This window comes from Salvelinus alpinus, chromosome 1 (assembly GCF_045679555.1).
Source record: "Salvelinus alpinus chromosome 1, SLU_Salpinus.1, whole genome shotgun sequence".
NCBI classification, from domain to species: domain Eukaryota; kingdom Metazoa; phylum Chordata; class Actinopteri; order Salmoniformes; family Salmonidae; genus Salvelinus; species Salvelinus alpinus.
The window spans coordinates 32,527,429-32,671,607 of NC_092086.1; the positions used below are offsets into that span (position 1 = coordinate 32,527,429).

The following is a 144,179-nucleotide window of genomic DNA, read 5'->3' on the forward strand; positions in this document are numbered from 1 at the left end:
AGCACCCCCACACCATCACACCTCCTCCTCCAAGCTTCACGGTGGGAACCACACATGCAAAGATCATCCGTTCACCTACTCTGCGTCTCACAAAGACACAGCGGTTGGAACCAGAAATCTCAAATTTGGACTCATCAGACCAAAGACCAAAGTCTAATGTCCATTGCTCATGTTTCTTGGCCCAAGCAAGTCTCTTCTTCTTATTGATGTCCTTTAGTAGTGGTATCTTTGCAGCAAATCGACCATGAAGACCTGATTCACGCAGTCTCCTCTGAACAGTTGATGTTGAGATGTGTCTGTTACTTGAACTCTGTGAAGCATTTATTTGGGCTGCAATTTCTGAGGCTGGTAACTCTAATGAACTTATCCTCTGCAGCAGAGGTAGCTCTGGGTCTTTCCTGTGGCGGTCCTCATGAGAGCCAGTTTCATCATAGCCCTTGATGGTTTTTGCGACTACAGTTGAAGAAACTTTCTTGACATTTTATGGATTGACAACTTCATGTCTTAAAGTAATGATGGACTGTCGTTTCTCTTTTCCTATTTGAGCTGTTCTTGCCATGATATGGACTTAGTCTTTTACCAAATAGGGCTATCTTCTGCATACCACCCTTACCTTGTCACAACACAACTGATCACATTAAGAAGGAAAGAAATTCCACAAATGAACTATTAACAAGGCACTCCTGTTAATTGAAATGCATTCCATGTGACTACTTCATAAAGCTGTTTGAGAGAATGCCAAAAGTATGCAAAGCTGTCATTAAGGCAAAGGGTGTCTACTTTGAAGAATCTTAAGTATAAAATACATTTTGATTTGTTGAACACTTTTTTGGTTACTACATGATTCCATATGTGTTATTTCATAGTTTTGATGTCTTCACTATTATTCTACAATGTAGAAAATAGTCAAAATTAAGAAAAACCCTGGAATAAGTAGGTGTGTCCAAACTTTTGACTGGTGCTGTATATTCAATGTGTTTGTGTGCGTGTGTTAGGCCATTGAGCTTTCTCTCTCCTCTATCCCCCTCTCCCTATCTCTTTCCACTATATCTGCTCAATCCCCCTCTCCCTATCTCTTTCCACTATATCTGCTCAATCCCCCTCTCCCTATCTCTTTTACACTATATCTCCCCAATCCCCATCTCCCTATCTCTTTTACACTATATCTCCCAATCTCCCTCTCCCTATCTCTTTCCACTATATCTCCTCTATCCCCCTCTCCCTATCTCTTTTACACTATATCTCCTCAATCCCCCTCTCCCTATCTCTTTACACTATATCTCCCCAATCCCCCTCTCCCCATCTCTTTTACACTATATCTCCCCAATGCCCCTCTCCCTATCTCTTTTACACTATATCTCCTCAATCCCCCTCTCCCCATCTCTTTTACACTATATCTCCTCAATCCCCCTCTCCCTATCTCTTTTACACTATATCTCCTCAATCCCCCTCTCCCTATCTCTTTACACTATATCTCCCCAATCCCCCTCTCCCTACCTCTTTACACTATATCTCCCCAATCCCCCTCTCCCTATCTCTTTACACTCTCCATCCCCTCAATCACCCTCTCCCTATCTCTTTTAAACCCTCTCTATCCCCTCAATCACCCCTATGTCTTTTAAACTCTCTCTATCCCCTCAATCACCCTCTCCCTATGTCTTTTAAACCCTCTCTATCCCCTCAATCCCCCTATCTCTTTAAACTCTCGATCCCCTCAATCACCCTCTCCCTATGTCTTTTAAACTCTCTCTATCTCCTCTCTCTCTTTCCGCTTCGACCATCTCTTTCACTCACTTTGATATTAATAATAGGAAAGCCTTTTCTTGACATGACAAGAGACTGAGAAGCAGCCTGTGTAACACTGCCAGTGTTAGTCCCACTAAAACACTGGATAAATAACAAACACTAATGTTTCTCACTCTGTTTGCCATCTCACTCTCTATTTCTCCTCACCATGTTGTGTCTTCCTCTATTTTCTTCCTCCCTTCCATGACCCTCCTCTCCCCCCATCCCTTGGTATTTTCCTCTTATTTCTATCTACAGTGTATTCCCAGGCAGGGAACAGCAGACAGGGAGTGGGTGGAGGCAATATATGAAAAAATTTGAGACGACAACAATAGTTATCTTGCTCTGTATCTCTTTCCCTCTCTCTCTCTCCCCCTCTCTCTCTCCCCCTCTCTTTCTCTCACTCACACACACACACACACACACACACACACACACACACACACACACACACACACACACACACACACACACACACACACACACACACACACACACACACACACACACACACACACACACAATCTCACTACCAACACAATCATAGACTCTTTAATTCTACTTTTATCTCTCTATCTATCATCACAGTCGGTCTCACCCCTTCCTCTTCCTCCCCGCTTCCCACTTTCTTTGAACGGCTAAACTTCCTGAAAAAAACTGCAGAGTAAAATGCAACAGGAGCTTTGATCTCCCAAAGGTCATCTGGAGGCCAGAAACCCTGAACCACCTCTCCTTTAATCAGGGGAAATATCGGGGACCCTAACCCTGACCCCTAATGTTTGACCTCACACATGTTTGACCTTAACCCCACACTACAACATAACCTCTCTCTTTCATCTTCTGTCTGGGGCACCTGCAAAATATGGCGCTGTGTCTGTTTGGTTGATACTCGAAAATAAGTAACTACATAAACATCCTAAACGCAACTCAATTTCTGAAATTGGATGATATTTCCTTAAATAATGGTTACTGTAGATGGACTATGAGTTTTGATGTGTTTTTGTTGGTCAAAGTCTCATCTCCTACCCTGTAACGTACAATGACAACAACATACATGTGGTAGGATATATACAGGATAACAAGACGATTCCCCTGTTAATCCATCTAAAACATAGTCCTTGAAGCCTAGTTCCTAATAGAGCTGTTATCATTGAATCATCCTATTGTCTCCAGCTGCAGTGCTGTGGCCGCTCTCTCTCTCTCTAGTCAGTACAGTATTCAGTGGAGCGTGTCTCTGTCTCTCCCCACCCACTCACAGGCCCAGCCAGTAGCCACGGGGTTAACAGAGCCCATCAAACAGCCATTTAAACCCCATCTCCATTCAACAGGCATGCCAGAGAGGCACATATAGAGGCAGAGGCAGGATCTGACACACACATTGAAATCAGAGGGGGATTGAATAAGCCGCTACACCTTTGAATGACACATAATGACAATAGGTGTTCCTGCCACACATGCACCTGCTGGAACAAAGTGAGCAATTGTGCTCGTTTTTTTCCTCTCTTCCAATCTTTCGCTCTGTCTATCAGGATGGATGAGTTGTTAGGGTAAGGTGTGACTGGAGAGAGATGGAGAGAGTATGGGTGAGGGTAGAGGGGTAGAGCAGTCTGGGTAGAGAGAATATGCTTGATAGACATTGCATTGTAATTCTATGAGGTTAGAATTAGACAGAGAATCAGATAGATAGACAGAACGTTCTGGAATACAGAACACACCAGTTAGTGTGCAGCCAGACAGAACATTCTGGAATACACAGGCACATAACCAGAACCATATAGGGAGTGTGTGCGTGTGTTTACATTTGCGTGCACTCGCATGCACGCGTGTGTGTTGCATGTATATGTGTGTGGATTCATCCGTGCAGGAGAGGAAGAGGAGGAAGAGAGACAGTACCAATGTAAACACCACATTCCATCATCACCACATGAGAGCCGATCCGTGCACTGATTGGCTACGTGTGCCTGCTGCCATCCAATGATTGGCTGTGTGGTACCTGGTGTTGAATCAGAAGTGGTACCCTGGTCTCTGTGGAGTCTCTTAAACCCCTCTACAGCCCTGTCACACAGAGAGAGCGAGACCAGGCGCTAATGGAGTTTATCCTGGATGTGACAGAGCGGTGTGAAAAGAGGTACAGAGAGAGAGAATAAGTAATAGGGAAAAGGGAGATGATGTTGAAGAGGGAGAGAGGGAGAGAGGGAGAGAGGGAGAGAGAGAAACATTGTTTCCAATAATTACGTTAACTAGAGAGTTTCTCCTGAGTGGCTGACAAGGAATAGACAGCGTGAGGAGAGGAGAGGGGAAGGAGGAGAAAAGAGAAGGAAGTGATGAAGTAATAGACAGAGGAGAGGTTGGAGGAAGAGGAGAAAAGGGGGAGCCAAGGGAGATAAGGTGGAGAGAGAACCGATAAGAGTAGGTAGTGAAAGATGGATGGGTGAGAGGACGGAAGGAGGCAGAAGGGAGGAGAGAGAGAGAGAAAGAGAGACTCAGGTGGTAGTCCTACAAGGAGACAGTTAGTGATGACTATCTGAGGTGTGTGGATATCCGTCTCCATCGTGGTAACAAGCTGTCAGATACAGAGAAGATCATGGGCCGCAGAGGCCGGTCACTCCTCTAGAACCCCGTGAGCCAATCAAGCTCCGGGGAGAGAGAGTGAGGAAGATGGATGGATTGATAGACAGATGGATAGACAGATGTATAAAGAGGAAAGATATGAGGGAGATAGGAGAGACAAAGAGGTAGAGGAGAGACAGTAGAGTGAGGGAGAGGGTGAAATAGGATATACGAATCACAGCAGCTTCCCATCACACTCACAGGCTCACAGCTAGCATGAAGCCATGAGTTATGTTACCTATTGGTGGCAGGGAATCAAATGTACAAATTGCTCAAAAGAGTTAACTTCTTTGGGGTAGGGGGCAGTATTTTCACGTCTGGATGAAAAGCATGCCCAGAGTAAACGGCCTGCTACAAAGCCATAAAAGCTAGAATATGCCAATTATTAGTAGATTTGGATAAAAAACAATCTGAAGTTTCTAAAACTGTTTGAATGATGTCTGTGAGTATAACATCAGGCAGGCAAAAACCTGAGAAAAAATCCAACCAGGAAGTGGGGAATCTGAGGTTGGTCGATTTTCAACTCAGCTCCTATTGAAGATACAGTAGGATATTGGTAATGTTGCACTTCCTAAGGCTTCCACTAGATGTCAACAGTCGTTAGAACCTTGTCTGATGCCTCTACTGTTTAGTGGGGCCGAAGGAGAGAGGAATGAGTCAGGTCTGCCATGAGGTGACCATGCTCTGACCATGCGCGTTCACGTGAGAGCGAGCTCTGTTCCATCGCAATTCTGAAGACACAGGAATACTCCGGTTGGAAAATTATTGAAGAATTATGTTAAAAACCTCTTGAAGCTAGGGGGCAGAATTTTTATATTTGGAAAAAAAACGTTCCCAAGATAAACTGACTATTTCTCAGGCTCAGATATTAGAATATGCATATCATTGACAGATTAGGATAGAAAACACTCTAAAGTTTCCAAAACTGTCAAAATATTGTCTGTGAGTATAACAGAACTGATTTTGCAGGCGATAACCTGAGGAACTCCAACCCGGAAGTGCTTTAAAAAAATATATATCCTTGTTCCATTGCTTGCCCCTCCTCCATTTAAAGGCGTATCAACCAGATTTCTTTTCCAATGGCTTCCCCAGGCTGTGACCAGGCTTTAGACATAGTTTCAGGCTTTTATTTTGAAAAATTAGCGAGATTTATCAAAACGCGTCAGTGGATGACCAGGTGTCCTTTGATTGGTTCCTGCGCAGGAGAGATTTGGCTCGACATTTTCTATCTCTGTAGAATTGAACAGTTTACCGTCTGGTTGAAATATGATCGATTATGTATGTTAAAAACAACCTGAGGATTGATTATAAAAAACCTTTGACATGTTTCTACGAACATTACGGATACTTTTTGGAATTTTCGTCTCCCCTTCAGTACCAGAACGAGCTTGTGGTTTTCTGAACATAACGCACAAACCAAATGGCGATTTTTGGTTATAAAACTAATCTTTATCGAACAAAAATAAAATGTATTGTGTAACTGGGAGTCTCGTGAGTACAAACATCCGAAGATTATCAACGGTAAGCGATTCATTTTATTGCTTTTCTGACTTTCGTGACCAAGCTAATTTAAGGCTAGCTTTTCTAGCAGTGATTGATACACTCACAAACGCTTGGATTGCTTTCGCTGTAAAGCATATTTTCGAAATCTGACACGATAGGTGGATTAACAACAAGCTAAGCTGTGTTTTGGTATATTTCACTTGTGATTCCATGATTATAAATATTTTTTGTATTATTTTTGAGTTTGGCGCGCTGCCAATTCAGCGGTTGTTTACGAAAATGATCCCGTAAAAGGGATCCGTGCGGCAAGAAGTTAAAAACATCCTAAAGATTGATTCAATACTTTGTTTGTCATGTTTTTACGGACTGTAATATAACTTTTTTAACTTTTCGTCCGTACTTTCCGCTGGACCTGCCCGCCCGTCGTGAGTTTGGAAAGTGTACTGAACGCTAGAACAACAAGGAGGAATTTGGACATAAATGATGGACATTATCGAACTAAACAAACATTTATTGTGGAACTGGGATTCCTGGGATTGCATTCTGATGAAGATCATCAAAGGTAAGTGAATGTTTATAATGTTACTTCTGACTTCTGTTGACTGCATAATATGGTGGCTATATTTGTGTCTTGATTGGGCTCTGAGCACCGACTCAGATTATTGCATGGTTTGCTTTTTTCGTAAAGCTTTTTTGAAATCTGACACAGCGGTTGCATTAAGGAGAAGTGCATCTAAAATTCCATGCATAACAGTTGTATTCCTGTAAATTGATGTGGCTCTCTGCAAAATCAAAGGATGTTTTGTGACTTCTGAACGTAAGGCGCCAATGTAAACTCAGATTTTGGGATATAAATATGAACTTTACCGAACAAAATATACATGTATTGTGTAACATGAAGTCCTATGAGTGTCATCTGATGAAGATCATCAAAGGTTAGTGATTAATTTTATCTATATTTCTGCTTTTTGTGAATCCTCTTTTTGGCTGTAAAAATGGCGTAAAGCCTTTTTGAAATCGGACACTGTGGCTGGATTTAGCTCTTTCCTCTTGTTTAACCTACATTCACTTGTTGTGTTAACTAAAACGACCACGTTTAGCCTGATGGCTTTACGTTCTTGGGAGGATATCAGCACGAAGTCTAACACCGCTCCCACATGGTCCCCTTTGGCTAGCACTGTGCTAGCGACAGCATACCTTAGCCACGCTAGATAGCTGCTAGTTAGCTATCGCCTTACAAGCCTGGCTATAGCGTTACGCCGTGCTGTCTCTAGCTAGCTAATAGCCGCAAGACCCATTCTAACCCTCCGGGCTAACACGTAATTTTCTACAACAGGCGCTACTACACTACAGTGTTTTATTACAATGGCCACTGCTGCCCCATCCCAGGGAGAACCAGGCCAAGCACTCAAACCCCCACGTTCTTGCGCTTTCGGCTCCATGATTGCGAGGAAAGGCTCTCACCTTCTCTGCATCAACTGCTTGGGTGAGAAACATGCTCAGGCAGCTCTCGACAACCCCGTGTCCTGCACGCATTGTAAAAAAAGGACTAGGGCGGGTTTGAGGAGGAAACAAGTAGTTGAAAAAGCACTGCAATCACTTGCAAATAGGTATTAACTCTGCTCCTTGTAATTTTGAATATCTATGCTTTGGGTAAGTGGTGGGGTATGGTAGACAGGTCCCCATCTCCCCAGAGTGTCTGAATCTGGGGGTTTAGGACTGGATTATATTATTTCTCTTTTTAGTCCATTAAGCTGATGAGCCTGCTCATATCTCAGCCTGACTGACTCATAGCCTGACGTATGTGGGGCATGATGATGAGCATATTGAAGGTGAGTAAGTGCTAGGCCAGACATATCTAATGTCCAATCAGTTACACAGCCAGCAGAAATCTCTGTCCTATCTCTGTGCCAATACAAAAAGAGACAAGACACAGGTCTCTTTGTCTGAGATAATATCTTAGGATAATAAACCAGAGAGGAGAGGAAAGTAGAGGAGAGGAGAGTGGACAGGAGTGGAGTAGACGGGAGGAGAGGGGAGGGGATGAGAAGGGAGGAGAGGAGAGGTGTGGAGTAGATGGGAGGAGAGTGGAGGGGAGGAGAGTAGAGGTGGAGAGTGGGGATGAGAGTGGAGGAGAGTAGAGCGGAGGGGAGGAGAGTAGAGGGGAGGAGAGGTGGAGAGGGGGGTGTGGCTTCGCGGTAAGCAGGCAGGCATATAACATGGCAACGTACGCAAGCATACACGCCTTTCCGTACTCACACACACACAAGCATGCAATGAATGAGAAGAGAAAGTCATGGAGAGAATGGAGAGAGAGATGAAAAGAGAGAGGGGAGAGATGGGCAGAGGGAGTGAGAGAGATGAAAAGAGAGAGGGGAGAGATGGGCAGAGGGAGTGAGCGACATGAAAAGAGAGAGGGGAGAGATGGGCAGAGGGAGTAAGGGAGAGAGAGAGACAAAAAGAGAGAGGGGAGAGATGGGCAGAGGGAGTAATGGAGAAAGGGGAAAAGAGAGAGGGGTGAGATGGGCAGAGGGAGTAAGAGAGAGATGAAAAGAGAGATGGGAGAGATGGGCAGAGGGAGTGAAAGAGAGATGAAAGGGAGATGGGAGAGATGGGCAGAGGGAGTGAAAGAGAGATGAAAATAGAGAGGGGAGAGATGGGCAGAGTGAGTGAGAGAGATGAAAAGAGAGAGGGGAGAGATGGGCAGAGGGAGTGAAAGAGAGATGAAAAGAGAGAGGGGAGAGATGGGCAGAGGGAGTGAGAGAGAGAGATGAAAAGAGAGAGGGGAGAGATGGGCAGAGGGAGTGAGAGAGAGAGATGAAAAAAGGAGGGGAGAGATGGGCAGAGGGAGTGAGAGAGAGAGATGAAAAGAGAGATGGGAGAGATGGGCAGAGGGAGTGAAAGAGAGATGAAAGGGAGATGGGAGAGATGGGCCGAGGGAGTGAAAGAGAGATGAAAAGAGAGAGGGGAGAGATGGGCAGAGTGAGTGAGAGAGATGAAAAGAGAGAGGGGAGAGATGGGCAGAGGGAGTGAAAGAGAGATGAAAGGGAGATGGGAGAGATGGGCAGAGGGAGTGAAAGAGAGATGAAAAGAGAGAGGGGAGAGATGGGCAGAGTGAGTGAGAGAGATGAAAAGAGAGAGGGGAGAGATGGGCAGAGGGAGTGAAAGAGAGATGAAAAGAGAGAGGGGAGAGATGGGCAGAGGGAGTAATGGAGAAAGGGGAAAAGAGAGGGGAGAGATGGGCAGAGAGGGTGAGAGAGAGAGATGAAAAGAGAGAGGGGAGAGATGGGCAGAGGGAGTGGGAGAGAGAGATGAATAGAGAGAGGGGAGAGATGGGCAGAGGGAGTAAGAGAGAGAAATGAAAAGAGAGAGGGGAGAGATGGGCAGAGGGAGTAAGAGAGAGAGATGAAAAGAGAGAGGGGAGAGATGGGCAGAGGGAGTAAGAGAGAGAATGAGAGACATGCAGAGAGTGGAACAGTGGGAGGGTTTTTTCTCTGTTGTAAGCAGGCCTGCCTGGCTGGGAGGGAATCATTGGCTTTTTATCGTGTGTGTGTGTGTGTGTGTGTGTGTGTGTGTGTGTGTGTGTGTGTGTGTGTGTGTGTGTGTGTGTGTGTGTGTGTGTGTGTGTGTGTGTGTGTGTGTGTGTGTGTGCATATTGGTCCAACAGAACCCTGACTTCATCCAACGACAAACACCCGAGACCCAGAAATTCTCAAGCCCTGTCTCTCCATGTATTACAAAATTATGATCTGTGTGTGTGCATTTGTGTGTGTAACACGCTTATGCTCTGAGTCATCACCATGGGCCGGCATTGGCCAATCAAAGGCGTCCGTGTTTGGGGCGATGTGAAATAAGATTTGGAAACTTCCTGGCTAGAGGCCGATCACACACACACCCATCTTACACACTAGAAAGCCAAGCAAATCCCTCAAAACCCAGACAGGACATCAAAGACTGAACAGCCTCAATGGAGAGAGAGACTTCCTCTGCATTCACTGCAGATTATCATCTGGGTCAGCCACGGGAAAGAGTGTTTGTGCCTACACACTCCTAGACGGAAACACACAGACACACACATGAACACACACACACACACATTAACACACACACACACACACAAACACACACCTACTGAAACAAACTTATATCCAGTCGCAGTCTGTCAGAACAGAGCAAAAAAGTTGTCATTGACAGGTTGGTCAACTTTCTCCATCATTCAGCATTACTGAGTGGATCAACACCAGGGTTGAATATAGAGACAGTAAAGTGGACTTACTCAGATCAGGAGATACTGAGCTTTCAGACAGACTGGGATCAGGCCAGAGGGAGGAGAGGGGAGAGGGAAAGGAGAGGAGGGGAATAGGAAAAGGTAAGAGATGGTGGGGGACAGATAGGATGACGAGGAAAGAGGGAAGGGTTGAGAAGAGGGCTATAAGAGCCATGACGAGGCAATGAGAGATGGAGGGAGACTGAGGTTGAGAGAGGTGAAGGGTGAAGAGGGGAGAGCTGAGTAGGTTAGATTAGTTCAGTGGAAGAATATTAGAGGTGAGAGGTCAGGAGATAGGGTTCAGGGTAAGAGTCTGGGATATGGACATAATGACATAAAGAATATGTTATGAGGATATATATATATATTTACCTTTATTTAACTAGGCAAGTCAGTTAAGAACATATTATTATTTACCATAATGGCCTACCAGAAGGCAAAAGGCCTCCTGCGGGGATGGTGGCTGGGATTAAAAATGTAAAATAAAATAAAAGGACCAAACACACATCATGACAAGAGAGACAGCACAACACTACATAAAGAGACCTAAGAAATCAACACAGCATGGCAGCAACACATGAAAACACAGCATGGCAGCAACACAACATGACCACAACATGGTAGCAACACAACATGACAACAACATGGTAGCAACACAACATGGTAGCAGCACAAAACATGGTACAAACATTATTGGGCACAGACAACAGCACAAAGGGCAAGAAGGTAGAGATAACAATACATCACGGGAAGCAGCCACAACTATATAGGATGAAGACCATTTAAGTGTGAGAGGTGATGGATGAAGTTTTGGGGTTTAGGGGTTAGGGGTCAGGGGTCAGAGGCCAGGTGTCAGAGGTTAGGGGTCGGAGGTAATCTCAGCAGTAGTAAAGGATATGGGCTGGACACCATGTGTATGCACCAGCTGCGGGGACAGGTGGTCTGCTTGAGACAGAAGAACACCACGGGTGCAAGCTCAGGGAACGGCACCACCAGCGTGCTGAGGTCACTGCCGATGCTGACGTCATCGCCCGCCCCTCCCGCCTCCTCGATGATGTCATCAGCCTGCACCGGGCCGTAGTCCTCGCAGAGCCCCGCCCCCACTGGGGACACGCCCCCTAGCGGAACGGGACACTCCTCACTCGTCATGACAACTTAGCAGAGGTCTGGAGGGAGAGAGGGATGGAGAGAGAGACGGGTAAGAGAAGAACACACACACACACACTAGATCGATGTCAACAATCATTGCACTTTCATTGACAATTCACTTACAGCTCTTTATCAGCATAAAACCTCTCTATTTCCTTACCTATCCTCTGAATGGATTTACTCTAATGTAAACAGTCATCTCTAGTACACTCCATCTCTTCGGTTTTGTGCATGAGTACTAGAAAAACAACAGATATCCTCTCCTGTTGATTAGTGATTGAGCCGGCCGTAGGGAGATAAAGAGATGGAGAGATAAATAGATTGAGATAAAGAGATGGAGAGATAAAGAGATGGAGAGATAAAGAGATTGAGAGATAAAGAGATAAAGAGATGGAGAGATAAAGAGATGGAGAGATAAAGAGATGGAGAGATAAAGAGATGGAGAGATAAAGAGATGGAGAGATAAAGAGATTGAGAGATAAAGAGATGGAGAGAAAGAGATTGAGAGATAAAGAGATGGAGAGATAAAGAGATGGAGAGATAAAGAGATTGAGAGATAAAGAGATTGAGAGAAAGACATGGAGCGATAAAGAGATGGAGAGATAAAGAGATGGAGAGAAAGAGATGGAGAGATAAAGAGATGGATAAAAAAAAGAGATGGATAAAAAAAGAGATGGAGAGAAAGAGATGGAGAGATAAAGAGATTGAGAGATAAAGAGATTGAGAGAAAGACATGGAGAGATAAAGAGATGGAGAGATTGAGAGATAAAGAGATGGAGAGATAAAGAGATTGAGAGAAAGACATGGAGAGATAAAGAGATTGAGAGATAGAGAGAGATGAATGCAGACTGTAGAAGAAGGCTGTAGCAGCAGCCTACCAGGGCCACAGTGACTGTGTAATAATGACAGCACAATGTGCCTCAGCAGTCTGCTCTGCTTTACCTGTCAGCAGTGAGAGCAGGAACAGAGCCGGGCACAGGAACAAGTCAGGAGATAAACAACAGCAACAAGAAACAAGGACGCAAAGGACAGCCAGTGGCTTTTTTTACACTGACGGAGAAATTGTGTGTGTGAGGGGGCGGGTGTGCATGCGTCCATTTGTGTGTGTGTGTGTAGGCTTAGGAGGGTTTGTGTACAGAATCCAAATGTCAGGTTTGATGAATTGATTTTGGAGGGGAGGAGGGTATGTTAGTCACACAATGGCACTTTATCCAGACAGATTAACTCAGCTACCGCTCTGTTCAGAGACAGCCATGTACGTATTAATCATTCATATTTTATACTAATCATACAATCAAATGTACTTTGTTTTTATCAATCTAACTACATAACAAAATAATGGTTATCTTTTATTTGAATAGTAAATCTCTATTGATAAACCAAGATGTGACCTAGGCCTATTCACAATACAGGTGACTGCATTTGTGTGCATGCATTGTGTTATTGAGCTAGTTTTGGCTGATTTCATGGGGCTACATGACAAACCAGTGCTTTCCTCCCATTTGGGACTTATTATATTGATCAACAACATTTGCATTGATGTAGCTTGTTTTATAAAAGTGTGCACTATCGCTTTAAATCGTAATGACATTATTCACAAGGCAAGAAGGGTTCATGCCTTGTTGCATTATTCAAGTGTGTTAACTTCTGTGCAGCATGAGTGTGGAGCTAACATGATGCAGCCCAGACTCCCAGTGCAGGCTAGCAGTGAGTAAGTGGAGCAGGAACGGTGCGCGACTCGCGCTATAAGGGGGACTGATAGACTGAATTGATCTGCAGAAAAAAGGCAGTTTTATAGAAACTGTATTTATTTTATTATTGATAGACTGAGTTGATCCGTGAAACACATTTGACAAAAGAACCGAAAGTAACAAAAAATATAATACCGAACAATTTTTCATATTCTAGTATCGAAAAAGTACAGAAGTTTCGGTATACCATGCAACACTACCATAAAATTAGAAAGGACAGCGTCTGACATTTTCTCACAGCTAAAGGTTTCAAAATACTTCATCACAATATAAAAACCAGCCATCATCTAAAAACAGTATGGTCTGGGTCCAGAAAAAAAGACTACAACTACCACATCACATACTAGACTGCAGCACTGTGGACTGTGGAAGTCTGAGTTATTGGAGTAAAGACTTTTCTCGTTATAAGCATACTACATACTCAATTTACGTCACAAAAAGTACAGTTATAGTACATTTAGTGTGGTTAGTATGAGTATTCAAAAACAGCTGAAGTGTAATTCTGGGGTGTTATTTGTGACTGTGCCACTGCCACGGGACAAGGCCCTTCTCTGAACCAGTCCTTTCCCCCTGCTCCATTTTGACAGTAAACAGGTTTAACCACAGGGAGGAGAGAGGACAGATTCAGTCAGGCCCTCTAACATAAAGGAACAAAGGGGGAAACGAGAGAAAGAAAGATTTTGTAAATATTTGTTTTTGTATCAATCCCTGTCTGTTCATTGCTCACACCTTCTCTCTAACATTTTTCTCCCAGCATCTCTCTCTCTCTCTCTCTGCATGTGTGCTGGTGGGGTCATGATGACTGTGCGTCTGTGCATTAGCACTTGCACTCACACACACCGTGACGCACACACCGTGACGCACACACCACGACGCACACACCACGACGCTCACACATGATCATCATAAATTGGAGTAACGGATTTACAGCCACCCATTTAGTTGTGCTAAGTGCTGAATGCTGTGGGGACCTTGGGGAAATGCACGTGTTATCCCTCTTGCCTCCAACTCCACTCAACACTGACACACACACACACACACACACACACACACACACACACACACACACACACACACACACACACACACACACACACACACACACACACACACACACACACACACACACACACACACACACACACACACACACACACACACACACACAGACACACACACACACACAGACACACACACACGTGTGGCTGATTTCACAGTAATTATAATAATGGATTATATTTATAGCATGATTCCAAGAGCTACAATTACTTTGGAAAATATTTGCTGACCATGACTATGACTAGGCCCAACAGATTTCCCTGGTCAGGTCACACTTTCAGGGGCCTTATAGACTACAGACTAGAGAGATGGGACCAGAGAAGAGACTAGGGTTACCTAAATAATCTTACGGAGAGGACCTGTGCCCCATCAACAACAGCACTGAGGGGACCTGTGCCCCATCAACAACAGCACTGAGGGGACCTGTGCCCCATCAACAACAGCACTGAGGGGACCTGTGCCCCATCAACAAAAGCACTGAGAGGACCTGTGCCCCATCAACAACAGCACTGAGAGGACCTGTGCCCCATCAACAACAGCACCGAGAGGACCTGTGCCCCATCAACAACAGCACCGAGAGGACCTGTGCCCCATCAACAACAGCACTGAGGGGACCTGTGCCCCATCAACAACAGCACTGAGAGGACCTGTGCCCCATCAACAACAGCACTGAGAGTACCTGTGCCCCATCAACAACAGAGGACCTGTGCCCCATCAACAACAGAGGACCTGTGCCCCATCAACAACAGCACTGAGAGGACCTGTGCCCCATCAACAACAGCACTGAGAGAACCTGTGGCCCATCAACAACAGCACCGAGAGGACCTGTGCCCCATCAACAACAGCACCGAGAGAACCTGTGGCCCATCAACAACAGCACTGAGAGGAACTGTGCCCCATCAGCAACAGCACCGAGAGAACCTGTGGCCCATCAACAACAGAGAACCTGTGGCCCATCAACAACAGAGAACCTGTGGCCCATCAACAACAGAGAACCTGTGGCCCATGAACAACAGAGAACCTGTGGCCCATCAACAACAGAGAACCTGTGGCCCATGAACAACAGAGAACCTGTGGCCCATCAACAACAGAGAACCTGTGGCCCATCAACAACAGAGAACCTGTGGCCCATCAACAACAGAGAACCTGTGGCCCATCAACAACAGAGAACCTGTGGCCCATCAACAACAGCACTGGGAGGACCTGTGGCCCATCAACAACAGCACTGAGAGGAACTGTGGCCCATCAACAACAGCACTGAGGGGAACTGTGGCCCATCAACAACAGCACTGAGCGGACCTGTGGCCCATCAACAACAGAGAACCTGTGGCCCATCAACAACAGCACTGAGGGGAACTGTGGCCCATCAACAACAGAGAACCTGTGGCCCATCAACAACAGCACTGAGCGGACCTGTGGCCCATCAACAACAGAGAACCTGTGGCCCATCAACAACAGCACTGAGGGGAACTGTGGCCCATCAACAACAGAGAACCTGTGGCCCATCAACAACAGCACTGAGGGGAACTGTGGCCCATCAACAACAGAGAACCTGTGGCCCATCAACAACAGGACTGAGGGGAACTGTGGCCCATCAACAACAGCACTGAGGGGAACTGTGGCCCATCAACAACAGCACTGAGAGGAACTGTGGCCCATCAACAACAGCACTGAGGGGACCTGTGGCCCATCAACAACAGCACTGGGAGGACCTGTGGCCCATCAACAACAGCACTGAGAGGAACTGTGGCCCATCAACAACAGCACTGGGAGGACCTGTGGCCCATCAACAACAGCACTGAGAGGAACTGTGGCCCATCAACAACAGCACTGGGAGGACCTGTGCCCCATCAACAACAGCACTGATACAGTGGAGCTGAATCATAGTAAAGATAAGTGTGCAGCTGAAAGTGTAATTGTGTGAGAGGACTTTTTTTCTGCGGAGCCCCAGTGTTAAAACTGTATGTGCCAGGTAGTGCTGAGAGATTAACCGAAATGTTGGTTATTCTTTATATATTTTTTATAACTAATTGACCAACGTTGGTTCAATTATTTGAATTCCTTTTTGTTCAAATTTCTGTGAGCTCAATACGCAGTTTCTTTAGAGATAAATCAGAACAAGCCCGAATGGTGCGATGTAGTCAGGAGTGGTAGTTTCCAACAAGCCAATATTCTACACAGTTTAGAGCAGACAATGTGGTAATTAACTACAGTGACCATACAATTCCTTCAGAAAGTATTCACACCTGTTGATTTTTCCACATTTTGTTGTGTTACAAAGTGGGATTACAATTGATTTAATTGTCATTTTTTGTCAACGATCTAAACAAAATACTCTGTATTGTCAAAGTGGAAGAAAAATTCTAACATTTGTATTTGGCAGCAATTACAGCTGTGAGTCTTTCTGGGAAAGTCTCTAAGAGCTTCCCACACCTGGATTGTGCAATATATGTCCATTATTCTTTTCAAAATTCTTCAAGCTCTGTCAAATCGGATGTTCATCATTGCTAGACAACCATTTTCAGGTCTTGCCAAACTGTATATCCTGAAGACATATAGAAACACAACATGCAACAATTTAAACTATTTTACTGAACTATTTTACTGAGTCACAGTTCATATGAAGAAATCAGTCAATTTAAACTATTTTACTGAGTCACAGTTCATATGAAGAAATCAGTCAATTTAAATCAATTCATTAGATGTCCGGGTGGCTGGTCTCAGACGATCCCGCGGGTGAAGAAGCCAGATGTGGAGGTCCTTGGTTGGCATGGTTACACGCCGTGTGCGGTTGTGAGGCCGGTTGAACGTACTGCCAAATTCTCTAAAACAACGTTGGTAGAGAAATGAACATTAAATTATCTGGCAACAGCTCTGGTGGACATTCCAGCAGTCAGCATGCCAATTGCATGCTCCCTCAAAATGTCAGATATCTGTGGCATTGGGTTGAATGACAAAACTGCACATTTTAGAGTGGCCTTTTATTGTCCCCAGCACAAGGTATACCTGTGTAGTGATCAAACTGTTTAATCAGCTTCTTGATATGCCACACCTGTCAGGTGAATGGATTATCTTGGCAAAGGAGAAATGCTGATTAACAGGGATGTAAAGACATTGTGCACACAATTTGAAAGAAATACATTTTTTGTGAGTATGGAACATTTCTGGGATCTTTTATTTCAGCTCATGAAATATGGGACCAACACATTACATGTTGCGTTTATATTTGTGTTCAGTATATTTTCAAGCAGATTTAATTCAAAACTGTAGCTCAGCCACTCAAGAACGTTCACGGTCTTCTTGGTAAGCAACTCCAGTGTATAATTTCCGTTGTGTTTTAGGTTATTGTTCTGCTAAAAGGTGAATTCATCTCCCAGTGTCTGGTGGAAAGCAGACTGATCCAGGTTTTCCTCTAGGATTTTGCCTGTGCTTAGCTCCATTCTGTTTCTATTTTATCCTGAAAAATTCCCCAGTCCTTAACGATTACAAGCATTATCATAACATGATGCAGCTACCACTATGCTTGAAAATATGGAGAGTAGTACTCAGTAATGTGTTATATTGGATTTGCCACAAACATAACATTTTTTATTCAGGACAAAAAGGGAATTGCTTTCCCACATGTTTTTCAGTATTACTTTAGTGCCTTGCTGCAAACAGGATGCATGTTTTGGAATATTTTTATTCTGTACAGGCTTCCTTCTGTCACTCTGTCAATTAGGTTAGTATTGTGGAGTAACTACAATGTTGTTGATCCATCCTCACTTTTATCTTATCACAGCCATTAAACTCTGTTTTAAAAGTCACCATTGGCCTCATGGTGAAATCCCTGAGCAGTTTCCTTCCGCAACTGAGTTAAAAAGGACGCCTGTATCTATGTGGTGACTGGGTGTATTTTCCCCCATCCAAAGTGTAATTAAGAACTTCACCATCTCCAAACGGATATTGCATCTTTTTTTCTATCTACCAATAGGTGCCCTTCTTAGCGAGGCACTGGAAAACCTCACTGGTCTTTGTGCTTGAAATTCACTGCTTGACTGAGGGACCTTACAGATAACTGTATGTGTTGGGTACAGAGGTGAGGTAAAGTCCACGCAATTCATTATGTGACTTGTTAAGCACATTTTTACTCCTGAACTTATTTAGGCTTGCCATAACAAAGGAGTTGAATACTTTTTGACTCAAGACATTTCAGCTTTTAATTTGTAATTCATTTGTAAAACAAAGTTGAAAAACATAATTCCACTTTAACATTATGGGGTATTGTGTGTAGGCCAATGTCACAACAATCTCAATGTAGTACATGTTGAATTCAGGCTGTAACACAACAACATGTGGACAAAGGGGTGTGAATACTTTCTGAAGGCACTGTAATCCATTGCGAGCCTACTTGTCCGGTCTACAGCACGGACCGTCTGTGTGGGCCAGACACCGAGACAGAGAGAAGAGACAGAAGAATGCATGATTGAGAGAGATAGAGAGCAGTTGCTTCACGAGGTATCTCTACCTGAAAATACATCTAAGTGATTGATAGTTGGTATTCAGCAGTCATAAAAGTATGCCTTAATTACTCTGAAGAACTCCTAAATAGTGATTTTGTCAGACAGCGTAGGCAGCAGCTCCATAGAGATGAGATGATGACTTGGAATGAAATAATGAAGTAATTAAATAAAACAAACGTAATATACACAACAACTGAAATACTTTATTAAAGTTGAACAAATGATGGTTAATAATTGATAAGCAGTAATAGCCAGTCATTACCATCATGGGACTTTTATTTATTGTTTTATTCTGTGTTGTTACAGCATTCAACCCACATAATGCACAATGCATTTAATGTTGAAAATAATAATCGAAACCAAAATCGAAAACCATGTGGTTTTTTTAAGCGAACCGAAACCGAACCAACCTCAAAAAGTACTAATCTCTCAGCACTAGAGTCAGGTGATTGGAGACTATGCTGAGTACAGCACTTCGACACAGGCAGCCAGGGTTCTGACTGGCACAGCGATTTAACACTGCTTTAGAATACCACAGGCTTAGTGTGTGTACGTGTATAGTTGGTTGGTTGCTAACACACACACACACACACACACACACACACACACACACACACACACACACACACACACACACACACACACACACACACACACACACACACACACACACACACACACACACACACACACACACACACACACACAGTCCCAAGCCCCCAGCATGCAGGACAGATTGCATCAAACTCTCCAAAGACACAGAGGGAGGGAGCTGTCTGAGCGAAGAAGAAGGCAGACAGGAGGAGAGGAGGTGGAGGGGAGGTGGAGGGGAGAGGAGATGAGACGGAGGGGGGAGGAGAGGAGATGGAGCGGGGAGGGACGGAGGAGAAGAGATTTGGAGGAAGAAGGAGAGGATGGAGGAAGAAGGAGAGGAGATGGAGGGGGGAGATGGAGGGGGAGAGGAGATGGAAGGTAGAGGAGAGGAGATGAAGGAAGAAGGAGAGGAATGGAGGGGGGAGGAGAGAAGATGGAGGAAGAAGGAGAGAAGATGGAGGGGGAAGGAGATGGAGGGGAGAGGAGATGAAGGAAGAAGGAGAGGAGATGGAGGAAGAAGGAGAGGAGATGGAGGGTTGAGTTGATGGAGGAAGAAGGAGAGGAATGGAGGGTAGAGGAGATGGAGAGAGGAGGAGAGGAATGGAGGGTAGAGGAGATGGAGAGAGGAGGAGAGGAATGGAGGGTAGAGGAGATGGAGAGAGGAGGAAAGGAATGGAGGGTAGAGGAGATGGAGGAAGAAGGAGAGGAATGGAGGGTAGAGGAGAGGAGATGGAGGAAGAAGGAGAGGAGATGGAGGGGGTAGGAGAGGAGATGGAGGGGAAGGAGAGGAGGGAGGTGAAGGAGAGGAGATGGAGGGGAAGGAGAGGAGATGGAGGGGAGGGGAAGGAGAGGAGATGGAGGGGAAGGAGAGGAGATGGAGGGGAAGGAGAGGAGATGGAGGTGAAGGAGGGGAGATGGAGAGGAGATGGAGGGTTGAGGAGATGGAGGAAGAAGGAGAGGAATGGAGGGTAGAGGAGATGGAGGAAGAAGGAGAGGAATGGAGGGTAGAGGAGATGGAGGAAGAAGGAGAGGAATGGAGGGTAGAGGAGAGGAGATGGAGAGGAGATGGAGGTGAAGGAGAGGAAATGAACCTCTATGATCATTGTCATGCCAACCTGATCTGGTACCAGGCTATAGTGATCTGTTTAAAAAACACCCCAACTTCCTCCCTATTCTACATTACAGGACTTTGAGACAAACAACTAGTCTGTGAAGAACTCTGTACAAACATTCCTATCAAATGTGTCTGCCTAAAGCTGTTCAGCACTCCAGACAGAATTAACATACATACCAATACATAAAAAATGTATTTAACTTGTCCCTGATTTCTCTAACTTGATGCACCATTCAAATCTTCCTGGCTGTATGGTAGCATACTTTAGAGTCTATTTCCAGGCTGATTGAGCCTCTATACTACCGCTAACTCCCATTAGCTGCATTTCCTATGAAACTCCAAACAACTTTGCTGCTGCTTTTTCAAATGTAATGACCCGTGTGCTCCACTTACGTCTGGCGAGGGATTCAGAGAAGGAGAGGGAGGAGAATAAAAACACAAAAACAAAAACAAATCAATTTAATGACTAGCGCTGCAAATGTTACGCCTCTAGAAAACTCCGCCTCGGGAAGAAAATAAGAAGAAAATATGATTTTAGAACCAGCGCTGCTGTGTCAGCATTATTACATGACTGGCTGTCACGGGCGCCATGAGAAGGCGGCGGTAATTTGGGTGCTTCAAGTGTTGCTAGCTGCCTCGTCGTTAAAACAGCCCTGTACAGGGTCGGTGGCGCTCCACAGGGCTAACGAGCATCGGGCAACTCATGTAACTCAATGGTGAACGGGGTGCCGCATGGTTTATTAATGCATGGATTGGACGATGCTGAGCTGGGAGACTTGTCTAGATAGCATTCTGGAGGACTAAATACTGGAGGACTAAATACTGTAGGTCTAAATACTGTAGGCCTAAATACTGTAGGTCTAAATACTATAGGTCTAAATTCTATAGGTCTAAATACTATAGGTCTAAATACTATAGGTCTAAATACTGTAGGTCTGAATACCGTAGGTCTAAATACTGTAGGACTAAATACTGTAGGCCTAAATACTGTAGGTCTAAATACTGTAGGCCTAAATACTGTAGGTCTAAATACTATAGGTCTAAATACTATAGGCCTAAATACTATAGGTCTAAATTCTATAGGTCTAAATACTATAGGTCTAAATACTGTAGGTCTGAATACCGTAGGTCTAAATACTGTAGGACTAAATACTGTAGGCCTAAATACTGTAGGTCTAAATACTGTAGGCCTAAATACTGTAGGTCTAAATACTATAGGTCTAAATACTGTAGGCCTAAATACTGTAGGCCTAAATACTGTAGGTCTAAATACTGTAGGCCTAAATACTGTAGGTCTAAATACTGTAGGCCTAAATACTGTAGGTCTTTGATTCTGGTCTCATTTCTACACTCTACTGTGACTCCATTTGTGCATAGGTTTCCAAACCAATCAGCTACAGTACACTCTTAGAAGGTTCCAAAAGGGTTCTTCAGTTGTCCCCATGAAGAATCCTTTTCGGTTCCAGGTCCAACCCTTTTTGGTTATAGGTAGAACTCTCTGTGGAAAGTTTTACATGGAACACAAAACAGTTCCCCCTGGAACCAAAAAGGGTTCTTCAAAGGGTTCTCCTATGGGGACAGCCGAAGAACCCTTTAACATTTTAGATAGCACCTTTTCTGCAGGCTACACAGTTGGAAAGATAATGTAGACCTCTTGTGGAAAGATCATGTAGAACTCCTGTGGAAAGATCATGTAGAACTCCTGTGGAAAGATCATGTAGAACTCCTGTGGACAGATCATGTAGAACTCCTGTGGAAAGATCATGTAGAACCCCTGTGGAAAGATCATGTAGAACTGTGGAAAGATCATGTAGAACTGTGGAAAGATCATGTAGAACTCCTGTGGAAAGATCATGTAGAACTCCTGTGGACAGATCATGTAGAACTCCTGTGGAAAGATCATGTAGAACCCCTGTGGAAAGATCATGTAGAACTGTGGAAAGATCATGTAGAACTGTGGAAAGATCATGTAGAACCCCCGTGCAAATATCATGTAGAACTCCTGTAAAAAGATAATGTAGAACTCCTGTGGAAAGATCATGTAGAACTCCTGTTGAAAGATCATGTAGAACCCCTGTGGACAGATCATGTAGAACTCCTGTGGAAAGATCATGTAGAACTCCTGTGGAAAGATCATGTAGAACCCCTGTGGAAAGATCATGTAGAACTGTGGAAAGATCATGTAGAACTCCTGTGGAAAGATCATGTAGAACTCCTGTGGAAAGATCATGTAGAACTCCTGTGGAAAGATCATGTAGATCTCCTGTGGAAAGATCATGTAGAATCCCTGTGGAAAGATCATGTAGAACTCCTGTAAAAAGATCATGTAGAACTCCTGTGGAAAGATCATGTAGAACTCCTGTGGAAAGATCATGTAGAACTCCTGTAAAATGATCAACCAAGAAAGATAACTGAACACAACATTAAACAGCGATTCAGTTTAGCACTTAGATCAAAACACAAACAGTCTGGTCATTCCTGCACCAAACATGACGCATCACTTTGAAATGGTTCCAGTTGGTATAGCGACATATGGCTGACTAGCACATCTTGTTGTTGTGATTATCATTATACTGATTCTGCAGATTCTGTGAGACAAATACATGTATCATATAGTTGGGTAACTAACTGTCCATATGCTGCCAGACAGGCACATTTCATTAGGACTCTGTGATTCACTTTGGTCTCAGTTTATCGACTGCAACCACCAAGGAGTTGTTGTTTATCTCGCCCTCCTCTCCTTCACCCTCTCGGTGCAGTCACCAGGCTCCAACAGAGTGTTAGACTAAACACAGTATTTTCACCCTCCTCTCCTTCACCCTCTCGGTGCAGTCACCAGGCTCCAACGGAGTGTTAGACTAAACACAGTATTTTCACCCTCCTCTCCTTCACCCTCTCGGTGCAGTCACCAGGCTCCAACAGAGCGTTACACTAAACACAGTATTTTCACCTTCCTCTCCTTCACCCTCTCGGTGCAGTCACCAGGCTCCAACAGAGCGTTACACTAAACACAGTATTTTCACCCTCCTCTCCTTCACCCTCTCGGTGCAGTCACCAGGCTCCAACAGAGCGTTAGACTAAACACAGTATTTTCACCCTCCTCTCCTTCACCCTCTTGGTGCAGTCACCAGGCTCCAACAGAGTGTTAGACTAAACACAGTATTTTCACCCTTCTCTCCTTCACCCTCTCGGTGCAGTCACCAGGCTCCAACAGAGTGTTAGACTAAACACAGTATTTTCACCCTTCTCTCCTTCACCCTCTCGGTGCAGTCACCAGGCTCCAACAGAGCGTTACACTAAACACAGTATTTTCACCCTCCTCTCCTTCACCCTCTTGGTGCAGTCACCAGGCTCCAACAGAGTGTTAGACTAAACACAGTATTTTCACCCTTCTCTCCTTCACCCTCTTGGTGCAGTCACCAGGCTCCAACAGAGTGTTAGACTAAACACAGTATTTTCACCCTTCTCTCCTTCACCCTCTCGGTGCAGTCACCAGGCTCCAACAGAGCGTTACACTAAACACAGTATTTTCACCCTCCTCTCCTTCACCCTCTCGGTGCAGTCACCAGGCTCCAACAGAGCGTTACACTAAACACAGTATTTTCACCCTCCTCTCCTTCACCCTCTCGGTGCAGTCACCAGGCTCCAACAGAGCGTTACACTAAACACAGTATTTTCACCCTCCTCTCCTTCACCCTCTCGGTGCAGTCACCAGGCTCCAACAGAGTGTTAGACTAAACACAGTATTTTCACCCTCCTCTCCTTCACCCTCTCGGTGCAGTCACCAGGCTCCAACAGAGCGTTACACTAAACACAGTATTTTCACCCTCCTCTCCTTCACCCTCTCGGTGCAGTCACCAGGCTCCAACAGGGCGTTACACTAAACACAGTATTTTCACCCTCCTCTCCTTCACCCTCTCGGTGCAGTCACCAGGCTCCAACAGAGCGTTACACTAAACACAGTATTTTCACCCTCCTCTCCTTCACCCTCTCGGTGCAGTCACCAGGCTCCAACAGAGCGTTACACTAAACACAGTATTTTCACCCTCCTCTCCTTCACCCTCTCGGTGCAGTCACCAGGCTCCAACAGAGCGTTACACTAAACACAGTATTTTCACCCTCCTCTCCTTCACCCTCTCGGTGCAGTCACCAGGCTCCAACAGAGCGTTACACTAAACACAGTATTTTCACCCTCCTCTCCTTCACCCTCTCGGTGCAGTCACCAGGCTCCAACAGAGCGTTACACTAAACACAGTATTTTCACCCTCCTCTCCTTCACCCTCTCGGTGCAGTCACCAGGCTCCAACAGAGCGTTACACTAAACACAGTATTTTCACCCTCCTCTCCTTCACCCTCTCGGTGCAGTCACCAGGCTCCAACAGAGCGTTACACTAAACACAGTATTTTCACCCTCCTCTCCTTCACCCTCTCGGTGCAGTCACCAGGCTCCAACAGAGCGTTACACTAAACACAGTATTTTCACCCTCCTCTCCTTCACCCTCTCGGTGCAGTCACCAGGCTCCAACAGAGCGTTACACTAAACACAGTATTTTCACCCTCCTCTCCTTCACCCTCTCGGTGCAGTCACCAGGCTCCAACATCAGAGCTTTAGACTAAACACAGTATTTTTGTCTCTCTCTTCCTCTTTCGTTGTCCAACTTTGTCTGACCCTCTGCCCTTCAGGTCCTCCTTCCATCTGGCTCTTTAGCAATCCTTCCCCTCCCTCTCTGCATCATTTCCTATCTCTCTTCTTCTAACTCTCCCCTTCTTGTCATCTATCCTTCCCTCTAGATATTTACATTTCATTATCTGTATTCCCTTTCCCCCTCCATCTATCGCTCCTGCTCTCCATCTTCTTCAGACTTCATCGTTCCCCTCCCTCCCTCCTCCATATCCTCAGACTGGTGTCTGTAAAGAGCAGTGTGTCAGAGGCCAGATCCTCCTCCATATCCTCAGACTGGTGTCTGTAAAGAGCAGTGTGTCAGAGGCCAGATCCTCCTCCATATCCTCAGACTGGTGTCTGTAAAGAGCAGTGTGTCAGAGGCCAGATCCTCCTCCATATCCTCAGACTGGTGTCTGTAAAGAGCAGTGTGTCAGAGGCCAGATCCTCCTCCATATCCTCAGACTGGTGTCTGTAAAGAGCAGTGTGTCAGAGGCCAGATCTATGGAGTGGCTCCAGTGGATTACCATGATTTGTTAGCCACATCACCCTAATCTGCTGCAACAGCATTAGCCGCCACTATATAGCCTCATGTGTGTATGAGCGTATGAGTGAGTGTGCGCACGTGTGTGTGTGTGTGCTTGTGTTTGTGCTTGTGCATGTGTGTAACAGCCATGCTGTCTATAAGGCACCGCTATACACTAACTTATCTCTGCTACTACGTTAGCGCTCTGAAGGGATAGGACCATTAGCATTAGCGTCAGCCCGCTAACAGAATTAGGGTCAGAGGCCCGTCCAACAGGGTTAATGAGAGCTCACTGGGTGACATGCGGAACAGACAGAATAAGGAATGACATGGAGACAGCCGAAGCTTAGATTCTCAGCAAGGACACACACATTAGAGCAAAGCTGAGAGTATAGGAACGAGGGAAGAACAAGGTAAGACTAGTGAAAGAGGGAGACACGAATGGAACTCTTGTGCTGGACTTAACTAGGCAAAAAGAAAGCTAGACGCAGAGCAGGGGTGTTACATTCTGACCCTACGAGGTCCAAGCCTGCTGGTTTTCTGTTCTAACTGATATTTAATTGCACCCACCTGGTGTCCCAGGTCTAAATCAGTCCCTGATTGGAGGGGAACAATGGGGGAGAAAAGCAGTGAAAGTGTCTTCGAGGTCCAGAGTTGAATGTGAGTGGCACAGAGAGATAACGTAACAATGTCTATTATGGCTGGGCATGGTGAAATACATTGGGTTAACATCACTTATCAGGCTTAACAACTTATTCAAACAATACTCAGACAGCAATATGGACAGGTTCAGAAATTATTTATCATTCCTTGACCCCGAAACAGTGCCATATAGTTTCTGAATTCAATTCAATTATATGCATTTCAAATCTCTAAGTAGAGCCTTTTGGCCCCAATGATAACAATACATTGATTCCAGTGTATGGTCAGTTAAACACCATTCACTCAGTAGCAGGGCTATAGCACAGGGCACCAGACTGCAGGTAGGTACTAATGACTCTGTTGAACACTTACATGACCCACTAGAGATGGTTATTAACTAGTTATTACATACGTTTGTGTGTGTGTGTGTGTGTGTGTGTGTGTGTGTGTGTGTGTGTGTGTGTGTGTGTGTGTGTGTGTGTGTGTGTGTGTGTGTGTGTGTGTGTGTGTGTGTGTGTGTGTGTGTGTGTGTGTGTTATTGACTGATTTATTAAACAGTTCTCTGGCATCCCAGCACATATCTACAAGAGGCAGAGGGAATGTCTGATAATGCCCCCAATGATGTACTATTAGAGCTCAGCCAGCCATCCATCTCCTACAATGATGTACTATTAGAGCTCAGCCAGCAATCCATCTCCTACAATGAATGACATCCGTTTGTCTGCGACACATCCACCCACTGTGTGTTTCCTCCTACCTTAATGGAGTGATTTGATTGGTCTGTTTTAACACACACAGCGACAGCAGCTGTTGTCTGTTGGTTGACTGCTCTGATGGTGTGAGTGCCACAGTGAGGGCCATCCATCTACATTACAGACAGGCGGGGGTCCTCCCCGTCCCACTGGCTAGCGCTGCTGCTGCTGCTGCACTGTGTGTCTGTGTGTCAGGGCATGACATTAACTTCACTGATTTTTTACTCTTCTGAAAGCTCAAGTCACTTGTCCCCCCCCCCCAAAAAAGGTATGTAAGACAATGGGCCAAAACGGTGAGGGGAAATTGTGTTGTACGATGCAAGGAACCACTTCACAAAATAACATTCCTTATTATCACTGGTATTGACAATGGAAGGCTGCTGCTCTCTGATCCCATGCATTATACACTATCTCTTGCCTTGAGCAAGACACTTAACCCCCCACAAAGTAAAATACTGCACTGGTAGGCTACTGTATTAAACACATGTGATCCGTCAAGCCTCCATCTAGAGAGCTACTGGGTCTGCAGGATTTTGATCCAACCCTGCTCAAACGCACCAGAGTCAGCTTATCAATGTCCTGTTGAGCAGCTGCATTTTTACAATGTGGTGTGTTTGAGCAGGGCTGGAGCAAACGTAGTACGCAGCATTGGTTTCATCAACTGTGCAAATGTCGAGCCCTGGTGTGTCTGTGTGTGTTTATTCCTAATAAACAATGAAATCTTATTCTCTCTCGCAATTTGCATATACTCCAGAATGTTATGAAGAGTGATCAGAACCTCTTTGCCATGCAAATGAACTAAATCCCCCAAAAACATTTCCACTGCATTTCAGCCCTGCCACAAAAGGACCAGCTGACATGTCAGTGATTCTCTCGTTAACACAGGTGTGAGTGTTGACGAGGACAAGGCTGGAGATCACTCTGTCATGCTGATTGAGTTTGAATAACAGACTGGAAGCTTCAAAAGGAGGGTGTTGCTTGGAATCATTGTTCTTCCTCTGTCAACCATGGTTACCTGCAAGAAAACACATGACATCATCATTGCTTTGCACAAAAAGAGCTTCACAGGCAAGGATATTGCTGCCAGTAGGATTGCACCTATATCAACCATTTATCGGATCATCAAGAACTTCAAGGAGAGCGGTTCAATTGTTGTGAAGAAGGCTTCAGGGCGCCCAAGAAAGTCCAGCAAGCACCAGGACCGTCTCCTAAAGTTGATTCAGCTGCGGGATCGGGGCACCACCAGTACAGAGCTTGCTCAGGAATGGCAGCAGGCAGGTGTGAGTGCATCTGCACGCACAGTGAGGCGAAGACTTTTGGAGGATGGCCTTGTGTCAAGAAGGGCAGCAAAGAAGCCACTTATCTCCAGGATAAACATCAGGGACAGACTGATATTCTGCAAAAGGTACAGGGATGGAACTGCTGAGGACTGGGGTAAAGTCATTTTCTCTGATGAATCCCCTTTCCGATTGTTTGGGGCATCCGGGAAAAAGCTTGTTCGGAGAAGACAAGGTAAGCGCTACCATCAATCCTGTGTCATGCCAACAGTAAAGCATCATGAGACCATTCATGTGTGGGGTTTCTTCTCAGCCAAGGGAGTGGGCTCACTCACAATTTTGTCTAAGAACACAGCCATGAATAAAGAATGGTACCAACACATCCTCCGAGAGCAACTTCTCCCAACCATCCAGGAACAGTTTGGTGACAAACAATGCCTTTTCCAGCATGATGGAACACCTTGCCATAAGGCAAAAGTGATAACTAAGTTGCTCGGGGAACAAAACATCTGGAAACTCTCCAGACCTTAATCTTGTGGTTCTCAATGGGCGGGTGGACAAACAAAAACACACAAATTCTGACAAACTCCAAGCATTGATTATGCAAGAATGGGCTGCCATCAGTCAGGATGTGGCCCAGAAGTTAATTGACAACATGCCAGGGCAGATTGCAGAGGTCTTGAAAAAGAAGGGTCAACACTGCAAATATTGACTCTTTGCATCAACTTCATGTAATTGTCAATAAAAGCCTTTGACACTTATGAAATGCTTGTAATTATACTTCAGTATTCCATAACAACATCTGACAAAAATATCTAAAGACACTGAAGCAGCAAACTTTGTGGAAATTAATATTTGTGTCATTCTCAAAACTTTTGGCCACGACTGTACAGCGGGCCAGCTGCAGACTGCAGACTCCAGTAGCTGCAGACTGCAGACTCCAGTAGCTGCAGGTTAAATCAACATGTTGCCAGGTGTGCCACCGTCAAACAAGCCTAATTAAATTAGCATAAACTCATCAGCATAAAAGAGAAGGGATGGAGGGAAGGAGGGTTGACGAGAAGAGAGGGCTGACTAATAAGGAGGAGAGAGAGTGAGGGAGAGAGCGAGGGAGGGATGACAAGGGAGGACTGATTAGAAGGGAGGGAAAGAGAAAGGGAAGACTGACGAGGAGAGAGTAGACATGAGAAAGAGGGGGCAGACTATAGAGAGATGAGAGGGAGATGATGGGGAAGAGGAGGAGAGGATGAACATGAGGTAATAAAGAGAGAGAAGAGGAGGAAGAGGAAGAGGAGGACAGGAGGACAGGACATGATGAAAAGGGGGAGATCCATCCCTCTAATTCCCTTCCTGAGGCAGGGATCAGTTTGTCAAACATCTGTCTGTGTTCTGTACCTCTCCTTCTCTCATCTATCTCTCTCTCCCTGTATCTATCTTTCTCAAATGTCCCCTCCCTCCCTCTTTCTTTCCTTCCTTCCTTCCTTCCTTCCGTCCTTCTTTCCTTCCCCCCCTCACACTGTTTCGGTGCCAATACTAACCACCTGCCGAGAGACAAAAAGAACATATCCTCTGGGAAGGGGGAGGAAGGAAGAGAGGGGAGGAATGAAGGGATGAAGGGACAGGAGAGAGAGAGTAGAGAAATAGGTGCTGTTAATGGAGAGACAGAGATGGGATATGACATTAAAAAAACAGTGGATATGAGATCAAATGAAGACTGTCTTGGCAGGAGAGAGAGAGAAAGAGCAAGAGAGAGAGAGAGAGAACACGTGTGTGTGTGCGTGTGTGTGTCTGTGTGTGCGTGTGCGTGTGTGTGTTTCTGTCTGCTTGTAAGGGCCATGTGTCTTTCCACCTGTGTGTGTAAGCATGCATATATGTGCCTTTAATATTGTTGAGTGCTGGCGTGCACGTGCAGCACATCTGAGCAGCAGGAGTAATTACAGCAGGGTCTGAAGTGAGTGAACAGAGAGAATGGGTGAGAGGATAAAGGAGGGTTAAGAGGAGAGAGGGAGCACTGTCTGTGCCAGGAAGAGGAGAGGAGGGAGCCGCGGCTAACTTTTCATGACTGGAGATCTGAATAGCTGTCATTTCAGCAGACAGAACAGGGTACAGAGGGTACACGAGGGAGGGAGGGAGGGAGGGAGGGAGGGAGGGAGGGAGGGAGGGAGGGAGGGAGGGAGGGAGGGAGGGAGGGGGGAAGGGCGAGCGGGATACGAGCTGTGCTGTGCTGTATGTCTCAGCTCTGTCTCCATGCCAATTAGAGCAGTACCACATCACAAACAGGGCTTGTACTGGGAGTGAACAAAAGCAGGTGCAATGAATATACTCAAATGGATACCATGTAGACTACAACACACACACACACACACACACACACACACACACACACACACACACACACACACACACACACACACACACACACACACACACACACACACACACACACACAGAGAGAGAGACCAGAAAATATTAAAAACCCTGACACATAAGTTGACCACAGTGACAGAGGGACATTACTTTGTATCAACCCCTTCTCTTTCTCTCTCTCCTCCTCTCCTTCTCTTATTATTATGGTAAGGTCTCTCCTCGTCTCCTTCTCTTATTATTATGGTAAGGTCTCTCATTCCCTCCTTCTCTTATTATTATGGTAAGGTCTCTCCTTCTCTCCTTCTCTTATTAGTATGGTAAGGTCTCTCCTTCTCTTATTATTATGTTAAGGTCTCTCCTCTCCTTCTCTTATTATTATGGTAAGGTCTCTCCTTTTCTCCTTCTATTATTATTATGGTAAGGTCTCTCCTTCTCTCCTTCTCTTATTATTATGGTAAGGTCTCTCCTCGTCTCCTTCTCTTATTAGTATGGTAAGGTCTCTCCTCTCCTCGTATTAGTATGGTAAGGTCTCTCCTTCTCTCCTTCTCTTATTATTATGGTAAGGTCTCTCCTCATCTCCTTCTCTTATTATTATGGTAAGGTCTCTCCTCCTCTCCTCTTATTATTATGGTAAGGTCTCTCCTTCTCTCCTTCTCTTATTATTATGGTAAGGTCTCTCCTTCTCTCCTTCTCTTATTATTATGGTAAGGTCTCTCCTTCTCTTCTTCTCTTAATATTATGGTAAGGTCTCTCCTTCTCTCCTTCTCTTATTATTATGGTAAGCTCTCTCCTTCTCTCCTTCTCTTATTATTATGGTAAGGTCTCTCCTTCTCTCCTTCTCTTATTATTATGGTAAGGTCTCTCCTCCTCTCCTTCTCCTATTATTATGGTAAGGTCTCTCCTTCTCTCCTTCTCTTATTATTATGGTAAGGTCTCTCCTTCTCTTATTATTATGGTAAGGTCTCTCCTCCTCTCCTTCTCTTATTATTATGGTAAGGTCTCTCCTCCTCTCCTTATTATGGTAAGGTCTCTCCTCTCCTTCTCTTATTATTATGGTAAGGTCTCTTATTCTCTCCTTCTCTTATTATTATGGTAAGGTCTCTCCTCCTCTCCTTCTCTTATTATTATGGTAAGGTCTCTCCTTCTCTCCTTCTCTTAATATTATGGTAAGGTCTCTCCTCCTCTCCTTCTCTCCTTCTCTTATTATTATGGTAAGGTCTCTCCTCCTCTCCTTCTCTTATTATTATGGTAAGGTCTCCCCTTCTCTCCTTCTCTTAATATTATGGTAAGGTCTCTCCTACTCTCCTTCTCTTAATATTATGGTAAGGTCTCTCCTACTCTCCTTCTCTTATTATTATGGTAAGGTCTCTCCTCCTCTCCTTCTCTTATTATTATGGTAATGTCTCTCCTTCTCTTATTATTATGGTAAGGTCTCTCCTTCTCTTCTTCTCTTATTATTATGGTAAGGTCTCTCCTCGTCTCCTTCTCTTAATATTATGGTAAGGTCTCTCCTTCTCTCATTCTCTTAATATTATGGTAAGGTCTCTCCTCCTCTCCTTCTCTTATTATTATGGAAAGGTCTCTCCTCGTCTCCTTCTCTTATTATTATGGTCAGGTCTCTCCTTGTCTCCTTCTCTTATTATTATGGGAAGGTCTCTCCTACTCTCCTTCTCTTAATATTATGGTAAGGTCTCTCCTCCTCTCCTTCTCTTATTATTATGGTAAGGTCCCCCCTCCTCTCCTTCTCCTATTATTATGGTAAGGTCTCTCCTTCTCTCCTTCTCTTATTATTATGGTACGGTCTCTCCTCCTCTCCTTCTCTCCTTCTCTTAATATTATGGTAAGGTCTCTCCTACTCTCTTTCTCTTATTATTATGGTAAGGTCTCTCCTTCTCTCCTTCTCTTATTATTATGGTAAGGTCTCTCCTCGTCTCCTTCTCGTACTGGTATGATAAGGTCTCTCCTTCTCTTATTATTGTGGTAAGGTCTCTCCTCCTCTCCTTCTCTTATTATTATGGTAAGGTCTCTCCTCCTCTCCTTCTCTCCTTCTCTTTTTAGTATGGTAAGGTCTCTCATTCTCTCCGTCTCTCCTTCTCTTATTATTATGGTAAGGTCTCTCCTCGTCTCCTTCTCTTAATATTATGGTAAGGTCTCTCCTACTCTCCTTCTCTTATTATTATGGTAAGGTCTCTCCTCCTCTCCTTCTCTTATTATTATGGTAATGTCTCTCCTTCTCTTATTATTATGGTAAGGTCTCTCCTTCTCTTCTTCTCTTATTATTATGGTAAGGTCTCTCCTCGTCTCCTTCTCTTAATATTATGGTAAGGTCTCTCCTTCTCTCCTTCTCTTATTAGTATGGTAAGGTCTCTCCTTCTCTTATTATTATGTTAAGGTCTCTCATCCTCTCCTTCTCTTATTATTATGGGAAGGTCTCTCCTCTCCTTCTCTTATTATTATGGTAAAGTCTCTCCTTCTCTCCTTCTCTTATTATTATGGTAATGTCTCTCCTCCTCTCCTTCTCTTATTATTATGGTAATGTCTCTCCTTCTCTCCTTCTCTTATTATTATGGAAAGGTCCCTCCTTCTCTCCTTCTCTTAATATTATGGTAAGGTCTCTCCTTCTCTCCTTCTCTTATTATTATGGTAAGCTCTCTCCTTCTCTTATTATTATGGTAAGGTCTCTCCTCCTCTCCTTCTCTTATTATTATGGTAAGGTCTCTCCTCCTCTCCTTATTATGGTAAGGTCTCTCCTCTCCTTCTCTTATTATTATGGTAAGGTCTCTTATTCTCTCCTTCTCTTATTATTATGGTAAGGTCTCTCCTCCTCTCCTTCTCTTATTATTATGGTAAGGTCTCTCCTTCTCTCCTTCTCTTAATATTATGGTAAGGTCTCTCCTCCTCTCCTTCTCTCCTTCTCTTATTATTATGGTAAGGTCTCTCCTCCTCTCCTTCTCTTAATATGATGGTAAGGTCTCTCCTCCTCTCCTTCTCTCCTTCTCTTATTATTATGGTAAGGTCTCTCCTCCTCTCCTTCTCTTATTATTATGGTAAGGTCTCTCCTCGTCTCCTTCTCGTATTAGTATGATAAGGTCTCTCCTTCTCTTATTATTGTGGTAAGGTCTCTCCTCCTCTCCTTCTCTTATTATTATGGTAAGGTCTCTCCTCCTCTCCTTCTCTCCTTCTCTTTTTAGTATGGTAAGGTCTCTCCTTCTCTCCTTCTCTCCTTCTCTTATTATTATGGTAAGGTCTCTCCTCGTCTCCTTCTCTTAATATTATGGTAAGGTCTCTCCTACTCTCCTTCTCTTATTATTATGGTAAGGTCTCTCCTCCTCTCCTTCTCTTATTATTATGGTAATGTCTCTCCTTCTCTTATTATTATGGTAAGGTCTCTCCTTCTCTTCTTCTCTTATTATTATGTTAAGGTCTCTCCTCGTCTCCTTCTCTTAATATTATGGTAAGGTCTCTCCTTCTCTCCTTCTCTTAATATTATGGTAAGGTCTCTCCTCCTCTCCTTCTCTTATTATTATGGAAAGGTCTCTCCTCGTCTCCTTCTCTTATTATTATGGTCAGGTCTCTCCTTGTCTCCTTCTCTTATTATTATGGGAAGGTCTCTCCTACTCTCCTTCTCTTAATATTATGGTAAGGTGTCTCCTCGTCTCCTTCTCTTATTATTATGGGAAGGTCTCTCCTTCTCTCCTTCTCTTATTATTATGGTAAGGTCTCTCCTCGTCTCCTTCTCTTATTATTATGGTAAGGTCTCTTCTCCTCTCCTCCTCTCCGTCTCTCTCCATGAGACTTCGATGCAAGGGAATGAGCTACATCTCCCTAATCACCTCATTTGCATAACCATGCATATTATGGGTGAGGAAGGTGGTAAGGTAGGGAGGAAGCGAGGGGGGGAGGGAGGAAACGAGGGAGGGAGGTCAAAGGATGGCTAAGGGAGAGTTCTACACAGACAGATTAACAGAGGGAAATATGGGAGGAGATGTGGAATGGCGAGGAGAGGGACTGCGGCAACAACAGCAGCCCTCGAAAAACACATGACGCTCTTTCCCTTTACAACCAGTGTGTGTGTGTGTGGTATGGCCACATGCAGTCCCTCTTCTTTCTTTTCTGCTGCTTCTCTTCCTCTCACTCTCTCTTTCTTCCATTCTCTCTCTTTAGCATCATTTTCATAATCCGTGTTGCATTGCACATGCAGTCCCTTTTATCCCTTCACCAATATCATATTCTCTCGTTCCCCTCTCTCTCTCGTTCAGAGCTTTAGTGTCATCCTGTCCCCCTCCTCTGCTTTCCTCCTCTCTTTCCCACTCTTCTTCTCTCTTCTCATTGGTGCATATCCAGTTCATCCTCTCTCCCTGATCTTCTCTTCTCCCTCCCTCCCTCCCTCCCTCCCTCCCTCCCTCCCTCCCTCCCTCCCTCCCTCCCTCCCTCCCTCCCTCCCTCCCTCTCTCCACTGACAGTGTTGATTCTATGCCACCCATCTTGCCTCTCTCTTTATTTTGTTCTCTCTCTCCCTTTCTTCCTCTCTCCCACTTTCCCTCTTTCTCTCCCCATCATAGTGCTGTGTCAGGCCTTTTCTCCCTCAGCGGTGTGAAATTGGATTAGAATATGGATTTGGAACACGCTGCTCCTCCATGAGAAGGACAGTCATAAAGAAGGACAGTCATAAAGAAGGACAGTCATAAAGAAGGACAGTCATAAAGAAGGACAGTCATAAAGAAGGACAGTCATAAAGAAGGACAGTCATAAAGAAGGACAGTCATAAAGAAGGACAGTCATAAAGAAGGACAGTCATAAAGAAGGACAGTCATAAAGAAGGACAGTCATAAAGAAGGACAGTCATAAAGAAGGACAGTCATAAAGAAGGACAGTCATAAAGAAGGACAGTCATAAAGATAAAGCATTGTGATGTCTCGGGGTAAGTGCATGCTCACACACAAGAGGAGAGGAGAGGAGAGGAGAGGAGAGGAGAGGAGAGGAGAGGAGAGGAGAGGAGAGGAGAGGAGAGGAGAGGAGAGGAGAGGAGAGGAGAGGAGAGGAGAGGAGAGGAGAGGAGAGGAGAGGAGAGGAGAGGCAGTCTTGAGGAAGAGTAGGGGGACAGAGAGGAGGGAAAAGGGAAAAGTGAAGAGATACATACAGAGAGAGTGGAAAAGAGAGTTCCATTCAAATGAGCTAACCTCCATGTCCTCCTCTTTCTTAACATTTAGAGTGAAAAATCCCAACAGTGAGCGAGCAGAGAATAAACGTGATTGTCTCAAAGACCATGAAATGGGCGTGAAGTGTCAAGTACTAGCCATGTCTGCTGAGAGGGAGGGATTAAAGTGTGTCTCGTAGGGTGTGTGTGTGTGTCTCTTGTATCGCTGAGGATTCCGTGTGTGTGTTCTTTCCCTGGTGGAGTGGGAGGGAACACTGCCCGACACACACATTCCATCACATAAAGGGAGAGTAACACACGCCCGTGGAGCTGGGGCTCTGTCCCCTCAATGAGGATGTAGTTGACTCAGGTGAGGGCTGAAATCATGTTGGGTAAAAGGAACAGGAGTAAGGATTCTGACTTCAGACATCAATGCTCTGAGGGAGAAAGGGAGAGGTAGAGGAGAGGGGGCAGAGAGAGAGGGACAATACCAATGGCTTCAGTAACTGCTGCGTGGGGAGAAGGGACCAGGCTTTTTGTTCTGAGCCCATGCTCTCTTTCACTCCCCTCCCTCTTTCACTCCCCTCCCTCTTTCACTCTCCCTCCCTCGTTCACTCTACCTTGCTTTTGTTGGCCTGAAGAATGGCTAGAGTCCTTTGGGTGCTGTCAGCCATCTGGCGGAGAGACAGAATGGAGAGAGGGAGAGGGACCCACACACAGACACACATATTTATACTATATATAGTCGACCACACACACACACACACACACACACACACACACACACACACACACACACACACACACACACACACACACACACACACACACACACACACACACACACACACACACACACACACACACACTAGGCCTATGCACACACACACACACACACACACACATACCAACATCTCAAAACACAGGTCTTTGAATCCACCAAGAGAGACCAGAGAGACTCACAGCAGAACATAGAGGCAATGGGCCTGGTCCATAACTCACTATTTCCATCATCATAGATCAAGTTCAAAGTCTCTTTATTTGCCTTTTACTACAAGGACTGTCACTGCATTTCTTCAGGCCCCTAAATCACCATCAAGTACCATTGAAACAATGGCAAATCTAGACACAAAGGACCACTGACAGACAGATAGATGGCAGACATTGTAAATCTGTGAAAAAGTATGTTCATATACAGTGAATACAGAAGCCAGCCAGGCCAGGCAGAGATAGGATGGCATGCGGTGCTGGGCTGGGATGATACCAGTTGTAATGCCAACGCTATACAGCTACCTGGAAATGGTTTCATCTGAACTCACAGAGGGGCTGAGAAAGGGGCAGTTCCACCTGAGTGTGTGTGTGTGTGTGTGTGTGTGTGTGTGTGTGTGTGTGTGTGTGTGTGTGTGTGTGTGTGTGTGTGTGTGTGTGTGTGTGTGTGTGTGTGTGTGTGTGTGTGTGTGTGTGTGTGTGCTCCGAGGGGGAGGGGTGTTGGGGGGGTGTTAGATGACTAAGTGATAAACTGAGCCTGGGGGACTACAGTGTACTGTAGGAAAGTCAACCTTTTCATGTTACCATGAAACATTCTATCACCTGACAACAGCTGGTCTTCCGTCTTCCCTCTCTCCCTCCCCCCTCGCTCTCTCCTTCCCTCTCTCCCTCCCCCCTCACTCTCTCCTTCCCTCTCTCCCTCCCCCCTCGCTCACTCCTTCCCTCTCTCCCTCCCCCCTCGCTCACTCCTTCCCTCTCTCCCTCCCCCTCGCTCTTTCCTTCTCTCTCTCCCTCCCTCCCTCCCTCCCTCCCTCCCTCCCCCTCCCTCCCTCCCTCCCTCTCTCCCTTCCTCTCTCCCTCACCCCTCGCTCTCTCCCCCCTCTCTCCCTCCCCCCTCGCTCTCTCCTTCCCTCTCTCCCTCCCCCCTCACTCTCTCCCTCCCTCTGTCGCTCTCTCCTTCCCTCTCTCCCTCCCCCCTCACTCTCTCCTTCCCTTTCTCCCTCCCCCCTTGCTCTCTCCTTCTCTCTCTCCATCCCTCTCTCTGTCCCTCCATATTTTGTTCTCTCCATCTCTTTTTCTCTCTCCATCGCTCCATCAAGGTTATCACCAAGAACTCTAAGGTCCAGCTGTGTTCACAGTGTCTCTACAGTAGTATCCCTGTAGTAATATTATACTATAGTAAAAGCTCATTTATTCCACTCTTTACTATTGTTAAGAAGACAATGGAGTCTTTAATATGGTAATTATATCAAATAATACACAGAATTCACATACTTTCTCATATGAATAAAATAATCTACCAAGGATATTCTTCCACTAAAATGGGAGTTGAATAAAAGGTGTTTCTATTTTTCTATGCTATGTACATTTTCTCCAGGCTCATGAGAAAAGGTACAAAGTTCCAATGCAGTAGACTACATAACCGTTTCATCCTATAAGGCAACATGGAACCATGTTATTATTCAATAGGGCACTAACTAGGGAATAGGGGTCCATTTGGGATGCAGAAAGTGTGTAATGGTAGCGGTGTGTGTAATGTGGGATGACACCGTCGTCAGGGACCAGGGGCTTTAGGCTCATCAGCTACAAATTGACTCTAATGCTTCCACCGTCCCTCTTTAACCCTACTTATGCACATTCACTCAATTATTCACATCTCTCCCCCTTTCCCTCTCTCATTCGTTCTCTCCACTGGGGCCATTCAGCAGCAACCCAGTCTGCCAGCCTCCCTGCCTCTCTCTTTCTCTCTCCTTCATCTCCCTCTCCTTTCCTCTTTTTTCTCTGGTCATCACTGGTTAGTCACCAGCTGCTAAATGCTACTTTTCAATTACAATCTTGTCTGAAAATGATGATGTCCATATCAACCAGTTAAACCAGTCCTAGATTACTGTTATCCAGGTTGTATGGGACTGGGGAGGCAATCCTTCCCATCCCATCCATTCACCATCCCCATCTCCCCATGAAGACCTAGCCATTATCCACAATACCTCTCCAATTCCACCTTCCCACATAGACGTACATTAAATAGATTATATCTAATTCTATGCATTCCCAGCATCCTGAAACATGATCTACAGCCCTTTCTACATACTGTACTAATCCTGCTATTAGAATCCCTGGTGTTCTCAAACGGTCTGTTCTCAAATCTGCTATTAGAATCCCTGGTGTTCTCAAACGGTCTGTTCTCAAATCTGCTATTAGAATCCCTGGTGTTCTCAAACGATCTGTTCTCAAATCTGCTATTAGAATCCCTGGTGTTCTCAAACGATCTGTTCTCAAATCTGCTATTAGAATCCCTGGTGTTCTCAAACGATCTGTTCTCAAATCTGCTATTAGAATCCCTGGTGTTCTCAAACGATCTGTTCTCAAATCTGCTATTAGAATCCCTGGTGTTCTCAAACGGTCTGTTCTCAAATCTGCTATTAGAATCCCTGGTGTTCTCAAACGGTCTGTTGTCAAATCTGCTATTAGAATCCCTGGTGTTCTCAAACGGTCTGTTCTCAAATCTGCTATTCCAAAGATAATCAGCTAAATGAGCTGATCTAATTGAATCCATGCCTGGGTGGGATTTTCCTTTTGTCCTCTCTGAGGGAGCTTAACGCTACACCTCCATCCTCCATCCTCCATCCATCCATTCAGAGGGATGAAGGAATAAACATATGGGGGGGATGTGAAGGTCACACCGAGGTGAAAGGAAATCGAGAGAAGAGACTTAAAGAGAGTGTGTGGGGGGGGGGGGGGGGAGGTCTCTAGGGCTCTAGGGGGAACAGGTTATCAAAAACCCCCAGTCTCTGATGCACCGCTACATCACAGAGCTGAAGCATGTTCTGGATGTGAAGAGAGGAAAGAGACACTAGCCAAGTACACACACACACACACACACACACACACACACACACACACACACACACACACACACACACACACACACACACACACACACACACACACACACACACACACACACACACACACACACACACACACACACACACACACACCAAAGAGTGTCAATGTCACATCTAAATGGACATGCTGTGCCTGGTGAATCCTAATGACTGAACACACTGAATCATACATATTTAACAAGCAAATGGAAGTCGATGAGTCCTATGCTGACATGACTTACATGTTCTTGTCTGGTATATAAAAAGGTAAGATATAAGCAAATGAAGTGAACTGTTAACTGTCACAAAACAATAACTATTCAGACGTTAGGTTGAGAAGCACAGCAGCTCTGACTCTGACTACAAAGGGAAGACAAATCTTCTTATCTTTCCTCTTTAACTCCTCTGAGCCAGGCAAGAGGAAAAACAGTACCATGATGATGATTCATGGGAAGTGTAGTTTAGACAGTGATCTTGGCTGTGTCATCTTTTATGGATTGGCTTATATTAGGCATTATGAAGCTCTATAGATGAGAGACAGACTCCAACTCCAAAAGGAGAGGGAGGAAGAGAGAGAGATAGAGAGAGAGAAAGAGGGGGAGAATGTTAAAGACAGAGAGAGAGAGAGAGAGAGAGAGAGAGAGAGAGAGAGAGAGAGAGAGAGAGAGAGAGAGAGAGAGAGAGAGAGAGAGAGAGAGAGAGAGAGAGAGAGAGAGAGAGAGAGAGAGAGAGAGAGAGATCTAAGATGATGTGACAGGTTATGTTAGTATGCATTGGCTGGTTTAAAGCATGCGTGTTCTGTGCTGGGAGCTAATAAAGTGTTTAGAAGTACTGCAGTACCAGTACAGAGACCAGTCATCAGCTGGAACAATGCTTCAACCCTGACACACACACACACACACACACACATGCATGGAGATGCACACACATCAAGTGACACACAGTCGGAAACACACACCATAGACACACAAACACATGAATGCAGAGACAAAAGCACACACAAAAATACATATATATAAACACACACACACAGAGAGAGAAACAGAGAGAGAAGAACAGAGAGAGAGAAAACGGACAACATGTCTATGTTCATCAACATCTCAATGAGAACCAGTAGAGGGTAGCAGGCTATTTAAACCCATGTTCCTCCTGTCAAATTCAGACATAGACACTCTGAGCTGTGAACCAAACAACCTCTAAACTGATTCACTATGGGGTATACACTAAGCTGTGAACCAAACAACTTCTAAACTGATTCACTATGGGATAGACACTAAGCTGTGAACCAAACAACCTCTAAACTGATTCACTATGGGATATACACTAAGCTGTGAACCAAACAACCTCTAAACTGATTCACTATGGGATATACACTAAGCTGTGAACCAAACAACCTCTAAACTGATTCACTATGGGATATACACTAACCTGTGAACCAAACAACCTCTAAACTGATTCACTATGGGATAGACACTAAGCTGTGAACCAAACAACTTCTAAACTGATTCACTAGGGGATATACACTAAGCTGTGAACCAAATAACTTCTAAACTGATTCACTAGGGGATATACACTAAGCTGTGAACCAAACAACTTCTAAACTGATTCACTATGGGATATACACTAAGCTGTGAACCAAATAACTTCTAAACTGATTCACTATGGGATAGACACTCTGAGCTGTGAACCAAACAACCTCTAAACTGATTCACTATGGGGTATACACTAAGCTGTGAACCAAACAACTTCTAAACTGATTCACTATGGGATAGACACTAAGCTGTGAACCAAACAACCTCTAAACTGATTCACTATGGGATATACACTAAGCTGTGAACCAAACAACCTCTAAACTGATTCACTATGGGATATACACTAAGCTGTGAACCAAACAACCTCTAAACTGATTCACTATGGGATATACACTAACCTGTGAACCAAACAACCTCTAAACTGATTCACTATGGGATAGACACTAAGCTGTGAACCAAACAACTTCTAAACTGATTCACTAGGGGATATACACTAAGCTGTGAACCAAATAACTTCTAAACTGATTCACTAGGGGATATACACTAAGCTGTGAACCAAACAACTTCTAAACTGATTCACTATGGGATATACACTAAGCTGTGAACCAAATAACTTCTAAACTGATTCACTATGGGATAGACACTCTGAGCTGTGAACCAAACAACTTCTAAACTGATTCACTATGGGATATACACTAAGCTGTGAACCAAACAACTTCTAAACTGATTCACTATGGGATATACACTACTCTGTGAACCAAACAACCTCTAAACTGATTCACTATGGGATATACACTAAGCTGTGAACCAAACAACCTCTAAACTGATTCACTATGGGATATACACTAAGCTGTGAACCAAACAACTTCTAAACTGATTCACTATGGGATATACACTAAGCTGTGAACCAAACAACTTCTAAACTGATTCACTAGGGGGTATACACTAAGCTGTGAACCAAATAACTTCTAAACTGATTCACTATGGGATAGACACTCTGAGCTGTGAACCAAACAACTTCTAAACTGATTCACTATGGGATATACACTAAGCTGTGAACCAAACAACTTCTAAACTGATTCACTATGGGATAGACACTCTGAGCTGTGAACCAAACAACTTCTAAACTGATTCACTATGGGATATACACTAAGCTGTGAACCAAACAACTTCTAAACTGATTCACTATGGGATATACACTAAGCTGTGAACCAAACAACTTCTAAACTGATTCACTATGGGATATACACTAACCTGTGAATCAAACAACTTCTAAACTGATTCAATATGGGATATACACTAAGCTGTGAACCAAACAACTTCTAAACTGATTCACTATGGGATAGACACTAGCTGTGAACCAAGCAACTTCTAAACTGATTCACTGTGGGATAGACACTAAGCTGTGAATCAAACAACCTCTAAACTGATTCACTATGGGATATACACTCTGAGCTGTGAACCAAACAACTTCTAAACTGATTCACTATGGGATATACACTAAGCTGTAAACCAAACAACTTCTAAACTGATTCACTATGGGATATACACTAAGCTGTGAACCAAACAACCTCTAAACGGATTCACTAGGGGATATACACTAAGCTGTGAACCAAACAACCTCTAAACTGATTCACTATGGGATAGACACTAAGCTGTGAACCAAACAACTTCTAAACTGATTCACTATGGGATATACACTAAGCTGTGAACCAAACAACTTCTAAACTGATTCACTATGGGATAAACACTAACCTGTGAATCAAACAACTTCTAAACTGATTCAATATGGGATATACACTAAGCTGTGAACCAAACAACTTCTAAACTGATTCACTATGGGATAGACACTCTGAGCTGTGAACCAAACAACTTCTAAACTGATTCACTATGGGATATACACTAAGCTGTGAATCAAACAACCTCTAAACTGATTCACTATGGGATATACACTAAGCTGTGAACCAAACAACCTCTAAACTGATTCACTATGGGATATACACTAAGCTGTGAACCAAACAACCTCTAAACTGATTCACTATGGGATAGACACTAGCTGTGAACCAAGCAACTTCTAAACTGATTCACTGTGGGATAGACACTAAGCTGTGAATCAAACAACCTCTAAACTGATTCACTATGGGATATACACTCTGAGCTGTGAACCAAACAACTTCTAAACTGATTAACTATGGGATATACACTAAGCTGTGAATCAAACAACTTCTAAACTGATTCACTAGGGGATATACACTAAGCTGTGAACCAAATAACTTCTAAACTGATTCACTAGGGGATATACACTAAGCTGTGAATCAAACAACTTCTAAACTGATTCACTATGGGATAGACACTCTGAGCTGTGAACCAAACAACCTCTAAACTGATTCACTATGGGATAGACACTCTGAGCTGTGAACCAAACAACCTCTAAACTGATTCACTATGGGATAGACACTCTGAGCTGTGAACCAAACAACCTCTAAACTGATTCACTAGGGGATATACACTAAGCTGTGAACCAAACAACTTCTAAACTGATTCACTAGGGGATATACACTAAGCTGTTAACCAAACAACTTCTAAACTGATTCACTAGGGGATATACACTAAGCTGTGAATCAAACAACCTCTAAACTGATTCACTAGGGGATATACACTTAGCTGTGAACCAAATAACTTCTAAACTGATTCACTAGGGGATATACACTAAGCTGTGAACCAAACAACTTCTAAACTGATTCACTATGGGATATACACTAAGCTGTGAACCAAATAACTTCTAAACTGATTCACTATGGGATAGACACTCTGAGCTGTGAACCAAACAACTTCTAAACTGATTCACTATGGGATATACACTAAGCTGTGAATCAAACAACTTCTAAACTGATTCAATATGGGATAGACACTCTGAGCTGTGAACCAAACAACTTCTAAACTGATTCACTAAGGGATATACACTAAGCTGTGAACCAAACAACTTCTAAACTGATTCACTATGGGATATACACTAATCTGTGAATCAAACAACTTCTAAACTGATTCACTATGGGATATACACTAAGCACATATCTGCACATATGTGACGTAGAACGCAATTTTCAGAACTACTGGCTAAAAATAATAAAAGGTGCCAGAGAATGTCTTTAAGGGTAAAGGTTGGGGATAGGGTTGTCAAGCACTGGGACTGAACAGGCTACCCTCGGTGGTTTACGCCCATTCGCCATCCCAGTCCACAACACCCCAGCAAAACCCAAGCCTCCTAGATAGTAATAGCGCCCACCTTCCTTCTGCTAAGAATCAAACACTCTTACAAAAACAGCATGTTTCTGAAATAAGCTTTCTGTAATCTGTGTGTGTGTGTGTGCGTGTGTGTGTGTACATGTGTTTGTGTGTGTGTGTGTGTGTGTGTGTGTGTGTGTGTGTGTGTGTGTGTGTGTGTGTGTGTGTGTGTGTGTGTGTGTGTGTGTGTGTGTGTGTGTGTGTGTGTGTGTGTGTGTGTGTGTGTGTACATGTGTTTGCCTGTATGCTGAATCTTTTGTCTGTCTGCGTTTGGTTACTGTTTACATTGGCCTACAGCCTAGAACTCAAATCCCTGTTATTGATTCATGTCAACCCAAATTACTAACTATCAAAATAAAGAGTCACACACTCCATCTATAAACTATCAAAATAAAGAGTCGCACACTCCATCTATAAACTATCAAAATAAAGAAAGTCACACACTCCATCTATAAACTATCAAAATAAAGAAAGTCACACACTGTCTATAAACTATCAAAATAAAGAAAGTCACACACTCCATCTATAAACTATCAAAATAAAGAGTCACACACTCCGTCTATCAAATATCAAAATAAAGAAAGTCACACACTCCATCTATAAACTATCAAAATAAAGAAAGTCACACACTGTCTATAAACTATCAAAATAAAGAGTCACACACTCCGTCTATCAACTATCAAAATAAAGAGTCACACACTCCATCTATAAACTATCAAAATAAAGAAAGTCACACACTCTGTCTATAAACTATCAAAATAAAGAAAGTCACACACTCCATCTATAAACTATCAAAATAAAGAAAGTCACACACTCCATCTACAAACTATCAAAATAAAGAAAGTCACACACTCCATCTATAAACTATCAAAATAAAGAGTCACACACTCCGTCTATCAACTATCAAAATAAAGAGTCACACACTCCATCTATAAACTATCAAAATAAAGAAAGTCACACACTCTGTCTATAAACTATCAAAATAAAGAAAGTCACACACTCCATCTATAAACTATCAAAATAAAGAAAGTCACACACTCCATCTATAAACTATCAAAATAAAGAGTCACACACTCCGTCTATCAACTATCAAAATAAAGAGTCACACACTCCATCTATAAACTATCAAAATAAAGAAAGTCACACACTCTGTCTATAAACTATCAAAATAAAGAAAGTCACACACTCCATCTATAAACTATCAAAATAAAGAAAGTCACACACTCCATCTATAAACTATCAAAATAAAGAAAGTCACACACTCCATCTATAAACTATCAAAATAAAGAGTCACACACTCCATCTATAAACTATCAAAATATAGAAAGTCACACACTCCATCTATAAACTATCAAAATAAAGAAAGTCATACACTCCATCTATAAACTATCAAAAGAAAGAAAGTCACACACACACACTCCATCTATAAACTATCAAAATAAAGAGCCACACACTCCATCTATAAACTATAAAAATAAAGAAAGTCACACACTCCATCTATAAACTATCAAAATAAAGAGTCATACACTCCATCTATAAACTATCAAAATAAAGAGTCGCACACTCCATCTATAAACTATCAAAATAAAGAGTCACACACTCCGTCTATCAACTATCAAAATAAAGAGTCACACACTCCATCTATAAACTATCAAAATAAAGAAAGTCACACACTCTGTCTATAAACTATCAAAATAAAGAAAGTCACACACTCCATCTACAAACTATCAAAATAAAGAGTCACACACTCCGTCTATCAAATATCAAAATAAAGAAAGTCACACACTCCATCTATAAACTATCAAAATAAAGAAAGTCACACACTCCATCTACAAACTATCAAAATAAAGAAAGTCACACACTCCATCTATTAACTATCAAAATAAAGAGTCACACACTCCGTCTATCAACTATCAAAATAAAGAGTCACACACTCCATCTATAAACTATCAAAATAAAGAAAGTCACACACTCTGTCTATAAACTATCAAAATAAAGAAAGTCACACACTCCATCTATAAACTATCAAAATAAAGAAAGTCACACACTCCATCTATAAACTATCAAAATAAAGAGTCACACACTCCGTCTATCAACTATCAAAATAAAGAGTCACACACTCCATCTATAAACTATCAAAATGAAGAAAGTCACACACTCTGTCTATAAACTATCAAAATAAAGAAAGTCACACACTCCATCTATAAACTATCAAAATAAAGAAAGTCACACACTCCATCTATAAACTATCAAAATAAAGAAAGTCACACACTCCATCTATAAACTATCAAAATAAAGAGTCACACACTCCATCTATAAACTATCAAAATAAAGAAAGTCACACACTCCATCTATAAACTATCAAAATAAAGAAAGTCATACACTCCATCTATAAACTATCAAAAGAAAGAAAGTCACACACACACATTCCATCTATAAACTATCAAAATAAAGAGTCACACACTCCATCTATAAACTATAAAAATAAAGAAAGTCACACACTCCATCTATAAACTATCAAAATAAAGAGTCATACACTCCATCTATAAACTATGAAAATAAAGAAAGTCACACACTCTGTCTATAAACTATCAAAATAAAGAAAGTCACACACTCCGTCTATCAACTATCAAAATATAGAAAGTCACACACTCCATCTATAAACTATCAAAATAAAGAAAGTCACACACTCTGTCTATAAACTATCAAAATAAAGAAAGTCACACACTCCATCTATAAACTATCAAAATAAAGAGTCGCACACTCCATCTATAAACTATCAAAAGAAAGAAAGTCACACACTCTGTCTATAAACTATCAAAATAAAGAAAGTCACACACTCTGTCTATAAACTATCAAAATAAAGAAAGTCACACACTCTGTCTATAAACTATCAAAAGAAAGAAAGTCACACACTCTGTCTATAAACTATCAAAATAAAGAAAGTCACACACTCCATCTATAAATTATCAAAATAAAGAGTCACACACTCCATCTATAAACTATCAAAATAAAGAAAGTCACACACTCCGTCTATAAACTATCAAAATAAAGAGTCACACACTCCATCTATAAACTATCAAAATAAAGAGTCACACACTCCATCTATAAACTATCAAAATAAAGAAAGTCACACACTCCATCTATAAACTATCAAAATAAAGAGTCACACACTCCGTCTATAAACTATCAAAATAAAGAAAGTCACACACTCCATCTACAAACTATCAAAATAAAGAAAGTCACACACACTGTCTATAAACAATCAAAATAAAGAAAGTCACACACTCCATCTATAAACTATCAAAATAAAGAAAGTCACACACACACTCCGTCTATCAACTATCAAAATAAAGAGTCACACACTCCATCTATAAACTATCAAAATAAAGAAAGTCACACACTCCATCTATAAACTATCAAAATAAAGAAAGTCACACACTCCGTCTATCAACTATCAAAATAAAGAGTCACACACTCCATCTATAAACTATCAAAATAAAGAAAGTCACACACTCTGTCTATAAACTATCAAAATAAAGAAAGTCACACACTCCATCTATAAACTATCCAAATAAAGAAAGTCACACACTCCATCTATAAACTATCAAAATAAAGAAAGTCACACACTCCATCTATAAACTATCAAAATAAAGAGTCACACACTCCATCTATAAACTATCAAAATAGGGAAAGTCACACACTCCATCTATAAACTATCAAAATAAAGAAAGTCACACACACACTCCGTCTATCAACTATCAAAATAAAGAGTCACACACTCCATCTATAAACTATCAAAATAAAGAAAGTCACACACTCCATCTATAAACTATCAAAATAAAGAAAGTCACACACTCCATCTATAAACTATCAAAATAAAGAAAGTCACACACTCTGTCTATAAACTATCAAAATAAAGAAAGTCACACACTCCATCTATAAACTATCAAAATAAAGAGTCGCACACTCCATCTATAAACTATCAAAAGAAAGAAAGTCACACACTCTGTCTATAAACTATCAAAATAAAGAGTCACACACTCTGTCTATAAACTATCAAAATAAAGAAAGTCACACACTCTGTCTATAAACTATCAAAAGAAAGAAAGTCACACACTCTGTCTATAAACTATCAAAATAAAGAAAGTCACACACTCCATCTATAAATTATCAAAATAAAGAGTCACACACTCCATCTATAAACTATCAAAATAAAGAAAGTCACACACTCCATCTATAAACTATCAAAATAAAGAGTCACACACTCCATCTATAAACTATCAAAATAAAGAAAGTCACACACTCCATCTATAAACTATCAAAATAAAGAGTCACACACTCCGTCTATAAACTATCAAAATAAAGAAAGTCACACACTCCATCTACAAACTATCAAAATAAAGAGTCGCACACTCCATCTATAAACTATCAAAATAAAGAAAGTCACACACTCCATCTATAAACTATCAAAATAAAGAAAGTCACACACACTGTCTATAAACAATCAAAATAAAGAAAGTCACACACTCCATCTATAAACTATCAAAAGAAAGAAAGTCACACACACACACTCCATCTATAAACTATCAAAATAAAGAGTCACACACTCCATCTATAAACTATAAAAATAAAGAAAGTCACACACTCCATCTATAAACTATCAAAATAAAGAGTCATACACTCCATCTATAAACTATGAAAATAAAGAAAGTCACACACTCTGTCTATAAACTATCAAAATAAAGAAAGTCACACACTCCGTCTATCAACTATCAAAATATAGAAAGTCACACACTCCATCTATAAACTATCAAAATAAAGAAAGTCACACACTCTGTCTATAAACTATCAAAATAAAGAAAGTCACACACTCCATCTATAAACTATCAAAATAAAGAGTCGCACACTCCATCTATAAACTATCAAAAGAAAGAAAGTCACACACTCTGTCTATAAACTATCAAAATAAAGAAAGTCACACACTCTGTCTATAAACTATCAAAATAAAGAAAGTCACACACTCTGTCTATAAACTATCAAAAGAAAGAAAGTCACACACTCTGTCTATAAACTATCAAAATAAAGAAAGTCACACACTCCATCTATAAATTATCAAAATAAAGAGTCACACACTCCATCTATAAACTATCAAAATAAAGAAAGTCACACACTCCGTCTATAAACTATCAAAATAAAGAGTCACACACTCCATCTATAAACTATCAAAATAAAGACTCACACACTCCATCTATAAACTATCAAAATAAAGAAAGTCACACACTCCATCTATAAACTATCCAAATAAAGAAAGTCACACACTCCATCTATAAACTATCAAAATAAAGAAAGTCACACACTCCATCTATAAACTATCAAAATAAAGAGTCACACACTCCATCTATAAACTATCAAAATAGGGAAAGTCACACACTCCATCTATAAACTATCAAAATAAAGAAAGTCACACACACACTCCGTCTATCAACTATCAAAATAAAGAGTCACACACTCCATCTATAAACTATCAAAATAAAGAAAGTCACACACTCCATCTATAAACTATCAAAATAAAGAAAGTCACACACTCCATCTATAAACTATCAAAATAAAGAAAGTCACACACTCTGTCTATAAACTATCAAAATAAAGAAAGTCACACACTCCATCTATAAACTATCAAAATAAAGAGTCGCACACTCCATCTATAAACTATCAAAAGAAAGAAAGTCACACACTCTGTCTATAAACTATCAAAATAAAGAGTCACACACTCTGTCTATAAACTATCAAAATAAAGAAAGTCACACACTCCATCTATAAATTATCAAAATAAAGAGTCACACACTCCATCTATAAACTATCAAAATAAAGAAAGTCACACACTCCATCTATAAACTATCAAAATAAAGAGTCACACACTCCATCTATAAACTATCAAAATAAAGAAAGTCACACACTCCATCTATAAACTATCAAAATAAAGAGTCACACACTCCGTCTATAAACTATCAAAATAAAGAAAGTCACACACTCCATCTACAAACTATCAAAATAAAGAGTCGCACACTCCATCTATAAACTATCAAAATAAAGAAAGTCACACACTCCATCTATAAACTATCAAAATAAAGAAAGTCACACACACTGTCTATAAACAATCAAAATAAAGAAAGTCACACACTCCATCTATAAACTATCAAAATAAAGAAAGTCACACACACACTCCGTCTATCAACTATCAAAATAAAGAGTCACACACTCCATCTATAAACTATCAAAATAAAGAAAGTCACACACTCCATCTATAAACTATCAAAATAAAGAAAGTCACACACTCCATCTATAAACTATCAAAATAAAGAAAGTCACACACTCCATCTATAAACTATCAAAATAAAGAGTCACACACTCCATCTATAAACTATCAAAATAAAGAAAGTCACACACTCCATCTATAAACTATCAAAATAAAGAAAGTCACACACTCCGTCTATCAACTATCAAAATAAAGAGTCACACACTCCATCTATAAACTATCAAAATAAAGAAAGTCACACACTCTGTCTATAAACTATCAAAATAAAGAAAGTCACACACTCCATCTATAAACTATCCAAATAAAGAAAGTCACACACTCCATCTTTAAACTATCAAAATAAAGAAAGTCACACACTCCATCTATAAACTATCAAAATAAAGAGTCACACACTCCATCTATAAACTATCAAAATAAAGAAAGTCACACACTCCATCTATAAACTATCAAAATAAAGAAAGTCACACACACACTCCGTCTATCAACTATCAAAATAAAGAGTCACACACTCCATCTATAAACTATCAAAATAAAGAAAGTCACACACTCCATCTATAAACTATCAAAATAAAGAAAGTCACACACTCCGTCTATCAACTATCAAAATAAAGAGTCACACACTCCATCTATAAACTATCAAAATAAAGAAAGTCACACACTCTGTCTATAAACTATCAAAATAAAGAAAGTCACACACTCCATCTATAAACTATCCAAATAAAGAAAGTCACACACTCCATCTATAAACTATCAAAATAAAGAAAGTCACACACTCCATCTATAAACTATCAAAATAAAGAGTCACACACTCCATCTATAAACTATCAAAATAAAGAAAGTCACACACTCCATCTATAAACTATCAAAATAAAGAAAGTCACACACTCCATCTATAAACTATCAAAATAAAGAGTCACACACTCCATCTATAAACTATCAAAATAAAGAAAGTCACACACTCCATCTATAAACTATCAAAATAAAGAAAGTCACACACTCCGTCTATAAACTATCAAAATAAAGAAAGTCACACACTCCATCTATAAACTATCAAAATAAAGAGTCACACACTCCATCTATAAACTATCCAAATAAAGAAAGTCACACACTCCATCTATAAACTATCAAAATAAAGAAAGTCACACACTCCATCTATAAACTATCAAAATAAAGAGTCACACACTCCATCTATAAACTATCAAAATAAAGAAAGTCACACACTCTGTCTATAAACTATCAAAATAAAGAAAGTCACACACTCTGTCTATAAACTATCAAAATAAAGAAAGTCAGACACTCTGTCTATAAACTATCAAAATAAAGAAAGTCACACACTCTGTCTATAAACTATCAAAATAAAGAAAGTCACACACTCCATCTATAAATTATCAAAATAAAGAGTCACACACTCCATCTATAAACTATCAAAATAAAGAAAGTCACACACTCCGTCTATCAACTATCAAAATAAAGAGTCACACACTCCATCTATAAACTATCAAAATAAAGAAAGTCACACACTCCATCTATAAACTATCAAAATAAAGAAAGTCACACACTCCGTCTATCAACTATCAAAATAAAGAGTCACACACTCCATCTATAAACTATCAAAATAAAGAAAGTCACACACTCTGTCTATAAACTATCAAAATAAAGAAAGTCACACACTCCATCTATAAACTATCCAAATAAAGAAAGTCACACACTCCATCTATAAACTATCAAAATAAAGAAAGTCACACACTCCATCTATAAACTATCAAAATAAAGAAAGTCACACACTCCATCTATAAACTATCAAAATAAAGAAAGTCACACACTCTGTCTATAAACTATCAAAATAAAGAAAGTCACACACTCCATCTATAAACTATCCAAATAAAGAAAGTCACACACTCCATCTATAAACTATCAAAATAAAGAAAGTCACACACTCCATCTATAAACTATCAAAATAAAGAAAGTCACACACTCCATCTATAAACTATCAAAATAAAGAAAGTCACACACTCCATCTATAAACTATCAAAATAAAGAAAGTCACACACTCCATCTATAAACTATCAAAATAAAGAGTCACACACTCCATCTATAAACTATCAAAATAAAGAAAGTCACACACTCCATCTATAAACTATCAAAATAAAGAAAGTCACACACTCCATCTATAAACTATCAAAATAAAGAAAGTCACACACTCCATCTATAAACTATCAAAATAAAGAGTCACACACTCCATCTATAAACTATCCAAATAAAGAAAGTCACACACTCCATCTATAAACTATCAAAATAAAGAAAGTCACACACTCCATCTATAAACTATCAAAATAAAGAGTCACACACTCCATCTATAAACTATCAAAATAAAGAAAGTCACACACTCTGTCTATAAACTATCAAAATAAAGAAAGTCACACACTCTGTCTATAAACTATCAAAATAAAGAAAGTCAGACACTCTGTCTATAAACTATCAAAATAAAGAAAGTCACACACTCTGTCTATAAACTATCAAAATAAAGAAAGTCACACACTCCATCTATAAATTATCAAAATAAAGAGTCACACACTCCATCTATAAACTATCAAAATAAAGAAAGTCACACACTCCGTCTATCAACTATCAAAATAAAGAGTCACACACTCCATCTATAAACTATCAAAATAAAGAAAGTCACACACTCCATCTATAAACTATCAAAATAAAGAAAGTCACACACTCCGTCTATCAACTATCAAAATAAAGAGTCACACACTCCATCTATAAACTATCAAAATAAAGAAAGTCACACACTCTGTCTATAAACTATCAAAATAAAGAAAGTCACACACTCCATCTATAAACTATCCAAATAAAGAAAGTCACACACTCCATCTATAAACTATCAAAATAAAGAAAGTCACACACTCCATCTATAAACTATCAAAATAAAGAAAGTCACACACTCCGTCTATCAACTATCAAAATAAAGAGTCACACACTCCATCTATAAACTATCAAAATAAAGAAAGTCACACACTCTGTCTATAAACTATCAAAATAAAGAAAGTCACACACTCCATCTATAAACTATCCAAATAAAGAAAGTCACACACTCCATCTATAAACTATCAAAATAAAGAAAGTCACACACTCCATCTATAAACTATCAAAATAAAGAGTCACACACTCCATCTATAAACTATCAAAATAAAGAAAGTCACACACTCCATCTATAAACTATCAAAATAAAGAAAGTCACACACTCCATCTATAAACTATCAAAATAAAGAGTCACACACTCCATCTATAAACTATCAAAATAAAGAAAGTCACACACTCCATCTATAAACTATCAAAATAAAGAAAGTCACACACTCCATCTATAAACTATCAAAATAAAGAAAGTCACACACTCCATCTATAAACTATCAAAATAAAGAGTCAAACACTCCATCTATAAACTATCCAAATAAAGAAAGTCACACACTCCATCTATAAACTATCAAAATAAAGAAAGTCACACACTCCATCTATAAACTATCAAAATAAAGAGTCACACACTCCATCTATAAACTATCAAAATAAAGAAAGTCACACACTCTGTCTATAAACTATCAAAATAAAGAAAGTCAGACACTCTGTCTATAAACTATCAAAATAAAGAAAGTCACACACTCTGTCTATAAACTATCAAAATAAAGAAAGTCACACACTCCATCTATAAATTATCAAAATAAAGAGTCACACACTCCATCTATAAACTATCAAAATAAAGAAAGTCACACACTCCGTCTATCAACTATCAAAATAAAGAGTCACACACTCCATCTATAAACTATCAAAATAAAGAAAGTCACACACTCCATCTATAAACTATCAAAATAAAGAAAGTCACACACTCCGTCTATCAACTATCAAAATAAAGAGTCACACACTCCATCTATAAACTATCAAAATAAAGAAAGTCACACACTCTGTCTATAAACTATCAAAATAAAGAAAGTCACACACTCCATCTATAAACTATCCAAATAAAGAAAGTCACACACTCCATCTTTAAACTATCAAAATAAAGAAAGTCACACACTCCATCTATAAACTATCAAAATAAAGAAAGTCACACACTCCATCTATAAACTATCAAAATAAAGAGTCACACACTCCATCTATAAACTATCAAAATAAAGAAAGTCACACACTCCATCTATAAACTATCAAAATAAAGAAAGTCACACACACACTCCGTCTATCAACTATCAAAATAAAGAGTCACACACTCCATCTATAATCTATCAAAATAAAGAAAGTCACACACTCCGTCTATCAACTATCAAAATAAAGAGTCACACACTCCATCTATAAACTATCAAAATAAAGAAAGTCACACACTCCGTCTATCAACTATCAAAATAAAGAGTCACACACTCCATCTATAAACTATCAAAATAAAGAAAGTCACACACTCCATCTATAAACTATCAAAATAAAGAAAGTCACACACTCCGTCTATCAACTATCAAAATAAAGAGTCACACACTCCATCTATAAACTATCAAAATAAAGAAAGTCACACACTCCATCTATAAACTATCAAAATAAAGAAAGTCACACACACACTCCGTCTATCAACTATCAAAATAAAGAGTCACACACTCCATCTATAATCTATCAAAATAAAGAAAGTCACACACTCCGTCTATCAACTATCAAAATAAAGAGTCACACACTCCATCTATAAACTATCCAAATAAAGAAAGTCACACACTCCGTCTATCAACTATCAAAATAAAGAGTCACACACTCCATCTATAAACTATCAAAATAAAGAAAGTCACACACTCCATCTATAAACTATCAAAATAAAGAAAGTCACACACTCCGTCTATCAACTATCAAAATAAAGAGTCACACACTCCATCTATAAACTATCAAAATAAAGAAAGTCACACACTCCATCTATAAACTATCAAAATAAAGAGTCACACACTCCATCTATAAACTATCCAAATAAAGAAAGTCACACACTCCATCTATAAACTATCAAAATAAAGAAAGTCACACACTCCATCTATAAACTATCAAAATAAAGAGTCACACACTCCATCTATAAACTATCAAAATAAAGAAAGTCACACACTCTGTCTATAAACTATCAAAATAAAGAAAGTCAGACACTCTGTCTATAAACTATCAAAATAAAGAAAGTCACACACTCTGTCTATAAACTATCAAAATAAAGAAAGTCACACACTCCATCTATAAATTATCAAAATAAAGAGTCACACACTCCATCTATAAACTATCAAAATAAAGAAAGTCACACACTCCGTCTATCAACTATCAAAATAAAGAGTCACACACTCCATCTATAAACTATCAAAATAAAGAAAGTCACACACTCCATCTATAAACTATCAAAATAAAGAAAGTCACACACTCCGTCTATCAACTATCAAAATAAAGAGTCACACACTCCATCTATAAACTATCAAAATAAAGAAAGTCACACACTCTGTCTATAAACTATCAAAATAAAGAAAGTCACACACTCCATCTATAAACTATCCAAATAAAGAAAGTCACACACTCCATCTTTAAACTATCAAAATAAAGAAAGTCACACACTCCATCTATAAACTATCAAAATAAAGAAAGTCACACACTCCATCTATAAACTATCAAAATAAAGAGTCACACACTCCATCTATAAACTATCAAAATAAAGAAAGTCACACACTCCATCTATAAACTATCAAAATAAAGAAAGTCACACACACACTCCGTCTATCAACTATCAAAATAAAGAGTCACACACTCCATCTATAATCTATCAAAATAAAGAAAGTCACACACTCCGTCTATCAACTATCAAAATAAAGAGTCACACACTCCATCTATAAACTATCAAAATAAAGAAAGTCACACACTCTGTCTATAAACTATCAAAATAAAGAAAGTCACACACTCCATCTATAAACTATCCAAATAAAGAAAGTCACACACTCCGTCTATCAACTATCAAAATAAAGAGTCACACACTCCATCTATAAACTATCAAAATAAAGAAAGTCACACACTCCATCTATAAACTATCAAAATAAAGAAAGTCACACACTCCGTCTATCAACTATCAAAATAAAGAGTCACACACTCCATCTATAAACTATCAAAATAAAGAAAGTCACACACTCTGTCTATAAACTATCAAAATAAAGAAAGTCACACACTCCATCTATAAACTATCCAAATAAAGAAAGTCACACACTCCATCTATAAACTATCAAAATAAAGAAAGTCACACACTCCATCTATAAACTATCAAAATAAAGAGTCACACACTCCATCTATAAACTATCAAAATAAAGAAAGTCACACACTCCATCTATAAACTATCAAAATAAAGAAAGTCACACACACACTCCGTCTATCAACTATCAAAATAAAGAGTCACACACTCCATCTATAAACTATCAAAATAAAGAAAGTCACACACTCCATCTATAATCTATCAAAATAAAGAAAGTCACACACTCCGTCTATCAACTATCAAAATAAAGAGTCACACACTCCATCTATAAACTATCAAAATAAAGAAAGTCACACACTCTGTCTATAAACTATCAAAATAAAGAAAGTCACACACTCCATCTATAAATTATCCAAATAAAGAAAGTCACACACTCCGTCTATCAACTATCAAAATAAAGAGTCACACACTCCATCTATAAACTATCAAAATAAAGAAAGTCACACACTCTGTCTATAAACTATCAAAATAAAGAAAGTCACACACTCCATCTATAAACTATCCAAATAAAGAAAGTCACACACTCCATCTATAAACTATCAAAATAAAGAGTCACACACTCCATCTATAAACTATCAAAATAAAGAAAGTCACACACTCCATCTATAAACTATCAAAATAAAGAAAGTCACACACACACTCCGTCTATCAACTATCAAAATAAAGAGTCACACACTCCATCTATAAACTATCAAAATAAAGAAAGTCACACACTCCATCTATAAACTATCAAAATAAAGAAAGTCACACACTCCGTCTATCAACTATCAAAATAAAGAGTCACACACTCCATCTATAAACTATCAAAATAAAGAAAGTCACACACTCTGTCTGTAAACTATCAAAATAAAGAAAGTCACACACTCCATCTATAAACTATCCAAATAAAGAAAGTCACACACTCCATCTATAAACTATCAAAATAAAGAAAGTCACACACTCCATCTATAAACTATCAAAATAAAGAGTCACACACTCCATCTATAAACTATCAAAATAAAGAAAGTCACACACTCCATCTATAAACTATCAAAATAAAGAAAGTCACACACTCCATCTATAAACTATCAAAATAAAGAGTCACACACTCCATCTATAAACTATCAAAATAAAGAAAGTCACACACTCCATCTATAAACTATCAAAATAAAGAAAGTCACACACTCCATCTATAAACTATCAAAATAAAGAAAGTCACACACTCCATCTATAAACTATCAAAATAAAGAGTCACACACTCCATCTATAAACTATCCAAATAAAGAAAGTCACACACTCCATCTATAAACTATCAAAATAAAGAAAGTCACACACTCCATCTATAAACTATCAAAATAAAGAGTCACACACTCCATCTATAAACTATCCAAATAAAGAAAGTCACACACTCCATCTATAAACTATCAAAATAAAGAAAGTCACACACTCCATCTATAAACTATCAAAATAAAGAGTCACACACTCCATCTATAAACTATCAAAATAAAGAAAGTCACACACTCTGTCTATAAACTATCAAAATAAAGAAAGTCACACACTCTGTCTATAAACTATCAAAATAAAGAAAGTCAGACACTCTGTCTATAAACTATCAAAATAAAGAAAGTCACACACTCTGTCTATAAACTATCAAAATAAAGAAAGTCACACACTCCATCTATAAATTATCAAAATAAAGAGTCACACACTCCATCTATAAACTATCAAAATAAAGAAAGTCACACACTCCGTCTATCAACTATCAAAATAAAGAGTCACACACTCCATCTATAAACTATCAAAATAAAGAAAGTCACACACTCCATCTATAAACTATCAAAATAAAGAAAGTCACACACTCCGTCTATCAACTATCAAAATAAAGAGTCACACACTCCATCTATAAACTATCAAAATAAAGAAAGTCACACACTCTGTCTATAAACTATCAAAATAAAGAAAGTCACACACACACTCCGTCTATCAACTATCAAAATAAAGAGTCACACACTCCATCTATAAACTATCAAAATAAAGAAAGTCACACACTCCATCTATAAACTATCAAAATAAAGAAAGTCACACACACACTCCGTCTATCAACTATCAAAATAAAGAGTCACACACTCCATCTATAAACTATCAAAATAAAGAAAGTCACACACTCCATCTATAAACTATCAAAATAAAGAAAGTCACACACTCCGTCTATCAACTATCAAAATAAAGAGTCACACACTCCATCTATAAACTATCAAAATAAAGAAAGTCACACACTCTGTCTATAAACTATCAAAATAAAGAAAGTCACACACTCCATCTATAAACTATCCAAATAAAGAAAGTCACACACTCCATCTATAAACTATCAAAATAAAGAAAGTCACACACTCCATCTATAAACTATCAAAATAAAGAAAGTCACACACTCCATCTATAAACTATCAAAATAAAGAAAGTCACACACTCCATCTATAAACTATCAAAATAAAGAAAGTCACACACTCCATCTATAAACTATCAAAATAAAGAGTCACACACTCCATCTATAAACTATCAAAATAAAGAAAGTCACACACTCCATCTATAAACTATCAAAATAAAGAAAGTCACACACTCCATCTATAAACTATCAAAATAAAGAAAGTCACACACTCCATCTATAAACTATCAAAATAAAGAGTCACACACTCCATCTATAAACTATCCAAATAAAGAAAGTCACACACTCCATCTATAAACTATCAAAATAAAGAAAGTCACACACTCCATCTATAAACTATCAAAATAAAGAGTCACACACTCCATCTATAAACTATCAAAATAAAGAAAGTCACACACTCTGTCTATAAACTATCAAAATAAAGAAAGTCACACACTCTGTCTATAAACTATCAAAATAAAGAAAGTCAGACACTCTGTCTATAAACTATCAAAATAAAGAAAGTCACACACTCTGTCTATAAACCTTCAAAATAAAGAAAGTCACACACTCCATCTATAAATTATCAAAATAAAGAGTCACACACTCCATCTATAAACTATCAAAATAAAGAAAGTCACACACTCCGTCTATCAACTATCAAAATAAAGAGTCAGACACTCCATCTATAAACTATCAAAATAAAGAAAGTCACACACTCCATCTATAAACTATCAAAATAAAGAAAGTCACACACTCCGTCTATCAACTATCAAAATAAAGAGTCACACACTCCATCTATAAACTATCAAAATAAAGAAAGTCACACACTCTGTCTATAAACTATCAAAATAAAGAAAGTCACACACTCCATCTATAAACTATCCAAATAAAGAAAGTCACACACTCCATCTTTAAACTATCAAAATAAAGAAAGTCACACACTCCATCTATAAACTATCAAAATAAAGAAAGTCACACACTCCATCTATAAACTATCAAAATAAAGAGTCACACACTCCATCTATAAACTATCAAAATAAAGAAAGTCACACACTCCATCTATAAACTATCAAAATAAAGAAAGTCACACACACACTCCGTCTATCAACTATCAAAATAAAGAGTCACACACTCCATCTATAATCTATCAAAATAAAGAAAGTCACACACTCCGTCTATCAACTATCAAAATAAAGAGTCACACACTCCATCTATAAACTATCAAAATAAAGAAAGTCACACACTCTGTCTATAAACTATCAAAATAAAGAAAGTCACACACTCCATCTATAAACTATCCAAATAAAGAAAGTCACACACTCCGTCTATCAACTATCAAAATAAAGAGTCACACACTCCATCTATAAACTATCAAAATAAAGAAAGTCACACACTCCATCTATAAACTATCAAAATAAAGAAAGTCACACACTCCGTCTATCAACTATCAAAATAAAGAGTCACACACTCCATCTATAAACTATCAAAATAAAGAAAGTCACACACTCTGTCTATAAACTATCAAAATAAAGAAAGTCACACACTCCATCTATAAACTATCCAAATAAAGAAAGTCACACACTCCATCTATAAACTATCAAAATAAAGAAAGTCACACACTCCATCTATAAACTATCAAAATAAAGAGTCACACACTCCATCTATAAACTATCAAAATAAAGAAAGTCAAACACTCCATCTATAAACTATCAAAATAAAGAAAGTCACACACACACTCCGTCTATCAACTATCAAAATAAAGAGTCACACACTCCATCTATAAACTATCAAAATAAAGAAAGTCACACACTCCATCTATAATCTATCAAAATAAAGAAAGTCACACACTCCGTCTATCAACTATCAAAATAAAGAGTCACACACTCCATCTATAAACTATCAAAATAAAGAAAGTCACACACTCTGTCTATAAACTATCAAAATAAAGAAAGTCACACACTCCATCTATAAACTATCCAAATAAAGAAGGTCACACACTCCGTCTATCAACTATCAAAATAAAGAGTCACACACTCCATCTATAAACTATCAAAATAAAGAAAGTCACACACTCTGTCTATAAACTATCAAAATAAAGAAAGTCACACACTCCATCTATAAACTATCCAAATAAAGAAAGTCACACACTCCATCTATAAACTATCAAAATAAAGAAAGTCACACACTCCATCTATAAACTATCAAAATAAAGAGTCACACACTCCATCTATAAACTATCAAAATAAAGAAAGTCACACACTCCATCTATAAACTATCAAAATAAAGAAAGTCACACACACACTCCGTCTATCAACTATCAAAATAAAGAGTCACACACTCCATCTATAAACTATCAAAATAAAGAAAGTCACACACTCCATCTATAAACTATCAAAATAAAGAGTCACACACTCCATCTATAAACTATCAAAATAAAGAAAGTCACACACTCCATCTATAAACTATCAAAATAAAGAAAGTCACACACACACTCCGTCTATCAACTATCAAAATAAAGAGTCACACACTCCATCTATAAACTATCAAAATAAAGAAAGTCACACACTCCATCTATAATCTATCAAAATAAAGAAAGTCACACACTCCGTCTATCAACTATCAAAATAAAGAGTCACACACTCCATCTATAAACTATCAAAATAAAGAAAGTCACACACTCTGTCTATAAACTATCAAAATAAAGAAAGTCACACACTCCATCTATAAACTATCCAAATAAAGAAAGTCACACACTCCGTCTATCAACTATCAAAATAAAGAGTCACACACTCCATCTATAAACTATCAAAATAAAGAAAGTCACACACTCTGTCTATAAACTATCAAAATAAAGAAAGTCACACACTCCATCTATAAACTATCCAAATAAAGAAAGTCACACACTCCATCTATAAACTATCAAAATAAAGAAAGTCACACACTCCATCTATAAACTATCAAAATAAAGAGTCACACACTCCATCTATAAACTATCAAAATAAAGAAAGTCACACACTCCATCTATAAACTATCAAAATAAAGAAAGTCACACACACACTCCGTCTATCAACTATCAAAATAAAGAGTCACACACTCCATCTATAAACTATCAAAATAAAGAAAGTCACACACTCCATCTATAAACTATCAAAATAAAGAAAGTCACACACTCCGTCTATCAACTATCAAAATAAAGAGTCACACACTCCATCTATAAACTATCAAAATAAAGAAAGTCACACACTCTGTCTATAAACTATCAAAATAAAGAAAGTCACACACTCCATCTATAAACTATCCAAATAAAGAAAGTCACACACTCCATCTATAAACTATCAAAATAAAGAAAGTCACACACTCCATCTATAAACTATCAAAATAAAGAGTCACACACTCCATCTATAAACTATCAAAACAAAGAAAGTCACACCCTCCATCTATAAACTATCAAAATAAAGAAAGTCACACACTCCATCTATAAACTATCAAAATAAAGAGTCACACACTCCATCTATAAACTATCAAAATAAAGAAAGTCACACACTCCATCTATAAACTATCAAAATAAAGAAAGTCACACACTCCATCTATAAACTATCAAAATAAAGAAAGTCACACACTCCATCTATAAACTATCAAAATAAAGAGTCACACACTCCATCTATAAACTATCCAAATAAAGAAAGTCACACACTCCATCTATAAACTATCAAAATAAAGAAAGTCACACACTCCATCTATAAACTATCAAAATAAAGAGTCACACACTCCATCTATAAACTATCAAAATAAAGAAAGTCACACACTCTGTCTATAAACTATCAAAATAAAGAAAGTCACACACTCTGTCTATAAACTATCAAAATAAAGAAAGTCAGACACTCTGTCTATAAACTATCAAAATAAAGAAAGTCACACACTCTGTCTATAAACTATCAAAATAAAGAAAGTCACACACTCCATCTATAAATTATCAAAATAAAGAGTCACACACTCCATCTATAAACTATCAAAATAAAGAAAGTCACACACTCCGTCTATCAACTATCAAAATAAAGAGTCACACACTCCATCTATAAACTATCAAAATAAAGAAAGTCACACACTCCATCTATAAACTATCAAAATAAAGAAAGTCACACACTCCGTCTATCAACTATCAAAATAAAGAGTCACACACTCCATCTATAAACTATCAAAATAAAGAAAGTCACACACTCTGTCTATAAACTATCAAAATAAAGAAAGTCACACACTCCGTCTATCAACTATCAAAATAAAGAGTCACACACTCCATCTATAAACTATCAAAATAAAGAAAGTCACACACTCTGTCTATAAACTATCAAAATAAAGAAAGTCACACACTCCATCTATAAACTATCCAAATAAAGAAAGTCACACACTCCATCTATAAACTATCAAAATAAAGAAAGTCACACACTCCGTCTATCAACTATCAAAATAAAGAGTCACACACTCCATCTATAAACTATCAAAATAAAGAGTCACACACTCCATCTATAAACTATCAAAATAAAGAAAGTCACACCCTCCATCTATAAACTATCAAAATAAAGAAAGTCACACACTCCATCTATAAACTATCAAAATAAAGAGTCACACACTCCATCTATAAACTATCAAAATAAAGAAAGTCACACACTCCATCTATAAACTATCAAAATAAAGAAAGTCACACACTCCATCTATAAACTATCAAAATAAAGAAAGTCACACACTCCATCTATAAACTATCAAAATAAAGAGTCACACACTCCATCTATAAACTATCCAAATAAAGAAAGTCACACACTCCATCTATAAACTATCAAAATAAAGAAAGTCACACACTCCATCTATAAACTATCAAAATAAAGAGTCACACACTCCATCTATAAACTATCAAAATAAAGAAAGTCACACACTCTGTCTATAAACTATCAAAATAAAGAAAGTCACACACTCTGTCTATAAACTATCAAAATAAAGAAAGTCAGACACTCTGTCTATAAACTATCAAAATAAAGAAAGTCACACACTCTGTCTATAAACTATCAAAATAAAGAAAGTCACACACTCCATCTATAAATTATCAAAATAAAGAGTCACACACTCCATCTATAAACTATCAAAATAAAGAAAGTCACACACTCCGTCTATCAACTATCAAAATAAAGAGTCACACACTCCATCTATAAACTATCAAAATAAAGAAAGTCACACACTCCATCTATAAACTATCAAAATAAAGAAAGTCACACACTCCGTCTATCAACTATCAAAATAAAGAGTCACACACTCCATCTATAAACTATCAAAATAAAGAAAGTCACACACTCTGTCTATAAACTATCAAAATAAAGAAAGTCACACACTCCATCTATAAACTATCCAAATAAAGAAAGTCACACACTCCATCTATAAACTATCAAAATAAAGAAAGTCACACACTCCATCTATAAACTATCAAAATAAAGAGTCACACACTCCATCTATAAACTATCAAAATAAAGAAAGTCACACACTCCATCTATAAACTATCAAAATAAAGAAAGTCACAAACACTCCGTCTATCAACTATCAAAATAAAGAGTCACACACTCCATCTATAAACTATCAAAATAAAGAAAGTCACACACTCTGTCTATAAACTATCAAAATAAAGAAAGTCACACACTCCATCTATAAACTATCCAAATAAAGAAAGTCACACACTCCATCTATAAACTATCAAAATAAAGAAAGTCACACACTCCGTCTATCAACTATCAAAATAAAGAGTCACACACTCCATCTATAAACTATCAAAATAAAGAAAGTCACACACTCTGTCTATAAACTATCAAAATAAAGAAAGTCACACACTCCATCTATAAACTATCCAAATAAAGAAAGTCACACACTCCATCTATAAACTATCAAAATAAAGAAAGTCACACACTCCATCTATAAACTATCAAAATAAAGAGTCACACACTCCATCTATAAACTATCAAAATAAAGAAAGTCAAACACTCCATCTATAAACTATCAAAATAAAGAAAGTCACACACACACTCCGTCTATCAACTATCAAAATAAAGAGTCACACACTCCATCTATAAACTATCAAAATAAAGAAAGTCACACACTCCATCTATAATCTATCAAAATAAAGAAAGTCACACACTCCGTCTATCAACTATCAAAATAAAGAGTCACACACTCCATCTATAAACTATCAAAATAAAGAAAGTCACACACTCTGTCTATAAACTATCAAAATAAAGAAAGTCACACACTCCATCTATAAACTATCCAAATAAAGAAGGTCACACACTCCGTCTATCAACTATCAAAATAAAGAGTCACACACTCCATCTATAAACTATCAAAATAAAGAAAGTCACACACTCTGTCTATAAACTATCAAAATAAAGAAAGTCACACACTCCATCTATAAACTATCCAAATAAAGAAAGTCACACACTCCATCTATAAACTATCAAAATAAAGAAAGTCACACACTCCATCTATAAACTATCAAAATAAAGAGTCACACACTCCATCTATAAACTATCAAAATAAAGAAAGTCACACACTCCATCTATAAACTATCAAAATAAAGAAAGTCACACACACACTCCGTCTATCAACTATCAAAATAAAGAGTCACACACTCCATCTATAAACTATCAAAATAAAGAAAGTCACACACTCCATCTATAAACTATCAAAATAAAGAGTCACACACTCCATCTATAAACTATCAAAATAAAGAAAGTCACACACTCCATCTATAATCTATCAAAATAAAGCAAGTCACACACTCCGTCTATCAACTATCAAAATAAAGAGTCACACACTCCATCTATAAACTATCAAAATAAAGAAAGTCACACACTCTGTCTATAAACTATCAAAATAAAGAAAGTCACACACTCCATCTATAAACTATCCAAATAAAGAAAGTCACACACTCCGTCTATCAACTATCAAAATAAAGAGTCACACACTCCATCTATAAACTATCAAAATAAAGAAAGTCACACACTCTGTCTATAAACTATCAAAATAAAGAAAGTCACACACTCCATCTATAAACTATCCAAATAAAGAAAGTCACACACTCCATCTATAAACTATCAAAATAAAGAAAGTCACACACTCCATCTATAATCTATCAAAATAAAGAAAGTCACACACTCCGTCTATCAACTATCAAAATAAAGAGTCACACACTCCATCTATAAACTATCAAAATAAAGAAAGTCACACACTCTGTCTATAAACTATCAAAATAAAGAAAGTCACACACTCCATCTATAAACTATCCAAATAAAGAAAGTCACACACTCCGTCTATCAACTATCAAAATAAAGAGTCACACACTCCATCTATAAACTATCAAAATAAAGAAAGTCACACACTCTGTCTATAAACTATAAAAATAAAGAAAGTCACACACTCCATCTATAAACTATCCAAATAAAGAAAGTCACACACTCCATCTATAAACTATCAAAATAAAGAAAGTCACACACTCCATCTATAAACTATCAAAATAAAGAGTCACACACTCCATCTATAAACTATCAAAATAAAGAAAGTCACACACTCCATCTATAAACTATCAAAATAAAGAAAGTCACACACACACTCCGTCTATCAACTATCAAAATAAAGAGTCACACACTCCATCTATAAACTATCAAAATAAAGAAAGTCACACACTCCATCTATAAACTATCAAAATAAAGAAAGTCACACACTCCGTCTATCAACTATCAAAATAAAGAGTCACACACTCCATCTATAAACTATCAAAATAAAGAAAGTCACACACTCTGTCTATAAACTATCAAAATAAAGAAAGTCACACACTCCATCTATAAACTATCCAAATAAAGAAAGTCACACACTCCATCTATAAACTATCAAAATAAAGAAAGTCACACACTCCATCTATAAACTATCAAAATAAAGAGTCACACACTCCATCTATAAACTATCAAAATAAAGAAAGTCACACCCTCCATCTATAAACTATCAAAATAAATAAAGTCACACACTCCATCTATAAACTATCAAAATAAAGAGTCACACACTCCATCTATAAACTATCAAAATAAAGAAAGTCACACACTCCATCTATAAACTATCAAAATAAAGAAAGTCACACACTCCATCTATAAACTATCAAAATAAAGAAAGTCACACACTCCATCTATAAACTATCAAAATAAAGAGTCACACACTCCATCTATAAACTATCCAAATAAAGAAAGTCACACACTCCATCTATAAACTATCAAAATAAAGAAAGTCACACACTCCATCTATAAACTATCAAAATAAAGAGTCACACACTCCATCTATAAACTATCAAAATAAAGAAAGTCACACACTCTGTCTATAAACTATCAAAATAAAGAAAGTCACACACTCTGTCTATAAACTATCAAAATAAAGAAAGTCAGACACTCTGTCTATAAACTATCAAAATAAAGAAAGTCACACACTCTGTCTATAAACTATCAAAATAAAGAAAGTCACACACTCCATCTATAAATTATCAAAATAAAGAGTCACACACTCCATCTATAAACTATCAAAATAAAGAAAGTCACACACTCCGTCTATCAACTATCAAAATAAAGAGTCACACACTCCATCTATAAACTATCAAAATAAAGAAAGTCACACACTCCATCTATAAGCTATCAAAATAAAGAAAGTCACACACTCCGTCTATCAACTATCAAAATAAAGAGTCACACACTCCATCTATAAACTATCAAAATAAAGAAAGTCACACACTCTGTCTATAAACTATCAAAATAAAGAAAGTCACACACTCCGTCTATCAACTATCAAAATAAAGAGTCACACACTCCATCTATAAACTATCAAAATAAAGAAAGTCACACACTCTGTCTATAAACTATCAAAATAAAGAAAGTCACACACTCCATCTATAAACTATCCAAATAAAGAAAGTCACACACTCCATCTATAAACTATCAAAATAAAGAAAGTCACACACTCCATCTATAAACTATCAAAATAAAGAGTCACACACTCCATCTATAAACTATCAAAATAAAGAAAGTCACACCCTCCATCTATAAACTATCAAAATAAAGAAAGTCACACACTCCATCTATAAACTATCAAAATAAAGAGTCACACACTCCATCTATAAACTATCAAAATAAAGAAAGTCACACACTCCATCTATAAACTATCAAAATAAAGAAAGTCACACACTCCATCTATAAACTATCAAAATAAAGAAAGTCACACACTCCATCTATAAACTATCAAAATAAAGAGTCACACACTCCATCTATAAACTATCCAAATAAAGAAAGTCACACACTCCATCTATAAACTATCAAAATAAAGAAAGTCACACACTCCATCTATAAACTATCAAAATAAAGAGTCACACACTCCATCTATAAACTATCAAAATAAAGAAAGTCACACACTCTGTCTATAAACTATCAAAATAAAGAAAGTCACACACTCTGTCTATAAACTATCAAAATAAAGAAAGTCAGACACTCTGTCTATAAACTATCAAAATAAAGAAAGTCACACACTCTGTCTATAAACTATCAAAATAAAGAAAGTCACACACTCCATCTATAAATTATCAAAATAAAGAGTCACACACTCCATCTATAAACTATCAAAATAAAGAAAGTCACACACTCCGTCTATCAACTATCAAAATAAAGAGTCACACACTCCATCTATAAACTATCAAAATAAAGAAAGTCACACACTCCATCTATAAACTATCAAAATAAAGAAAGTCACACACTCCGTCTATCAACTATCAAAATAAAGAGTCACACACTCCATCTATAAACTATCAAAATAAAGAAAGTCACACACTCTGTCTATAAACTATCAAAATAAAGAAAGTCACACACTCCATCTATAAACTATCCAAATAAAGAAAGTCACACACTCCATCTATAAACTATCAAAATAAAGAAAGTCACACACTCCATCTATAAACTATCAAAATAAAGAGTCACACACTCCATCTATAAACTATCAAAATAAAGAAAGTCACACACTCCATCTATAAACTATCAAAATAAAGAAAGTCACACACACACTCCGTCTATCAACTATCAAAATAAAGAGTCACACACTCCATCTATAATCTATCAAAATAAAGAAAGTCACACACTCCGTCTATCAACAATCAAAATAAAGAGTCACACACTCCATCTATAAACTATCAAAATAAAGAAAGTCACACAATCTGTCTATAAACTATCAAAATAAAGAAAGTCACACACTCCATCTATAAACTATCCAAATAAAGAAAGTCACACACTCCGTCTATCAACTATCAAAATAAAGAGTCACACACTCCATCTATAAACTATCAAAATAAAGAAAGTCACACACTCCATCTATAAACTATCAAAATAAAGAAAGTCACACACTCCGTCTATCAACTATCAAAATAAAGAGTCACACACTCCATCTATAAACTATCAAAATAAAGAAAGTCACACACTCTGTCTATAAACTATCAAAATAAAGAAAGTCACACACTCCATCTATAAACTATCCAAATAAAGAAAGTCACACACTCCATCTATAAACTATCAAAATAAAGAAAGTCACACACTCCATCTATAAACTATCAAAATAAAGAGTCACACACTCCATCTATAAACTATCAAAATAAAGAAAGTCACACACTCCATCTATAAACTATCAAAATAAAGAAAGTCACACACTCCATCTATAAACTATCAAAATAAAGAGTCACACACTCCATCTATAAACTATCCAAATAAAGAAAGTCACACACTCCATCTATAAACTATCAAAATAAAGAAAGTCACACACTCCATCTATAAACTATCAAAATAAAGAGTCACACACTCCATCTATAAACTATCAAAATAAAGAAAGTCACACACTCTGTCTATAAACTATCAAAATAAAGAAAGTCACACACTCTGTCTATAAACTATCAAAATAAAGAAAGTCAGACACTCTGTCTATAAACTATCAAAATAAAGAAAGTCACACACTCTGTCTATAAACTATCAAAATAAAGAAAGTCACACACTCCATCTATAAATTATCAAAATAAAGAGTCACACACTCCATCTATAAACTATCAAAATAAAGAAAGTCACACACTCCGTCTATCAACTATCAAAATAAAGAGTCACACACTCCATCTATAAACTATCAAAATAAAGAAAGTCACACACTCCATCTATAAACTATCAAAATAAAGAAAGTCACACACTCCGTCTATCAACTATCAAAATAAAGAGTCACACACTCCATCTATAAACTATCAAAATAAAGAAAGTCACACACTCTGTCTATAAACTATCAAAATAAAGAAAGTCACACACTCCATCTATAAACTATCCAAATAAAGAAAGTCACACACTCCATCTATAAACTATCAAAATAAAGAAAGTCACACACTCCATCTATAAACTATCAAAATAAAGAGTCACACACTCCATCTATAAACTATCAAAATAAAGAAAGTCACACACTCCATCTATAAACTATCAAAATAAAGAAAGTCACACACACACTCCGTCTATCAACTATCAAAATAAAGAGTCACACACTCCATCTATAATCTATCAAAATAAAGAAAGTCACACACTCCGTCTATCAACAATCAAAATAAAGAGTCACACACTCCATCTATAAACTATCAAAATAAAGAAAGTCACACAATCTGTCTATAAACTATCAAAATAAAGAAAGTCACACACTCCATCTATAAACTATCCAAATAAAGAAAGTCACACACTCCGTCTATCAACTATCAAAATAAAGAGTCACACACTCCATCTATAAACTATCAAAATAAAGAAAGTCACACACTCCATCTATAAACTATCAAAATAAAGAAAGTCACACACTCCGTCTATCAACTATCAAAATAAAGAGTCACACACTCCATCTATAAACTATCAAAATAAAGAAAGTCACACACTCTGTCTATAAACTATCAAAATAAAGAAAGTCACACACTCCATCTATAAACTATCCAAATAAAGAAAGTCACACACTCCATCTATAAACTATCAAAATAAAGAAAGTCACACACTCCATCTATAAACTATCAAAATAAAGAGTCACACACTCCATCTATAAACTATCAAAATAAAGAAAGTCACACACTCCATCTATAAACTATCAAAATAAAGAAAGTCACACACACACTCCGTCTATCAACTATCAAAATAAAGAGTCACACACTCCATCTATAAACTATCAAAATAAAGAAAGTCACACACTCCATCTATAATCTATCAAAATAAAGAAAGTCACACACTCCGTCTATCAACTATCAAAATAAAGAGTCACACACTCCATCTATAAACTATCAAAATAAAGAAAGTCACACACTCTGTCTATAAACTATCAAAATAAAGAAAGTCACACACTCCATCTATAAACTATCCAAATAAAGAAAGTCACACACTCCATCTATAAACTATCAAAATAAAGAAAGTCACACACTCCATCTATAAACTATCAAAATAAAGAGTCACACACTCCATCTATAAACTATCAAAATAAAGAAAGTCACACACTCCATCTATAAACTATCAAAATAAAGAAAGTCACACACTCCATCTATAAACTATCAAAATAAAGAGTCACACACTCCATCTATAAACTATCAAAATAAAGAAAGTCACACACTCCATCTATAAACTATCAAAATAAAGAAAGTCACACACTCCATCTATAAACTATCAAAATAAAGAGTCACACACTCCATCTATAAACTATCAAAATAAAGAGTCACACACTCCATCTATAAACTATCCAAATAAAGAAAGTCACACACTCCATCTATAAACTATCAAAATAAAGAAAGTCACACACTCCATCTATAAACTATCAAAATAAAGAAAGTCACACACTCCATCTATAAACTATCAAAATAAAGAGTCATACACTCCATCTATAAACTATCAAAATAAAGAAAGTCACACACTCTGTCTATAAACTATCAAAATAAAGAAAGTCACACACTCCATCTATAAACTATCAAAATATAGAGTCACACACTCCGTCTATCAACTATCAAAATAAAGAAAGTCACACACTCCATCTATAAACTATCAAAAGAAAGAAAGTCACACACTCCATCTATAAACTATCAAAATAAAGAGTCGCACACTCCATCTATAAACTATCAAAATAAAGAGTCACACACTCCATCTATAAACTATCAAAATAAAGAAAGTCACACACTCTGTCTATAAACTATCAAAATAAAGAAAGTCACACACTCCATCTATAAACTATCAAAATAAAGAGTCACACACTCTGTCTACAAACTATCAAAATAAAGAAAGTCACACACTCCATCTATAAACTATCAAAATAAAGAGTCACACACTCTGTCTATAAACTATCAAAATAAAGAAAGTCACACACTCCATCCATAAACTATCAAAATAAAGAGTCACACACTCTGTCTATAAACTATCAAAATAAAGAGTCACACACTCTGTCTATAAACTATCAAAATAAAGAAAGTCACACACTCCGTCTATCAACTATCAAAATAAAGAGTCACACACTCCATCTATAAACTATCAAAATAAAGAGTCACACACTCTGTCTATAAACTATCAAAATAAAGAAAGTCACACACTCCATCTATAAACTATCAAAATAAAGAAAGTCACACACTCCATCCATAAACTATCAAAATAAAGAGTCACACACTCTGTCTATAAACTATCAAAATAAAGAAAGTCACACACTCCATCTATAAACTATCAAAATAAAGAGTCACACACTCCATCTATAAACTATCAAAATAAAGAGTCACACACTCCGTCTATCAACTATTACCAATCCCACAAGGTATGACTCCAAACACCCAGAAAAGGCTACTCTCCTTGATGTTATCCAAGGTATCAGTCTTTCATTTTCTGTAATGACCTTAATGATCACTGTTTTACAGTGTTTACACTGTGTTTGTAATGGCTGCTCAGTGAAACAACCTGTCCTGATTTGTCATAGACGCTTGCTAAAAAACATTAATGAGCAAGCCTTGTCTGATTATCATGACCCCTCTTTAATATTCAATATTAATCTAATATTCATACCTACCCATCTGGAGAGAGGAGAAGGAGATGCATTTCTAATCTTTCTCCAGACATCCTACACACACACACACACACACACACACACACACACACACACACACACACACACACACACACACACACACACACACACACACACACACACACACACACACACACACACACACACACACACACACACACACACACACAGCGTTATTGGGAAGGGCCCGTAATTTCACTGTTAGTCTACACCTGTTGTTTACAAAGCATGTGACAAATAAAATGGGATTTGATTTGAGACATACACAGGAGGCCAAATGAAAAGCAGCCTCATCTATCAAAGGCATGATTCACCTGCTGATCTTCAAAGGTTTCCTCTTTTCACTGCCTCTCTCTTCATCTCACTGCCTCTTTCTTCATCTCACTGCCTCTCTCTCTTCATCTCACTGCCTCTCTCTTCATCTCACTGCCTCTCTCTTCATCTCACTGCCTCTCTCTTCATCTCACTGCCTCTTTCTTCATCTCACTGCCTCTCTCTTCATCTCACTGCCTCTCTCTTTTTCTCACTGCCTCTCTCTTCATCTCACTGCCTCTCTCTTCATCTCACTGCCTCTCTCTTCATCTCACTGCCTCTCTCTTTATCTCACTGCCTCTCTCTTCATCTCACTGCCCCTCTCTTCATCTCACTGCCTCTCTCTTCATCTCACTGCCTCTCTCTTCATCTCACTGCCTCTTTCTTCATCTCACTGCCTCTTTCTTCATCTCACTGCCTCTTTCTTCATCTCACTGCCTCTGTCTTCATCTCACTGCCATCTCACTGCCTCTCTCTTCATCTCACTGCCTCTCTCTTAATTCCACTGCCTCTTTCTTCATCTCACTGCCTCTGTCTTCATCTCACTGCCTCTCGCTTCATCTCTCTTCATCTCACTGCCTCTCTCTTCATCTCACTGCCTCTTTCTTCATCTCACTGCCTCTTTCTTCATCTCACTGCCTCTCTCTTTATCTCACTGCCTCTCTCTTCATCTCACTGCCTCTCTCTTCATCTCACTGCCTCTCTCTTCATCTCACTGCCTCTTTCTTCATCTCACTGCCTCTTTCTTCATCTCACTGCCTCTTTCTTCATCTCACTGCCTCTCACTGCCTCTCTCTTCATCTCACTGCCTCTCTCTTCATCTCACTGCCTCTCTCTCTTCATCTCACTGCCTCTCTCTCTTCATCTCACTGCCTCTCTCTCTTCATCTCACTGCCTAGCTCTTCATCTCACTGCCTCTCTCTCTTCATCTCACTGCCTCTCTCTCTTCATCTCACTGCCTCTCTCTTTATCTCACTGCTTCTCTCTTTATCTCACTGCCTCGCTCTTCATCTCACTGCCTCTCTCTTTATCTCACTGCCTCTCTCTTTATCTCACTGCCTCTCTCTTCATCTCACTGCCTCTCTCTTTATCTCACTGCCTCTCTCTTTATCTCACTGCCTCGCTCTTCATCTCACTGCCTCGCTCATCATCTCACTGCCTCTCTCTTTATCTCACTGCCTCTCTCTTCATCTCACTGCCTCTCTCTTCATCTCACTGCCTCTCTCTTCATCTCACTGCCTCTCTCTCTTCACCTCACTGCCTCGCTCTTCATCTCACTGCTTCTCTCTTCATCTCACTGCCTCTCTTTATCTCACTGCTTCTTTCTTCATCTCACTGCATCTCTCTTTATCTCACTGCCTCTCTCTTCATCTCACTGCCTCTCTCTTCATCTCACTGCCTCTCTCTTCATCTCACTGCCTCTCTCTTCATCTCACTGCCTCTCTTTATCTCACTTCATCTCTCTTCATCTCACTGCCTCTCTCTTTATCTCACTGCCTCTCTCTTCATCTCACTGCCTCTCTCTTCATCTCACTGCCTCTCTCTTCATCTCACTGCCTCTCTCTTCATCTCACTGCCTCTCTCTTCATCTCACTGCCTCTCTCTTTATCTCACTGCCTCTCTCTTTATCTCACTGCTTCTCTCTTTATCTCACTGCTTCTCTCTTCATCTCACTGCCTCTCTCTTTATCTCACTGCCTCTCTGTTTATCTCACTGCCTCTCTCTTTATCTCACTGCCTCTCTCTTTATCTCACTGCTTCTCTCTTTATCTCACTGCCTCTCCCTTCCTATTTCACTATTCCTGTCTTTCTTTCTCTCCTTCCCTCTGTTTCCTAACCTGAACATGTTTCCACTCCTGTCTCCTATTTTCCTTCCTCAGAGAAACTCTTCTAGTAACATTCAGGATGTGAAGAATTATATTAGAGACCTGCTGCCACTTAACCTGCACCTGCCTCCTAACTCCATATCTACCCTGGGGTGGTACCTGACTCCTAACTCCATATATACCCTGGGGTGGTACCTGCCTCCTAACTCCATATATACCCTGGGGTGGTACCTGCCTCCTAACTCCATATCTAAACTGGGGTGGTACCTGCCTCCTAACTACATATATACCCTGGGGTGGTACCTGCCTCCTAACTCCAGATCTACCCTGGGGTGGTACCTGCCTCCTAACTCCATATCTACCCTGGGGTGGCACCTGCCTCCTAACTCCATATCTACCCTGGGGTGGTACCTGCCTCCTAACTACATATCTACCCTGGGGTGGTACCTGCCTCCTAACCCCATATCTACCCTGGGGTGGTACCTGCCTCCTAACTCCATATCTACCCTGGGGTGGTACCTGCCTCCTAACTACATATCTAAACTGGGGTGGTACCTGCCTCCTAACTCCATATCTACCCTGGGGTGGTACCTGCCTCCTAACTCCATATCTACCCTGGGGTGGTACCTGCCTCCTAACTCCATATCTACCCTTGGGTGGTACCTGCCTCCTAACTCCATATCTACCCTGGGGTGGTACCTGCCTCCTAACTCCATATATACCCTTAACCTGCCTCCTAACTCCATATCTACCCTGGGGTGGCACCTGCCTCCTAACTCCATATCTACCCTGGGGTGGTACCTGCCTCCTAACTCCATATCTACCCTGGGGTGGTACCTGCCTCCTAACTCCATATCTACCCTGGGGTGGTACCTGCCTCCTAACTCCATATCTACCCTGGGGTGGTACCTGCCTCCTAACTCCATATCTACCCTGGGGTGGTACCTGCCTCCTAACTCCATATCTACTCTGGGGTGGTACCTGCCTCCTAACTACATATCTACCCTGGGGTGGTACCTGCCTCCTAACTACATATCTACCCTGGGGTGGTACCTGCCTCCTAACTCCATATCTACCCTGGGGTGGTACCTGCCTCCTAACTCCAGATCTACCCTGGGGTGGTACCTGCCTCCTAACTCCATATCTACCCTGGGGTGGTACCTGCCTCCTAACTCCATATCTACCCTGGGGTGGTACCTGCCTCCTAACTCCATATCTACCCTGGGGTGGTACCTGCCTCCTAACTCCATATCTACCCTGGGGTGGTACCTGGGGTGGCAGGTAGCGTAGTGGTTATTAACCTGCCTCCTAACTCCATATCTACCCTGGGGTGGCACCTGGGGTGGCAGGTAGCGTAGTGGTTATTAACCTGCCTCCTAACTCCATATCTACCCTGGGGTGGCACCTGGGGTGGCAGGTAGCGTAGTGGTTATTAACCTGCCTCCTAACTCCATATCTACCCTGGGGTGGCACCTGGGGTGGTACCTGGGGTGGCAGGTAGCGTAGTGGTTATTGACCTGCCTCCTAACTCCATATCTACCCTGGGGTGGCACCTGGGGTGGCAGGTAGCCTAGTGGTTATTAACCTGCCTCCTAACTCCATATCTACCCTTAACCTGCCTCCTAACTCCATATATACTAATTAACCTGCCTCCTAACTCCATATCTACCCTGGGGTGGCACCAGGGGTGGCAGGTAGCCTAGTGGTTATTAACCTGCCTCCTAACTCCATATATACTCATTAAGCTGCCTCCTAACTCCATATCCTTCCTTGTCCACTCTCTCGCCCCTAACTCCATATCCTCCCTCTACCCTCCCTTTGTCCACTCTCCTACCCCCTAACTCCATATCCCCCCTCTACCCTCCATTTGTCCACTCTCCTACCCCCTAACTCCATACCCCCCTCTATTCTCCATTTGTCCACTCTCTCGCCCCTAACTCCATATCCTCCCTCTACCCTCCATTTGTCCACTCTCCTACCCCCTAACTCCATACCCCCCTCTACCCTCCCTTTGTCCACTCTCCTGCCTCTTCTCCATCTCCATCCTCTCCGTCATGTTCCTCTCTTACCCCTTCTCCCTCTAGCTACACGGCTCATTCTCCCTCTCCCTGTCCTCTTTCTCTCCCTACACAGCTCATTCTCCCTCTCCCTGTCCTCTTTCTCTCCCTACACGGCTCATTCTCCCTCTCCCTGTCCTCTTTCTCTCCCTACACGGCTCATTCTCCCTCTCCCTGTCCTCTTTCTCTCCCTACACGGCTCATTCTCCCTCTCCCTGTCCCTTTTCTCTCCCTACATGGCTCATTCTCCCTCTTCCTGTCCTCTTTCTCTCCCTACACGGCTCATTCTCCCTCTCCCTGTCCTTCTCCTTCTCTCCCTACGCTGCTAATTCTCCCTCTTCCTGTCCTCTTTCTCTCCCTACGTGGCTAATTCTCCCTCTCCCTGTCCTTCTCCTTCTCTCCCTACATGGCTCATTCTCCCTCTTCCTGTCCTCTTTCTCTCCCTACATGGCTCATTCTCCCTCTTCCTGTCCTCTTTCTCTCCCTACGCTGCTAATTCTCCCTCTCCCTGTCCTTCTCCTTCTCTCCCTACATGGCTCATTCTCCCTCTCCCTGTCCTCTTTCTCTCCCTACACAGCTCATTATCCCTCTTCCTGTCCTCTTTCTCTCCCTACGTGGCTAATTCTCCCTCTCCCTGTCCTCTTTCTCTCCCTACACAGCTCATTCTCCCTCTCCCTCTCCCTGTCCTCTTTCTCTCCCTACGTGGCTAATTCTCCCTCTCCCTGTCCTCTTTCTCTCCCTACGTGGCTAATTTTCCCTCTCCCTGTCCTCTTTCTCTCCCTACACAGCTCATTCTCCCTCTCCCTCTTCCTGTCCTCTTTCTCTCCCTACGTGGCTAATTCTCCCTCTCCCTGTCCTTCTCCTTCTCTCCCTACATGGCTCATTCTCCCTCTCCCTCTTCCTGTCCTCTTTCTCTCCCTACGCGGCTAATTCTCCCTCTTCCTGTCCTTCTCCTTCTCTCCCTACGCTGCTAATTCTCCCTCTTCCTGTCCTTCTCCTTCTCTCCCTACGCTGCTAATTCTCCCCCTCGCTGTCCTTCTCCTCCCTGTCTCCCTCCATGTTATGCTATAGGCCAGTCACCCAGTAGGTATCAGCTCTGTCTGTGTTATTGCTGTGTGACTCACGCTCCTCTGTCGTTCTGTCATTCTGTCGTTCACTCTCTCCCAAAGCTTAAGAACCTCTCCCAAACCCCCAACGTTCCCTCCCTCTCCCTCTCTTTATCTAGGCAGCAAGCAGTGTAAAAGCAGTGGCAGAGAATATAACAATTCACCAAATCCCATCTATTACAAATGAAAAACCAAAGGAGCTAAAAATACACATTTCACTACAATTCCATCTCATTACTTACTGGGGTTTGAACAACACAGAGAAGCACACACCCTACAATCAATTAGTCCCATAAGCCCATCCTACAGCCTGTTCAGCCTGCTGATTGAGTTGATAGTATATAAACCTGATTGGATACATATATCAAAACAAAACAGATCTCTTCCAAGCCTACAATTGCAATGAAAGTGGTAGGTATGCTGTGTGATGCAATTCAAATACAAGGAGCTTTTAGATGGCACTCAAGAAGAGCGGACGGTAAACAGTGAATATTCATCAATCTGTTGGCTAATAACCCAGAACAACACCAGAGAGATGCTCAGGGGCCCTGATTACCATCACCTCAGGACAGACACAGACACAGCAGCGCAATATCACACACACACACACACACACACACACACACACACACACACACACACACACACACACACACACACACACACACACACACACACACACACACACACACACACACACACACACACACACACATTCTCAGGTCAACTTCGAAACATTGTTCTAAAAAGATTGGAAATCATTTTCCTGGAGAAGGAGCCACATTTAAGGCCAAGCAGAATAACATCAGAAACGCTAGTGTCTGTTCTGCTAGCTTAACTAATTCTGTCTAAAGGTCAATAAAGGCTGTTTTGTGCTAACACAATCATACTTAGTCTGTTGCATTTCCAATGTCCAAATGAATCAAATGAGGCGCTGCTTGAATGCTGTGGATATTTGTCATGTCACTAACAATGATGTGCGTGGTCATATGATGGTACAGTTTGTTCTTAAAATATGCTCTCTCTCTCTCTCCCTACCTCTGCCCCTCTCTCTCTCTCCCTACCTCTGCCCCTCTCTCTCTCTCCCTACCTCTGCCCCTCTCTATCTCGCTCCTTCTCTCTCTCCCTACCTCTGCCCCTCTCTATCTCGCTCCTTCTCTCTCTCCCTACCTCTGCCCCTCTCTATCTCGCTCCTTCTCTCTCTCCCTACCTCTGCCCCTCTCTATCTCGCTCCTTCTCTCTCCCTACCTCTGCCCCTCTCTATCTCGCTCCTTCTCTCTCTCCCTACCTCTGCCCCTCTCTCTCTCCCTACCTCTGCCCCTCTCTATCTCGCTCCTTCTCTCTCTCCCTACCTCTGCCCCTCTCTATCTCGCTCCTTCTCTCTTTCTCCTTCTCTCTCTCTCTCTCTCTCTCTCTCTCTTTCTCTCTCCCTCTCTCTCTCCCTCCCTCTGACTCTCTCTCTCTCTCTCCCTCCCTCTGACTCTCTCTCTCTCTCTCTCTCTCTCTCTCTCTCTCTCTCTCTCTCTCTCTCTCTCTCTCTCTCTCTCTCTCTCTCTCTCTCTCTCTCTCTCTCTCTCTCTCTCTCTCTCTCTCTCTCTCTCTCTCTCTCTCTCTCTCTCTCTCTCTCTCTCTCTCTCTCTCTCTCTCTCTCTCTGACTCTCTCTCTGACTCTCTGACTCTCTCTCTCTCATCTCAAAGGAATCCGGTCGAATCAGGCTTTATCGAGTCATTGGTTGACCTCTCCTCAGTATGGTCAGAGTTGTCGTGTTAGGACAGTCTGAAATGCCAAGGGAAGTCATGGAATCAATTCTGTCAGCTCAGTAAAAGATTGGGGGTGGGGGGGGGGGGGCTGGAGAAATGTAACCACTCAAATTCATAGACACAGCTATGGATGCAAAGACTGCCCATCCATGACATCACAATGATAGTTTTCACCATGTTGTTAGGATATATGGTGCTTGTTTACATTTACTTTGTATACAAACATTGGAGTAAAACAAGCTTCTATTTTGGGTTCTGGTGGGGTAGGACAATTGAACTAAGCACATGAGGCATTTATAAGTTGGGTACATAGTCATTTATATGTCCAACAATATACAGTGGGGAGAACAAGTATTTGATACACTGCCGATTTTGAAGGTTTTCCTACTTACAAAGCATGTAGAGGTCTGTAATTTTTATCATAGGTACACTTCAACTGTGAGAGACGGAATCTAAAACAAAAATCCAGAAAATCACATTGTATGATTTTTAAGTAATTAATTTGCATTTTATTGCGTGACATAAGTATTTGATCACCTACCAACCAGTAAGAATTCCGGCTCTCACAGACCTGTTAGTTTTTCTTTTAGAAGCCCTCCTGTTCTCCACTCATTACCTGTATTAACTGCACCTGTTTGAACTTGTTACCTGTATAAAAGACACCTGTACACACACTCAATCAAACAGACTCCAATCTCTCCACAATGGCCAAGACCAGAGAGCTGTGTAAGGACATCAGGGATAAAATTGTAGACCTGCACAAGGCTGGGATGGGCTACAGGACAATAGGCAAGCAGCTTGGTGAGAAGGCAACAACTGTTGGCGCAATTATTCGAAAATGGAAGATGTTCAAGATGACGGTCAATCACCCTCGGTCTGGGGCTCCATGCAAGATCTCACCTCGTGGGGCATCAATGATCATAAGGAAGGTGAGGGATCAGCCCAGAACTACACGGCAGGACCTGGTCAATGACATGAAGAGAGCTGGGACCACAGTCTCAAAGAAAACCATTAGTAACACACTACGCTGTCATGGATTGAAATCCTGCAGCGCACGCAAGGTCCCCCTGCTCAAGCCAGCGCATGTCCAGGCCCGTCTGAAGTTTGCCAATGACCATCTGGATGATCCAGAGGAGGAATGGGAGAAGGTCATGTGGTCTGATGAGACAAAAATAGAGCTTTTTGGTCTAAACTCCACTCGCCGTGTTTGGAGGAAGAAGAAGGTTGAGTACAACCCCAAGAACACCCTCCCAACCGTGAAGCATGGAGGTGGAAACATAATTCTTTGGGGATGCTTTTCTGCAAAGGGGACAGGACGACTGCACCGTATTGAGGGGAGGATGGATGGGGCCATGTATCGCGAGATCTTGGCCAAAAACCTCCTTCCCTCAGTAAGAGCATTGAAGATGGGTCGTGGCTGGATCTTCCAGCATGACAACGACCCGAAACACACAGCCAGGGAAACTAAGGAGTGGCTCCGTAAGAAGCATCTCAAGGTCCTGGAGTGGCCTAGCCAGTCTCCAGACCTGAACCCAATAGAAAATCTTTGGAGGGAGCTGAACGTCCGTATTGCCCAGCGACAGCCCCGAAACATGAAGGATCTGGAGAAGGTATGTATGGAGGAGTAGGCCAAAATCCCTGCTGCAGTGTGTGCAAACCTGGTCAATAACTACAGGAAACGTATGATCTTTGTAATTGCAAACAAAGGTTTCTGTACCAAATATTAAGTTCTGCTTTTCTGATGTATCAAATACTTATGTCACGCAATAAAATGCAAATTAATTACTTAAAAATCATACAATGTGATTTTCTGGATTTTTGTTTTAGATTCCGTCTCCCACAGTTGAAGTGTACCTATGATAAAAATTACAGACCTCTACATGCTTTGTAAGTAGGAAAACCTGCAAAATCGGCAGTGTATCAAATACTTGTTCTCCCCACTGTATGTAGCGACTGCTGCTTGCCCCTTCAAGGACACTTTACCAAACGCATGCTGTTAGAATACCCCAACAATGTTTGTTCTGTTTTTCAGTAGTGCATTAAAGCAACCCTGTCTTGGCGGAGTGGTTTGTTCCAGAAAGCTGCAGCGCACCATAGTGAAGGGGCTGCTTATCCTGTGACACAGGGGGGTTCTGCTGCTGGGTAAATATTGATGCTGTGGCGCTTTGTTGGTGAAGAGAGTGCTATCAAGAAGACGTGCACAAACACAAACACAGGAAGCATATGCCATTGGTGTGTGTGAATGTGTGTTTCCATCCATTGGGTGTTCCATCCCTAGGGGTTGTAACATCGTCACAAATAGAAACCCTGTTCTGGTCTATTTAACCATGGCTCTCTGATGACAACAAATCACAATGTTTCCCTAATTGCCTGTTATAGCTATTATTAATATTACTGCCCTTTATGATGTTCATTCTCCATGTGAAATGACAACAAGGCTACACACATCAGTGGAACTGTAAGCTGCTTGCAGTGTTGTATTAGTCCATTTTCATCGAGAGCAGGGGTGTCAAACATTCGGGGATCCAACCCAGCAACAACAACTAAAACTTCACAGATCGTAAATTGTTTAAACACTGCTTCCCATGCTTGTTCAATGAACCATAAACAAATAATGAACATGTACCTGTGAAATGGTCGTTAAGACACTAACAGCTTACAGACGGTAGGCAATTAAGGTCACAGTTATGAAAACTTAGGACACTAAAGAGGCCTTTCTACTGACTCTGAAAAACACCAAAAGAAAGATGCCCAGGGTCCCTGCTCATCTGCGTGAACGTGCCTTAGGCATGCTACAAGGAGACATGAGGACTGCAGATGTGGCCAGGGCAATGAATTGCAATGTCTGTACTGTGAGAAGCCTAAGACAGAGCTACAGGGAGACAGGACGGACAGCCGATCGTCCTCGCAGTGGCAGACAACGTGTAACAACACCTGCACAGGATCGGTACATCCGAACATCACACCTGCGGGACAGGTACAGGATGGCAACGACAACTGCCCGCATAACACCAGGAACGCACAATCTCTCCATCAGTGCTCAGACTGTCCGCAATAGGCTGAGAGAGGCTGGACTGAGGGCTTGTAGGCCTGTTGTAAGGCAGGTCCTCACCAGACATCACAGGCAACAACGTTGCCTATGGGCACAAACCCACCGTCGCTAGACAAGACATGACTGGCAAAAAGTGCTCTTCACTGACGAGTCACGGTTTTGTCTCACCAGGGGTAATGGTCGGATTCGCGTTTATCGTCGAAGGAATGAACGTTACACCGAGGCCTGTACTCTGGAGCGGGATCGACTTGGAGGTGGAGGGTCCGTCATGGTCTGGGGCGGTGTGTCACAGCATCATCGGACTGAGCTTGTTGTCATTGCAGGCAATCTCAACGCTGTGCGTTACAGGGAAGACATCCTCCTCCCTCATGTGGTACCCTTCCTGCAGGCTCATCCTGACATGACCCTCCAGCATGACAATTCCACCAGCCATACTGCTCGTCCTGTGCGTGATTTCCTGCAGACAGGAATGTCAGTGTTCTGCCATGGCCAGCGAAGAGCCCGGATCTCAATCCCATCGAGCACATCTGTGACCTGTTGGATCGGAGGGTGAGGGCTAGGGTCAGTCCCCCCAGAAATGTCCGGGAACGTGCAGATGCCTTGGTGGAAGAGTGCGGTAACATCTCACAGCAAGAACTGGCAAATCTGGTGCAGTCCATGAGGAGGAGATGCACTGCAGTACTTAATGCAGCTGGCGGCCACACCAGATACTGACTGTTACTTTTGATTTTGACCCCCCCCTTTGTTCAGGAACACATTATTCCGTTTCTGTTAGTCACATGTCTGTGGAACTTGTTCAGTTTATGTCTCAGTTGTTGAATCTTGTTATGTTCATACAAATATTTACACATGTTAAGTTTGCTGAAAATAAACACCGTTGACAGTGAGAGGATGTTTCTTTTTTTCTGAGTTTATATACATTCATTCTTGACTGTTCAGCTCGTTAATAATCTCATAAATTCAAAATAGACAGTCAGGGAGCATTGAAAATTCAAAAAACTATGGATATAATTTGCCGGCGAAGAAATATAACCAATTTTCAGTGCGGCCCTCTGGACCTCATTGAAGAATGAATGCTGCCCTCCGGTAAAATGAGTTTCACACCCCTGACGTAGGGACTGATCAATGGTTGAGAGGAGGAATGGATGACACGTTTTGATAACTAATGGGAATGGAGAGTAATACAATGACAGTTGTGACATATTTGGACAAATGGCTCGGGTTCCATCTTTATCTGTTCAAATATAGCGCTCTAGTCAATACCAATTGTTCTATCTATCTCTCTATCGCCCTCTTTTTATCAGTGTTTCTGTAGTGACAGATGGTATCTGGTTATCATCACAGTTGGAAACAGTGCAGACATCACAGCCAAAGCCTCTGCCCCAGGGTGAATGAGGAGCGCTCTCTCTCCCTTCTCGGTCTCTCTACCTTGTCGGTCTCTCTACATTTTCTCTCGAGTGAGAAGTGCTCTCTCTTTTGCTCTCCCTCTTTCTCTCCAACTCTCTCTATTGAGGTGTTCTCTGTGTCTCTCTGTCTCTCTGTCTCTCTGTCTCTCTGTGTCTCTGTGTCTCTGTGTCTCTGTCTCTCTGTGTCTCTCTCTCTCTGTGTCTCTCTCTCTCTCTCTCTCTCTCTCTCTCTCTCTCTCTCTCTCTCTCTCTCTCTCTCTCTCTCTCTCTCTCTCTCTCTCTCTCCCTCTCTTTCTCTCTCTCTCTCTCTCTCTCTCTCTCTCTCTCTCTCTCTCTCTCTCTCTCTCTCTCTCTCTCTCTCTCTCTCTCTCTCTCTCTCTCTCTCTCTCTCTCTCTCTCTCTCTCTCACACTCTGTCGAGTGAGGTTTTCTCTCTCTACCAATTGATAAATGAACAGCAACAACACACCAAGGCTATGCCAATTGACTTCATCTATTCTCAATGTGATATTGACAACCAACAGTGCAGTAGTAGGCTCAACAGTATCAACTGGAGAAAAGTTGGGAACTTGACATGTCAAGTTCTTGACATGGTCTCTCTGATATACTTCTATATGGACACGCTCTGACCATTATTTTATACATAGAGAAAAACACATCCATGGTGGAAATTCAGGCCTCTTTTTCAGAGTGTTAGGTTGCGTCCAAAATGACTAGGTATTGTAACGGTCGTTCTCCTCCTCTTCGTCTGAAGAGGAGGGGGAGTAGGGATTGGACCAAAGCGCAGCGTTGAAGGTAGACATAATTTATTAAATGAAAACGACGAAACACGAATAACACTAGAGAAATACAAAACAAATAAACGATGTAGACAGACCTGGACTTGAGAACTTACATATAACGAAGAACGCACGAACAGGTATAGACTACAAACAAACGATAACGAAACAGTCCCGTGTGGTGCGACATACACAGACACGGAAGACAACCACCCACAAACAAACAGTGAGAACACCCTACCTTAATATGGTTCTCAATCAGAGGAAACGTCAAACACCTGACTCTAATTGAGAACCATATCAGGCAACACATTAACCCCAACATAGAAACACAAAACATAGACTACCCACCCAGCTCACGTCCTGACCAACTAAACAAAGTTAAACAAAGGAAAAATAAGGTCAGGAACGTGACAGGTATTCACAATATAGTGCACTTTGACCAGAGCCCTATGGGGAGAGGAAAGGCGAGGAGAGGATAAAAGAGGAGAGAGGAGATGATAAAAGAGGAGAGAGGTTAGAATAAAAGAGAGGATAAAAGAGGAGAGAGGAGAGGATAAAAGAGGAGAGGATAAAAGAGGAGAGAGGAGAGGATAAAAGACGAGAGGCGAGGAGAGGAGAGGATAAGAGGAGAGGATAAAAGAGCAGAGGAGAGGATAAAAGACGAGAGGGGAGGATAGGAGAGGATAAAAGGAGAGGATAAAAGAGCAGAGGAGAGGATAAAAGACGAGAGGGGAGGATAGGAGAGGATAAGAGGAGAGGATAAAAGAGCAGAGGAGAGGATAAAAGACAAGAGGCGAGGAGAGGAGAGGATACGAGGAGAGGATAAAAGAGCAGAGGAGAGGATAAAAGAGGAGAGGGGAGGATAGGAGAGGATAAAAGAGGAGAGGAGAGGATAAGAGGAGAGGATAAAAGAGCAGAGGAGAGGATAAAAGACAAGAGGCGAGGAGAGGAGAGGATAAGAGGAGAGGATAAAAGAGCAGAGGAGAGGATAAAAGAGGAGAGGGGAGGATAGGAGAGGATAAAAGAGGAGAGGAGAGGATAAAAGAGGAGAGGATAAAAGAGGAGAGGAGAGGATAAAAGAGGAGAGGATAAAAGAGGAGAGGAGAGGATAAAAGACGAGAGGGGAGGATAGGAGAGGATAAGAGGAGAGGATAAAAGAGCAGAGGAGAGGATAAAAGACAAGAGGCGAGGAGAGGAGAGGATACGAGGAGAGGATAAAAGAGCGGAGGAGAGGATAAAAGAGGAGAGGGGAGGATAGGAGAGGATAAAAGAGGAGAGGAGAGGATAAAAGAGGAGAGGATAAAAGAGGAGAGGAGAGGATAAAAGAGGAGAGAGAAGAGGTGAGGATAAAATAAAAGAGGAGAGAACTCTATAATTGAATTTGTAAAACAACAGAGGAATTGATTAGTAAATGAGGCATGGAAGGCCAGAATAGAAAATGTTTTATTAGAGCAGCACAATCCTGCTACTGAGCAACAAGCAACGACCTGTGGAGACATCATAATGAGGTGTGTGTGTGTGTGTGTGTGTGTGTGTGTGTGTGTGTGTGTGTGTGTGTGTGTGTGTGTGTGTGTGTGTGTGTGTGTGTGTGTGTGTGTGTGTGTGTGTGTGCACACACTTTATTGTGCACACACACACACACCCTATTAAAAGGGTGAAATTGAGAGACTTGGCCTGAGGGAATTAAATGACTGGAGTCCTTGAGGGTGAGCAGAACAGCCCGTCTTTAGTGTATCAGCAGATTCTACGCCCCAACACTGGTTGTGTGTGTGTGTGTGTGTGTGTCCTGTCCACGCTCAACCCCGAGCAGAAGCTCTGAATCATAGTGATGGGTCATCTTTGGGGTGTGTCCTGAGTCTTGTGTTATGACCGTGTGGGGAAACAAAGTATGTTCATCTCCACACACAGCCCCATCAACAACACGCTGTCCCAACACACTCAGCCCTGGGACTGGCCCTGTGATACATCACAGTACTACACTATGGAGGACACACACACACACCCACACAGAGGAAACACACACAACCACACAGAGGACACACACACACACACACACACACACACACACACACACACACACACACAGCCCTCAGAAGTGTCGACCACTAGTAGTACTCATCACCAGTACTCATTATGATGCTCAAACTGGCATCTGTCCTGGAGATGTATCCGGTATCCATGGCCTAAAACTGTCCATCAGTGTTCCCCTAGAGCAGGACTACTCAACTCCTACCCTACAATGTCCAGAGCCTGCTGCTTTTCTGTTCTACCTGATCATTCATTGCACCCACCTGCACCCACCTGGTGTCCCAGGTCTAAATCAGTCTCTGATTAGAGGGGAATCCCCCACCTGGTGTCCCAGGTCTAAATCAGTCTCTGATTGCAGGGCAACAATGACAAAACGTGTTGGAACTGGCTTCCAGGTCCAGAGTTGAGAGTGAGGGGCCTAGAGACTAACTCCACCTACCGTATCAATCTAAATCATCTATCCACATCCACTCTGTGTGTTTACCCTCCAAACCGCTCTACTTTCCAACTCCATATTCTGTTCAACTGATGGCACAAGTCCTCTAGGGCTCCTCTGATTATTCACAGGGGCTGTGTCCCAAATGGCACCCTATTCCATACAGTGTACTTCTTTTGACCAGAGCCCAATGGGTTTCCCTATGGGTTTCCCTATGGGTTCTGGTCAAAAGTAGTACACTATATAGGGTTCCATTTAAGATGCAGGCTGAAGAGTCATCTCTCATGTTGTTGCAGGCTTCAGTCTTCTGTAGTCTAATGCGTTTTTATGTCCTACTGACATGTCAGTGACATGACAGGCCTGTCAGTCATTATTACCTATTAACCACTGGAACCCAATGGGACAAGACATAGAATGTTATTAAAAACGGATAGGTTAGGATTAAGTCCATTTTTAAATATATATACACAAATCTTAATTTACTCATTATTACCAATGAGCATATAGTTACACATTCCCGAACACATCAGTTAGATGTATTAGTGAATTCCAAACAGGTTCTTAAAACAACAGCAGCAGAACTGCCCATACATACAGTACATGCTGACCCAGTCCATCTGTGGCATGTGGTGTCTGTCAGGTCTGTCTGTCTGTCCTCTCTAGACAGACAGACAGACAATCTCCCTGTACTGTGATCAATCAGCTCCGGCTGCAGACAGAGAGCTGACATTTACAACAGCCAGAGACCCGGGCTATACATCTGCCGGACTCTGGACATGACATCACTGTCTCTCCCTTCTCTCACTGAGGCTCGGGATCTGACTGAGTGGGTATGTGTGTGTGTGAGAATCTAAGGGTAAATCATGTGACTGGCAGTCTCTAGGAAGCTCGAAGGACAGACACAGCTTGTAAGGGTACCCATAAGGGACAAAAGCAGCACAGGGCAAGAAAGGAGAGATCAGGCGGGAGGGAAAGAGGGGAGCGGGGGTAAAGAGGGGAGCGGGGGTAAAGAGGGGAGCGGGGGTAAAGAGCGGAGCGGGGGTAAAGAGGGGAGCGGGGGTAAAGAGGGGAGCGGGGGTAAAGAGGGGAGCGGGGTAAAGAGGGGAACGGGGGTAAAGAGGGGAGCGGGGGTAAAGAGGGGAGCGGGGGTAAAGAGGGGAGCGGGGGTAAAGAGGGGAGCGGGGGTAAAGAGGGGAGCGGGGTAAAGAGGGGAACGGGGGTAAAGAGGGGAGCGGGGGTAAAGAGGGGAGCGGGGGTAAAGAGGGGAGCGGGGGTAAAGAGGGGAGCGGGGGTAAAGAGGGGAGCGGGGTAAAGAGGGGAACGGGGGTAAAGAGGGGAGCGGGGGTAAAGAGGGGAGCGGGGGTAAAGAGGGGAGCGGGGGTAAAGAGGGGAGCGGGGTAAAGAGGGGAACGGGGGTAAAGAGGGGAGCGGGGGTAAAGAGGGGAGCGGGGGTAAAGAGGGGAGCGGGGGTAAAGAGGGGAGCGGGGGTAAAGAGGGGAGCGGGGTAAAGAGGGGAACGGGGGTAAAGAGGGGAGCGGGGGTAAAGAGGGGAGCGGGGGTAAAGAGGGGAGCGGGGGTAAAGAGGGGAGCGGGGGTAAAGAGGGGAGCGGGGGTAAAGAGGGGAGCGGGGGTAAAGAGGGGAGCGGGGGTAAAGAGGAATGCGTGGTAATGTTCCTGGGGCTTGATAGTGGAAAGCACAGTTGAGTACAGTACACTTTTTACATTCATTTCATCTGTCACCAATCACTAAGGAAAGGAAGCACATCAGGGCATTGGGACCAGTCAAGAAAAAGACACAGTCAGAGAGTAGTTGGCTTTGTACTGTAGTCTTGAAGTGAAGGAGATAAGGAAGGTTGAGTTATGGAGGAAAAGAGATGAGGAAAGGAGTCCTGTGAGAGTAATAGGACACTGCAGGCATCTATCTACCAATCAGCTAGATCCCCAGCTTAGCAGTTGTAAAAGTAAAGGAGGCAATAAAAGGAGTCCAAAAGAGTATTAGGACACTGCAGGTCAGGTGTCTATCTACCTGTCAGTGAGAGATGACCTGGCTTTGTGAGAGATCACCTGGCTTTGTGAGAGATGACCTGGCTTTGTGAGAGATGACCTGGCTTTGTGAGAGATCACCTGGCTTTGTGAGAGATCACCTGGCTTTGTGAGAGATCACCTGGCTTTGTGAGAGATCACCTGGCTTTGTGAGAGATCACCTGGCTTTGTGAGAGATCACCTGGCTTTGTGAGAGATCATCTGGCTTTGTGAGAGATCACCTGGCTTTGTGAGAGATCACCTGGCTTTGTGAGAGATCACCTGGCTTTGCAGTAATTAAGTTAAGGAGAGGAGAAAAGAAGTCCAGTAAGAGTATTGGGACAAACCTGGACAGAGACGAAGACAGAGAGAAAGACAGAGGCAGAGATGGAGTTGGAGTTGGAGACAGACCCAGAGACACAGAGACACAGGGAGACAGATAGACAGAGATACAGAGAGAGAGACATAGAGTCAGAGACAGAGACAGCGAGTCAGAGACAGAGACAGAGAGAGAGACCGTGACAGAGGCAGACAGAGGCAGACAGAGAGAGACAGAGGCAGACAGAGACACAGAGGCAGACAGAGAGAGACAAATAGACAGAGGCAGACAGAGACAGACAGAGACAGACAGAGGCAGAGAGAGACAGAGAGAGACAGAGAGACAGAGGCAAACAGAGGCAGAGACAGAGAGAGACAGCGAGAGAAAGACAGACAGAGGCAGATAGAGGCAGACAGAGACAGAGGCAGACAGAGAGAGACAGAGAGAGATAGAGACAGAGAGAGAGACAAGGGCAGACAGGGGCAGACAGGGAGACACAGAGAGAGACAGAGAGGCAGACAGAGAGAGACAGAGACAGAGCGAGACAGAGACAGAGGCAGACAGAGAGAGACAGAGGCAGACAGAGAGAGTCTGAGTGCAACTGGCTTTGAGCCAGAGACCGTTTTGTTTTACATACACTTCTTCTCTTCACCTCTTTGCCCCTTCTCTCCCTCCTCTCCTCTTCCCCCTTCTCTCCCTCCTCTCCTCCTCCCCCCTTCTCTCCCTCCTCTCCTCTCCTCTCCTCTTCCCCCCTTCTCTCCCTCCTCTCCTCTCCTCCTCCCCCCTTCTCTCCCTCCTCTCCTCTTCCCCCCTTCCCTCCCTCCTCTCCTCCCATCTCTCCCTCCTCTCCTCTCCTCCTCCCCCCTTCTCTCCCTCCCTCCTCTCCTGTCCCCCTCCCCCCTTCTCTCCCACCTCTCATCTCCTCTTCCCCCCTTCTCTCTCTCCTCTCCTGTCCTCCTCCCCCCTTCTCTCCCTCCTCTCCTGTCCTCCTCCCCCCTTCTCTCCCTCCTCTCCCCTTCCCCCCTTCTCTCCTCTCCTCTTCTACCCTCCTCTCCTCTCCTCTTCCCCCTTCTCTCCCTCCTCTCCTCTTCCCCCCTTCTCTCCCTCCTCTCCTCTCCTCCTCCCTCCTCTCTTCTCCTCTTCCCCCTTCTCTCCCTCCTCTCCTCTTCCCCCTTCTCTCCCTCCTCTCCTCCTCCTCCCTCCTCTCTTCTCCTCTTCCCCCTTCTCTCCCTCCTGTCCTCCTCCTACCTTCCCTCCCTCCTCTCCTCCATCCCCCTGGTATCAGCCTTTAATTTACAAGCAACACTCACAATCACCTGGTGCAGTGTTTGTGTGTGTGTCTATCTGTGTGTGTGTGTGTGTGTGTGTGTGTGTGTGTGTGTGTGTGTGTGTGTGTGTGTGTGTGTGTGTGTGTGTGTGTGTGTGTGTGTGTGTGTGTGTGTGTGTGTGTGTGTGTGTGTGTGTATGTTTGTGCGTGTGTGTGTGTGTGTGTGTGTGTGTGTGTGTAATGATCCATTTCACACACTCACCCAGTACACTAAAGAGTTCCCTAGTCCTGACATCGGTAAGGGAGGGAGGCTGCAGCGAACAAAAAATACATACTGATAGACTAGCTTGTTCACCCACACACACACACACACACACATACGCAGCACACGCACACGCAGCACACACATAGTGCACCCACACACACACACACCGCAAACACAAGCGGCACACACACACACAAGCAACACACACACACACACACACGCAGCACACATACAGCACACACACATACAGCACACACACTGCAAACACACGCATCACACATACACACTGCAAACACACGCAGCACACATACACACCGCAAACACACGCAGCACACACACAAACCGCAAACACACGCAGCACACACACACACACACACTGTACAGCTGTAACATAATAATTTAGCACACTCTTTATCCAACGTGACTTACAGGTAGATAAATAAAATGTTTTGTTTAAATAAAAATGTTATATTCCCGGTGTAAAACTAAGCTGTCCACTTTTTATAAAGGCTGCACCTGACACAGTTGGCTTTCCCTCTGGCATGCTCTCTGTGTCGGCACTGTGTCTCCCAGGCCAATGTGATATGATGACATTTCTCACAGCTGTCTTGTCACCTGTCAGCACTGTCACCACCATGGGACCCTGTTCCATCTCTATGACACTGCAGTCACGTTCAGTGAGCCATCTAAACTGACACCAGATGTTCTGGTGTCAGTCAACCTGTTGGTGTCACAGCACCAGTGAGGAGATACCGCTGGTGCCATACCGCTGAGTTTAACTGGACTTAAACCAAATCCATGGTACTTAGAAGCACCGAGTTCCTGATTTAATTCCCTGCATGGGTCATATCTCCTGAATACTTTATATTGTATTCAGAATATCACATTGATTGTGCCTCCTTGTCAGGAAATTAGAATTCTGGGCTACAATAGGGCTTAAAAGCAGCAAGAAGAAGCGAGAGTAAGCCATAACAGGGCAACATAACACAAAGACTACAGTAAACAGAGTCCACAGCAGCCCTGTACCAGCCCTCCTACAGTGTGTTAGATATACATATCATTATGTTGGCAGTACCTTGACAGGTAGTCAGAACCAACACAGTAGGATGTCAATAGGGATTATCTACAACACACACCTGAGCACTCTGTGTGATAACACCTGGGTAATAATCCCTGTGAGCGCTGGGAACCACACAGAGAGCAGAGGAGTGGGGGTAAATATCGGGAATTATGATGACTAGAGTAGACAAACAGGCCATTATGACCAGAGGAGGTGACAGAGAGGGGGGAGAGGTGACGCACACACGGTGACACACACAGACACACTGACACACACGCAGTGTCAGGGGAAGAGATGTGTGACTGATATCTATGCTGCTACGCTACAATCAGTTATCTCACATATCCTCATTGTGAGATATGACATCTGGTTTAAAAATATATATATTTAAACCTTTGTTTAACTAGGCAAATCTGTTGCATTCAAGTATTTTGTGAAATGTAATTAATTGCAGAATTGTCAGAAAATTCTGCCGTTATTCATTGTACAACCCAACAGACCTGTGTATCATTTCAAATACTACAGCTGGTCTGGTACCTGAAACCAACATAGTAGTAGTCAACCTCCACACCTGCCCATGTTGGACTCCAGGCAGGTTAAAGCCAAACTCCACACCTGCCCTTGTTGGACTCCAGGCAGGCTGAAGCCAACCTCCACACCTGCCCATGTTGGACTCCAGGCAGGTTAAAGCCAAACTCCACACCTGCCCTTGTTGGACTCCAGGCAGGTTAAAGCCAAACTCCACACCTGCCCTTGTTGGACTCCAGGCAGGTTAAAGCCAACCTCCACACCTGCCCATGTTGGACTCCAGGCAGGTTAAAGCCAAACTCCACACCTGCCCTTGTTGGACTCTAGGCAGGCTAAAGCCAAACTCCACACCTGCCCTTGTTGGACTCCAGGCAGGTTAAAGCCAAACTCCACTCCTGCCCTTGTTGGACTCCAGGCAGGCTGAAGCCAAACTCCACACCTGTCCTTGTTGGACTCCAGGCAGGTTAAAGCCAAACTCCACACCTGCCCTTGTTGGACTCCAGGCAGGCTGAAGCCAACCTCCACACCTGCCCATGTTGGACTCCAGGCAGGTTAAAGCCAAACTCCACACCTGCCCTTGTTGGACTTAAAGCCAAACTCCCCACCTGCCCTTGTTGGACTTAAAGCCAAACTCCACACCTGCCCATGTTGGACTTAAAGCCAAACTCCCCACCTGCCCTTGTTGTACTCCAGGCAGGTTAAAGACAAACTCCACACCTGCCCTTGTTGGACTCCAGGCAGGTTAAAGCCAAACTCCCCACCTGCCCTTGTTGGACTCCAGGCAGGTTAAAGCCAAACTCCACACCTCCCCTTGTTGGACTTAAAGCCAAACTCCCCACCTGCCCTTGTTGGACTTAAAGCCAAACTCCACACCTGCCCATGTTGGACTTAAAGCCAAACTCCCCACCTGCCCTTGTTGGACTTAAAGCCAAACTCCACACCTGCCCATGTTGGACTTAAAGCCAAACTCCACACCTGCCCTTGTTGGACTCCAGGCAGGTTAAAGCAAATGCTTAAAGTACTTGAAAGAAAGTATGAAGCCATGCTGGTCTGCAACACAAGAACAGCATTCCGTTGCACTAAACTACTGTAGCACGTCGTCTAATAGCATCTGGCCTTGATGGAGAGACGAGTCAGAAGACACACTCACTCATACTGTTCTGTTTAGCCTTCCAGCCGTATGATACAGTCCATTAACACCAACATTAGATTAACCACGGGCTACCCCCCACCCCCCCCCACACACACACACTCACACTCACACTCACACTTACATACACACTGGTCGTGACTCAGCAGCTTAGCCTGGTGGTAGATTGTGAGTGAGTCATGTTTCTTCCAGGAGAGGAGACTGGATGGTAAGGGGCTGTAAGGACACCTGGCTGGACACAGAGGCCCCTTCCATGGCCTCTAATACTCCCACCTCAGCCTCTCCCTCCCAGCTCTGGAGGACTGGTGGAGTCCTCTAGCTAGCTCCTCAGTTACCTCTTCTTCACCCTCTCTCTTCCTCTGTGTCATTCTCTCTCCCTCTCTGTATATTATTCTCTCTCTGTCGTTCTCCCTCCTCCCTCTCTCTCCTCCTCCACTCGTCACAATATTTCCCTTTGCTTTGTTCTCCATCACATAATATCGACAGCTGCCTCCGCGGTGCCTCAGAGCCTCTCTCTCTCTCTCTCCCTCCCTCCCTTCCTCGCCGTCTCCATGGTTCTCTCATTGTATGCACGCTCAATCTTTGCCTTCACAGGGCTCTGTCAAGTCTCTCTCTGGCCTACCCTCTCTCTCCAGAAGCAGAGTGTTTCGTTTAACTGAGTAAATCAGTAGCATTTCCCCTGCTGCAGCCGCCACCACTCCATCTCTCTCTCCCTGTATTTCTTACTTCCTCCCTAACCTTCCACCTCTTTTTCTCCCTCTCCCTCTCCCCCTTATGTCTCATTCAATCCGCTCTTCCATCCCTCTTTCTCCCTCCCTCTCTTTCTCAATCTCTTCCCCATATCCCTCCTTCAATCCCATCCTCTCTCCCTCCCTACATTTTCCTCCTTCCATCCCTCTTTCTCCCTCCCTCTCTTTCTCAATCTCTTCCCCATATCCCTCCTTCAATCCCATCCTCTCTCCCTCCCTACATTTTCCTCCTTCCATCCCTCGCCTCTCTCCCTTTCTTTCCATCCATCCATTTCTCTCCCTCCCTTCATCCCTCCTTTTCCCTCTCTCTCCCTCTCTGACAGTGCCAGCCACCATCACTTTTAGTCTATTGTGAGTGAACTGCACAAAGCAGTCCAAATGCCCTGTCTGGTCCCCTGTAGAGCAGAGCATTATGACTTATCCCACTGTGGAGACACAGCCAGTTTGGGGTCATATACAAACAAGACTATCTGCAGAGGACCAGTTGTAACATGTGTGTGTGTGTGTGTGTGTGTGTGTGTGTGTGTGTGTGTGTGTGTGTGTGTGTGTGTGTGTGTGTGTGTGTGTGTGTGTGTGTGTGTGTGTGTGTGTGTGTGTGTGTGTGTGTGTGTGCGTGCGTGTGTGTGTGTGTGTGTGTGTGTGTGTGTGTGTGTGTGTGTGTGTGTGTGTGTGTGTGTGTGTGTGTGTGTGTGTGTGTGTGTGTGTGTGTGTGTGCGTGCGTGCGTGCGTGCGTGCATGGTGTGTGTGTGTATAAAACAGATAAACAATGATCATTCTAAGCACTATACTGTTTCCTCCTCTCACTTTCCTTAATGTGTTACTTGTCCACTTCCTTTCAAATAGTGCCCCATTGCTATCCGAACATAACAATACAATGGCATATAGGAATGGAAACAATCACACATGCTATATTCAATGCTTAACACTACGATTGCCTGCCAGTTGCATTGTGTAACACCAGCCTGAGGTGAGACTTCCCATTCAGAAAGTTAATATAGGCTGATTCATAAAATAATATTGACAAAACTGCACTTTTAAACAACGCACACATCAAGGCCAGGCACAGACACACTTACACTTATGAATAAAAAAAACATGAATTTCACATGTGAACACGCGAAGTGTTCCAAAAACACGTTTTCACACGTTTTCACTTCAAATATCATGTAACAATGTGATTTTCCTGTAAGGGACACACACACACCTCTGGGGCCCTACAGGACAGCTATCAGTCATTGGGCTTATTTAGTGTTTGCTTTAGGGGTCAGAGTTCAGGTAACACAATTACACCCTGCGTCAGCCTGCCTCCTAGACCCTTTATTATACGCAGGCCTTATAGAGCACAGCCTAGGTCAAGCTGTGAGGTCTGGGGTTATTCTAGGTCAAAAGGGGACCATCACACTCTCTCAGAAGCTTGGCTGCTGGGTAAAACCCGCCCACTGAGACACAGGCTCAGTGTGGCTAACTTGTATATAGTTAGACCAGGAAAGCCATCTCTGATTAGCAGATGAGTGGCAACCCTGATTAGAAACACCTGCTGCTCATCGGTTGTTCCCTATAAATGCTGTTTTTAATTCAAAGAAAATTGTACCTACAAACTGTAGAAGGCTGCAAAGCCGAAACGTCTGTGTACGCTATCCCTGATGCAGTGAAAATGAAACAAAAATCTGAAAATGAAGTAAGCTTTATGCAACATCTTTTTGAGTGCTGACCCAGTACACCTTTTGTTATTCTAGGTCAGGATGTGAGGACTGGGGTTATTCTCATTCACTAGAATAGGTCTATAGGAGACCAGGGCCCGTATTCATGTCTCAGAGTAGGAGTGCTGATCTAGGATCGGGTCCCCATGTCCATTCATTATAATCTAAAAGGCTAAACTGATCCTAGATCAGCACCCCTATACTGTAAGAAGCTTTATGTATATGAGCCCTGAACTAGGATAATAAGAGTATATCTCAAAGTCTGTTTGAAAGCATTGCTGTTATAGATGCATGCTTTCTGTCAAATAGCCTAAATAGGGAAAGGGGGATACCTAGTCAGTTGTACAACTGAATGCATTCAACTGAAATGTGTCTTCCGCACTTAACCCAACCGCTCTGAACAGCAATTTAGTGTTAAATTTTAACATTGAAATTCATTGAAAAATCTAATCCTCATCATCTATATCGTTGACATCCCCATCAACATGATATGTCAAATCCAGCTAAAGTGCAACTGAATCGATGATTCCTTTCAGTTTTAAAGTTCAATCCAGCACCTGCTGCTCATCGTTATAGGGGTGAGAAAAGGGGTGAGAAAATCCCATTATAGGGGTGAGAAAATCTACACATCAATAACGAGCCATATAGGCCTGTATCAAGTGTTGCTTGCCATGACGGCTGTTGTGTTGTGTGGATGCTTTGTCTGTGGTGAGACACATCATTTTTAGCCAGAGGAGGAACGCGAGCTGGACCGTTGGCGGCCAGTCAGACCGATAATATCAGACACGGCGGCCGGAGATGGACATCTGAACTTTAGGTCGGACCGGGAAACGGGGAACAGGGAGGCATATCCGATAATGCGGGGGTGTCGCTCTTGATGGAACGTTAGAACAGCTGGTATCCCTCGTGCGCTGATTGCTTGGTGGCTGCTGCAGCAGGGACGGAGTGTGTGTGCGTGCAGAGAGAAACAGCTGTAAACACAGCACATAACTATTTCCCATTTCAGCACCATGGACAGCGCTTTAGACGAATGCAAGGTAACGCCTTAGAAAGTGAGTATAAATCTAACCACAGGAAATCTTCAGAGCCACAAGGACTTATATAGGCAATGTTCAATAGCATGCCCATTAAAATAAAGCTATCTTGAACATACACCTGATACCAGACTAAGGTAAACTAACTAGCCTGGTATGAAAAACTATCTTCTCATGTTATCAATTCAGGCCAGAGTTTTACACGATGACACATTAAGTGTTGATCAATTGTGGCCAATGCCACCATCCATCTTCTTGTGGCGTTGTTTCTAAAGGTGAGCTCTTGTGAGAAAAATAGCTCTGATTGGGCTCCTTAAACCAATCACCTAGGTTTGGAGCCACTACAATCTAATAGCCTATTATCTTGGATGGATGCATAAACATGACCATGCATGAGTTCATTGCTGTATAAGGCAGACGTCATCAGATTATAGCATTACTTGTAGTCTGATGGCCATTAAGAATAGGCCGACATTGGAAATAGTTAAGTGATCAATTTCAGCAGGCTACGCATTGGTTATGATATATTTATATAAGCCAAATTTCAAGGATTTGGATAAAGGCGTTGGGAAGGAATTGGCAGCCTAATATTTATATTAGCTTTTTTATTTTATGCACTTTGATAGTATTCTGTATAATGAAAAGCGCTTTACAAATGTAATACATTATTATTATTAATAGCCTAGGTGCTTTCATAGTCAATGTTCTTTGTTTTTTCCGAGGTGTATTTTCAATTGTAATCAGAATGTTTAATTATTGTTTCTGAGCCACACAGTTAAACGAAATAGACTAGCTACAATAAATATGTTCTTATTGTATACAGTATGTAGCCTATAGCTAATATTACAGTGCTCTTTTCAGCTTTCTAATTCCCATGTTCCCATCCGTACAGAAGCGATTGCGCTATTCTCTTTCCACCGATATGCAAATGGTTGAGATGCGTGCATTATGAGAATTCTGTGCGTATCGACATAACCAATCACAAGAGTCTGAAGTATTGTGGAAACTTACCTTGGCTGACATCAAAAAGGTGTGTCCAGGCTCACTGAACAATAGCGGCGTCTGGCGATTCGCTTGTCAAAAAGACCCGAGAGGAAAAATCAATATCCACGAGTCAAAAAACGTCTTAATGTTTCCAGACGCATTATTCCGGTTAATAAATCAAGATGGATGATCAATATTTAGATGGTAAGCTACACAACTGATCTATTGCGGAGGAATTGTCCAAATAACTTAGGAACCGAAATACGGTTTAGCTGGTTCGAGAGGAGCTCTGTAGCCTTGGCAACTCTGAGTGTGAGGTGGGCTCGAGCGGGCTGCAAGATTCACATTTCGACAGAGCAAGCAAAAGGTGTTTTCTTTCCGCCCTCCAGTTGGATGTTAATTCCACCTCACCAACTGTTGTATACCAAGTTGGTAAAAAAGTAGGAATACCAGTTGGAAATTCGCAACCCAAAAACATCTGAAACGTTATTACAGAGTTTGAATTCCATTTAGGAGATCAGTTCGGAACATTTAATGTTTCCTCCGTCACGTTAGGCGTTAGGCGCACGTTAGGCACATAAATAATCGTATGAGTCCGAGTATTTTTTTTCAGTTCAAATTAAATACATTCCCTCTTTCTGCCTTTTCTCTGAAAAATTGTGAGTGCTTCCCTAAAAACATCCAAAACGTTTTCAATGGCGTATATTCCAATAGTAGGAAAACAATTATCGAATTTTCACATTGTATATGGAAGTGCATGGATTTGGGCTTCACATCGAGTCTCCGCCAGTTGTCGTCGTACACTTGAAGTATAAAGCATGATGGACCAACCCTTTCTGATCCACTGAGAAAACACACAACAACAGTTCCGTTCAATTGTGATCAAAAAAGCTTTGAACCTATTTTCCACTAAATGAGAACTTATTTAATGTTCACTTGCGCATCTCAGAAATGCTTCACAGCTCAAGCAGGTATCATATTCTCACCGTATCGCCTCCTATGGCTATTCATTGAGGTGGCCAGTCAACAAAACATCTTGCCGGCGAAAAGGGCTCAGGAGCGGTTATTGGGAGAGGCTGGAGAGCGTCGAGAGACAACCGACCTGCTCACCAGCATCTCACGAGACTGGGACTGTGAGCGCATCGTGATTCGGCGCAACGCTGAATGTGCACACATTAGGATTTTTTCCGTTGTTCCCTCGGCGTTCGATGCGACGCGATTCTCCCATGTCATGTCTTTCTCTTTTGTGGGAGCCTAATGGTTTCGCTACATGGAGTGTATTTTAGTTGGGGGAGACTGTGAGAAATGGAAATAGTTGGGAAATATTATTTTGCGTTAAATATTGTGTCGTCTCGTCAACGCTCTCCCTCACACTCCCCGAGAGTGTAAATAAGAGAGGGAGACGCAGAATTGGCGCAGGCGCATGCATGAACGAACGCATACACACACGCGGAATTTGGACCTGCGGGATGCAGACTGACTGTTAGGTAATCAAGTGAAAATCCTTCACATGGTCAGACAAGCGGACAGCCAGCGCAGCATGAAGTGTCTTGCATGAACTGCACCATCTAAACACGGAGTCCAGAGCAAAGGTATTTTAGATCATGGCAGACATAGACTAACATGTTCACATTGTCTGCAAATGATAGTTACACTGAACAAAAATATAAACGCAACATGTAAAGTGTTTGTCCCATGTTTCATGAGCTGAAATATAATATCCAATAAATGTTCCATAAACACAAAAAGCTTGTCTCTACATTTTCTTCTCTCCAGAAATGTGTTTACATCCCTGAGCATTTCTCATTTGCCAAGATAATCCATCCACTTGACAGGTGTGGCATATCAAGAAGCTAATTAAACAACATGATCATTACACAGGTGCACCTTGTGCTGGGGACAATAAGAGGCCGCTCTAAAATGTACAGTTTTGTCACACATCACAATGCCACAGATGTCTCAGGTTTTGAGGGGGCGTGCAATTGGCATGCTGACTGCAGGAATGTTCACCAGAACTGTTGGCAGATAATGTAATGTTCATTTCTCTACCATAAGCTGCTTCCCATGTTGTTTTAGAGAATTTGGCAGTACGTCAAATCCGCCTCAATTGTAACCATACCAGCCCGGGACCTCCACATCTGGCTTCTTCACCTGAAGGATTGTCTGAGACCAGCAACCTGGACAGCTGATGAAACTGTGGGTTTGTACAAACAAATCATTTCTGCACAATCTGTCAGCGTGCTAGTCGTCCTCACCAGGGTCTTGACCTGAATGCAGTTTGGCGTTGTAACTGGCTTCAGAGGGCGAATGCTCACCTTCCATGGCCACTGGGATGCTGGAGAAGTGTGCTCTTCATGGATGAATCCCGGTTTCAACTGTAACGGGCAGACGGCAGGTTTGGTGATGTGTCCCATGGTGTCTGTGGGTTTATGGTATGGGCAGGCATAAGCTACGGATAATGAACACAATTGCATTTTATCGATGGCAATTTGAATGCGCAGAGATACCATGACGAGATCCTGAGGACCATTGTCGTGTCATTCATCCGCCTCCATCACCTCATGTTTCAGCATGATAATGCACGGCCCCATGTCGCAAGGATCTGTACACAATTCATGGAAGCTGAAAATGTCCCAGTTCTTCCATGGCCTGCATACTCACCGGACATGTCACCTATTGAGCATGTTTGGAATGCTCTGGATCGACGTGTACAACAGCGTGTTCCAGTTCCTGCCAATATACAGCAACTTTGCACAGCCATTGAAAAGGTGTGGGATAACATGCCACTCCATTCCACAGGCCAGAATCAATAGCCTGATCAACTCTATGTGCTGCATGAGGCAAATGGTGGTCACACCAGATACCGACTGATTTTCTGATCCACGCCTCAACCTTTTTTTTAAAGGTATCTTTAAATGAATATTGTACAATGCAGAGTTAATGCCTGTAGCAGTGGAGTTGCAGAGATCAGGGAATAGGGATCAATTAAATATGAAACACCATTATTTCACATCGGGACTCCTCAGACGACATTTGTGATGAACACACATGACGCAGTTTCAGTACCAGCACAGGGAACTCACTTATCGACGACCAGAGTAAATTATTTCTTTAGCTTTTTTTCCCACACAAAGTAGTTGGAAGATATGAAAATGATATGTTTGCCATTGTAAAGACTAATTCAAGCCGTTAGGTTTAAAAATATCCCTGTCGCCGGCTCTGGTAATGTGCGTTATTCATAAGATGTGAATAATTGAGGTAAGCAAGTCGGGTTGAACAGCGGTGTGGACTTTGCTGACTCTGCGCCAAGTAATGTCTTCTCAGATCTTTTGGGAGATAGGGCAGAGCCGAACAATTAGTACATAGTTACAACAATAGACTACAACAACTAGGCCTATACTCTGAACTTACAAAATGACACTGTTTATGAATTACATTTTAACTTCAGATTGGGTACCAGTCTGTTTGGATCATCATGCCACTCCTTCTCATGCCAAGCATCATGTTTTTCCGGAGTTGACAGGATTGGCTTGATAGCAAAAATAGATCTGGGACCAGGCTCAGAAAAGGGCCAAAAGGAAAACGTGTGAAATCTATATTCTCATGAAGAACCATTTATCTTCATCTTGACCTGTCTCTTAGAGGATAACGGAAATCCCATGGTTCCTCACAACAATCCACAAGTGGGTAATTTGGGTCAGATTCAATATGTTAGATAATATGTTAGATCTGCAGTACATGGAGGTAAAGGAAGGACAAGTAACTGCTAACACATAATAATCTGAAACCTTTTGGCTAAACAGTCTGAATTCCCCAGGACACTTCCTTGGCTGGAAGCCCAGGTGGGGTGTATAAACTTTGAGTGTATACGCTTTAACTTTGGCTAACCTCCCTGTGGGACTGTGTCTGAGTCCCAAATGGTACCCTATTTCCTATATAGTGCACTACTTTTAACCCCAAAATTAGTGGACTATAGGGAATAGGGTGCCATTTGGGACATAACCTCTGTGTCTCCCCAGAGTGTATGACCATAGGCCTGTTGTAAAGGTAGGCAACATCTCCAGGCAGACTGATTCTAGCCAGCCACGATCCGGGACCAGGAAGTGGTGGGAGTGGAGCGGTGCCCACAGGTGCTCTCTCTCCCTGGGCATAGATAACAGTGATTTATCCCCTAGGCCTCTGGAGGTCCTGCTAAAACGGCCTGCTCTTGGCACCCCCTCAACTCAATCCACAATGTTTCTTCCTATTACACACACACACACACACACACAGACACACACACACACACACACACACACACACACACACACACACACACACACACACACACACACACACACACACACACACACACACACACACACACACACACACACACACACACACTCATTTTACCCTCCCAAAGAGCCTAGTCACTGACCCTGAAAGAGAAAAGTTAACAGGGTGAAAACCAACACTCCACACCCACGTAAGCCGATACCTTCTGCCTCAGTCTAACATCAGACAGCCCTGTCCCTCTGGAGAGGGGTGAGATGAGACAACACACACACAGACACACAGCTGAACCTGTATCCTGAGCCATCGGGGTTATGAAACATTCAGCAGTCTCTACAGCCTGTACATGTGTTTGCTTTGTGCGAATAAGAGAGAGGCCTCTCCACCAATCTGCTCAGCATCACATCAATCATTCACTGTCTCATCTGTCCTGTCCAGTCTGTCCTGGCTGAACTGTCCTGTTCTGTTGGTCCTGTCTGAACTGTCCTTTCCTGTCTGTCCTGTCCTTTCTGAGCTGTCCTGTCCTGTCTTTCCCACTGTGATCATATCACTCCATAGCCTCTCTCTGGAGGAGAAAGTGACTGAGGGACAGAGAGAGTGACATGACACTGACAGGACAAGGCTAGTGTGGGTGAGTTACACACAGTGGCTCTATTAGCTACAAGAGACAGTTAGTGGGTGAGTCAGTGTGCTTCTCTGGTTTGTGTTTCACTTAACACCAGCCACAGTGGTTTCAATGACTTTGGCACACAGCCATTCACACACAAATGTTTGCCAACTATCCTTAATTCGCCACAAACGTGTTCAAATACAATAATAGTATCATATGCCAAACTGCAATGTAATGGGAACTTTTGGTGCCAATATGGTGCCCAATCCGAATCCAACTGAGTTTGCAGAAATCTGCTGACTGCAGCTGAAGTAGTGTGAGCTACAGTCCGCTAATAGAAGTGATCTGGCAGGGGTCCAAGCCCAGCTTGAGACTGTAAGCCAGTGTGAACTCCCCCCAGCTGGCTGTTCAAGACGTCAGTCTACAGAGATGTTAAACCCTCCAATCCATTTGGCTTTGTTCTCTTTAACAAACATGGTTGTGTTTACCTGCCTGGCGCCAGAGTGTCATTCTTAAGTCTATTGCATATTCACTATTTGGTGAACTACATTTGACAAGGGCCCATTGGGCTCCTGTGTAAAGTAGTGAACTATGTAGTAAATAGGGTGCCATTTGTGATGAAACCTCAGTCTTCCCTGCCCCCTTAGGGTCCCATGGGAGGGGATTTGAAGAGACAGTAAATAGAAACTAGTTTGTACTTCCATTAGGATCACATTCTATTACACTACTCTGGGGTGCTATTGATCCAGAGATCCAGGGGAGAGGGGGCAGCAAGAGCTTAAGTTCCCCCGAGCAGAGGCCACCATGGCTGGGTAGAGATGGGCATCTCTGGCCCTAGTCCTCCTAGAAACTGAGCCATGTATAAATATCTCAAAGAGTGACACGGTGTGTATGTGTGTGAAAGAGAGAGATAGGGCAAGAGAAATAGAGAGAGCAAGCAGAAGGGTAAAGACAGGATGTGTGTGTGTGTGTGTGTGTGTGTGTGTGTGTGTGTGTGTGTGTGTGTGTGTGTGTGTGTGTGTGTGTGTGTGTGTGTGTGTGTGTGTGTGTGTGTGTGTGTGTGTGTGTGTGTGTGTGTGTGTGTGTGTGTGTGTGATTTGTAGTCCTGAGTCTAGAGTTCTGAACCAATTCAAAAGGATGTTTGGGATGTAAACTGTAACCTGAAAGTGTTCAACACAGATACAAAAACCTCCACTGTTATTAAGTGACAGCTGCTCTTCTTTAAAAACTGAGCCAATTTGAGTGTGACTCAAACATGCTTTAGAAGAGCTGGGCTGAGGACAGATACAGTATACAGCTGAGTAGAGAAGAGCTGGGCTGAGGACAGATACAGTATATAGCTGAGTAGAGAAGAGCTGGGCTGAGGACAGATACAGTATATAGCTGAGTAGAGAAGAGCTGGGCTGAGGACAGATACAGTATATAGCTGAGTAGAGAAGAGCTGGGCTGAGGACAGATACAGTATACAGCTGAGTAGAGAAGAGCTGGGCTGAGGACAGATACAGTATATAGCTGAGTAGAGAAGAGCTGGGCTGAGGACAGATACAGTATACAGCTGAGTAGAGAAGAGCTGAGCTGAGGACAGATACAGTATACAGCTGAGTAGAGAAGAGCTGGGCTGAGGACAGATACAGTATACAGCTGAGTAGAGAAGAGCTGGGCTGAGGACAGATACAGTATACAGCTGAGTAGAGAAGAGCTGAGCTGAGGACAGATACAGTATACAGCTGAGTAGAGAAGAGCTGGGCTGAGGACAGATACAGTATATAGCTGAGTAGAGAAGAGCTGGGCTGAGGACAGATACAGTATATAGCTGAGTAGAGAAGAGCTGGGCTGAGGACAGATACAGTATATAGCTGAGTAGAGAAGAGCTGGGCTGAGGACAAATACAGTATACAGCTGAGTAGAGAAGAGCTGAGCTGAGGACAGATACAGTATATAGCTGAGTAGAGAAGATGGTGGAACATCAGGTCACTAAGGTCTAAAAATGAAGAGAGGACAAGAGATAAATGACAGGAGATACCTCTGGTGTGGCAGTCACAGTAGTCGAGGAGAATAAATAATAACAGGAGATACCCCTGGTGTGGCAGTCACAGTTGTCGAGGAGAATAAATAATAACAGGAGATGCCCCTGGTGTGGCAGTCACAGTTGTCGAGGAGAATAAATAATAACAGGAGATGCCCCTGGTGTGACAGTCACAGTTGTCGAGGAGAATAAATAATAACAGGAGATACCCCTGGTGTGGCAGTCACAGTTGTCGAGGAGAATAAATAATAACAGGAGATACCCCTGGTGTGGCAGTCACAGTAGTCTAGAAGGACAGGAGAAATAAGAAATATACTGTATACACGGGTATCCGTTGAAAGGGGGAAGAGATACAAAAGGAGAGGCGATTCCTACACTCTTTGTAAAAAAGCTGCTATCTTGAACCTTTTTTTACCTAGGCAAGTTAGTTAAGAACAAATTATTATTTTCAATGAAACCCTAGGAACAGTGGGTTAACTGCCTTGTTCAGGGGCAGAACAACAGATTTTTATCTTGTCAGCTCGGGGATTCAATCTTGCAACCATTTGGTTCTCAGTCCAATGCTCTAACCACTAAGCTACCTGCCTCCCCAGGAGACACCTCTGGGTTATTCGGCAGTCCCCATAGGAGAACCCTTTGAAGAACCCTTTTCGGTTCCAGGTAGACCCCTATTGGGTTCCAAGTAAAACCCTTTCCCCAGAGGGTTCTATTTGGAACCCAAAAGAGTTCTACCTGGAACCAAAAAAGGATTCTACCTGGAACCAAAAAGGGTTCTCCTATGGGGACAGCCGAAGAACCCTTTTGGAACCCTGTTTTCTAAGAGTGTAGTGTGTGTCAGTGACCGCAGAGTTAGAGACACGCTCGCAGCATGTTTCACAGGAACATGGGAGCGTGTGATCACACCAGGGAGCAGGATGCCATCATTCAGCAGGAGAACAGTAGCGTATCAACTAGCACAAATTGAGGTCGAGCAGAAAGCCACAAGAACATTTTGAAAGATAAAGGCACTGGAACTTGAGTTAACTTCTGACTGAAATATACTGAACAAAAATATAAGTGCAACATGCAACAATTTCAACGATTTTACTGAGTTACAGTACATAAAAGGAAATCAGTCAATTTAAATAAATGAATTAGGCCCTAAACTATGGATTTCACATGGCTGGGCAGGGGTGTAGCCATTGGTGGGCCTGGGAGGACATAGGCCCACCCAATTGGGAGCCAGGTCCAGCCAATCAGAATGAGTTTTTCCCCACAAACGGGTTTTATTACAGACAGAAATACTCCTCAGTTTCATCAGCTGTCCTGGTGGCTGGTCTCAGATGATCCCGCAGGTGAAGAAGCCAGATGTGGAGGTCCTGGGCTGGCGTGCATACACGTGGTCTGCTGTTGTATGGCCGTTTGGATGTACTGCCAAATTCTCTAAAGCGAAGTTGGAGGCGGGATATGGTAGAGAAATTAACATTCAACTCTCTGGCAACAGCTTTGGTGGACATTCAGCATGCCAATTGCACGAGACCTCAAAACTTCAGACATCTGTGGCATTGTGTTGTGTGACAAAACTGCACATTTTAGAGTGGCCTTGTCAGGTTTTGGCCAAGACTGTTCGGGTTTTGGTCACTAGATGTCCCCATTGCACCTTTTTTGTACCTTTTGTTTTTCTTGCTCTAATTTTTGTTTGCACCTGTAGGTCATTCCCTTGTTAGTATTTAAACCCTGTGTGTTCCTTTGTTCCTTGCTCAGTGTTTGTAAGTTAGCACCCAGCCCCAGCCCAAGCCTTGTTTTATTCAGATATTTCTCTTGTTGGATTTTCCAGAGGTTCTCTGGTTTAGTTCTTGTGTATTATTTGAGTAGTCTTTTGAGGTTTGTTTTTCCCTGCTGTTTTTTACCACTTTGTGGAGTTTCTTTTGTATTTTGGAGGATTTCCATTTTGTGCCTTTTGGCTTTATTTTTGGACATTGTGGATTTAGTTTCTTTGCCTGAAGATTTTGTTCTTTAATTAAACCACCATCTCTAGTACTGCTGTGTCTGCCTCATCTTCTGGGTTCTGACGATTATTAGGGACTGTTTCTCGCACCGGGTCCTGACAGGCCTTTTATTGTCCCAGCACAAGGTATCAGGTTCTTGATATGCCACACCTGTCAGGCAGATGGAGTATCTTGGCAAAGGAGAAATGCTCACTAACAGGGATGTAAACAAATTTGTTCACAAAATATGAGAGAAATAAGCTTTTTGTGATCTTTTATTTCAGCTCATGAAACATGGGACCAGCACTTTACATGTTGCTTTTATATTTTTGCTCAGTATATAAAAACCCTTTGAAGTTTCTCCATCATGGCCTTGATCAGAATGCCTTATTATAAGCAGCCATAACAACAGACAAGACTGGTAATGCTGATTCCCCTGCTGTCATTTAATCACATTGGGTAATAAAACAGCTGAGTAATGACCTGTAGTGACTTTATCTCCAGGGAGTTTACTATACTGAGTCAGGGGGTGCATCTTTATCTGAAGTGGCTTCCTCCCCTCACCTCTCCTTCAGCTGCACTGATCTTAAACCATAGGATAGGTAAAGGCAATATGGCTGTGGACTTTCTTTCATGGTCTATTTTTCCAATCAGTGTGAATGAAGGTGAGGAGACAAGAAGATGAGATAAGGAGAGGATACGAGGAGATGAGGCTAAGAAGACTTGTTAGACTCTTGAGATGCACCCAGAGGGTCAGTGAAGGCTCAATGATGTCATGCTAGCATATGGCTACAGTGTTAGCCTTACAGTGGTCCATTTAATAGAGTGTTGCTAATGAACTGAAGTACTGTAGCTTCTCAATAGGAGCCATTCAGGTTGACATTGTGGAAGAGGTGGAAGATACAACGCAGAGCTGAATATGGACCCGAATACATTTTAAAAGGGTTGGGAGTTCTGGCCCTGTTCAGTTACCCTAAGTGCTCTGTTTACAATGGAGTTGAGGATGCTGTAATTTGTATCACATTCAAAAGGTGTTTTATCAGGACAAAGTAAGTCCTCAAATCAATTTCATGTGCAGTGTCCTGTTGTCAGTTTATAATAACACAGGTTTGTTCCAAACCAGGACTCCCTAAAAGAGGATAATGTTTGTTACTAAAAAGACAACTTGGATTTATTTTGAGCTAAATGAAAAAGCATTGAAAATGAATGATGACTGAAGTAGTGAGGATGAACAACAGAGTGAGTCAACTTTGGCTGAAAGCCACAGTCTAACACACCCCTGGCCCTGCCCCGGGGTTGACCCCTGTCCTACTGATCTACTGATCTACTACAGGTTTTTATGGAACAGGATCTGGGCAGCTTGCCCTATCACGTCCCTCTCTTCACCCAATCCTATATAGCCATATTCAATGTAGGAGGTTAAAAAGTGAAACAGTTTGGAAAGCTGCGCTTAGTGTTAATTGAAACCTACATCAAGAGTCCCTGAGTTGGCAGCTTGCCATTCCCTTCCCTATCATAGCTCACTTGATCTAATCTTAGTGTAGTGTTATCCAAAAGGAGGTAAAAAGGTAGAACTCGTTGATTTGTGCCTCATGGTAATTTAAACCCACAGAGCAGGTTGGCCAGTTTGCCCAACGCTATCCTTACTTGAACCAATCCTATAGTTTTCTTATCCATTAAGAATTAACAGGCAAAACTCATTAGTGCTTACAGGGGCAATTCCATCCGACCTATGTGTGTCACTAGGCTGTTATTATAAAACACTGAAAGCACACTGACTCAATAGAGGCTGTGAAGACTCTCCTTGCCTCTACTGTTTATATCAGCCATTTGACACTGGGCACGGTGACTTTCGCACAGAGTGTATGAGGAGCATGGTAAGGACCTGGGAGGGTAGAGGTGACTTTCACACAGAGTGTATGAGGAGCATGGTAAGGACCTGGGAGGGTAGAGGTGACTTTCACACAGATTGTATGAGGAGCATGGTAAGGACCTGGGAGGGTAGAGGTGACTTTCACACAGAGTGTATGAGGAGCATGGTAAGGACCTGGGAGGGTAGAGGTGACTTTCACACAGAGTGTATGAGGAGCATGGTAAGGACCTGGGAGGGTAGAGGTGACTTTCACACAGAGTGTATGAGGAGCATGGTAAGGAGGAGCATGGTAAGGACCTGGGAGGGTAGAGGTAACGGAAGCCACTCCTCAGTAAAAGGCACATGGCAGCCCACATGACAAAGCACCTAAAGGACTCTCAGACCATGAGAAACACAATTCTCTGGTTCGATCAAACCAAAATGTAACTCTTTGGCCTGAATGCCAAGCATCACGTCTGGAGGAAACCTAGCACCATCACTCTAAAAATGAGGGGTTTAACATGGGTTCTTCTAAGATCCTCAAAATTCTTTGAAGAACCTTAAGGTTCTTGACACTGACAATGGCCCCCAAAAGGTTCTTCCAAGAACCCCATAGGAGGTAGGGTTCATCGAGGAACCTCCTTAGTTCTTGGGGGTTCCTGCTGGAACCTAACTTCCCAACTAGAAACATTTGGATTTGAAGTTGAAAGGACAGCAGGTGCAGGCACTTAAAACTGAAAAATTTAAAGATCTCCTCAATTTAAGGTAATATTTGTCCCTTATATGATCTAAATTGATATTGTTTTATGATGATACCATCTATCTTTTCATATTTGTGCACATTTTTCTAAAAGAGAAAATGTACACAATTCAATGGATATCAATCAACAAACAGGTAAGATTATGTAGGCTATGATATGTTGAAGGCTAGCTGTATTGGGTGCAGATGACTGAACTACTCACTTGTGTGTCTCTCTGCAGGTTTACAGACGAGGCATACAAAGGTATGTCTATTGGTATGTTATACAGATCACATGTACCATCCTCCTCCCTCTACATTATAGACGAGGTATGCGCAGGAAAACCATTATCAAAACAGTTTTTTTCATTCACATTTACCACAAAAACCAAGGTATGCATACTGTCGTGTGCATGTTTTGTTAAACATCTGTATAATTACTATTTTGGAAATTCAAAGACTTCACCCTCCCTACATCTCTGAATGTAACAGGAAACCTGTTCGATCACCACTCACTGCAAAACCATTCTGGCTGTGGATACAGAGAACATCAACACATTAACATCAACACACCAGAGGAAAGACCCATTGGACTTGGGGCTCTGCTGGGACTTTACCTCATATTTAGATTTCTTTATTCTGCTTTGCCACTAAAATCATAATAAACACTGAACTCAAATAGTGTGTTGTTGTTCTGCATATTATGAGTAATAATAGGGGAGGGTTATTCGAGGATCCATTGAAAGGGGTTCTTTGAAGAACGTTTTGAAGGGGTTCTTCAAAGAACTTATAGGGGTTCCCCCACAGTATCAATTTGAAGAACCCCTAAAGGATACTCCAGGAACCTTTTATTTTTAGAGTGATCCCTACGGTGAAGCATGGTGGTGGCAGCATCATGCTGTGGGGATGTTTTCAGCGGCAGGGGCTTGGAGACTAGTTAGGATCGAGGGAAAGATGAACGGCGCAATGTACGGAGAGATCCTTGATGAAAACCTGCTCCAGAATGCCCAGTGCCTCAGACTGGGGAAAGGTTCACCTTCCAACAGGACAATGACCTTAAGCACAACGACCCTAAGCACAATGCAGGAGTGGCTTCGGGACAAGTCTCTGAATGTCCTTGAGTGGCCCAGCCAGAGCCCGGACTTGAACCTGATCTAATATCTCTGGAGAGACCTGAAAAAAGCTATGCAGCAACACTCCCCATCCAACCTGACAGGACTTGAGAGGATCTGCACAGAAGAATGGTAGAAACTCCCCAAATACAGGTGTGCCAAGCTTGTAGCGTCATACCCAAGAAGACTTGAGGCTGTAGTCGCTGCCAAAGGTGCATCAACAAAGTACTGAATAAAGGGTCTGAATAATTATGTAAATGTGATACTTCCGTTTTTCTCTTAAAAACCTGTGTTTTTCTCTCCTATAAAACTGTTTTCTTTCCGTAACGTAACATAACAAAATGTGGAAAAAGTGAAGGGGTCTGAATACTTTCCGAAGGCACTGTACATTTACATTTACATTTAAGTCATTTAGCAGACGCTCTTATCCAGTTTGATACCCTTCCATCAACTCCATTCCAGCCATGAATATGATCCGTCCTCGCCTCAGCAGCCTCCTGTGCAGTGGGTATTATATTTAGAGTTAGAGTTAGGATATTCTGGAGCCTATTTAGACATTTAGACTAATTTTCTACCTAAAATTCATCACAATCACTGGATAAGGTTGCACATCAAAATACACTACATGGCCAAAAGTATGTGGCCACATGCTCGTCGAACATCTCATTCCAAAATCATGGGCCTTGATATGGATTTGATGTCGGGCATTGATGTTGGACAATTAAGCCTGGCCTGCAGTCGGCGTTCAAATTCATCCCAAAGGTGTCCGATGGGGTTGTTGTCAGAGCTCTGTGCAAGCCAGGCAAGTTCTTCCGCACCGACCTCGACAAACCATTTCTGTATGAACCTTGCTTTGTGCACAGGGACATTTTCATGCTGAAACAAGAAAGGGCCTTTCCCAAACTGTTACCACAAAGTTGGAAGCACAGAATCATATAGAATGTCATTACATGCTGTAGCGTTAAGATTTCCCTTCACTGTAACTAAGGGGTCTAGTACGAACCATGAAAAACAGCCCCACACCATTATTCCTCCTCCACCAAACTTTACAGTTGGCACTATGCATTCGGGCAGGTAGCATTCTCCTGGTGATTCATCACTCCAGAGAACGCATTTCCACTTCTCCAGAGTCCAATGGCGGTGAGCTTTACACCACTCCAGCCGACGCTTGGCATTGCGACTGGTGATCTTAGGCTTGTATGCGGCTACTCGGCCATGGACACCCATTTCATGAAGCTCCCAACGAACAGTTCTGTGCTGACGTTACTTCCAGAGGCAGTTTGGATCTCGGTAGTGAGCTTGTGTGGCCTACTACTTTGCGGCTGACCCATTGTTTCCACTTCACAATAACAGCACTTGCAGTTGAACGGGGCAGCACCAGAAATTTGACGAACTCACTTGTTGGAAAGGTGGCATCATATGGCGCTGACACATTGAAAGTCACTGAGTGCTTCAGCATGGGCCATTCTACTGCCAATGTTTGTCTATGGAGATTGCATGGCTGTGTGCTCAATTTTATACACCTGTCGGCAACGTGTGGTGCTGAAATAGCCATATCCACTCATTTGAAGGGGTGTCCACATACCTTTGGCCATGTAGTGTATCTTGAATCATGCATTCCTGCTTAGATAGATGAAACAACATGTATTGAATACCTCAGTAGTCCACTCATAACACTTCTTAATAAAGTACTATGAATGACATAAGATGAATACTCGTGATTTGGTGGGGGCGGGGGTGAGTTGGCAACATGTGCAGTGATGTCGGCTGGTGTGGATAAAATGCCAGGGCCAAACCCTTGTCCCAGTCTGCCCCTGTGCGCGCGAAACACACACACACACACACACACACACACATAAAAACACACTCACCAGTAATTGCCAATTAAAGCCAATTTGACAGCAGTTCCATCACCACTCTCCCAGAGACCCGGCAGCCCCCATCTTCTGGTTAAAGCCCCGTTAAAAGGTCCCGTTCAGATTCACTAGACTTGTTACCAGCGCAGGTCTCGTGAGTCACCAGCTATTCAAATGTTTCGTTTTTACATTAGTTACACTTACTGTGGCTTCGGCTACGTTATGTTCTCTCTGCACACTTCTAGTAGCATACATCTCACAGCAGACAGTTTGTAAGGTGCTATGAGAGCAGCTTCTCATCTTAACCATGACACACTTCAACAATACAACTAGATACAGATACACCAATTCACAAGAGTGTGCAGAGATTTTAAGATGGTTTATTCCATCAAGAAACTCCATTGACAAGATAGTCCTAACCCAACCAAGTTCCATGTGATAAAATACTTTAAGAGAAAAAACACAATTCACCTGAAATGGTTGAACAATTGTCCATTCTCCCATTTGAAAGTGCAACCTGTGTCTGTGACTCAGTCTCTAGGAAGAGAATGGATGTTTAACCTTTTTGAGGTGTCTTGTAAAGTGGAAAAGTCATTTCTGTTGGTGAGACACTGGTATTAGTGTCTGATAATAACTATACTGTGGCATTCACAGGCTGTTCTTTCAGAAACACACTGATCTAACACAGAGACCTAGTGTCTCCCCTCCCTCCCTCCCTCCCTCCCTCCCTCCCTCCCTCCCTCTCTGCAATCAGCTCAAAAGCAACTGAATCATTGATCAAAACACAGATAGCGTATCAGTAGGATAATGCTAAGCTAACACTAATTCTAGTACCCGTCTTGGATAAGGATGACAGATGACGCTAAACTAAAGCTAATTTTTAGCTAAGGGAAAGCATTGGGATGATGAATGACTTAAGCTAAGCTAATGAATGCTAACGCTAGTGTCTCTACATCACGTATCAAACTAATTCCACAGAGGGCTGTGTGTCTGTGGGTTTTCACTCCCTTGTATTTGATTGATGAATTAAGGTCAGCTGATTAGTAAGGAACTCCCTCACCTGGTTGTCTAGGTCTTAACTGAAAGGAGAAAATAAAAACCAGCCGACACTAGGCCCTCCATGGAAAGAGTTTGACACCCCTGCTCTACATGATGTAAAGTGGGAGGATGACGCTAAGCTAACTTTAGCCTCTAGCTAAGGTATGGTGTGGGGAAGATGCTGGTTTAAGCTAAACTAATGCTAGTGTCTCCAGCTGAGGTAAGCTAAGGGGATGGTGCAGTGTGTTAAGCCAGTGAGCCAGGAGAGCAGTCAGCTGTGTGGGGCCCACGCACATATCAATGTAGCCGATAGCTTTGGTGCAGATATCTGGAGTCATGCATGCTGCCTGCTGCTATATTTAGAGATCAGCTTTATGTAAGGCTAGGTGAATCACACATTCCTCCTCTCTCACTCACACATACAATATGCTGTATACTGTATAGTGTACACACACACACACACACACTGAATGATGACATATGACATGCCAAAATAACAACACTATGGGGAATCACATAACGGTATGAGCAAACACTCACATGATGAGATGAATTATTCATGTATATACACCAACAATGTATCACAGTTTGACTTCGAAATGTGACATTTGTCCACGTTGTCCCAAACGTCTATGGGTGATCTCAAGGTAAACGTTGGTTTTTGATGTTTAAGTTGAGACACTCACCTAACCAAAAACACTTGCATCGGGCTAGGGGTTTCACTTCTTGTTAAGTTAAGGGTTAAGGTTTGGGATAGGATTAAAATAGGGTTAGGTTTAGAAATGAATTCAGAGTGATTAAGTTAAGGGTTAAAGTTTAGGAAAGGCTTAAAACAGAAAAACAAAACATTATCCCCTAGCTCTGGGATTGAACATGCAAACCTTGGCGCCGGAGAGTGGTTTTACCACGTATCCACCATCCCCATCTACAAACCCCTTACGATCAGCCAGACTACTTGAAAGTAATAACACTCACCGTTGCCCCTAGTGGCCGGTTTTGAAGGCAATTCTAGACGTTCATGGGACCTGGATGGACATCTAACTTGGACTTCAATCTAGAGCAACATCCCTGTATACACACCAGGCAGGACACAGACACTCACATATATACACACCTTATTCTCTGTGTTTTACTCACCTAAAATCACCAAAGTCCCCACAAGGATAGTAAAGCAAGGGAAAAAACAAAGGCTATTTTAAACTTAGTGGTTAGGTTTAGGGTTACAATTAGGGTTAGAATTAGGGTTAGGGTTAGGGTTACAATTAGGGTTAGAATTAGGGTTAGGGTAAGCGTTAGGGAAAATACGATTTTTTATGGAAATTACATATTAGGTCCCCACGAGGATAGAAGAACATAACAAGTGTGTGTGTGTGTGTGTGTGTGTGTGTGTGTGTGTGTGTGTGTGTGTGTGTGTGTGTGTGTGTGTGTGTGTGTGTGTGTGTGTGTGTGTGTGTGTGCGTGCGCATGTGTGTGTATTCCTCAGAGACTACTCTGATGAGGGTAATTCGAGGGTGTTAATCAAAGCCCTAACAAAATAGATTAGACAGGTGCGTGTGAGCGTGTGTGTGTGCTTTGCATGCTTAAACCCCCTCCCCACACACACACACACACACACTCCCACCCCCCAACACTCACTATGATTGTGTGAACTGCAATGCACTCAGACATCAGCCTCATCAGTCCAATGAAAGGGATGGTTTGTCTCTGAGAACCTATCATCCATTTCCCAGAGGGACCACTCACTGCGGTGGTCATCCCTCCCTCCCTCACTCAGTCTGTGTGTGGATAGCATTTATCTTCAGGTCATTTATAGCGCTCGTCCTCTAACTTGAGGGGGATGGTCAAGTGTCTTGCATTCTCTCTCTCTCTCTCTCACTATTGCTTCTCCTCTCTAATCTTTGTTTCACCATCAAAGTGCAGAGTGCAGGGAAGCTAATTGATGGAGAGAAACCAACTGAATGAGAGAGAAAGAGGGAGAGAGAGAGGGATCAATGAAGCTGAGGGGCGGGCAGGTCTCCAGCCATGCTAAAAATATCCACATGGATGCCGAACCATCAGACGCTTTCACAAGACACAGACGCATGAAAACACATGTAGGCAAACATGCACACACACACAACACACACACACAACACACACAAACATGGGCAGAAACGTATAGAAAAACACACGCACACACCAATTCTATTAAAGATAAGAAGAGGAAGAGCAGAGAGAAATCAAAGAGAGAGAGAGATTGAGGGGGGAGAGGCGGAGGGAGAGCCGAGACTGAGTCTGACATGAAACTGGTCGTCATGGTATCCAAATCTTTGCTCTCTCCTCTCCAGGGAAACAACCTCTGACAGCGCTGGTGCCGACTGAGAGCTGATTACCACACACACTCTCACACACACACACACACACCTGGGACTCTAGAGCAGAGGGATAAACAACAGTTCAGGCAGAGCCTGTGTCCACCACAGCAATCTCACACACACATACACTACAATCATATGCACATGCATGCATGCGCACACTCCCAAACAATACTGCCAATCAGCTAGAGAAGTAAACACACTCACATACACCAGCACTAAAATCCCAAACAATATATACCGTTAATCAACTTCAGAAAACTCACTCTCTGTCTCTTTCTTACACACACACACACACACACACACACACACACACACACACACACACACACACACACACACACACACACACACACACACACACACACACACACACACACACACACACACACACACACACACACACACACACACACACAGGGCATGGAGGATCTTCATATATCAACTACTGAGACCTCGCTCTTACACACACACACACACTTTAAAACACACACATACACACACTCTCAAACAATACGTCAATCAACTAGAGAGAACACACACAGACACACGGGATTTCTGTCAGGAAAGTGGTAGGTCGCCTTAAATGATCTCATAGCCTGCTACAGTCTTGCCAAAGATGACATCTGAAAGACAGGGTTGCTTTCCACTCCTCTCCTTATCTCTCCTCAGAACTCTTTCAGACCAATCACATTATATTACATCAGAGAAAATTTGAATATCACACAACGCTATTCCGTGTGACATTCCTGTGTGGTTAACCATATCCTATGGCCGTGTGTGTGTGTGTGTGTGTGTGTGTGTGTGTGTGTGTGTGTGTGTGTGTGTGTGTGTGTGTGTGTGTGTGTGTGTGTGTGTGTGTGTGTGTGTGTGTGTACACAGGAGGAGAGGGAAGAAGAAAGAGGGGACAAAAAGAGATAGGGGAAGAGAAGAAGTGAGAGATGTGCACACACACACCCGCTTGTCACAGTCTCTCACTTCCTCTTACTGGAGTGGCAAAGAGAGGATTAGTGATCAGCACCACGGACAGCATACAGGAATGTGACGATATGTGATAAGACCAAAACAGCCCTTTGCTACACGTTGACTTGTCTGTCGTACTGACAAAGCCCCGAATCACATAGTGTAGTTACAGTAAACAGTCACAATATAGATAGTATTAGTGTTGGGAAAAACATTTCTGAATTAGGCCTATAATATTATCCATTCCAAACCAGCCAGTCTGTATAATGTGTGTTGATAATTCAAAGAAAAGCAAAAATATTGAGTAAATATTTTGTCCAAAATATTGGGTCACTGAAACTAAAACGGTTCATCCCCTGAATGAGGTAGCAAACAATGTCCTAGCTGTGATTTACAACCTAATAGCAATATTTATTTGACTACCTTGATATTTTAGACCGATATGATTATCTGTTCGTTTCATTTCTCCAAAGTAGTTCAAACATCCATTTTAAGAAATAGCTGATATCACCGAACTATGACAAAAACTATTTTTGGTGTATTGTTGTCATTATTGGTCGCTTAGCGCCTCCTAGTGGTTTTATCGACAATAGATGATGAATCACCAATAAATCCATCATTTCAAATTCGGTGTTGAATGATTGCTCACCTGAGTCACCTCGTCATCTTCTTACTACTTCTCTCTTTAATGTCGATGTGGACCTCCAGTTCCCACATTGCTTTATGAGGCTCACACTCTGCCCAAAAGTAGCAGGTGTGACCTGGGAGATAGATACTGTAGACCTAACACTGCATTTCCACATTACATGATGGGGGCGATGAGACAACGGAGCCCCATTCCTTTTCATCCGAGGGAGTGAAGTGGGCGGGGAACCAGTGGGCTATGCCAGCATGGGCTAGGGAACGTGAACATGGCTGGAACAAAGTTGAGGAAAGTTTAACTTTTTGTAAATACTCTGCGACATTGCTGTGCTATTGACCAATCGAAGCTCACTATAGTTTCCAGGACCCTACTGGATTGGCTGTTGATACCTAGCACTACTTAGCCTGCTTGCATCAACATGAGGGTGACGCTGGGCACGCACAAGATGGCGGTCAGTGCAGATGTGTTTGTTTGGTAGCTGAAGGAATTATTGGATTTCCTCAACCAAATTTTGTCATTTCTAAGGTCATAAAACACTGTATGAATATGGTTTTGTTTGTTTAGCAAGGTAATTTATTACTTTCTGCAAGTTATTCACCTCTAAAATGATTAAGTCTGCGACAACACTAGCTAGCTCAAAAACTAGCTTGTCTACATGGAAACTTCCACAATAAGAACCAAAAGAAAAGAAATGGAGAAATCATTAGAATGACAATTAACAGCAAAAGATGGTATGGTTTTGGGTACTCCTCTGTAGGGGGAAATACTGCTGTGGGTGATGTAAATTTGGTGAGCTTGGACAACAATGCTGAGAAGTTGAGATGAAAATTGAGGCTATAAAAAATGAGGTTGACTTTATCTCTGGAGAAGTGAAAACCCTCAAAAGTGACATGAAAAAAATGGAAGTTATCTGACAAGAAAATGAAAAGGTGGCTAAACTCGAGCAAAAGGTGAATGAGGCAGAGAGATACCAGCCCAGATGAAACCTGGGGCTCCATGGAATTCCAGAGCAGGCGGGTGAGGACATCAAATGCAGAGTTGTTGACATCTGTGGAGCTGTCATTCCCCAATCAAAAGCCAAACTTCAGGACAATGTGGACATCGTCCATTGTTTGGAAAGACTCAAGGATCAAGACAAGAGACCGAGGACAACCATCATCAGGTTCACCAACAGATCTACACGGGATCTTCTCTGGAGGCGAGCGAAGAACTGTGAGTTCCTCATCAAAGCAAAAATGGAGGTTCACAGAGGATCTGACCTCAGCGGTCAAAGTGACACGGGAGAAACTGTGGCTGATGGCGGCTGCAGCTCGAAAGGCAGGGAAAACTGCGTTTTTTGTCAGTGCAAGAGTGATCATCGATGGGAAAGAAATGCGGCCAAATCAGAACATTTGAGAGAGAGCCAGAGTCTAACTAGGACAGAACTGGTAGGCCTAAACACTGCCTAATTGCCAGGTGAATAGCAACCTTTTATTGTAAAGAATTTACACAAACACTTGAATGAGAAACTGGCTGACTTGAGAACTGGTAAACCAAACACTAACTATGGGTGAATAACTGCTCATTGTAAGGTCTACACAATGTCTCCCCCTTGTGGGAGTAAGAATACTTTGGTAACTTTATAACCAGTATTTCTTAGTTTTTTGTTGGAGAGGTTAATAATGGGATGGAAATCCTTTTGAGTTACATATCCTTAGGAAAAGCTTATATTAGCATAACAAGGATGTTGGTTGAAGTTCATGTCTTTATCTCTTTGTTCAATTAATGTCAGGGTTATTTGTCATTTACTCAAGCGTAAGGCTATTTTCATGCATTGCAAACAGTTTAATGCAGACTTTTACTTTCTACAAGGGACTCATGCTTGTTCTTCTGATCTAGCTTTTTGGAAAACTCAATGGGTTAACGACATCTGGTTATCATATGGCAACAACCACTCTGCAGGTGTAGCAGTTTTAAGAGATGCATTTAAAAAGGAAGGTCATCAGTAGTAAGACTCTCTGGACGTTGGTTCATTTGAACAGTGAAATGTTCTTATTATGGAATATCTATACATCCAACAACAAACAAAACAACATGATATTATTTCAAGAATTTGAAGAAGAGAATAATAGAGTCGTGAAGAGGGCACGACAAAGCCTATTCCCCCTCAGGAAACTAAAAAGATTTGGCATGGGTCCTGAGATCCTCAAAAGGTTCTACAGCTGCAACATCGAGAGCATCCTGACTGGTTGCATCACTACCTGGTACGGCAATTGCTCGGCCTCCGACCGCAAGGCACTACAGGGGGTAATGCGTACGGCCCAGTACATCACTGGGGCTAAGCCTCCTGCCATCCAGGACCTCTACACTAGGTGGTGTCAGAGGAAGGCCCTAAAAATTGTCAAAGACCCCACCCACCCCAGTCATAGACTGTTCTCTCTACTACCACATGGCAAGCGGTACCGGAGTGCCAAGTCTAGGACAAAAAGGCTTCTCAACAGTTTTTACCCCCAAGCCATAAGACTCCTGAACAGGTAATCAAATGGCTACCCGGACTATTTGCATTGTGTGCCCCCCAACCCCTCTCGTTACACTGCTGCTCGGGGCTCCCGAGTGGCGCAGCGGTCTAAGGCACTGCATCTCAGTGCTAGAGGCATCACCACATGCCCTGCTTCCATTCGCGGCTGTGTCACAACTGGCCGTGATTGGGAGTCCTATAGGGCGGCACACAATTGACCCAGCGTCATCCGGGTTAGTGTTTGGCCGAGGTAGGCCGTCATTGTAAATAAGATTTTGTTCTTAACTGACTTGCCTAGTTAAATGAAGGTTAAATAAAATAAATAAAAGTTAGCAATAGCAAGATATGTGATCATGTATCTTGGTAATAAAGTTAGCAAAGATCAGAAAGAAAGGGCCAATTTAAAATGTTCTTCTATTGAGGAGAAAATTGGAAAGAGATTTATCTGGATGTGTACTTTTGTCAAAATATGAAGGTTTGTCCAGATTAGTTTATACCTCCCTTGCCTTGGATGTTCCTCTGTCAGCAACTAAAATGGTTCATACTCAATTATTTAACATCATATGGAGGAATAAACCTCATTATTTAAGAAAAGCGTTAATATGTAGCACCCAAAGTGAGGGAGTGTTGAATGCTCTGGATTTTAAAACCAATAATATAATCTTTAAGATCAAATGGCTACAAAACTATTTAAGAAATAAAGGTTGAATTTGGAATAGAATCCCTAATTTAACATTTCAACAGATTTGTGGTCTAGAATTCTTACTCAAATGCAACTTTGACGTGGGTAAGATCCCTGTTAAGCTTGCTAACTTTCATAAACAACTACTTCAAACTTAGAAACTCATGTACAAACATATTTTTTCCCAACATATATATACAATCTGGAAAAATAAAGACATAAAATACAAAAACAGGTCTTTGTTTTTCCAGAACTGGTTTGAGAACAGCATTATCTGGTAAAAATATTGATGATGGACAACAATATGATTATCCAGATTTCATGAGAACACACAATGTTACATTTCCCCCTTGAGGAGGTTCTAATAGTTGTTAGAGCTGTCCCTAAATGTGCTATTCTTCTTTTAGGAGAAAATAACAGTATTCCAAGTGCAACTGCTGAGGACTTTGTAGCCTCAATACAGCAAGAAGGAATTGACATTTTAAACTATGTCAATATGTTACTATTCCCTCTGCTATGCAGCCCTAGGACAAGTGAACTGGAACAAAGTCTCGTTGTCTGGCAAATATTGTATCATACAAACTCAATCATAGAATCTACCGGGCGGCAGGTTGCTTAGCGTTTAGAGCATTTGGCCAGTAATCGAAAGGTTGCTGGATCAAATCCCTGAGCTGACAAGGTACAAAAAATCTGTTGTTCTGCCCCTGAACAAGGCAGTTAACCCACTGTCATTGGCTGTCATTGTAAATAAAACTTTGTTCTAAACTGACTTGCCTGGTTAAATTTAAAAAAAATACCTTTATTATACACAGATTCAAATTAGCTACTGATAACAAATGTGTATTTTACAGTTGTGACCCAGAGACTCTTGACCATTTATTTTGGCATTGTTCTTATGTCAGAAGATTTTGGAGTCAGAAGATTTTATTTGAAAAGGAACAACGATTAATGTTAATCTGAGAGACTCTGATATTGTTTTATTTTGATCCAAATGATATGGACCCTGATTTAACTTTCATTGTTCATTTGTTTATCTTTCATGGAAGATTCTTTATCAAACCCCTCTTCATATTGAATTGAAATATTATTTTGAAATAATCAGTAAGTGTAATAACAAAAAAGCAACGTTGGGCCCAGGGTTGTAAAACAGGGGAAGGTCCACCCACTTGTCTGACCTGATTGCAGCTAGCTTGTCTCTCTGCCGCCGAGCTGGTCTGGTGTCTCGGTTATCGAAGCGGATAATCCTGGAAATAACGTGGAAGTTTTCCAGAGACATTGTTGCACTGAAAAGTTCTCTGCCACTTTCTGCATCCAACAGGGATTCTGTGGATTCCCCATTGCATCTGAAAACACTAGAAAGGGGAAAACATTCCAAAGTATGCATGTAAATGAGTTTGGTCCATCTCCTTCCATCTCTCTCCAAAAACATTCCTTCCCTCCAAATTAGTGCAGTCCAGAATGATTTTCTGGATGTTGTCTGGGATAAACAGTTCAAAAGAAGACTTTATGTCCTGCACATGAGTAACCACCATGCGCGTCTGCCCTGGTTGCAATGTTATCACATTGGCAGCCATGCTAGGTGGCTCATTCCTTGGGCAAGAAGACCATTCAATTTCACAATTTTTTGGACATTCATATTTCTCCTCCTGCAGGCTGCTGATGAGCTGGTTGCTGATGGGCTGATCCTGGGGCTGATGGGCTGATCCTGGGGCTGACTGCTGATGGGCTGATCCTGGGGCTGACTGCTGATGGACTGGTCCTGGGGCTGACTGCTGATGGGCTGATCCTGGGACTGACTGCTGATGGACTGGTCCTGGGGCTGACTGCTGATGGGCTGATCCTGGGGTTGACTGCTGATGGACTGGTCCTGGGTCTGGCTGCTGATGGGCTGATCCTGGGCTGGCTGCTGATGGACTGGTCCTGGGCTGGCTGCTGATGGACTGGTCCTGGGCTGGCTGCTGATGGACTGATCCTGGGCTGGCTGCTGATGGACTGGTCCTGGGCTGACTGCTGATGGGCTGGTCCTGGGGCTGGCTGCTGATGGACTGGTCCTGGGGCTGGCTGCTGATGGACTGGTCCTGGGGCTGGCTGCTGATGGGCTGGTCCTGGGGCTGGCTGCTGATGGACTGGTCCTGGGGCTGGCTGCTGATGAACTGGTCCTGGGGCTGACTGCTGATGGTCTGATCCTGGGGCTGACTGCTGATGGACTGGTCCTGGGGCTGGCTGCTGATGGACTGATCCTGGGGCTGACTGCTGATGGACTGGTCCTGGGACTGGCTGAGGGTCAATCTCATCCTCTTCTTCCAACTCACTGTCAGACTCCGAATTGACAAAGACATGATCTTCATATTCTGAAAATTATCCTTCCACACTAGCTTCTCTCTCTGCAAAAGTTATTTCTAAGGCCCTCTGAGCAGAGATTATTTTTGACATCCTGATTGATTGTGGTAAGGAGACATATGCACAGCTGTTTATTTGTTGTGTCCTTCCCCCAATTTGCACCTGGCTGCAGTAGAGTGTGGGAAAATCCTCTTTTAATTTACTTTTTTTTAATTTAAATTTTTACAATGTATCGAAATAATGTATTGTAGTAACATTGTGCAGGCTCCCGCAAAACATTGTGTAGTTTCACACACTACAAAGGGTAAAGAGTGTGAGAAAATCTGTAGACTGGTAGACAGGCAGGGAGACAGACAGGTTCTTGGTGCTATGTTGAAACAACAGGCCCAGGGAGGAGGAAGACAGAGTTTTCACCTACTCACACACTTTCCCACACTTTTATTACCCTGGGGTCCAGTGGACCCGAACACCACATATGTAATATACGTATGTAGAGGGGTGCACAGTGTGCACTCAATGAAAATGTGTTATTTTACATATTCTTCACAGAAAATGAGCCAAGGCCAATGAGTCTCAGGTTGAAAAAATAATTAATTGTATCATTTTTCTTTTAGTAAACACTGAAAATGGGTTCCACAGAGCCGAACACAGCACAAGGGTTAAACAAAAATAAGGGTGGCTATCCGATTCATAATTTTGTGGAAATGCACTGTAAGACAAAAAACGGTGATCCTGATGCCCCATTGTAGTTCCTATGTTAGCCATATGTGTGGAAAAGTGTGTATAGACCTGTATGCTGGCTATATCTTGTGCCTAAAACCAAAGTTAGTCTTTAGGAAAAAACTATGTGCTGGTGCAGTCAAATGGGTTAAAACCATAAGGTCAATAGGCCATGGGGGTATAGTGCTCTTTGGAAAAGGGTAGTCTATGGACTGACAGAAAAACTAAGGGGATAATGGCCACCACTTAGTAAACAAAGCAACATTGCTCTTTGGGCTTACGTTTCTCATCTAGGCACTCTGAGAACAGGAGGAAGAATGACTTAATACAAAAGCCTTTATTTAGTAGAACTCTTGCAAAACTACAGGACAAATAAACAGCTCGGTATGGGCAGTGTTTTCACTCTGTAAGTGTTGCGATTTTCAAACTTTATTGACACGAACTGTGATTGGATCATGAGCCAATTCACTCACCACTGCTCGACCAATCAAATACAAGGGAACTTATTTGATTAATGTACATTTTTCTATTGAACAGTGCAATTTGCAGTGGATTTCTTTTCCATATCTCACTGTATTTACATTCATGCATTAAATGTGACATGACTCAACACCTCTTAAGCTAGGCATATGCTCATCGTCATAGGCTGAGGAGGTCGATAATTAATCTACCACGTGGTTTAATTAACTAGCATAGAAAGGTAATGCTGCATTACTAACACATGGTTATTCTTTAAGTATCATAATCAAATACAGCTGGGTAAATGTGTAGTGAGGACCAGGATGGGTTTGACAATTAGTTACACATGACTATATACAGTTGAAGTCGGAAGTTTACATACACTAAGGTTGGAGTCATTAAAACTCGTTTTCAACCACTCCACAAATTTCTTGTTAACAAACTATAGTTTTTGCAAGTCGGTTAGGACATCTACTTTGTGCATGACACAAGTAATTTTTCCAACAATTGTTTACAGACAGATTATTTCACTTATAATTGTCACGACTTCTGCCGAAGTCACCATCATTGATCCATTTTTCATTTTCCATTGGTTTTGTCTTGTCTTCCTACACACCTGGTTCCAATCCCATTCATTACATGTTGTGTATTTAACCCTCTGTTTCCCCTCATGTCCTTGTCAGAGATTGTTTGTTGTATGTAGGTGTGTTATTTGTTCTGGTGTGCGACGGGTTTTGCACCCTATTATGTTATTTTTGTATACTTTGGTTTTCTGAGGTTTTTTGAATGTTTATTAAACAGCTCCGTTTTTACCAAGTTCATTCTCCTGCGCCTGACTTCCCTGCCACAAGCACGCACCGCATTACGATAATTTACTGTATCACAATTCCGTGGGTCAGAAGTTTACATTTCCATAAGTTGACTGTGCCTTTAAACAGCTTGGAAAATTCCAGAAAATGATGTCATGGCTTTAGAAGCTTCTGATAGCCTAATTGACATAATTTGAGTCAATTGGAGGTGTACCTGTGGATGTATTTCAAGGCCTACCTTCAAACTCAGTGCCTCTTTGCTTGATATCATGGGAAAATCAAAAGAAATCAGCCAAGACCTCAGAAAACAAATTGTAAACCTCCACAAGTCTGGTTCATCCTTGGGAGCAATTTCCAAACGCCTGAAGGTACCACGTTCATCTTTACAAACAATAGTACGCAAGTATAAACACAATGGGACCACGCAGCTGTCATACCACTCAGGAAGGAGACGTGTTCTGTCTCCTAGAGATTAACGTAATTTGGTGCGACAAGTGCAAATCAATTGCAGAACAACAAATGACCTTTTTTATTTTTTATTTCACATTTATTTAACCAGGTAAGCTAGTTGAGAAAAAGTTCTCATTTACAACTGCGACCTAGCCAAGATAAAGCAAAGCAGTGCGACACAAACAACACCACAGTTCCACATGGAATAAACAAACATACAGTCAATAATACAATAGAGAAAGTCTATATACAGTGTGTGCAAATGAGGTAGGATAGGGGGGTGAGGCAATAAATAGGCCATAGTGGCAAAATTATTACAGTATGGCAAAATAAACACTGGGGTGATAGATGTGCTGAAGATGAGTGTGCAAGTAGAGGTACTGGGGTGCAAAGGAGCAAAATAAATAACAATATGGTGATGAGGTAGTTGGATGGACTATTTACAGATTGGCTGTGTACAGGTGCAGTGATCTGTGAGCTGCTCTGACAGCTGGTGCTTAAAGTTAATGAGGGAGATATGAGTCTCCAGCTTCAGTGATTTTTGCAGTTCGTTCCAGTCATTGGCAGCAGAAAACTGGAAGGAAAGGAGGCCGAGGAGGAATTGGCATTGGGGTGACCAGTGATTGACAGAGTCGAAAGCCTTGGCCAGGTCAATGAATACAGCTGCACAGTATTGTCTCTTATCGATGGCGGTTATGATGTCGTTTAGGACCTTGAGTGTGGCTGAGGTGCACCCATGACCAGCTCGGAAACCAGATTGCATAGCGGAGAAGGTACGGTGGGATTCGAAATGGTCTGTGATCTGTTTGTTAACTTGACTTTCGAAGACCTTGTAAAGGCAGGGTAGGATAGATATACAGTGGGGAGAACAAGTATTTGATACACTGCCGATTTTGCAGGTTTTCCTACTTACAAAGCATGTAGAGGTCTGTAATTTTTATCATAGGTACACTTCAACTGTGAGAGACGGAATCTAAAACAAAAATCCAGAAAATCACATTGTATGATTTTTAAATAATTAATTTGCATTTTATTGCATGACATAAGTATTTGATCACCTACCAACCAGTAAGAATTCCGTCTCTCACAGACCTGTTAGTTTTTCTTTAAGAAGCCCTCCTGTTCTCCACTCATTACCTGTATTAACTGCACCTGTTTGAACTCGTTACCTGTATAAAAGACACCTGTCCACACACTCAATCAAACAGATTCCAACCTCTCCACAATGGCCAAGACCAGAGAGCTGTGTAAGGACATCAGGGATAAAATTGTAGACCTGCACAAGGCTGGGATGGGCTACAGGACAATAGGCAAGCAGCTTGGTGAGAAGGAAACAACTGTTGGCGCAATTATTAGAAAATGGAAGAAGTTCAAGATGACGGTCAATCACCCTCGGTCTGGGGCTCCATGCAAGATTTCACCTCGTGGGGCATCAATGATCATGAGGAAGGTGAGGGATCAGCCCAGAACTACACGGCAGGACCTGGTCAATGACCTGAAGAGAGCTGGGACCACAGTCTCAAAGAAAACCATTAGTAACACACTACGCCGTCATGGATTAAAATCCTGCAGCGCACGCAAGGTCCCCCTGCTTAAGCCAGTGCATGTCCAGGCCTGTCTGAAGTTTGCCAATGACCATCTGGATGATCCAGAGGAGGAATGGGAGAAGGTCATGTGGTCTGATGAGACAAAAATAGAGCTTTTTGGTCTAACTCCACTCGCCGTGTTTGGAGGAAGAAGAAGTATGAGTACAACCCCAAGAACACCATCCCAACCGTGAAGCATGGAGGTGGAAACATCATTCTTTGGGGATGCTTTTCTGCAAAGGGGACAGGACGACTGCACCGTATTGAGGGGAGGATGGATGGGGCCATGTATCGCGAGATCTTGGCCAACAACCTCCTTCCCTCAGTAAGAGCATTGAAGATGGGTCGTGGCTGGGTCTTCCAGCATGACAACGACACGAAGCACACAGCCATGGCAACTAAGGAGTGGCTCCGTAAGAAGCATCTCAAGGTCCTGGAGTGGCCTAGCCAGTCTCCAGACCTGAACCCAATAGGAAATCTTTGGAGGGAGCTGAAACTCCGTATTGCCCAGCGACAGCCCCGAAACCTGAAGGATCTGGAGAAGATCTGTAGGGAGGAGTGGGCCAAAATCCCTGCTGCAGTGTGTGCAAACCTAGTCAAGAACTACAGGAAACGTATGATCTCTGTAATTGCAAACAAAGGTTTCTGTACCAAATATTAAGTTCTGCTTTTCTGATGTATCAAATACTTATGTCATGCAATAAAATGCAAATTAATTACTTAAAAATCATACAATGTGATTTTCTGGATTTTTGTTTTAGATTCCGTCTCTCATAGTTGAAGTGTACCTATGATAAAAATTACAGACCTCTACATGCTTTGTAAGTAGGAAAACCTGCAAAATCGGCAGTGTATCAAATACTTGTTCTCCCCACTGTAAGTCTGTAGCAGTTTGGGTCTAGTGTCTCCCCCTTTGAAGATGGGGATGACCGTGACAACATTCCAATCTTTGGGGATCTCAGACGATACGAAAGAGAGCTTGAACAAGCTAGTAATAGGGGTTGCAACAATTTCGGCAGAAAATTTTAGGAAGAGAGGGTCCAGATTGTCTAGCCCTGCTGATTTGCAGCTCTTTCAGAACATCCGCTGTCTGGTTTTGGGTGAAGGAGAAATGGGGGAGGCTTGGGCAAGTAGCAGTGCTGGGTATAGGGCTGTTGACCAGGGTAGGGGTAGCCAGGTGGAAAGCATGGCCAGCCGTAGAAAAATGCTTATTGAAATTCTCAATTATCGCAAATTTATCGGTGGTGACAGTGTTTCCTAGCCTCAGTGCAGTAGGCAGCTGGGAGGAGGTGCTCTTATTCTCCATGGACTTTACAGTGTCCTTGTGAAGATGCTGGAGGAAACAGGTACAAAAGTATCTATATCCACAGTAAAACGAGTCCTATATCGACATAACCTGAAAGGTCGCTCAGCAAGAGAGAAGCCACTGCTCCAAAACCACCATAAAAAAGCGTGACTACGGTTTGCAACTGCACATGGGGACAAATATACTTTTTGGAGAAATGTCCTCTGGTCTGATGAAACAAAAATAGAACTGTTTGGCCATAATGACCATCGTTATGTTTGGAGGAAAAAGGGGGAGGCACTATCCCAACCATGAAGCACGGGGGTGGCAGCATCATGTTGTGGGGGTGCTTTGCTGCAGTTGGGACTGGTGCACTTCACAAAATAGATGGCATCATTTGGCGGGAAAATTATGTGGATATATTGAAGCAACATCAAGACATCAGTCAGGAAGTTAAAGCTTGGTCGCAAATGGGTCTTCCAAATGGACAATGACCACAAGCATACTTCCAAAGTTGTGGCAAAAGGGCTTAAGGACAACAAAGTCAAGGTATTGGAGTGGCCATCACAAAGCCCTGACCTCAATCCCATAGAAAATTTGTGTGCAGAACTGAAAAAGCGTGTGCAAGCAAGGCCTACAAACCTGACTCAGTTACACCAGCTCTGTCAGGAGAAATGGGCCAAAATTCACCCAACTTATTGTGGGAAGCTTGTGGAAGGCTACCCGAAACGTTTGACCCAAGTTAAACAATTTAAAGACAATGCTACCAAATACTAATTGAGTGTATGTAAACTTCTGACCCACTGGGAATGTGATGAAAGAAATAGTTTAAATGTATTTGGCTAAGGTGTATGTAAACTTCCGACTTCAACTGTAACTGCATAGGAATTGCATCGCTGATTTAATTCATTAATAATTAGGCTGCATGAAGGAATCTGTAGCCTAACATCTTGTAATGCAGGTAATAAAGTCACTGTAGAATACGAGCCTATCCAAAGTACTATTATGCAGAAACGATCTCTAACATTGATAGCTGCAGAGACATTTACTAAAAGAAAACCTGCTGATTAAAAATCACACATTTTCACAAAGGAAGATACAATCTGAAATGGTTCAAAGAAAATATCATTTTAATGAACATATACTTTGCACTTTTCTTAAACCACTTCTGGAATGATCTGGAATGATTGTTCCACATTAATGAAAGACACATTTATCTTAAAAAAAAACAATTGATATTAATTTAACTACCAGGTAACTTTCACATTTCAACACTTCCAAGCTTGTAATGTGCTGCTCCTGTAAAATATATATTTTACTTGTAGGTTTCACTTGTTAGTGGCTCCATCCATTGGTTAGGAATGGCAGCATTAAAACTAACTTAAAACTATGGTGGGTGAGTAAAAAACAGAGGATAAGGCTTGTGTGTGTGTGTGTGTGTGTGTGTGTGTGTGTGTGTGTGTGTGTGTGTGTGTGTGTGTGTGTGTGTGTGTGTGTGTGTGGACCTCTGGAAAGCCAATGAGCAGCCAGACAAGAAAGCTAAAGATCCAATTGAGTGCCTAATGGAGGATTCTTCTCCACTCTGACTGGTCTACTTGATCTCGACGCCCTGGATCCTGACGTCGCCCTCGAAGTGCATGTATTTATACTTCTCGTCTCCTTGGCGATTGGGGAAGTGGATCTCAGAGCCGTCGGGAAAAGAAACTAGGAACTGCTCCTTGGTGAAGGTGATATTTATCTGAGACAGAGAAGTAATTACACATTTTTATCCAAAGAGGTGCTTAGGTATTTGGGATGCAGGGATTGCAAGTTATTACCACCAGAGGTCCCTAGTAGAACTCCCTTATACACATGGGAAGAGAGGAGGACATTCACATCAGCATGGGTTAAATTGGAAACATACACACACACACACACCACACCCACACACAGTGTAATTTCTCACCTTAAACTCCTCTCCCTGGTTGAAGGGGAATCCTCCCTCTCTGTGCTCCTCACACCACTTGCCTCCATGGTAGGAGTTACACACCACAGCCCGGGTGTCTCCGTGGGCGTCGAAGCGAGGGTTCATGTGCAAGGCGAGGTCATCCTCGCTGTTGCCCACGTTGATGACAAAACTACAGGAAAGGAAGAGGAGAGCACACAGACAGAGAAGGGATAAGGAAAATCCTTTAACCTACAGGGAAAGAGGGTCTGGATTGATAATTACACAGAAACAGTTTATAGCTATAATCTACTTTTTCATTGTAGTTTGATAATGTACGTTGTGAATATGAACGGATCATTCTCGTGATAGTGACTAGTTTCTCTATGAGGTCTCCAGGCTGCTGACGGAGAAGTGGAGTGACAATGAATTGTGTCTGAAGGGGGTTAGCTACTCACTGTGTGGCGTCAGTGTTAGGGATCCCTGTGATGGTCAGGGTCTGGCCCACCTTGAAGGACATGTTCTTTACCACAACACCCTGTAGAGGAAGAGAGAAGGGAGAGACCGAGAGAGAAATACATCAATTGAAAAACATTAAAGGTGCAATTAGCTGATAGTTAATACGTAATTGGCCATAAGTTATGACCTATAACTTCTGAAACAAAGATGGTTCTATCAAACCATTGTTATAGTAAGTACCCAGATGTCAATTCAATGTATAATCCACATTAAAATGATGTGGAACAACGTTGATTCAACCAGTGTGTGTTCAGTGGGTATAATGTAGATGTGGAGTCTTTACGTGGCTCTGGTGTAGAGAGCTATAGAGTATGGCTACACTTTGCTAAACCCTTTCCTGTACTTTTATCCTAGCCCCATCAGTCTAACAAATACAACATCTGTCTCCAATTATTATGGAACGGCCCAAAGCTTTTTATAAATCCCAGTCCTGGACAGCGTTCCCATTTTCCCTGCAGTGATTTGGAATTTGGAAGGGGAGGCTAAATCTGTCCATAAATGACGGGGGAAGGAAGGCTGGGTTACACTCAGTAAGGCTTAAGTGAAGTCACATTTTCCGCAGGGCCCATATTATGGTGGGCAGCCAACATGGGACCAACGGAGGTTGGTCACGGCACAGAATCAAAGTACTGAGTGATCTTTACGTGTGGCAGGGGAAATGGTGTTTAGATGATTGCACATATACAGTTCTCTTAATGATCTGCATATAGACATCTTATTGTTGCCCTTCTGTCCACATGACATCTATTGGTCGTGGTGTGTAGTAAATGTTACCCAGGCAACTCCCGCCAACTACGGTCATTTCTGCTACTTGGCAACACCCTGTTCCTTCTCTGACAGAAGACATAGTTAGCCAGTTGAGCTAAAGACCAGGTCGATAATATACTGTATAACCCTGGGCAACAGCAGATAATCAAACAGGAACCTCAAAGGGAAATGACATCAACATTTGTACTTCGGTTTTGTTTCTGTCAGCAAAACAGTCGGCAGTGGACAAGAAAAACTGCCACACTTTACCCCTGAACATGTGTTTTAGCTTTCATACTTGAATGCACTTCTTGTAAGTCACTGGGGGATAGGAGTGTGAACGTAATGCTTACAGTGTAACATTGAACGTACAGTAAGTGCCTAATCATTGCTTACAAGACATACACAGTAGGACACAGTACTTGGCCTTTAACAGCGCAGAGCCAGACACAAACCCATTGACACCCAATCCAGAAATAGAACAACAGGATAATATAACATTAGAGCTCTATTAGTGTTGCACAGACTAGAAAACTACATTCTGACAAGAGATAGAGAGAGAGAGAAAATGTAGAGAGAGAGAGAGAGAGAGAATGTAGAGGAGAGAGAAATAAGAGAGAGGAGCAGAAAGGGAAAGGGAGGGGTAGAGGGTGGAAGAGACCGACAGACAGAAAGAAAAGTTAAAAAAAATAGAAATAGGGAAAGTGGTATAAAGTTCAAAGAGAGAGAGAGAGAGAGAGAGAGAGGGGAGGAGAGAGAGGGGGAGAGAGGGGAGGAAAGAGAGAGGGGGCGATAGTGAAGTATTGCATTCTTTCCGTGTTAGTCCTCCCTCAATGTAAACTGTGTGTAGTTAGTGTAAACTGTGTGTAAAATCTAGCTGGACTTGGCTACATGCAGCCCAGTGCTACTTCAGACTGCAGTTCCCATCCCAGTGTGAGATATACCTCCCCACACTGTTTGAGAGACACAGGACAGCTGGGCTGCAGCTGCAGGCAACGCAGAAATAGGATGGGTAGAATGGATATACGTAGTTCGGAAATCCACATGATAACTCCTGGCTGTATACATTACTTACTATAAAGCTTACCTGACTGACATTTACATTATAGTCATTAAATAGCAGACGCTCTTATCCAGAGAAACTGCACACATTTTCACACTGGTCCCCTGTGGGAATCGAACCAACAACCTTGGAGTTGCAAGCACAATGTTCTACCAACTGAGCTCAGGACATGACAGCCAATCTAGCCCTTGTTAACCTGATGTTTACTGTAGGTATATCCTATAGCTCCCCTTGGGGAAGATCATACTGGCTCACTGGATATAACATCACTCTGCTACTCTATCTATTCTGACTTCTGTTTACGGTAACTTGAATTCATTTAGATCTGAATAGAATTAACCCTGTTGCTCTCCCAACACATCTATGATTACCATGGTAACCACAAAACAGCCACGGTGAAACAAAGCCTTTATTATTATACACAGCCAGAGACCTCAGAGTGTTAACACACACACACACAGCCAGAGACCTCAGAGAGTGTTAACACACACACACACAGCCAGAGACCTCAGAGAGTGTTAACACACACACACACACACAGCCAGAGACCTCAGAGTGTTAACACACACACACACAGCCAGAGACCTCAGAGAGTGTTAACACACACACACACACAGCCAGAGACCTCAGAGAGTGTTAACACACACACACACACAGCCAGAGACCTCAGAGAGTGTTAACACACACACACAGCCAGAGACCTCAGAGAGTGTTAACACACACACACAGCCAGAGACCTCAGAGAGTGTTAACACACACACACAGCCAGAGACCTCAGAGAGTGTTAACACACACACACAGCCAGAGACCTCAGAGAGTGTTAACACACACACACACAGCCAGAGACCTCAGAGAGTGTTAACACACACACACACAGCCAGAGACCTCAGAGAGCGTTAACACACACACACACAGCCAGTTAACTGTATTACAAGACCAAGGAGAGTCATTGTTAGTCACATCCAAGACAAAATGCTGCACATTGAGTTCCTGTTAAAAGTGAGGGAGTGGAGTAAGTAATATTATTGTCTAAATGTGGATTGTAATGTCCAGGAACAGTAGGGGTGGCCCAGGTTGAACCCACAGTGATGCTGTTCATGATCATACTCTGATTAGAGGCTGTCTGTCCCACACGGCCTACTGTACCCACATAACTCCCACCCAGACAACTGTACTGTACCCACATAACTCCCACCCAGACAACTGTACTGTACCCACATAACTCCCACCCAGACAACTGTACTGTACCCACATAACTCCCACCCAGACAACTGTACTGTACCCACATAACTCCCACCCAGACAACTGTACTGTACCCACATAACTCCCACCCAGACAACTGTACTGTACCCACATAGAACTCCCACCCAGACCACTGTACCTGTCCCCACATAACTCCCACCCAGACAACTGTACTGTACCCACATAACTCCCACCCACACCCACGACAACTGTACTGTACCCACATAACTCCCACCCAGACAACTGTACTGTACCCACATAACTCCCACCCAGACAACTGTACTGTACCCACATAACTCCCACCCAGACAACTGTACTGTACCCACATAACTCCCACCCAGACAACTGTACTGTACCCACACAACTCCCACCCAGACAACTGTACTGTACCCACACAACTAAATACATATGGGTTCAAATTACACACCCCAGAAATAGTGGTCCGGACCAAAGTCGATCTTATCAACACTCCTGGGGGTGCAGACATTGATAGCCTATACTTCTGCTTATGTGTTCCCTGATTTGTTAAGGGTGTACCAAACACCCCCATAGTTCAACCCATTCAAACCCTACTAGTACACACTGATTAGATCATCAGATCTAAAGATCACATGGAAGGTATTAAGAGTATATGGAACTATTTAGAAGACACATGGATCTTATTATCCCAAAAACAAACATATCACTGCTGTCTGTCTGTCTGGGGCAGGCTGGGTGGGGCGGGGCAGGCTGTCTGTCTACATGCCTGCCCCACCCTGCCCCACCCTGCCCTATGTCCACAACCTCTGTCATCAGTAGTAATTGCAATAAGTTGAAATCATTCATTGAGAGAATAAAATTAACTTTAGCAAATGATAGAACTACAAATTCTATTGCAATGAGACACCCTTCTCATCTGTAGTCACTGCAGAACAATAAAAAGTGCTATGTCATAAAACCTAGCCTAAACAAGACAGTCGAGCCATCTAGCATGCCAAAAGTCTGATTAGTCTTCTTAGACGCATTGACAACAAGGTTGACTATAAAAGGGCATTGTTAGAGAGGACATTGCTCTATTATATTGGGCTACAGCACATAGGCTATTAAAATCAGAGCATTATTTTCCCAACAGCTGTTTAATAGCGCCAACATGAACCGTTATGAACTTGCACTGCATGTAGGCTACTTTTCAGATAACAATCAAATGAACTAACATATCAGACATTGTAAGCCAGTAAAATACAAAAAGTTGTACTTACACTCATCTTGACTGCACAAACCGCAAATGTTCACAGCTGAAGAATACTTAGCTGGCTGCGGACTGCAGTAGAACCAAGCAGGCGAGTTTATATGGTCAAGTGCACTAGCCAAATGGGAGTGACGCTATGATAAACCAATAGGAGTATAGGCGCTCAAAAAGCGGACCAATCACAGATAAGTTTTAAAACGCGTTATAAACTATTTAGCAGGCAAGAGAGGACGAAAATATAACGTCCATAGTTGAGGGTGATTGAGAGTGAGAAGATAATTAATGAACGTTTATTTATGATCTACTTATAATAACATTATATTTGAGTGAGTCAGAGGAAAGGATGTAGATGACCACAAGACCAGAGACACCATTAGAGATCACTTTCTTGTTGCCTGGGAGACAGCAAAATATTTGGTGCCAGACAAACTTTTTTAGCTTTTGACTAGGGGAAATTAAATTGTAGCTTTTAACTGAAATGTGTTTTTAAAATCATTGATCAAGTTTGATGTAGGACGGTATGGAAGAAAAAAAGAGTAGTCACAAGCTGACATCAAGGTAGTCTTACAGTAGTGAACTTTGGCAGCAGGCCCCCATCAAACAAGAAACGGACTCGTATGACTGCCTCCGCCTCTCTTTCCCAGGACGACATTTAAGATCAGCAATAAAGCAGAAATTTATGGGGGTACAGTAGGCAGTGTGGGACAGACAGCCTCTGATCAGAGTATGATCATGAACAGCATCACTGTGGGTTCAACCTGGGCCACCCCTACTGTTCCTGGACATTACAATCCACATTTAGAAAATAATATTACTTACTCCACTCCCTCACTTTTAACAGGAACTCAATGTGCAGCATTTTGTCTTGGATGTGACTTCACCAACACAGAGTACATTTCCTGGACTAGCTTGTTGGAGGTGAAGTGGTCTATTTGTGACTTTGGCCAGTGGTGGTGGGGCATCTGTGAGGTGTGTGTGAGAATGCTCTGGCGTGTGTGTAGGACGCAGGGAGAGAGAGGTGGGACCATTGGTTTGTTTATGTGAATATAGGTGGACTGAGCACTAGACTGATTAATTAGGCCGTATCTCAGCAATGGGCTCTGTTTACACATAACTCATATAAATAATAAACAAGACTCTCTCTCTTGCATACACACTGACCTCATGCACACACAAATAATCAACCCAGAACACACATGTAATACAAATCTAATCAAATATTCCCTACTCAACATACAATGATCATATATCATTTTGACAATGTCACCGTGCGTTCACAGTTATCAGAAAATATGGGCTGCATTCACTAGGATTTTTACGTTCTGGAATGTTCAATTGAACGGAGACGGTGCTGTACTGAAGGACCATTTGAAAAATGGGGAGGGGTTTGGTTGAGGGTTGGGGAACGCTGTCAAGTTTCAAGCCACAATTCGCCACACCCACCAAACGGGAGCAAAAATACCTCAAAGTCTGTTCAAGAACTTACAAGAACGTTTTGGAACTAATGTGATCTATACTGTTCCAGAACAGAACCTTTATTTTAAAATCATGGGAACAGGTTAATAATCCGGGCATTTTTTTTGTCACACAAATAATGCAACAAAGCCCCTTTGCAAAGCCCTCATAGTATCATTCAGCAACTTATTCCAGTGTCTGCCTGCCTGCCAGAAAATATCTGCCAGTGTATGTGCCAGGGTTTTATAGCCTATTTTTTGTTTTATTTTTTACTTTCTTAAAACAATAATTGTACATCTCATGGTTCAGCTGTCAGAGTTTTGGCCACTAAATACATCAGGGCATTGCATGCATAGGCCTATAGGCTTAGATGTCCACTGTATGATATTACAAATAAATCATAACATAAAATATATATAAAGGAAGAGAAGCTTAGGACTAGCCCTGAGAGATAGAGAGAGAGAAAGAGAAGTATGCCAGCGGCATGCTTCAACACCAACATGCATTTCTTTATGTCAGACAGCTACTGTGTCTAATATACAGATATAGACCTACAGAAGGAGGCTACTTCATTCATTTTCGATCAGAATATTTTGTATAAAGATAAGCATTATATTGTTAGATTACAGGAGTAACTCTGGTAGGCCTTAAACGTCTTCCTCACCTCAAGTTCAACTGTCAGAGACAGTTGGAGCCCAGATGCTCACTGCCTTTATATCATAGGCCTGTAGTAGCTAAAGCTTAATTATAGCCACACCACATCAAACCTTCAGAAATTATTCTAAACTTATTAAGGTAATATCAAAACTAAGTCAGGCCATTGTTTATAGGGAAAATATGAGTACGCTATTATGTTGCCGCAAACACAGAATTACAGTTAGAACTTCATTTGGCCAAAGAAAATGTCTCAACAGAATGAAACAGAACACTTGCAAACTGGTTTAAACCACTGTCGTAACGTTTGCTGTCATTAAATGTGAAGACTGTTATATTATTAAATCAATTCTATATGTGTAATTATTCCGTGATTAAATGAATCACGGAATAGTAATTAACTAGGAAGTCGGGGTACCACGGGAAAATGTTGTTTATAGAGTTGCAATTTCCCGAATATAACTCTACAGATATTTTATTATCTTATCAATTACAGTCTTCTATTCATGTATTATTACCTCATCAGTCTCATTCCTGAATGTCGCAAACCCTTGGATATCTGCACAAATCCTAGCATCAGAAATGATGAATCAGCGATTTACAAATTGATTTAATTACTTATTTACTAACTAACTAATCAATCACAGAAATACATAAACACACACACAATAATTATACATTGTTTACTGACATGATACACTGAAAACTCTCTAGTGGGCTATGCCGATATGATGGCTTGATAGACAAAGGAAAGGGGTGGGGCCAGCTCAAGAGCGGGAAACTCAGAGTGGACCTACATCGACTACACTACACTCATGGGAATGCTTATACTTTGAACATGAACAACCGCTCATTCGAAAATAAATTGCAATTTACATATTTATGAGTTCATGCCTTTGTTGTCCCTTTCTGCGAATGCCGGTCCGTCTGCTGGATAGTCAATCGACAGAAAGTCTCTGGATGGTCCACCAGAGATCAAAGTCTTTCGTAGTTGTAGTTTGTTATAATGGATACGTCAGAGTTCAATTTGGTCGTTCAACCGGTTGGGTTTACCAGACTAAAGAATTTAAACAGCTACAGCCTGAATAATTGCTCTTTAGTTTGTAGATTTCTTAACCATTTCAGCGTGGGGATGCTCTCCACGTTCTCTGGTCTTGTCTTTTGGTAAAGTTGCCAACCATTTCAACATGTAGCGACAGCTCCATGTTTTCTGGTCTAAGGTACATTTTGTCAGAAGTGGGTTTTATACTTAGTAGAAAAGGGGGCGTTCCATGACGCCGTGTAATGTCTGTGCTCATGGGAGCGTGGCCACTAAGTTACTATGAAAAACAATGATCATTTAGAAGACTAAGATCACATTGTTATCTTTCCAAAAGTATTTCTATACTCAATCATTTATTTTATACAATATTCAGATGCATCCCCCATAATTGAGAAGTGTATACAACAAAAAAAGAGTAATGTGTGTCTCCTCTCCTTCATGAGGTCACCAAATGAAACAAACTCGACATGACTGTCCTTAAGTGTCCACGGACCACTCCAACTGCTTGAAATACAGAAATACTGTTCAATTATTCAACCTTTTGATGACCAAGTGTCTCTCTGTGTTCCACAGACATTCCAATCTCGATACTACAGAGCCCAGAAGCAGAGTATTTTACGACCGCCATAAAGCGGCCCCCTCCACCTCTGTGTGAGAGAGAGGGCGCTGTAGAGCGGACCCACTGTAACCTGATTCTTCAGATCCTCACAGGAGAGTCATGACACCACAAATGTTTTGAACAGGCTATATTGCAGCAAAAAGGCTGGTGCCTACCATACCCAACAAATGACAGCAATAGCCTACTGTTATTTATTTTACAACAGGCCTACTTATAATCTATCTTAAACTAAATATGGATCACACAATTAAAAAGACGGATCCAACTAAATTTAGCCAATGAAAATGTCAATTTAAATAACTTATTTTGATTAATAAATAGGCTAACAATAATAACCATGATATACAATAACAATAATGATAAAACAAATTATTACAAATACAAAAATAAATAAATGTAAGTTCCAAAATTGCAATCTACCTGAATAGTGAGTTTCACAGTAGCCTGCATTTGGCCGCTCCAAAGTTCTTCTCATCTTAGTCCAATACAATATTAAAACTTGTCCACACAGAGGATATTCCACTTGTAGGCTTTTCACTGTAGGCATTGTGCAAACTGTTCCACAATGTAGCAAACATTCAAGCGAACTGAACGTACCTCTGAATTCACTCTGCTAATCACCATTCCTCTCCCTTCCTCTGGTATATAAGCAGCTTGTTTTACCTCAGTATTTGTTGAGTGTTTGTGGCGACATAGACCATTTAACTGACAATGTCACAAAAATGATGTGCAAGCTTCAATGGGGCAGAAGTCCATGTGTTGTTGTGATTCTGATTGGCCAGATAACTAGTGACAATGACAAGAAATTGCCATATGGAGAATCGTAGGCTAGTTTTATGTTGTTTTGAGTTTTGACTGATGTCATGTCTATGCTAATGTGGCAAATAAATGGCTAGCTAGCTAACAACTGTAACAATGTATTTGAGAGACAACAATTGTTCATTGTACAAATGTATTTGTTTTCAATAAACATTGGAGATGAAATATAGTTTACATGTTGTCAACAATCTAATCCAACCTTGTCTGTTTTGCCCCATTTTTACGCACATAGCCATGGAAAGTAGGGGTGCTGAGGGTGCTCCAGCACCCCCTGAAAAATCTAATATTTTTCACAAAAGTAGTGCACTGTGTAACGATTTTCTTCTTCTTCTGATGAGGAATATGAAGGATCGGACCAAAATGCAGCATGGTAAGTGTCCATGTTCCTTTAATATAACAGAACACGAAAAAATACAGAAATTGGGAATTGGGAACCATACCAGGCCAAACACAGAAATACAAAACCTAGAACAAAACATAGAATACAACATAGAATGCCCACCCCAACTCACGCTCTGACCAAACCAAAAAAGAGGAACTAAGGTCAGAACGTGACACACTGGGCCTTTACTAGTATTATCGGACTGATTTAGATGTCTGTAGTGGGGGCAAAACATTTTTTTCAGCATCTCTGCTTTGAGCAAGAAAGGTAGTTGTATAATTAAGAACAGTATCTTGCAGGTTTGAATAGTTGGGATTGTAAGAGTTGTTGCCCTGTCCCTTCCTCTTCTCTGCAATTGTCATTCTAATGGAATCCAGAGAGAGCAAAACCCTGTTCTCAAATAATGACATCAAAAGGTGCAAAGTTATGGGCAAAGACACAAAACATCCACATCAAATAAAATATTTTTCTTGATCAAATAACCCCTTTTTGTGCAGTATTAATTTAACATCCTTACAAACCACTTAATGTAAATGTACATTACTGTATTGTACCTAGGCTGGTCATCTAGGTTTGTACCTGTAGACTTTCCATAAACATGAAGAAAAAAATGCACAATACAGTAATTGAGTACATTGAGACATCAAGTGGTTTGTGATTATGTGATGTGATAATGTGCCTCAGTTGGTAGAGCATGGCCCTTGCAATGCCAGGGTTGTGGGTTTGATTCCCACGGGTGGCCATTATGAAAATCTATGCGCTCACTACATCAAGCAACTATTTTCAGATTAACTGTTTTGTACAGATAATTATCAGACTCAAGATACAAATGCTGGTAAACTCTCAAATACATTTAGTTTTTTCACAAAAGTAGTGCACTGAGCCCTTACTAGTTCTGTATTAGCAGACCGATATACTGGCCAAAAACTTGCAGCACCCCCACCCCAAATGACTTCCCGCGGCTATGATTGCGCACGCGTTCATTTTGTTGCTAGAAATAACCAACCCATCTATGGGGTGGCCCAATTATTTAGCATTTCCTTTTGTTGTGCGTGACCTGACTAAAAACCTCAACTTGTGTCACATAACCAGACCTACCGTTCTTACAAGCTATTCCATATCTCCATCCTATCCCCAATATGGTCCAGTGTCCTTGTGCTATGCTTTTTTAGTTAGTTAATAAATACTCTGAACTGTAAACCTTGTCTTCAACTCCTCCTCATTGCAATATCACTCCTCAACCTAGCCTAAGAATACAGTCGACTCTAATCCTTATCTTTAACACCAAAGACACATTTTACTGCACCTTTGTTTTGCAAATTCTTTCACAGCCATGTGGGAGATAAGGACTGACTTTGCCATGGTCGACTCAAAGGAACTCCCAGATAAGCAGTGACAAACGACAGTAGGCTGTGGAACAAGATGTGGCTTTTCTGTGAATTTGGAGATGGAGGCCGATAGATCCGCATCTCATCATCTGTAATGGAGGAGCTGTTCTTGAAGTGTTATTCTGTCAAGGCCTGGCTGTCCCTGTTCTCTAGGAACATGGGGGAAGAAAATATGAGCCATGATGATTATGTAACAGAACACAATTAGTGGGGGACAATGAGGCGATGCACAGCTGTGGGAAGTGAGGATAGCCTATATTTAATATACTTTGGACTGCATTCCTACTGAAGTGAGGATAGCCTATATTTAATATACTTTGTACTACATTGCTACTGAAGTGAGGATAGCCCACATTTAATATACTTTGGACTGCATTGCTACTGAAGTGAGGATAGCCCAAATGTAATATACTTTGGACTGCATTGCTACTGAAGTGAGGATAGCCCACATCTAATATACTTTGGACTGCATTGCTACTGAAGTGAGGATAGCCCACATTTAATATACTTTGTACTACATTGCTACTGAAGTGAGGATAGCCCACATCTAATATACTTTGTACTACATTGCTACTGAAGTGAGGATAGCCCACATTTAATATACTTTGGACTGCATTGCTACTGAAGTGAGGATAGCCCACATTTAATATACTTTGGACTGCATTGCTACTGAAGTGAGGATAGCCCACATCTAATATACTTTGGACTGCATTGCTACTGAAGTGAGGATAGCCCACATCTAATATACTTTGGACTGCATTGCTACTGAAGTGAGGATAGCCCACATCTAATATACTTTGGACTGCATTGCTACTGAAGTGAGGATAGCCCACATGTAATATACTTTGGACTGCATTGCTACTGAAGTGAGGATAGCCCACATATAATATACTTTGGACTGCATTGCTACTGAAGTGAGGATAGCCCACATTTAATATACTTTGGACTGCATTGCTACTGAAGTGAGGATAGCCCACATCTAATATACTTTGGACTGCATTGCTACTGATGTGAGGATAGCCCACATCTAATATACTTTGGACTGCATTGCTACTGAAGTGAGGATAGCCCACATTTAATATACTTTGGACTGCATTGCTACTGAAGTGAGGATAGCCCACATTTAATATACTTTGGACTGCATTGCTACTGAAGTGAGGATAGCCCACATCTAATATACTTTGGACTGCATTGCTACTGATGTGAGGATAGCCCACATCTAATATACTTTGGACTGCATTGCTACTGAAGTGAGGATAGCCCACATTTAATATACTTTGGACTGCATTGCTACTGAAGTGAGGATAGCCCACATCTAATATACTTTGTACTACATTGCTACTGAAGTGAGGATAGCCCACATTTAATATACTTTGGACTGCATTGCTACTGAAGTGAGGATAGCCCACATCTAATATACTTTAAGCTGCATT

The 144,179-nt window shown here is 41.8% G+C and overlaps 3 protein-coding genes across 4 annotated transcripts; all 3 read right to left on the reverse strand.

Moving 5' to 3' along the window:
* Positions 1–6,972: 6,972 nt before the first annotated feature.
* On the reverse strand, positions 6,973–100,859 carry LOC139574021 (voltage-dependent T-type calcium channel subunit alpha-1H-like). Of its 2 annotated transcripts, none has more exons than XM_071398143.1 (2): positions 100,388–100,859; positions 6,973–11,331 (listed from the first exon to the last, which is right to left on the reverse strand). In XM_071398143.1, the coding sequence occupies exon 2, from the start codon at positions 11,312–11,314 to the stop codon at positions 11,018–11,020; it is 297 nt and encodes a 98-aa protein (XP_071254244.1). In that variant the 5' UTR covers positions 11,315–11,331; positions 100,388–100,859; the 3' UTR covers positions 6,973–11,017. The 2 variants fall into 2 exon arrangements, with proteins under 2 accessions (XP_071254244.1, XP_071254237.1); XM_071398136.1 differs by having other exon boundaries at positions 99,429–100,848.
* LOC139559398 (uncharacterized) lies at positions 89,282–92,848 on the reverse strand. The gene is made up of 2 exons (XM_071375437.1): positions 92,713–92,848; positions 89,282–90,003 (listed from the first exon to the last, which is right to left on the reverse strand). The coding sequence occupies exons 1-2, from the start codon at positions 92,846–92,848 to the stop codon at positions 89,282–89,284; spliced, it is 858 nt and encodes a 285-aa protein (XP_071231538.1).
* A 29,912-nt stretch (positions 100,860–130,771) lies between the features above and the next one.
* LOC139573549 (beta-galactoside-binding lectin-like) lies at positions 130,772–136,656 on the reverse strand. The gene is made up of 4 exons (XM_071397138.1): positions 136,398–136,656; positions 132,047–132,126; positions 131,610–131,781; positions 130,772–131,402 (listed from the first exon to the last, which is right to left on the reverse strand). The coding sequence occupies exons 1-4, from the start codon at positions 136,401–136,403 to the stop codon at positions 131,256–131,258; spliced, it is 405 nt and encodes a 134-aa protein (XP_071253239.1). The 5' UTR covers positions 136,404–136,656; the 3' UTR covers positions 130,772–131,255.
* Positions 136,657–144,179: the final 7,523 nt, after the last annotated feature.

What these genes read in the sequence shown, in the direction of transcription:
- LOC139574021 (XM_071398143.1), bottom strand. Translation starts at nt 11,314, where the DNA reads ATGACGAGTGAGGAGTGTCCCGTTCCGCTAGGGGGCGTGTCCCCAGTG.
- LOC139559398 (XM_071375437.1), bottom strand. Translation starts at nt 92,848, where the DNA reads ATGGAACAGGGTCCCATGGTGGTGACAGTGCTGACAGGTGACAAGACA. An exon ending in GGGAAAGCCAACTGTGTCAG is followed by an intron (nt 90,004 to 92,712) that starts GTGCAGCCTTTA and finishes TCCACTATCAAG; the next exon opens with CCCCAGGAACATTACCACGC.
- LOC139573549 (XM_071397138.1), bottom strand. An exon ending in CCTAACACTGACGCCACACA is followed by an intron (nt 131,782 to 132,046) that starts GTGAGTAGCTAA and finishes CCTTTCCTGTAG; the next exon opens with TTTTGTCATCAACGTGGGCA. An exon ending in ACCAGGGAGAGGAGTTTAAG is followed by an intron (nt 131,403 to 131,609) that starts GTGAGAAATTAC and finishes TCTCTGTCTCAG; the next exon opens with ATAAATATCACCTTCACCAA.